At 39.8% G+C, this 112,772-nt stretch overlaps 3 protein-coding genes across 3 annotated transcripts; 2 read left to right on the top strand and 1 right to left on the bottom strand.

Annotated features, from left to right (window-relative positions):
• The first annotated feature begins 23,292 nt into the window (after positions 1-23,292).
• SLC39A6 (solute carrier family 39 member 6) lies at positions 23,293-43,449 on the top strand. The gene is made up of 10 exons (XM_058030521.1): positions 23,293-23,359; positions 24,689-25,518; positions 26,736-26,916; positions 27,200-27,369; positions 28,613-28,822; positions 30,445-30,514; positions 31,754-32,131; positions 37,403-37,483; positions 39,843-40,033; positions 40,138-43,449. Exons 2-10 carry the CDS (start codon positions 24,715-24,717, stop codon positions 40,288-40,290), a joined length of 2,238 nt encoding a protein of 745 aa, XP_057886504.1. The 5' UTR covers positions 23,293-23,359; positions 24,689-24,714; the 3' UTR covers positions 40,291-43,449.
• A 288-nt stretch (positions 43,450-43,737) lies between these two features.
• ABITRAM (actin binding transcription modulator) lies at positions 43,738-47,518 on the top strand. Its single transcript, XM_058036749.1, has 6 exons — positions 43,738-43,816; positions 43,890-43,941; positions 46,122-46,251; positions 46,928-47,004; positions 47,077-47,146; positions 47,215-47,518. Exons 1-6 carry the CDS (start codon positions 43,753-43,755, stop codon positions 47,341-47,343), a joined length of 522 nt encoding a protein of 173 aa, XP_057892732.1. The 5' UTR covers positions 43,738-43,752; the 3' UTR covers positions 47,344-47,518.
• Positions 47,519-47,611: 93 nt separating this feature from the next.
• On the bottom strand, positions 47,612-104,739 carry CTNNAL1 (catenin alpha like 1). The gene is made up of 19 exons (XM_058036612.1): positions 104,560-104,739; positions 83,648-83,837; positions 77,361-77,548; positions 72,408-72,527; positions 70,148-70,237; positions 69,676-69,846; positions 68,440-68,640; positions 66,503-66,589; positions 63,374-63,532; positions 61,850-61,942; positions 61,386-61,536; positions 55,488-55,525; positions 52,252-52,302; positions 51,999-52,153; positions 51,170-51,218; positions 50,323-50,379; positions 50,089-50,208; positions 48,852-48,935; positions 47,612-48,752 (listed from the first exon to the last, which is right to left on the bottom strand). Exons 1-19 carry the CDS (start codon positions 104,683-104,685, stop codon positions 48,591-48,593), a joined length of 2,292 nt encoding a protein of 763 aa, XP_057892595.1. The 5' UTR covers positions 104,686-104,739; the 3' UTR covers positions 47,612-48,590.
• Between the last annotated feature and the right edge of the window lie 8,033 nt (positions 104,740-112,772).

The following is a 112,772-nucleotide window of genomic DNA, read 5'->3' as shown; positions in this document are numbered from 1 at the left end:
GACATTCAAGCTCCTCTGTCATGAACAGTCTTCCCTAGGGCAACTTTTCATTCGTGCAGCTTCAATGATGACTGTTTTCAACATCCTGTTTTCTGGTTTGTGATACACCATCCTCATCCACAGGTTTCCTCTCTTGGCCCACATTTCAATCACTTTCTCAAAATTTTTCTTCTCTAGCAATAGTTTTGTCTTTTCCCACGTCCCACATCTTTATCCAACAAACCCTTAAATTCAACAAAAAAAAAAACCCAAAACAAAACAAAAAACAAACAAAAGCTGAACTCAGCACTCCATTCCTCACTTCCTGTTCTCCGTATCTAATGACAGGGTCACATTTTTGCTTTAGAAATAATATGGGTGAAACTCAGTTGGAGTCAAAACAAAAAAAAATAGAGATGTTATTGAGTTGCATAGGAATGATCAGCTCCAAAAAAGACACACTACCAAAGACACATATTATGAAAACACAGTGGGGATGGGTTGAGGGCAAAGAGTTGGGAGTTAAACTTTTCTGCCCATTTCACAGAGCCCAGGGGGAGCTGAGAAGGGAGAGCTGGGAAGCTGGCCCACAGCTACAGCTCTCCTGGGCTGCCTCCAAGACACAGGGAATATGGCCAGTCCTGGTTTACCAACTCCTGGCCTCTAAAAGGTGAAAGGTGACCTCATGCTGCCTGCCAGCCTATGCCTGGTCATTTAATCAAACCTCCTGAGCTGAGTCAACTATGAAATATGCCTGGTGGAGATGCACTTTGTACCCCTCCCCTTTGCCCATCTGCAATGACACTCTGGTCGTTTTTCCAGGCCTCAGAAACTCCCCCTGCACCACCAATTGTGGTATTTGCTGGGTCCCCAGGACAAAGGAGGAATTGAGAATCTGACTCCATGTTCTTAGAAGGCTAATTTATTATTTTATGATATTATATTAAAGAATGCTATACTAAACTATACTAAAGAATAGAGAAAGGATACATCAGAAGGCTTAACAAGATACTAATACTAATTAAAAACTCATGACTGACTCCTCAGAGTCCTGACACACTGGATGGTGATTGGTCATTAAGTAAAAACAATTCACATGAAACCAATCAAACTAACACCTGTTGGGTAAACAATCTTCAGCCACATTCCAAAGCAGCAAAACACAGGAGAGAAAATTGAGATAATATTGTTTTTCCTTTTTCTCTGAGGCTTCTCAGCTTCCCAAAAGAAGAAATCCTGGGCAAAGAGATTTTTCCAGAAAATATAACAGTGACAACCATTCTAACCACTTTTACCCATCAGGTCAGAAAATTCCATGTAAGACCTATATAATCTGCCTCACTGAAATGTCTCCTCTTGCCACACAATCTTGAGTGTGTTCCTGCAGTGTTGGGGACCAGCCCCATGAGCAGTCTTGGAGGCATCCCTGCTCTGGCCAAATTCCTAAAGGGAATCTGAACACCAGCTTCCAGTACCCCCTTTTGGTGTCACCAGCAAATTAGAGGATCAAGAACCCCATTGCCTCCTCCAGATGTTCGATGGCACAGTCCCCAAGACCAACCCCTGAGGTACTGCCTTTCCAAGGGCACCAAAACCCCTTCTCCACTCTTAGGAGACCCATCAGCTGGCCCCATCAGTGTCTTGTGGCAGGGAACACAAGGGTAGAGCCCTTTGTGGTGTCACAAATGGCTGGGGAGAGGGAAGAAGCAATTTTCCCTGCCCTGCTGGCTCCCACCTTGTTCACTGCTGGCACCTGGATCTGCTGGCTGAGCCTAGGGGAGTTCAGGTGTACGGCTGGTCCTGCACTGTGGGCACCAAGCTCCCCTTCTGTGTGACACATCTTGTGTTGACAGCTAGATGGAAGTGCTGAAGTCTCTCAAAATGGAAATAATGCTGGTAAATATAAGTAATGTAAAATGTAGGGTGAAACCCACATAAGATAAATAAGACAGACCTCAATTATTTTAGCTATGAGGCTTTAGGAGAGCACACATCCCACACTCTTAGCCTGAGGGTGCACCTATGCCCTGCTAGCCTGAGTGAGAAATCCATCACAGCAGAGTGCATCTACAGAGGTGCTAATTCATGTCTGGTTGCCTGGGAAATTTCACTCTTTCTTTCCATGGAAGCACATTAGTCCTAGCTGTTGCTTCCTCTGCCTCCCTAGTGCTGGTGGAATTTACCAGTTCAGGGTCTGAACTCAAATATGGGTAAAAAATTGAAGAAACAAAAACAATCAGGCTGACTCAGAAAAGAGGAGAACCTGAACTTTTACCCATCAGGTCAGAAAATTCCATGTAAGACCTATATAATCTGCCTCACTGAAATGTCTCCAAATCTTATATATTTACATGAAAAATTTTGCTTTGATAAACAGAAATTTTTAACTAAAATAGCTTATGATTGTAAATACAACCCAACCTTTCTTCACTGATTCCTGATGAGATTCTGTGGCTTGCAATGTTTTCATCTTAATGTTCCATTAAATTAATGGGTTAGTCCTCACCCCAGCTACATTACAGAGTGAAGTGCAGTCAGCAAATAGCTACACTCCTATGGCACTAAGCAGATCACAAAGCCAAAAACAAGTTGTATGAGACCCAGAAACGAGGCAATAGCTGTCCCATAAATCCACTAAAGGCATAATACTACTTACCATGAAGATGGTTCCCAAAGTCAGGGGCAGTACAGAGCTCTAAGTGACCAAACCAGCCCCACCTCTGGCTTGTGTCCTTGTACATGTTGCTGCACATCTTGACCCTGAGTTGATCCCTGTGTGTACAGAACAAAGGAGCTTTTCCAGGGTGTCCTGTAGGAGATGATGTGCCTCTCTCAAACTGAACCTACTTGTCTGGGGCAAGTTTCAAGAGCTATTTGTATTCTCCCTGAATTCATAGTACAGTACTTGTGGTGTAAACAGTGAGCAGCATGTAAATAGGTCACACTCTAGTCTTCAAAAATTTAAATAGCCCCCCAAAATGAAAGAATTTTTGAGTAAGTTAGGCTGCTTTAAAAAAAATGTAGGACATCACTCCTTTTCCATGACAGAGACCCAAACATATCCCATACTTGCCCTTAAAGTGGTTTCCATGATTTGGCTCAATGGTTCTTACCCTGATCACAGCAGAAGTGGATCATGCCTACAGGCCTCCTCTGTGTCCTGAAAGAATCATGTTTGAAATGCTTAGTGTAAGGAAATTGAAGTGCAAGTATTTTCTTCATATTATTATTATTTAAAAGAGAAATTGGGAATGTTAGTGATGGTTTTCCCCTTTAATTAGCAATGTATAATGCAACTTTAACTAAAATTTAATTACATTATGAAAGCAGAAGGTATTTTCTGAAAGCTCTTGAATTTTTTTCCCTTGCTCCTAGGGAATTAATCCCATTAGTATTAATAGTTTATCTGCTTAAAATCCTCATATATTATGAGGAGTGAGCGAAAAGTTTAACTATTCTTAAAAATTGTAATGCTTGTAAATTAGATATGTTCTACTAAATCTTAGAGACATAAAAATGGAAAAAAAGATGTATGGAATTTCAATATGGTTTTGGCTCTGTGAGAAAAACTGGACTTTTATTTATCTTAAGAAATATTGCAGTAATGTAGATGATCAATTTTATCAAACTGCAAATAGCTAGTATACCACTCTCAGGGAAGATTTTGACATTGACAGAGAACACCTCTTTCCTCCTCAGAAAAGAAGCATTCTTATTTAGACTTCTCAAGAAAATGAGCTGTTTCTTCTCCTCTTGCCTGCAACAGGAAAGTTTCTTCATCTTAGCTCCTTGGCATTCAGATTTAGATTGCCACATGTCACATTCTCTAGTAGGGAGGTGTCAAAGAAGTTGCTTTTGATCCTTGTCATGAACGATGCAGTTCACCTGTCAAAGCAGCTGTTTCAGGCTATCTGACATCTTAGGCAGATACATTTATTTGGTTATACAAAGGTCATGGTTCCAACTAATCTGAAGGCTAGAGATCCATATGTACAGAAAAAAAATAATGGAAGTCCAACAAAAAATCATGATTTTCTGATACAAATATCTCACTTTCAAAAACAGCACAAAAAGTAAGAAACAAGATCCTAAAATTCATTCTAATCTAACCTGCAGTGGAAACTCAGATAGCCACAGTAGGCTATAACCAGGTCACTAACAAGCCCATTACATCCCCTCAGAGGAAAAATCCTTGAATAAACACCAGAGGCAAAAGACCAGCAACTTGTTATGCAAAGTGGGAAATCAAACTCTAGTGAAAATTTCAGTTCCCTTTAAATGTACAATATGCAAATGGATGTTTTGAGAACGAATATATTTGCATTCTGAGTCCAAAGTTTGGGCACAAACATTGAGTTGTAGAAGCAGAGGAGTGAAGAAACAAATACTACAACTTTCTCAGACAAAAACTGTGGAGTTAGCCCACCTTGGATTCCCTAGCTGAGATCAGCTAATGTTAAAAGGAAACAGGATAACTGGTGGAAGACACTCTGGGTTTAAATGAGAATGATACATATATTTTTCGAGGAGATTGATTCAAATGAGTGGTTTCCTACCAGAAACCTTTTTCCCTTCTCAAAAACAAGTTCTATGAAAAAAGCTGAAAGAGCTCCATTCTTTGTGCAAGCAAAGGGCAAAGTACTACTAGAGAGACATTTATCCAAAACAAACTTTCCCTCAATTCCTCTAGATACACTTGAACAACTGCAACAAATACAAATTTGTATTTAGTAGAATTGTAGACTTTGACAGAAGTTCAAAAAAGGAGAGATCTGTGATTTCATGCAGGCAGGATTCCCTTCAAATTTCTGATCCCTCTTCAGAGGATTTTCTGTCATAAGCAATGTTGGAAGCTGCAGCAAGAAATCTGAGTAAACTCTGGTGACACCTTTCCTGCTGAACACCCCAGTAAAAGTGACTATGAATTAGGTGGGAAATGGTCTCCACAGAAGAGAGGAGAGGTCTCCAAAATAAGCATGCAGTGAGCTGTGACTTTCCATGTCCCGGTGGAGCCTCAGTCAGCTTGTGTGGCAGGAAGTTCTTACAAACCTTACCTAAAATAGTGGCATCCACTTTTCCCACATTTCTGGGTGCAGAAATCATCTTAGTTATTTTTAAGCAGAATACTTTAACTTACTGACCCTGGTGAATGTGTAACTGGGACACTCAGGCAGAGTGGGGAAACAGGGAGATTTAAAGCACTGTTGGCCAAGCAGCTCTTGTGGAGTAATCAGTTTGGTACCTGCTTTTTGTGAGTACTTCTGAATAATGCCAGTTTACGGATGCCTAGTAGAGGCCCTCAGAAGAACTGACCTTTCTCCCTATAATTTCTGTGAGACCTCAGGAGAGAACCCTGAAGGTAATTTGCAATTTTCCTGCTGCCAAGAATGTCTTTAGAAATGCTGCAGTACACATCCAGGGAGCCTCAAGGCTATAATGATTTAGAATAACTCAAGGTTTGTGACGCATTTTTGTTTAAAAATTTCTTAAGCCAAGTCTTTGTCAGCTTTGAATGTTTCTAATTTACAACCTCCATCACTATCCAACGAGTAAAAAGATGAAAAATGAAATGTACATGGGATTTATGAAGTCTCAGGTAGTACAATAGTTTTCATCAATAAAAAGTAGAAAACCTTTCACTGGATGCATTCAAAACTATACTGAAGGAAAAAATCTAGGGATTAAATTTCATGACACACAGAGTTGATATTTTCAATTTTCAATTTTTCTGTGATTTGATTAACACACATTCCCTGCTATTACCTTATATATTCTACATTAATTTTCTGTGCTTATCATTCAGCCTGTGTCTATATTAATTAAGTACGTAACTATCCAGAAGAGTCTCTAAATAATTTGGGTGGATGGTTAAAGCTTCAGTGAATCCAATGCAACTGAAACCTAGAGCAACTGATCTGCAATTTAATTGCAGCAAAAACTATACAAAATGTATACAAAAGAGGTACTTTAAGAGATTACCTTCTTATAAGTCATGGGAGCACTGAAATGAAACTTGACTGTAAACCTAACACTGCTGATTTTACAAACAGATGTGATGATAAGACAAAATAAGCCAACTAAAGTATCAGCTGAGTATATTTAATACTTACAGATGACATTGCAATTTTTTTTTTGTGGTGGCAAAGAATAAAAAACATTCTAGGATAATAAATGCAATAGAAGACTATTTTCCTTGTTTTAAGTATCAGATATATATTACCTGAGAATCAAAGCATAAGGCATATAAACCTCTATGACATAAAAACAAAAGCAGATACAGCACTGAAAACAATCAAGAGGATTTTATTTTTAACACCAACAGAAAAATTAATCAAGTTTCTATTCATTTGTGAACAGCTCATACTCTCAGGCCAAACTCAGGCAATCTTCTGGCTTCTATGAACAACATTGCTGAACGAAATTCAGCCAAAAAAGGTGCCTGGACAAACCATCAGTTGAAATGCTTAATTCAAGCTAAAAATATAAAGAATGGTTCATATGCCCTCCTGAGCTGCAAGAAAGAATTACGAAATTAATAGCAGTTCTTATTTCATTTTTGTGAATACAAGGTCTTGGGTTTTTTTTATTGTAATGGACACCATTTACCACTTGCTTTCCCCACACTATTTAAAAACTTTTACTTCTAATTTGCAAGTAAGGTTTCTTGAAGATACCCCTTCTTGTCTTTAATCTTTGCAAAATCTCTTAAACAAATTGTCACCCTTCCAGAACAGGGACTCCGAATCATTGTATCTTATTGAAATGAGATAAAACCAAGGCAGAAAATACTGATTTCAGAGATATTTGAATAGAGAGGGAAGAACAGAATCAGATTCACAAGAGTATGCTTTGTATTTGTATTTAGAAGCCTTATTTTCTGTGAAAGCAGGAAGTGGCTGGCGTTAAGCTGGAGTCAGATATATAAACATATTCATAGGCATTGAGAACTATAAAGAATGTGGGTTGTAAGATCTGAGTCACCTCCTCAGACTTTATCCCCCTCGTACAGATTTTGACCATGTAATACTGGAATTAATCATTCTAATTTTTTTAATTGCTCATGTGCAATTACTGTATGATTCTGTCCTCTCTCCACTGTCACTTTACAAACACCTAATAATTACTTAACATTTCCTCCTTCACAATCCAGATTTAGTCAAAGCAACATTTTTCTGAATACTTACTGTTTTCTTGCCAAAAGCACTATGAAACTTAAAGCTTGTATTGACTAAAGCACCATTCCTACTTCAGCCAGTGTCACCCCTCACCATTTACCAGAATGTCAGGCAGAGGCACAGTTTCCTCTCCAATTTAACCTTTTGAGAATGTCAGAGAATAACTTATACTTCTCCATGAGTTACATTTCAGAAATTAGCTTTTGAAAACAGTTCACTGGAGCAACTAATCCTTGGAAGTTCAAACATCAATGTTCTAAGGCTCCCTTGGTCTCCTGCTTTTTTCTTACTCTCGGTCAAAGCTAAACAGAGATGGTCAATCAAATGCCTGGTTAACTTTTGCATTAAAGATAAAAATAAAAGATGAAGGATCTTTGAATGAAGTACTGCAAGCTCTTGAAACTGAACCAATAAAAAACCGAGGAAAAAGACAACTGGGTTTTTAATTTAGTGAATGATGAAGTTAGTCAAATTGTGATAAATGCTGAATTTCAGGAGACATTTTCAAATAATAAGATCTATTAAAATGTGCAGTGTCTTATGTGTAGGAAGAAAAATCTTCACCACTGTAATTAAACCTTGACTAATGTAGAGAAAATTATGTCTGTAGATGTAGAAGGATTATATCACTTCCTCATATCCCTATGCAAATCAATTTATGTATTTCAAGAATGTTTAAAAATCCAAATACATACAACCTGCAAAACCCATAAATCAAACCACAAATGACATGTGGTTTATGAACTCTCACAAATGACATGAATTCAATTAAAAGTTTATATTAATCTGACTGAAGTTTATATTTGTCTTAGTTATCAAAACTGCTACAAAATCTGTTCTGATGCACTACTGGTACAGAGAAACTGATGGTTATTTAAATTAAATTTCTGGAAAATAAACTTAATTATTGTAATATATTTCTTGAGTCTTTGAGAAGATGTAGTGGGTGAAAAACAAGTCTCTAAAAATGTTCAATGAAATCATGATTAATTTATATATAGTTGTAACCAGCATCTGTTAAGTACAGGAACGATCATAGAAATTAAGACTGGACAAGAATACAAGTAGATCTTCTATGAGAAATAGCACTGAATTTCTGGAGAAGCATGAACCTGTCACAAGCTGTCTGGAGACCAATACTCTCTCCAGTAAAGTTATGGCCACATATGCATATTTCACTTCAGCACATCAATGTTTTTGAAACTCTCAGCCCAAAGAAGTAGAGAAGGGAATGCCTGGACTTTCAAATGGACCTCACTGTGTTATCTGTGTCATTCCCATTGAAATCTATCAATTAAGTGTCCAAGCTGCTTGGGCCTTTCAAAAAATAACTCACTGCACCTCTTTCAATCTCTCTGTGTCCAAAAGTAATTGGCAATTTATCCATAATCAACTCTGTAGGCAAGAGCATATGCTTCCAAATGAGAATTACAAACTTTAATTAAATAAAACAGAAAATTATTTGGTGACCTCAAATGCAACATTTCAGAGAAGAAAAATAGGTTAAACATATCAGACAACAAAGCACCAGTGCAGAAGACATATTTTTGGAATTGTCTTTATAAATAATAAACTGAATTGGTAGGAGCAAGAAAGGATTTCTCAAATGGTGAGGTTTTGGCCAAGAGTTAAGAATTTTTATAACAGGAAACTGGGTTTAGCTCATCCATTAACTTCTAAAAAATTGTGCAGCTTTTGTAACATATTGAATTTCCTTAGGTAAGGGTTTAGACCAGTTTCAAATTGCTTTGATTTGAAAATTGTTAATTTAGATATGAAAAATGTTCAAACATTTGATACATATCACTACCAATACAATCTGTGACAAAGGGGTTTTTTTGTCCGTTCACATTTCACATAAATTTTTTGTGATCTTTTGCTGTCTTGTAATGTACTTGCTGCTTCTTGCTGCTTCTGGGATCCAAAATGCTTCACAAATTCATCCTATATTTTAAATTACATCAGTCATCATTTTAGCAGTCCTGTCTCCCAGAACTATGCTTACTACATTCCTGGTGTTTATTTCCATATTATGTTACTTCACAGCTCCTGGGTTGGTGTGTGATTCACTGGTGAGTGATTCCAGCCCTGGTTTCAAGCCTGGCTGCTGCACTCCCAGGAGTGACTCTGCAGAGCTCCCCTGCCAGCCAGCCTCAGCTACTCCACAGTTATCCTGCGTGTTAAATACACTCGGCACAAGAAATGAGCCCCTACTGCTACAACAGCTCCATGGTTTTCTGACATCTTCACAATGATTATGAAGCATCAAATCCTATAATTCAGGAAATCCACTCCATATTCAAATTACTGGAAGTTTGTTGATCAAAACTGTGTAATGCTATCAGATAGAAACTTTTGGCGGTGGTGCACGCACTGACTGGTGTAACTCAGATTTCCCTATATGTCAGATTGACTATTAATAGTCTGCTATCTCCCTCAATCTTTTTTTCTGTTTTTCTTTCATCAGCTGACTTAGCTTCTTGGTGTTGTAGGAATAAATATTAGTGGAATATAAACTTGGAGATCTGCAGAGTTCTATGACGCCATTAGTTTAAGATGGGAAATTAAATCACTAGTGTTCTGGAGTCCTACAATGACTAGTTATTACATCCACAAAAAGGTTTCCAAGCCATGCCACACTGACTGTGGGTTTTTTCCTTTTTAAAAGGTTATTTATATCTGACCAGTCTTGTTTTAGTGGGCTAAACAACCAAGGACCTCTAAGTAATGCTTTCTTTGTGTAACTTCATAGGTAGCTTGTGTATCTGTCTTAGATGTCTTCTTGCTCAAGCTCATGCATATTCTTTGTGAACCAAGAGATATTTTTGTTAATAGGCAGAGTCAAAGGTACAGAACATAGAGAAGCCAAACGTCAAGGTACAGAATTAATTATTATTTGATCAGTTGCTATCTCCTACAGGCTTTCTAAACAGGAAAAGACTCCTGTGGTTCATGATCCATTCAGACTTTGAATTCTGCACAGAGTGATGATTTAGGATGGCTTCCTGATATGCACGCAGCGCTCTCAGATGTCAAGGGTTTTGGCAGGAAGCACAAAACTCTAATCTGTACAACATACAGTACATGGGAAAAATTATGACTCCTGACAATTTGAAATTCTGCCAATGCTATAGAAATTTTCATAATGGCACTAAAAGACACCTTTCTGACTCAAAGACTCTTTCCTGACAAGCTCCCAAAATATGCTGCTAATCATGATGGAAGTGGAGCTGTTAAAAGTTATAACCATTTTACTTTATTACAGAAAGCACTAGACAAACTGTGTTAGAGGCTGCTACTTCTTCTATCATAATACTTTAATGGTAATGAAATAATTATGTCAAGCAATTACTTTAAAAAATATTCTTGCAAATTTTGACTATATGCTTCTAAAAAGCTATCTATATTGAAGACTGAAAATGCAGTGCTTATATTTAGTTTGATAAGTTACCAAAGACTTAGAAGCTTCTGACAGGCTGGAATTTTTATTTTTCCTAGGGAAAAAAAAGGGCATCCTCTTTGTAGCCACCATTTAAGTACTGGAATGCTGCAATGAGATCCCTCCAAGCCCTCTTGTCTCCAGGGAGTGACTAACTCCAGTGTTTCCTGAGAGGTCAGGTTCTCCAATCCTAATTCATCTTCTTGGCCCTCCTCCAGACCCTCTCCTCACAGTATTCCAGGCTTAGCCTGATATGTGCTGCATAATAGATTGCATGAATTTTACAGGTTGGAATAACCCTTATTAATGAAAATCTTTATTGTTGTGACTTCAAACCCCATTTTTAATTACATAAAATTACGGAAAATGCTAACAGTTGCTCATTTAAATCAGTGGATTTTAGGCTCAAGTAAAGAGCCTGTGGGAAGACAGGCTATGCTTCAAAGGAAACAGTAAACCACGCCATTTGTAGAACAAAAATCCTACAGTTTATATAAAAATTTACGGAGAGAAAGTTTCCACTGAATTGCAAGTTAAAGATTTGGATCAATGCACACCATAATCAAAACTACCTTGGGAGCAGAAAAGATAGAAAGGAAGAGAATGCTGCTTTGTCCCTTTTGGAGTGTGAAGTGTTAAAACCATCAGACTTTCTACACAGAGATGTCATAAATTATACAGTTGTAACAGTAGCAAAGGGACTGATGTTTTTAGGAGAAAGAGTTATTAGCCATGTTTTTCCTTTAATTGTAGAGCAGAAGCTTTCAGTCAAAGTAAGTATTGCAAATGTGGTTAAAGACATCACAGATAAACTGCTTTTAGAAGACTTACTTGCAAGAAAAAGAAATGGAGTTTTAGATATTAACAGTGGAGACCTGTTAAAGCTTCCACAAGATTACAGTATCCAAAATATTAAAGACTGGCAGTTGCTTTTTTTTTCTTTTCTTTGATGTACAATATGTATCTTTTTCCCCCACTGTTCAGAAATAAACCTTCTGGTCTAAAGAATTCATTAGTCTTACCATTCTTAAAGCTTTCAAACCTATCAACTTTTAAAGCTTTCTGGTTTTGCTTGCTACTTATCTATTTTCAAGGAAGACGGTAGAGTTGTTTAAACTGTCTGCTTGTCAGTTCCTAATTACAAGCTTTTGCCTTGTTAAAATGTTTGCATACGTCTCCTTCAAAAATTATTATTTTTCCACAAAAAGGACCCTAAATATAAAAATATTGTGTCCAGAGGCTGTAAAATTTAGTTTTTGAAAATGACGTTCAAAACATCTGCGGAGAGATACAAGGAAGAGAGAGAGAGCCTAAAATACTGTATTCTAAAAATTAAAAGACCTTGCCAGTAATGGAAACTGACAGTTAACTGAATGATATGATGATTTTGCAGCTGCATTCTCAGCTGTCCATAATTAGAGTGAATACTACACATATATAGAACAATAATTATTGAGAAGCTGTCCCAACATTGTGTCTCAGCTTCAAACGAACAATATCTATCCTACATGGACTTTTAGGATATGCATTCAGGCACAAAATTATCACCATAGAAAAGTGAAAATTAACATCTTAAATTGTGAGTAGCTTCATGATTAACAGTGTTATTTACAGTAGGATTTGGAAAGCTAGGGTATTCCCTAAATAATATGCTATTAAAAAATGCCATTCAGTTGCCATTATTCTACTAGCAACAGGGTTTTCTTCCTCTTCCACTTGGTAACAATGTTGTGTATTACTTTATTTTAGCAAATTTGAGAAAAACTAATGTCCAGGACCTGCTGTCATGTGAGTTAGACAACCAAACACATCAGATAACTGAGTGGTCACATGGAGCAAAAGTTAAGGACACATATGCCTGCTTACAAAAGACTTGTTCAAAAGACTGTGGAACAAATTGTGTAGGGCTTGTAGGGCCCAGGAAGACTTCAGAAGGCACCAGACTTCTGAAGTTAGGGTAATTTCAGATTCTCCACTTATTTATTTTATGTTAAGTAAATGCTCTGATCCATCTCTTTGACTACTCAGCAAGCTACAAGTTTTTGACAAGTTCTGGGACTACTACCATCATCTTTCCCTACCCTCACTTTGATCCCTGACTAAGGCACAAGATAAATTTCTGCCACCAGAAGGCACAAAGTCAAACACTAGGGCTTTCATTATTTTGGTACTTGAACAAATTTCCAGTAATAATTTCCAGTGTTTTAACCCCTTGCAGCTCACATAGGTGACAGGAAGATCTTACCTAGAGTCAAGAGGATATTGGCAAGTTAATTCACAGCTTTATGTCTTCAATCAAATCATCCCAAGCAACATTTGTATGTATGCACATATGTATGTATGACTGCTTACTTACATATTTGACTGTTCAAATTGCTTCAGCTCCCAAACCTACTGAGCATAGTGTGCAGTGCCTGAAAAGGGCTGCCTACAAAGAAGAGTTTAGTTCTAACCTTTGTGTGACCTTGTGGGCAGATGCAAGCTTGTTTTAAAGACATAGATGTGACTGCATTACTATCTGGCACCTGATCTAATAAGCTCTTCAAGAAGTTTGGAAAGACAAATTCCAACTTAGTGGACTGCTAATGCAGTCCCTGGCTTTTTGACTAGAGTGGCCTTGTGTGCTCTTTACTCAGAAAGCAGAGAGCTTGTTCCTACCTGCCATCCATGCATCAGAACAACTCAGATAAAGAAACACAGAATCACAGAATACCCTGAGCTGAAAGGGACCAACAAGGATCACCAAAGTCTGACCCCTGACAAAGGACAACCCCACAATTCACACCATCTTTGTATAAGGAGCATAAAGCAGGTATAATAGAGGACTGGAACATGCAGGTCACAAGACAAAGTGATGAAGGAAATATCTGCAGAAAATAATACAGCTAACTTTACTCTAAATGCAGTATTAGATCTTTCTGCATTTTCCATCTTTCTATCTTTCTACAGGAGCCTTCTCTGGCTTCTGACTGCAGAGCTAGAGAGTGTGGGGATTTAATGATGAGTCCAGAAATACATGATAAAGTGTGAAATATGGTCCAGAAATACGCAGTCTTCAACTTTGAGTTATTTGAAAAAGACTATTTTGAGTTTCCAGGCTCATAATTCCAAAAAAACTGAAGGCAGAGATTGCTGAATCATCTGATATCAGAAGCCAGATTTTATTATTATTTTAATCTTAAAAGAGTGGAGACTTTTAGTCACTCAGGCCTGTTTTCAGTATTAGGCTCACTGTTTTTTAACAATTATGATTAGTCATATTTGTCCTTCTCTTTTCCATGCTCATTTCTAAATTACTAAAGTGCATGTAAATCAAGTTTTCTTTTTTTCCCCTGGAACTGCAAGCATTAGAAATGTATTTTAAAGACACAGTGATATTCATTTCTAAAGACATTAAATTAGCAGTACCTTAGGGCTTTAAAATAAACACCAGAAAACAAAGTTCCATATGGAGTAATGAATTCACAACAGGTAGGTATTAGGGTTTTTATACCAAACACACACATTAAATGTAAACTCTTACATGTCTTCATTCCTCTCTATGACTTAAGCTGTAACTGCTTAGGAGACAGAGCACACAGAATACCTGAAGGCTTTTCTGATCCACCAATTTAAGTTGGCAGTGCGAGAAATGAGATAATGAAAAAACACCTTTCTCCTTTTCTCACAAATTACACTGTTAGTTAAAACGTTCTCCCTGGAGGACGGGACTTCTTCCACTTCAGGTCTCACTTTTGCTCCATCCTTTCAGCAACTTGTAAAAGTTAGTACAAGTTAATTCTTGGGCATTGAGTCAATGGCTTCAGGTAAGCATCTAAAACACCCTTCGGTCAAAAATCAGACTTAACAGTGCTGCACTAAATTAGTTCCCATTCCATCAGGGACACCCACACACATAGGACTGGCTTCAGCAGGTGGGATAGGGGATGTTTGTCATGTACTGTGGTGTCCAGCCCAAACATCTGATCTCTGCATTTGATGAATGAAGCAGACTGAATCCACCATCATTTCTTGGGACACCACTTAGGAGGGAATTATTTCCAGGAGGCTCAGAGACTACAATTGGATTGTGTAACAGCTACACCCTTTTTTTTCTTCCCTGGTAAAAACATTCCAGTGAAATGTAGAAAATAAACCTTTATCAGCTATGGAGGAGGGTGAAGAGATGTGGTCATTGGGTCAATGATTATACAATAGTCATTTTCTGGATGCTCACTTGCTACCTGATTTACAGGGCAAAAACCTCACACAGGATCATTTACCATCAGGGCAATTATTTCATTTTAAGAAGTCAGTCAGAAAAGGACTACAAACTTGGTGCCTAGACTATTTTGCAGCAAGGGTAAAAATACTTTTTTTTCTGATTGTTACCAGAGCAGCAGCTCTGCAGGAGTTCTCGGTGTTGATGATATTGTTGAGCAAAATCAGTGGAAAAACTCAGCACAGAAAAAATTGCAAAGACTTGACTGAAATTCTTACATACAGGGGAGGATTTCTTTTGGCTGTCAGTCATGCTCTATTCTCATTTTTGTTTCTCTGTTTAACTTTTGCACAGACATCTTAAAAGCATATATGGTAGGAGAATTAGTATCTATTATCAGTACATAGTGTCATGTTACCTTTTGAATGTAAAAACATTAATACATTTTAGTAGCTTTGTGTGATTGACACAGATCTGTGAATAGCAACATCCAGTTATACAGTTATAAATGTATTACTATGGAATTTTGTGAAGAAGATTGCTCTTAAACTGGAGGAAGAAAAACAGGCAACTGCCTTACAAGAGGAATGTTCAAGAGTAGGATGAGAAACATGAGAAAGCTAAAACCTGGGAATTCTCTTGTTGCCCAAACAGAAGAGAGAACTGAACTGCCCACACCTCACAGCAGAATATGAAGTGTAACACCTCAGAGAATCCGGATGACTGAACCCAGACAAACTGTTAACATCTTAAGTAATGCACCAGCACTCACTATGCAGGGCTGAAGAAAAACCTTTCAGGGCATTAAAGGACAGGGTGCTGTTTTTCCTGGAAAAGATTGTTAAGAACTTAACCAGCAAGCACAGCTGAAAGCAAAGGAAAAGGTACAGAATTTGACGGCTATGACATCAAAAGTACTGATCTACTTGAACATTTCAGGCAAAGAGCATTGTATCTGAAAAGCTGAAGTTAGGAGCCAGAGTTTTAGCAACAGCTCTCAGGCCATCGGGTCACCTGAAACAAGGCAGAATGAAAAAGTGAGTACAGCACAGCAGTTAGTGTGCTGTCAGTGCCCAATAACAGATACACTACTTACTGAGCTGTGGTTGTGTTGTCATTGTCTGGCAGCAAGATGATTTGTTTTAATGACCTTCTGCCATCATGTGAAAGCAATAGCTCTTTTGATTGGACGTGTGGTAAAATTAAAGGCTAATTGGTATTCCACTGACAATATACAGTAGGTGCCTCATTGTGCTGCTGACAAGATCTGATGGATGCTGCTTCAGGTTGAAAGGAAATTAGTTTGATAGGAAAAAAACCTGGCCATGCCAGGTTTTCAAGTTATCTACTAGTATTCTATTTCACAAGAGATATTATACCGTCCAAATTTAATACATACCAGCCAGAAGAAAACATAATGACAATAATGCTAAATATTATTGTGGCATCTGTCTGCTGTATGAGGTTACTTTAGTATCATAGATTTGAAACAAGCATTACAACTTAAGAATTTAAGAGAGTTGAGGACATCAGTGTAACAGTTTACCAAACCATCAAGTCTTGAGACCAACAACAGGTCTCCTACTACTGGAAATGTTATGGGAAGTCCTGAAGAGTAGAGCAGGGCTGCTGGATATTTAGAGGCCCTACACATGCCAAGTAGTTGCAAAGGAGCAGCTTATCTAAAGTGTTATAAGTGCTACATGCAGTTTTAGAGTTTATCTGCTTAGGTGCAATTAGTACAACACACTTTGGACACTCCCTGTTCTGCAGAATGTAAACAAGCAGCTGTGGCAGGACCCAAGAGCTACCCAACACAAACGTTGCTACTTCTTTCCACAAAGTGACAGAGAGAAATACAGCAATACTTCTAATGTATAATTATGCAGTAAACAACTCTATCTGTGATTCAGCCTTTGTGTCAGAACAGCTTTACTGCTTACTTTACCTTAATGGCACTCATCAAAGCTTTACTGGTCAGAACTCAAGCTTACATTAAAGACAGGCTTTTAAAATGGCTTGGGAACACTGTATCTGGACTGAAGAATATAAAGAAGCAGGCTTAGATTCTGAGATGCTGAGTACTCATTAGCTTCAGTGATTTCAAAGACATCTGGGCTTGAAAACTTTGATTTTAAATTTGGGATTAGGAAGACAACTTCCCAAATGTGTGCCTTCCAATTATCTTCTGTGCTCAGCAGAGACCATAAAATACAGCAAAAATTGCAGCGCTCATACATGCTTTTTGAATCCAGCTTTTAACTGCCCTAGCTCTGCAAAGTAACATGAACTCCAAAAATTTATTCCAAAATACCTTCAGCAGCTATGGCTTCCATTATTACAATCCATTTTCAAAATACACGAAGTAAAGAGGCATCATTTGTTAGGACAAAGCAAAGCAGGGTACAAAAAAAGAAGCAGGCTATGTAAAAGGGAAAGGTGGCCAGCCACAAATCCAGTCCTGTGTTCAGCCCAAATAAAAGAGCCACAACAGAGGTCATCCTAGTGCAACATCCCTTTTACAGGACACTGCACCCAAAACTGGGGAGAATATGCTGCTACCACATTCTTCACCACAAATTTTCTCATTGCAAGTGAGTGTTGCAACATTAGCTCAGGTAAAAAAGTGAAGGCAATGAGTATTGAAAGCCCAGTGCTAACTCAGTGAAGCTGGCAGCCCACCTTTGCTGACTGAGCCAGGGCATTTGAGATTCAGGCTTCTATTTACACAATCAAATGTGTGAAAAAGGAACAAAAAATGAGGAAGCTATTGCTTCTGTGTTGTTTAAATATAACTTTTTCTAACTAAGCTGAAAGTTGCTGATTAAATAAGTGCTACCCCTGTACTTTAGATACACACGAAACGTGCACATTCTATGATGCAGAATCTTTTTGGCAACTTCTAGAAGTAAATAAAAGCTCTGAGCACCAGATGATAAACTGTACTGAGACACTTTAACTATTATATTTCTATGGCACGAAGGAACAGAATCTCTATCCTGGGATACCTTTTAATTATGCAGTAAAGTCTCCTGTGAAGATACATAATAACATAAGCTATTGAAAAGCAAGCCATGCATGAATAAATGCTGTTACACTCTTCCTTCAGCATCTTTCAGTCAACAGCATCTAGAAGAATGTATAAAATTATTGCATATTAATGTACTGTGTATATATAACAAAGTACATTTTTCTGCAATTCTGAATAGGTTTCTCTGAAGTATTTATGTTTTTTTTTTTTCTATTAATTTTCTCCATATTCTTTTCTGGTATACTTTGCTGCTGCTTACACTCTTTTCCTGAAAACTCAGACTCTCTGCATCTTAGATTTAATGCCACCACAACACCCAAACAACAACAATTACCCAGTAGTGACCAGGCTGTTGCCACTGATTCCCACAGCAGTGAGGCCGAGCATGTTTTCTCAAAGAAGGGTGGAGGTGCACTGTACCCACACAAGGCCAGCCACACAGACACACAGACCAAAACACAGCCCTCGTGCAATCACCAACAGCACTGGCACCCACATCCTGTTTCCCCATCTGGCTGATTAGGATGAAAGCCTCTGAGCAAGGAATGCACACATGGATACAGCACAGCTCCCTCCAGCAGCTGCTCTTAGACTCTCCATCTGTCTAGTTACTGGCTGCCTGATCTTCTGGTGTCTCCAGTTGCTGGCACCTGGACACAAAAGCCCCTGAGGCCTGTAGCCACACAGGCTGCTGGCTCCCAGACCCACTGGAGCATGTGCACACTTGCACACACTGACACACACACCCTGTGGTTCTCCCTGGACTTAGCAAATCTGTAACCAGCTTCCCAATCCCCTGGCCTGACACTTGCCTCAAAAAGGCAAGGTACAAACAGGCTCTCTCACAGCCTCATCCCTAATTCCATGGGTCCCTCCAACAGCTAGCTCAGACCTCCATCTGTTCATTAGTAATTAATTACACACACTGATGTTCACACCCACCCAATATGCATACACTCCAGTCTTTCCAGTTGCTGTCCCTTCAGCACACAGACAGCTATGCCACACTTATGGCCACCTGTCCAGCTGCTGGCACTCAGACCTCCACACATTTGTCCTTCCAGCTGCTGGTATAACAAACAAGGGCCCCTGAAACTCCTGGTGTCCTCTCCAGCCACTGGAACTTGCTCATCCATCCACATAGAACAGACAGACCCTCATCCACAAAGTTACCAATGGAGTTCAGTAACAAGGCTGGGAAAGCAGCAGAACATGTTGAACTACTTACCACCACCCTTGCAACTGGCCCTTATTGTCACATCTTCCCTATCTTGTCTTTGTCCTTTTTCAAATCACCTGGGTCCTTCTCCTTAACATTTTATATTAAGCCTTGCATAATCCCAAGAATGTGTCCCTGCATCCCATAATGGCTTCAATGTCCCTCTCAGGGTGATGGGATGTCTGTAATGATCCAGCCAGCTTCTTCCATAACTTGTCTGGTGAATTTCACACTTGGTCCCAAGGCTGATCCCTCTCCTCTGACAGTCCTGTATGAAATCAGGGCATTTCCCTCACGCTTGCCCAGTGAATTGGTAACTGGAGTTTCCCCTCAAGTCACTGCTCCTCTGTGCTCATGGCAATGAGCCTCTGATAACCCCTCATACAGCTTATGCAAAGACACTTTGCTGTGTTATATCATTACATTATCAAGCACAGCTCAACAGTTTACAAATTATTTTCAATACTGATATTCTACATGCATCATAAGCATTGAAGAACACAAAATATAATCAAAATTACTGAGAACAAAAATTGCAGCAGACCCAAACTGCAAGGTTTTTGGTTTGTAAGTGTCTGTGATCATATGTTCAAATCCCTAGGGAGTTTTTCCACAGACTTCAATAACTGACAGATCAGGCTAAAGGCAAAAGACCCTCTGCAGGGGCAAATAGCCTAACTTTAATATTATATTTCTATTCTTTACTATTTCCATCATTTCAGGGCTTATACTTCAGAAATTATTTGCAAGCAGGTCATGTCTATAGCCATGCTTTGTAAGAAAATGTATGACACAAGTCAGAGCCCCACCCTGGCAGTCAGTGCCTCCCCAGACATCTGTGCAGCTGAGCACAGCACAAAAGGATCCAATGCTCTTGCTGTGAAGCTTCCAGATAATTATTTCTTCAGCTAAAACCTCTCTGTTTCAGAGAGGTCTTCAGAAAAGAATTTGTTGACATGAGAATGAGCCACTAAAGAAAGGCAAGAGCAGAGAGGAAGGTCATGGAGATTCTTACATAAAGAATTCTGTACTGCCATATATTCATATATGTTTTTTTTACTTAAGAAATTACAGTTATGTATTTATGCCAATTAAAAAAACCAAAACAAAACCAAAAGAAAACAAAACTCCCCTCCAAAGCTCAGCTTATAGGTTGCAGAAAATCTGTAGCCATTTGGGAGACATGACCAGCAACACCAATTTTGTTTTTTCCAAACAGAATTCTAAGAACTTTGAAAACCACCACAGAACACACATACAAACAAACAAAGGACATTGTTACATTAAAATGTACTTTTAGGGCTTAGAATACAATAGCAGCAAATATGTAATTGCCAACTTGTTGTTCAGCACAGTACTGAAAAGAGGAACCTATTAGAACACTAACAAGGAATTCCTGATTCAGGGATTTCTTTACAATTGTGAAGTGTTGTTAATAGAACAGAAGGATTACTGGAGATTTTAAAGAAAGAGATGGGAGTTTTGTGTGAGGTTTCAGCTGTCCAGAAATGTTATGCTAAAAACTCTGCAGTTTAAACTACAACCGAATTTTTTAACTTTCAGAGCTCTCATTTATTTTATAAAACATTTCATATCTCTAATCACATAGCTGTTCTCCATAAAAACTTAAAAGGCAAGGAAATAAAAAACTTTCCAAATCTCAATAAAACCTTTAGGGGTAGAAGCTTAGAAGGGCCACTTAAGGGTGGTTCCCAGCATCATGCTCAGGCCCACTTCCCCATCATCACCTCCATTAAGTGCATAATGTTGAGCTCACACAAGACAGCTGTGATAGAGCCTTGCTAAGAGACTGGAACTGCACCAGCTCCTTAATGGTTCCTAACTGGTAAGTCTTGAGGCATTTGCACTGGCACACACTCAGCACAGCAATCAAGGCATTTTTGGGCACCACCAATCACATCAGTTAAACATTTGGTATTATTTCACAAGCTTTTCCACTTCCATCCTCGTCTTCCTCATCCATTTTCCCTCCTGAAAACAAACAAACAACCCCCCAAAAATCCCAGTGAAGATGATAATTTCAATTCCAAACATACCCTTATTGTAACAGGGGCCTGGAGCTACATGCTATATTAAGATGCAGTTCTATGATGGACTAAGACAGCAATCAAGCTCCTGCCTGGTTTGCTCTCCACCAACTCTCTAATTAATGCTTCCCATTTGTCCACAGGGCTGAGAGATTTTTTTTACATGCATTAAACCATCCACAAGGGTCACCAAGACCTTTGTTTTATGTAATCACTGTAACTACTCCAGAGCCAATGGCTGGATATGTATTCAGACTAAAACACTAAATAATAGAATAGGAAAAAAATATTAAAGTACTTTAATTTTACCATAAGATATACTGGGATCAGTTCAGGTAAAATAGGCCTGACCTCAAGTTTTATTGCAAATAAGTGTTTTAGGTGAATTGTTATTACTGTAATGGATTCTGTTTTTTTTTGTTTTTTTTTTTTTTCTTTGCCTAGTTGATGGATGTTAACTACTCAAATTAAATAAAAAGGTAAAGAGCACTGAAGATCTGTTCTGTGCGAACTAGGCTCCAACACTTAGGTTTGCAAATGACCTTGACAAGATGTGAGGGGACACTCCAGATTTGACACAATGAAACAGAGGCAGTCGATGCATTCAAGAGGCTAGAAAATGAGGCTGCATCATGTAGCAGCTGTAATTTCAAAAGATTAAAAAAAGAAAACAATCCACAACAAAATGCCTAACATTAGCATCTTAGGCATAAATGTTGTCTAACTGAAATAATAGAAAGGCATCTGGTAAATAGTATTCATGCAAAATGAATTAGCATTAAACAAAAAAAAAAACCTAAACACACAAACCCTATTCACTCCTGCATTTATAGCCTCCCTCTCTTCCTTCGGGAGAAAAAAAAAAAGAGTAGGGTTGAATGACATGGAATTTTTTTTCAATACTTCAAAAGTGAGTGCATGGAACAAATCCATAACCTTCTGACGTGCTGCTCTCTATTTGTGAAGTTGTTCACAACGCATACTTCCCTTCTGTCCTTCAGTCAGCTGAAGTCATGAACAAAGAGGTTTAATTCAGTCAGCGAGTGGGAGGTATTAGACATAAAGAAGAGACATCTGTCGCCTCCTGACTGGTGAGCAAGGTGGCATTGTCAGGAGTGCAGGCAGCAGGAGAAAAATGGCTGCGAATGGTTTGGATGGTAAGTTTAAATCACTGTCATAATATTCCGAAGTCATCAGTAAAGCCAGATACCAGGGCAGGATTCAGTGCTGCCTTCACACTCTAGCAAGATGAAAAACCTTGGCAACCGATCACACAAGAGAGGGCAAATTCAGAGGCAGTGGCATGGGTAAGCAGAACTGCACCCACTTCACCAGCAATATTAATCGTGTGGTGATAGAGAGAAAAACCCTGGAAATGTTGGAGAAAGATTCGGGAAGTGTAAGACAGCCTGTGCCTGGGACTCAAAGCGGTGAAGGGCTCATGACCAGTGACGCGGTACAGCAAAGGAACATTTGAAAAATACAGTATGTTTTTTTCAGAAGAGAACATCATGTTTTTAGTAAGTTTCAAGCCTTTCTCCATGGTGATCTCAGTCCTTTCTTACTGTCTTGGTCCACTGGTGCACAGAGTGATCCTTCTGCCAGATCATTAACTATAATGGCAGGTTTGAGCAAACAGCGCTCACCGCAGAGGCCCTGTGGATGCTGTGGAAAGCCGACATCCCTCGCCATTCACCGCACCCTTGGCTCACAGCCGGCCAGCCCGATCCCGGCCCTGGCCTGCCCACACACGCACTCTCTGTAACACCGGGAATCCTTGCACGAAACCCTTTCCAAGCCCCCAGGGAACGCTACCACACCCAGCGCCATCACCCAAACCAACGCTGCCAGCCCTAAATGACTCGCGTTTTCTGGGAGGAAAAGACTTCTCTGACTTCATCCTTTCAACTCTTTGGGGATTATTCACACCTCTCGCGAAACCCTAAATCCAGACGTCAGTGACTTCTCAAACAGGGAACCTCCCGGGATCTAGCCTTCCTCCCGGGCCACCTCCTCCTTGCTGCGGGCTCTGTCCCGGGCCCTGGCGGCGGACAGGAGCTGTGGGACGCCCCTGGCAGGCTCCGGGGACGGCTCCGGGGGCGGCTCCGTCGAGGCCGCGGCCGCTCGGGCCCCACGTGAGGCGGCCCCGCCCCGCCGGAGCCGCCGTACCCGGAAAAGGAAGGGAAGCGAAGGGAAGGGGCGCGGCGCGGCCGGCGCGGGCGGGCAGCGGCGGTGGTGCGGCTGAGCCCGGCCCGGCGGCGGCAGAGGTAACCTCGGGCTGCTTTTCCTCCCTCTCCTGCTGCGGCGGCCTCTCGTGGGGCGGTGTGTGCCGGGCCCGGGCCCCGCGGCAGCCGCCGCGCTCAGGGCAGCGCGGGCGGCCGGGACCGGCTCCGCCGGTGCGGGGTGGCCGCGGGGCCCGCGGGCGCTGAGCGGCTGCTGCGGGTCGCAGACCGCGGGGTGGGACAGGTTGGGAGGGACCAGGGTGGAACGTCTGGTCCAGCCGCGCTGCTCCGAGAGGGCCATTCCCGAGCACGTGGTACAGGATTGCGCCCAGACGGTTCTTGAACTCGTGTGTTCCATTTCTCCCGTGAGGGAGACTCCTCACCCTCTCTGGACAGTCTGTTCCAGTGCTCGGTCACCCGCACAGTACAGTTCTTCCACATATTCCGAGGCCGCTCCCTGTGCATTAGTTTCTGCGCGTTGCCTCTTGTCCCATTGCTGGGCACCGCCGGGAAGAGCCGGGATCCATCCTTGTGGCACTCCTCTTTCAGTCATTTATGGGCAATGACGAGATCCCCTCGTCTGTTTCTGGCGGCGGCGGCAATGGGGTTTTCCAGGCTGACTAATACTGTTGAAAACGGAGGTTCTCCTCATTGCCCTGAAAAGGGCTGAGGCAGCACTGCCCTGCTCGCAGTCTCCATAGCAGTTAATTCGCAGCCCTGCTGGAGTATTTGTGGAATGAAACACACAAACGCTCACACTTGTGAGCATCTGGTCCACAGCAATGGAACAAGTGAAAGCCTGCCTAGTGAAAGGAGCCGTGCCACACTAATGTTAAAACAAAGGCAGAACGTGACAGCCTAAAAAGCCAAATTTTTGTGGAGTGCTGGAAACACTTGCCCAGCTGGTTTGCCAAAACCTCTGGGAAATCCAGTGATGAAGGGTTGGGAATTTCGATTCTTAAGCAGGAATGTATAATTTATATGACTTATTCATTGCTCAGTCAGAAACTGCAGGGCTTTTTTTAAGCACGGGAAAACCCTAACTTCGAACTTAGTTGGTGCACCCTTGAGGGTTTTGATGTCAGCAGTGACTCAGGCAGACCTGAACAAAGGTAAGCTGGCACCTGGGGAAGTGTTCCTGGCCAGTGACCTCACTGTGTATTCAGCTTCTTCTGTGCCCGAGGCAGCACATCTGGGAGAAGCGCTGAATGTGTAAGAAATTTAAATGTCTCTTGCTGCATTGGTACTTTGAGCAGGGTTTGGTTTTGTCTGTTGTGGTGTTTTTTTTTTTGTTTAAGCAAATTGTGATTGTTTGTTACAGAGGATAATGTGATTGGTTTTGTGCAAGCTATTTAAATTTTCCTCTTTTTACAGATTTTCAGTGCTGAAAAGGAACTGCAATGGAGAGTACGGTATCAGTTATTTTCCTTGTATCGTTTTCCATACTGCTGTGTGAAAGTTATCACCATGGAGTGGAGATGGCTACTGTTGTGCACACATCAGAGAGAGCTTTTCCAGAAAAGACAGTGGGTGTTAATACTGACTTGGCAGGACTGATACAGAAATTACACCTTCAAGAACTTTTTAATCGTTACGGAGAAAACAACTCTCTGTCAATTGATGGGTTTAGAAAACTGCTACAGAACATAGGTATAGATAAAATGAAAAGGATTAAAATAAGCCATGATCACGATCATGACCACAGTCACGATCATGACCACAGTCACGATCATGACCACAGTCACGATCATGACCACAATCATGATCATGACCATCACGACCACGACCATCACTCTCATCATAATCACGTTTCATTGAGTAAAGGCTCTGAGAAGACTGCCTGTCCAAGCCACGAGTCTGATGCTGGCAAAGACCACAGGAGCAGCCACGGGAAGGAGCCGCACAAGGCCGAGGGCGTGGAGCGGCAGCAGAACTTTGTGCGCAGCAAGAACGCGCTCCATGAGATCCCGGTGTCCGTCATCGCTGCCGCGGGCGGCCACGCTGAGCTCCAGGACGTGCAGCCTGGGGAAGCCAAGCCTGTTGTTCGTGTGGGTGCGGCTGGCCCTGGTGCCCTGAATGTCACAGGGGGCCGCAATGGCACCTGGCCGGGTGCCACAAAGGCAAACGAGTCTCGTGCTTCTCCCAAGGAGCTGGAGAGAGGGAGCTACCTCTATTCCAAGCTGAAAAAACAGAACACACAAGAGGTGAGGCTGGTCCTATTGTATTCTCAGGAATCCAGATCCACCAGGAATGTTGTCATGGTTTATTTTTCAGGGGCTTATTTTTTACCTGGGTGCAGATTTTGTGGTGTAACAATACCCATAGCCAAACACATGCAAGCAGCTTTTCTTGGAACTGAACATTTTGAGGGAATATGGTGTTATGTTCACAAGCTCAGAGGAAAATTAAGCATAAACATACACTTGGTTTAATGCATTTATTATTTATATATTTAACTGTTACTAAATATTAAATAAATTGATACTAAACCTGAAAAATATCTACAGTTTTAAACTTGCAGTTCTGCCTTAGATCAGGAATCTGTCTTGTTTTCGTATTAATGGAGTGAAAGTAAAAAAATCAAGTTAAGGTACTGTGATTCTTATCAAAGCTGTCTCACATTGTGATAGTGTAGAACCATCCTCCTCTAACACCTTCCCTCTCCATCTAAGAACTGTATGTAAACATCTCTGAAAAAGATTGTGGCAAAGTGTCACATGTTACTTTAAAATAGTATAAAATTAGCACTGATAAAGAGTATAGTTGTGTTGTAGACTGATAAAGAATATAGTTTTTCTTAAACAGTCAGATCCTTTTCCATTAAAGGCTTTAAAAAGCAAGTAGGATCTTAATGTTTGCAGCCATGCCAGGTAACTGAGTGGGTGTTGTGTGGCATGTGGTGGTGGGTGCTGAATTCACAAGTTGTTGCTGTGTTCTGCACTGTGAAAGCAGAAGTTCTGCTGTTCTTTAAACCCACTGAGGCTGTGTGTGGGTTGTACAGTGGGGAGCTATTTACTCGAGGGAGTTTATGTACAACATGCTCTGCACAAGCCCTTCCACAGCAGTCACTGCCACAAAAGGGTATTTGACCTTGGTAACGCTTCGTTATGTGGCCTTTAAAACTGACTGAAAAGTGTTAGGCTTTTTCTGTTTGTACATCAAAGCATCTGACCCATTTGTGCTGAGAATGAGTAATAATTACATGTCATCTACCCAGACTCCCAAACCAGCTTTCTGGGGCAGGGTTGGCGTGGAAGTACATTTTTTACTAAATGGGTTTGTTACCAGTTTTTGAGTTGTGTTGATAGAGCTGCTTTCATGTGGTGCCACTAAATTTCAATTAATGTGGGATGTGCAGTCCTTTTAAGATATATTGTGGTATTTTGCTTCTAGTTAATCTTTAACTTGTCTGTTTCCACAGTGCTCCAATGCATCCAAACTGATGCAGTCTCATGGAATAGGCACTCAAGTATTGTTGACTGCTACAGAATTTAGTTATCTCTGCCCAGCTCTTATTAACCAGATTGATGGCAAGTACTGCATAGTCCATGCTACTAGTGAAAAAGCTGAAACTCCTCCAAAAAGTTTTTCTCTGCAAATAGGTAGGCTGGGTTGTTTTTTTGTAACATCAAAGCTTAATGGATAAATGTTTATGTTGGTTATAAAATCCAAGAAACCTATTTCATAGTTGTAAGAAGTGTTGTTTTCTTCTGGTACTTCACTAAGATTAGAGAGAAATCTTTGTGGCATACCTTTTGTTAACATCTGATTAATGGAATGATCAGGTGTGTTCAATAACAGAAACATTAAGCAAACAAAGTCATGTAATCAGCTGTTACTTACTGTTGTTGCCTTTTTTTGTTTATTTTTTTTTTTTTTTGCCAGCTTGGATTGGTGGCTTTATATCCATCTCTGTCATCAGCTTTCTTTCCTTGCTGGGTGTTATATTGGTACCACTGATGAATCGAGTGTTTTTCAAATTTCTTCTGAGTTTTCTTGTGGCGCTGGCTGTGGGGACCTTGAGTGGAGATGCCTTCTTACACCTCCTTCCACATGTAAGTATTAATTACTGTTTCATTCATTATCTCCCAGCAGAGAACTTGACAGCTCTATTTATTAGTGCCCTATTAGTTTGTACCCATTTGATGAGTCATTTCTCAACCTTGTTATGCAGGTTTGATAGAAAGGTTTTCCATTTGGAACATCTGTATTGTTCATTTCACAGTCTTTAAAAATTCAAGAGCTTCATGGCATTATCCCACTCTCTATTTCCTGTTCTTACTCATATGTACTGCCACGTCCCTGTATTGTTCCTTGAATGCAAGAATTTTGCATAAATTTTCCTAGTGGTTTATTGCAATGCTGCTCCTTTTTTTCCTCCCAGTTTAACAGACTTCAGAGGTAGTGAAAATGGCTCACTGAATGCTTTAAATGTGAAATGAATAATCAACTATTTTTTGTTACAACCCACTTATGTTGATGGCTTACCCATTGTGATTTTTCTTTTTTTTTACCAGAATCCATCATTTCTGAAGTCCTGGGGAAAATACTACTTGATGGATTTTGGAATCGCTGTTTTGTAATAGGGACAATGAAATGGGAATATGATTGCTAAATTTCTGCCTTTCTTGAGGTTCTTAAACAGACGTTCTCCCCCTGCAAAAGTAGCTTGTGTCAGCTTTCAAATAAAATGGATAAAAGTGCAGATTCTGTGGTTTCTCAGTCCTGCCTGTAATCTACCAGGTGTTTTTTTTCCTTTCTTTTAATTTTGCACTTGCTGTGTAAGGTTATGTAAGTCAAATCACGTGTTAATGAGATGTGCAAAAAGGTTTTTTATTTTTGATCATACCTGTATCCAGTAAGGACAGGGAAAGTGTCAGACTTTCTTTAAAGAAAGAAATTACAGCCAACTTCCTTGCAGAAAAAATTGTTTTACATCTATGAGATTTCTTAGATGGGAGGCTAACTGGTGTGCTGGCTATGACCACTGCTTAAAATGTGGATTCCTTGATGGTGTCAGGAGTTTGTGTGGGAGCAGCTGTACACCTTGGATTAAGCAGTGTCCATGCAGCTTCAGTGTGTAGGCCTGTGCTTGGTCCTTGCAATGCTTCTTCCTATCAACAAATTTCCAATCAACAGATTCCTTTGTAATTGAGTCTGTAAGCAGAGCATTTGCCCTGTGAAAATTGTCAAGTCTGGACTCCAGACATGAGGAAAATTATGTGAAGAATACCCTTTGTTTCTTACATTACATTTCTTTTGAATATAATGACTTTCCCCTTTTTGTTCTCCCCTTAGTCTCATGGAAACCATCACCATCACCATGAAAAGCCTCTGCTTGACCAAAAAGGCTCTATGTACAAACATCTTGTTTTTCAAAGTACAGAGGAGAATGCTTACCTGGATTCTACATGGAAAGGACTTACAGCACTTGGAGGCTTGTACTTCATGTTTCTAGTGGAGCATTTGATCACGTTAATAAAACAATTTAAAGACAAGAAGAAAAAGGTAAGGAGACTACTACTCTGAAACTCTATTGTATCACATGCTCATTTCTGAAAACACTTATTAAAAAACCTCCCATGAATATCATATATCTTTTGATTTAATAGCAATGGCTGACTGGGTTAGTATTAGAATGTCATTTTTATTAGGGACACATACACTTCTAAACCTTTTATTAAGGGCTCTTTGCTATCTCCATAACCAGACAATATAGTACAGGGTTTGACATTGCAGTGAATTGTTTAATAAGAAAATGTCCAGTTGCATCTTCAATTTTAACAGAGTGATTTAAGAACTCACCTCATTACTGACTTCTTTCTGACACCTTGAGACATTTATAACTATCTGAACGGTTTTATTATTATTTTAATTCTTATCCTGGATTCAATGAGTTTGTACAGTTACTGTACTGCTGTTGAGGAGGGTACTTGCAGAGACAGGTAAGGGTTGGCAGTAAGTTCTTAGATAAATAAGAGTCCAAGTATACTCTAGAAAGTGACTTTATGGAATAGCATTCCATGAGGAAACAGTCTGTCAAGCCCCTTGGTGCTTTCCCTTCTCTCCCCCAAAAATGCAGCTCTCAGATTGTTATGCTGGTTTTTATGTGTAAGGTATATAACTGAATTTTGGCAGGTCATTAGTGTTGGTAACTTGCCAATTACTCATAACAGTTCTTTAAAGACCTGTGTAGCCAGGAATAAAGAATTATATCAAAATTGACTCAATATGAAAAATTAAGCAGAAGTTAGTGACAGATTAGAATCATGGAGTGGTTTGACTTGGAAGGTATCTTAAAGGTCATCTGGTTCCAACCAATCCTAAGCCTTGCTTGAGGAAAGTTAGGAAATACTAATTACTTAGTTTAAAAATAGCTAATTGCTAGGCTACCTCAAAGACTGATAATCTCAGTTTAGTTTTCTCATTAAATTGGTCATTAAGGCAGTAGTTGCAGGGAAGATGCCATGTAAGCTCTTTGATCATGGGAGCTTGTGTTGGTGTGGTTTATACTGAAGCTAAACTAACTGTGAGGTTTCCCTATCTCTAGTTAAATTTGTTTGACAGGAAAGAACATGAAGAGTTTTAAGCAGAGCAAGAATTTTGTCTCCTCCCTGCCAGAAGGAATGGAATGGATATCCTGTTACACTAATTATGCCTTCCAAGATATTGAGTCACTGATCACAAATTGTGATACAGACTTTAGTTGGCAAGGAGGAGAGATTTTACTTGGTTTTCCTTCTGTATATTATAAAAAAAACATTATATTGACATTATCATAGAAAAGAATGAGCAGAATAAATTAGTCACCATTGAATGCATGTCACTTCTCAGATGAGATGAAAACCTTCTGCTTATTTCTTGTGAGAAATGTAGGGCATTTTTGTGTGTGGGCTGGTTTGTTTGTTTACGATCTTTGTTTTGTTTTGTCCCCTCCTATGGAGCCTGAAGAACCTTTGTCATCCTTCTTTAATAGGTTTCTAATATTCCTCTTCTACACTCTTTATATGGCGTCCATGTTGTCCTCTTTCTGTGCAGGCTGCATAAATGTTGTGAATATAATGTTGCTCATGTATATCCTGAAAAATAAGTAAAATATTTGTAACTGCAGTATTTTCTTTTGGAATAAGAAAAAAAATGAAGATGATGGAGAAAGTAAGAAGTTTTCAGCAAATGAAGAAAAGTTGGATACGGATGATCGTAAGTCTCATTAATAGCACACAGTTGTTGCTTTGTGGCAGCACTGTTTAAAAAACACCTGATTGATGGCAGCTCGTAGATCTGCTTCTTACTGTAGGTTGGAACACTGCCTATTTGAATTATTTTCAAAGCAAAACCTGTCTGTCTGCTGATATGTGGAGCACTAGGTCTATTTGCTGCTTTCCTTTGAAAAGGATCAGTGGGTTACAAGTAGTGAATTTGCAGTTTGGGAACTTAACGCCTTTTCATTTTAGCAGCAGAAGCTGAAGTCATTCTGTGAAAGCTGCAATACAGCTACACTTTCTACACTTCTGTTTAGACTGCTAGATGTTATATGCATCACTCATTATTTAGATTTCTGGGTTTTGTTAGTTTGATTATTTATAAATGTAATATTACAAAATTGGAGACAATACTTGAAGCTCAACATTCAGAGTGCAAATGACCATGTTATCCCCAAGATCATGCTTTAAACCAAAACACACCAGACTAGTTACTTGTTAGCTGTTGTTGATAAAAGAGATGTTCTGTTTTTCAGAGTAATTTTATAAGTAATAAAATACTTGTCTGTGATGTAGAAAAAAAATATTTATTCATTTAATTGCTGAGGAAAAATTTATCAAGTTTCAGCAGTTAGTTAAAAGAACCAACTGTGGTGTGTCAGCAATGTTTATATGAGGGTATTTCATGGTCTATATTGATAACTTTGTTTTTTAGTGTTTATTTTCTAGGTGTTAAACTCAAATGCCTGTATATGTTTTGAAACACAGGAGTTTCCAAAATTATCTATAACAATCTTCTTCTGCATCCTTCAGCCCTGAGATTACTAAATGGCACATGCTTCTTGGATACTTGGTTTTTCTGAAGTAATTGAACTAACAGTCTTCATGCTGTGAGACTGGGACTTGGAGCCTTTTGCTGTTGTTTAAATTGCAGTGAGTCTTAGAGGAAAAGATCTTTTGCCTTTTAGGAAGCATTTGTGTCTATAATGTAAGAGCTGCTTCAGTAGTAGGGGACAGAAACTAAAAGTTTTCCTTATTTCACCTATTGGGAATTATCTCTAAAATCTGAAGAAGTTGTAGAAACGTTTCCAAAAAATCTTGTGGTTCAGGAAATTGGATTATCAGTCTCAATTTCTAAACTTCTTTGCTGCTTCACATAGCCAAACTGTTTATTGTATCTTTGCTTCTTAGGTGATTTTAAAAATGTGTAACAATGTACTCTGGATTTTTGTAACAGGGCCTGAGGGCTATCTAGGGACAGACTCTCAAGATCCATCAAACTTCATTTCTCAGCAGCCAACGGTACAAGAGGAGGAAGAAGTGATGATAGCTCATTCTCATCAAGAGGAGGTTGACAACGAATACGTGTCCAGGGGCTGCAGAAACAAATGCCATTCTCACTTGCACGATACTCTGGGACAGACAGATCACCTAAGCCACCACCACCATGACTACCATCACATTCTGCACCACCACCACCACCAGAACCACCATCCCCACAGCCACAGCCAGCGCTACTCGCGCGAGGAGCTGAAGGACGCGGGGATCGCAACGCTGGCCTGGATGGTGATCATGGGAGATGGGCTGCACAATTTTAGTGATGGACTGGCAATTGGTAAGTGCTAATGCGCATGCTGTGAAGGCAGTGAAGTCTTCTAGCTGTCTCTTACCTCTGTTAGGGATGTAGCTAATTAGCAGAGGATCTTTAAAGTCTAAGCTTTTTTCTCAGAGCATCATCTTAATAAGTAAGAAAAATCTCTAGCTTAACAAAATGGAGGTAAGTGATATGTGAAACAGAAATTATGTGTTTGCAGCTCTGTTTCTTTTGAAAATCTATAAACTGGACTTCATTTCCTGCTTTTGGAGAGTTAAAGCTAACATGTTTCAAAACTAAAGCTAGGCTTACAAAACATATTTAAGATTGGGTTTGTGCCTGCAAGTGCTCAGCAATTTTTTAAAATTTTAGTTGTTTTTAGGATAAGCTTGTATCTTTCAACATAGTAATACTATGTTTTTTTCACTTCTGTCAGGCCACTGGTACCATTGCCTGATTTATTTATTTTTCTCTTCGATCTGCTCTTGTGTTGCAGCAGGGTCAGGTTCTATACTTGGCATATCTGCCTGCCTGCCTGTACTGGGCCATGGTTACACATCAGGATTCCTCCAGAGCACGGATAGATAGGGAGATGAGGCCCTGGTTTCAATCTGTTTTAGCCTGAAAAATTTATTTTCTGAAACGGTGATCATACTATACTCAAAACCTTGTTCCTAAAGTTGAGTGTAATAGTCCATTTTTTAAAAAATGGAACAGGTATAAACAGTTATTTTACTTGTAAAAAAACATTTTGTTTCTGCTGAGTTCATGCCCCTATTTTCCCCTTAATGCGTGTGGTTGCTCAGTCTTTTTTGATAATGCTTCAGTGAAAATACTTCTTTATCACAAAAATAGTAGATGGAGTATTTTGTTTTGGACTTCTGTCTGGGAGGTCAGGTTTGGGAACTCTGTCATGTTTTTCTTAGAAGGAGAACTAGATTACAGGTATATTGAATTTAAAAGGTTAAAGTAAGTCACAGAAAGTGAAGTCAAATCAATAATCTTCAGTACTTATGCTAATCTTTCCTGATCTTGACTATTGTATTTAGGACTAATCTTTACAGGTATTGGATTCATTTCCAGGCTGTTTAGCATACTGGACGCAGTTCAGCAGCATCAGTCTTTCTGTACATTTTATTGTAGGAAAAAATTCATTTTTGTTTGAAGAGGAAACCCAATAATAACTATTTTCTCACAGCAATATTTGCAGTTGTTCAGATTCAGTCAATTCAAAGTGTAATGTGAAAAGAGACTTTCTGATTTAATCTCATTTTTGATGAAAGTTGAAGCATGAAATGTAAATTTTTGAGCGGATCAGTAGTGAAAAATGTGGTAGAAGGGAGATTTGCATACAAATGACACAGAATCAATTACCTCTTGGCATTAGGGAGATTTGGGAAGGAGCTATGACTTTATAGTTATGAAGGGAAAAGTATGAGAAAGGTTAATAAAGGCTTATTGAACAAGTGAGAGCAATAGCTTTCAGAAGTCCTGCTGTGTAGCTTGTTCAGGCTAATGGAAATTTGGGTTTCTTTCAGTTCTGTATGTGCTTAAAAGTATTATGGGAAACCATCAATTTGATGGTGTTGTGAAAATGCCAATGCTACTGGTGTAGTAGTTAATCTGTGTTTTAAAGAAGACGTGAACACTTCTGTAAAGATAACTTTAGCCAGCATAACCCTTCATTTAAGTTCATTCACTTCATGTGATTTGTTATTCATAAGTTCCATTCGTTACTTTTTGCCTCAAATCTGTTGTGCTAATTATGTAGGAACAAGATTTAAAAGTGCTTATTTTTTATTAAGGCGTGGAACTGTTGCATCTGACTCATTTGTGCAAAAGGATCATCTGTGATTTGAACTTTTAGGTGTAATTACAACTAAATAAGTAAAATGCAGAACACTATTTTTATACTAGTCTTGCATAGATATTTTTTTCCTTCAGCTTTTGAGAGAAGTCATGTCTTAAAAGTATATTTTAAGATAAATCAGCATCTTGAGAGGGGATAATGCCAGATGTATTAATTTCATCTTCAATTTGTTAACATTTCAGGACTTCTTTTTAGCAGTGAATAAATAAAAAGAGATATTCTGGTTATTTAAGCTTGTACTTTAACTACTTAGTTTTTCTCTTTGAACTTCATAAGAATTAAGTCTGCTATGGTCTTGTCTAAAGCTCTAGTGCTTGGTATGTCACCTCAGCCCTTACTTTCTCCCTGCTTTCCCTTAAATTTTCTGTTGGTGCCATCTGTTTTATCCAGATCATTAGTGAAGATACTGAAGAAAATGGTTGCAGTTTTTGTCCTGGTGAGCTCTATTTCTTACCAGCCTTCAGGCCCTGTTGGCCCAGCAGTCCAGTCATTGTGCAAGCCCATATTTCCTCTTTGCCCAGAAAAGACTGCTGTAGGAGATAGTGTCAGAAATCCTGCTGAAGTTCTGTTGTATTCACCATCTGTATGATCAATTATTTCCTCAAGCTGGATGCAGCTTTTGGAGAGGGATTTAAAGAGCATATTCCACATGATCTTTTCAGGAACTGAGATGACACTGACCACTCCTGAGTCCTTTCTTAAAGATGGGAATAATGTTATCCTTTTCCCAGAGCTCCAGTGGGGCCTTCTATAGCCATGGTTTTCCACACATGATCAACAGCAGCTTTTTAGTCACACTAGTAACTCTGTCAGTACCCTCAGGTGAGTCCCATCCTGGGATGCACCTGAGCATTTCCTGGTTTTTCTGCATTTCTCTGAACTGTTGCTTCTGTGGTTTGCTGTCTCTTTCTTTCTGGAATGGGCTGGGATCTGGCTTTGTTGACAAAGACTGAGGTGAAGGCTGTTCTGGTGCTTTGCCTCTTGTTATGTCTACTGTTTATTCCCTTCCTCATCTATCAACAGATGCGAATTTTTCATGAACTCTGTTTCTCAGCTAACATTCTTGTAGAACTGTTTCTTGTTATCTTTGGAGTCTTGTTAGTTTTAGTTCAAGCTGGGCTTTGGTCTTCTTCCCTTTTGTTCCACTGCTTTTGGCTTCTTTGCTAAGTTCCCAGTCTTTGTTCCTATTTCTTGGGTGCTTCCTTTTTGAATCTTAATTACTTACTGTTATTAAGATTCAAACTGTAATTTAAATCTTAATAACACACTGCTTAGCTGGGCACATCTTTTGCAAGTGTTCCTGCACAAACAGGCTTGTTTGTTTGTGTATTTCTGTGCTCTGCAAACTGGCCACCCCTTCTGGCCACATTATCTCTTTTGACTCATTCCCTACACTGCAATTCCTTAAATAAGTCAGAATCTGCTTCACTAAAGCCTAGAGTCTTAATTTTGCTTCTTCTTCTTCCAGCCTCCTCCTGTGTCCTGAACTCAGTTACCTCATGCTCACAAGATGTCATTTTTTGCTGTATTTGTCATCAGTTTTTCCTTGTTTTTGAGCAACAGGTCAATTGACAATGCTAATCCTGGCTGGTTTTTGTGTCCTCTATAGTAGGAAACCATGACCAATACACTTAAGGAACATCCTGGTTTGTGTGTCCAGTACTGTGACCTCCACAGCTGAAGACTCTGTGTGAATGGTGATATTCTGTGTTCATAGGTAGACTTATCCACCACCTTTCCTTGGTTAGATGATTTGTAACCTTATTCCTAGTGTTACTCTGGTTGACCAAGAAACTGAATAGACACATGGAACCACAATTTACTCATACTTTTTATACTGGAGCTCCCTGTGGTCAAGGAACCCCTTCATGGAGGTAGCCAAAAAAAACCCCAAAGTGAATTGTATTCTGTCTCTCTAGAAAGCTGGTATGTCTAGCCATGGCAGGCTTGACAAGCTTTGTTGTCTCCACAGCATCCTTCAGGCAGGCTCTGGACAACCCATGGACTTCCCTTGGCAACAGGTCAGCAGGTCTGTCTTTGTCCTGCACGGCAGGGAATCTCCTATCACTAAAAAAAAAATCTTTCATTTTGTGCTTCTAATCTGATGTACTGAACTGCTGGGCAAGGCAGGACTCACTCACCCTCTCACTGCTGCCAGGGTCATGACCATGTTCTTCAGACCAGTAAGCTGCAGTGGGGACAGAAGAGTCTTCCTGTTGCCAGACTTCACTGTTTTCAAATGTTACTCATCTCAGAGTTCATGGTTCCCGTTCCAGTGCTACTTTGGTCTTGCTTCCCTCTGTAGTCTGATGGGCTTGGCCTTTTGCCTCTGTAGAACCTCTTCTGAAGACTCTCTCCATCCCGTTTGTCACCGCAAAGGTGCCTCCTCACCACATCCTGCATCCTCTTGCCTGGATGCCACAGCACACATCCCAGACAAATGGTGCTGCTGTCATCATCACTTCAGGGAGGAGCATCGGTCATTTCTTGCACTTGAAGTCCTGGATAGCTGTGTGTCCCTCAAGAGTTAGGTCAGCATGTAAGTGAAAAAAAGGATTGTCTCCAGTGGAATCATTGCCACTGTAGTGCTTCCTCTGGGAGCAGTTCTCCTGGGTCCCTTGTGTGCCAGCCGCTGTGACATGGCTTTGTGCCTCTTTGACTGCTTGTTGGCAGCATCTTGTGTGCTGGCAGGCTCCTGGTAGCAGCTGAAGAGGAAGCTGGATGTGGCTCTGCACCCTTGGAGAGGCTCTCCATGCAGCTGGGGACCTGACATGCCGTGTGTGAGCTGTGCTGCAGCTCTGCAGTGTGCTGCGTCCTCCTGAGCTGCTGCCAAATGAGAAAAATGGCAAGCAACAGGAGGAGCAGAGAAGACAAGAAAGATGAGGACTGTTGGACTAGTTTAAGGGGTTTTTGTGGTTCTTGGGCTTTTTTTCTCCACTTAAAAGCAACCTGCTGTGGTATTTACCTTAAAGCAAGCTGCTTAGAAGTTGATCCATCACTGTGATTTTGTAGCCTCTCTTGTCTTGTAGCCTTTTTGTAGCCTTGTTGTCTTGACTTTCCTAAGGTGTCTGACTCTTGAGCTGCTTTGTTCCCTTTGCATCTTAAATAAAAAAGAATTTTTGGACAGTATTTCCATTGATTGCATTTTTGGGGAAGGATTATGGTGAAAGGTACATTTGGCTTAGTTCAGAAATAAGGTAGTGAAATGTGGTTTACTTTAACAGTAAGATTCTGAAGAAGAATTTTGTGACTTAAGGATCATAAACAACTGTTCAGTTAAAGTTTAAATGCTTCCACAAGTTAAAATTTGAGTAAAATATATGTTCTAATATGACACAAGCATGTGCAACAGTGCTTCTGCATTTGATGTCTGAATATGTAGTAATGTTTTGTTTGCTTTTTTTTTTCCTGTCTCTTCATAGGAGCAGCCTTTACTGAAGGGTTATCTAGTGGTTTAAGCACTTCTGTGGCTGTATTTTGCCATGAATTACCTCATGAACTAGGTAAGACCCCAGCATTTCCATATGCTGTGTGTGTATGTCCTTACAGGTGCATGTGGGAGAACAGAAATTTGACCAGACAACTTACCTGTATCAGGTTCTCTATTCAAGGATACTCTGATTTACTTAAAGACTGTTTAATAATTTCTAAATTGAATTAGTAGTTTAAAAATCGAAATATTTCAGCTACTCTGGTTAAAACTGTCTCTTGCAATTACAGCATTTTCTGTCTACTTTAGTTGTAGTTTTTATTCTCCTTGTATATAACATAAGCTGTGAATTGCAGGAGAATGCATGACAGAATTTTCTCACATCTCTCCCTAATTTTATTCTCCTGCTTGTGCTGCTAAAAAGAAGGTCACGATTAGTCAAAGTACTTTCTGCATAACATTTGCTGCTTTTTCATTAAGTCTTGCAAAGAACTGCTGTAGCTCTAAATTAAACTTGAAACTACTTGGAAATCTTTCTGGAAACAGTTTGTCTTTCAAGCTCAGTGACTTAAATTCGTGTGCAGTCCCATGAGAGATTATTGTTGTGTCTTACAATATGAGTTGAGTATTTGGCCCTTTTGAAGGGCAGCTGGTGAGGACAGGATGGATGTGCTTAGTTGAACTTCAGACAAAGCTGATCTTTCCAGTTGTCAAATCATTTTGGGTGTGCAACTGGTGTTTATTTCTCAGCTGTCATGGTCACAGTCACACTTGGTGTATAGAATGAAGAAAGAAGAGTTTGCTTTCACTTTTTTGAAGGTTTTATTCCCCAGAGGGTAAAATGTTCAGTTTCGTTTAATGGAGCTTGTAAACCAGTATGTGTAAACTTTAAACTCTCTCTATATAAACAGTTTGATATATTTATACAATAATGTTATACAGAAATATGTTATTATGGAGAAAATATACCTAACTTTATGGGTTGGAAGGAATTGAGTCTCGTTCATACTAATCATGGAACTTGTATTAATTACACATACTAAAGGCTGTTAGTTCAGATATAGGAAGTAAATTCATCTTGTGAACCTTATAATTTTAGATTCAACTGTTCTGTTGGTTTTAGAACTTACAAAAATCTTTTAAAATTTAAATCATACTTCTTTAATCAGAACAGACAACTTGATAGGAAATGCCTTCTTTACCAGAGGACATGAAGTGGCACAGGAAAATTGAAACAAATGGGAGTAGTTCAGGTTATCTGGGAATAAAATTGTATCGTTGTTAATGCTAAGCAATGTTTTTTAATATACTGGTTCATTTTAATTGCAATAGCTTGTAGGAAAGCTGTTGTAACAAATTACTCAAATCAGCTTTGAAAATCGCTTTTATTTACTTTAACTGGAGATAACTTATAAAGAATCCATTTTATTTTCAAATAATAAGCTTATATTACTCTGGTTTAGAAAAAATATTTTCTGAATTACAGAAAATCTGTTTCTGGATAGTGGCTTATCATTCTATCAAGTAAAAATAAGATGTTAAGGATCATGTACAGAAATCAATAAAGAAATGTTAAATTTATAAAACAGATTAAAAGTGGAAAGAGCAGTTACAGGAGGATAAATTGAATATGCAATTGAGTGGGAATATTCTACTGTAGGAACACTCAGGCATATCAGGTACTACAGCATTTTACAGTGGTGGTTTAAATTCAAACTGCTTGAGGATGTGAAGCTATTCAAGACCATCCAAAGGAGGGGTACAAAGATGGGGAAGGGCCTTGAGGAGCAGCTGAGGTCGCTTGGTCTGTTCAGCCTGGAGGAGACTGAGGACAGACCTCATTGCACTCTACAGCTTTCTCATGAGGGGAAGACAAGGGGCAGGCACTGATCTCTTCTGTCCCGTGACAGGATCCAAGGGAATGGCCTGAAGTTGTGTCAGGAAAAGTATAGGTTGGATATTGGGACAATGTTTTTCACCCAGAGGGTGAAAACCCTCTCCCCAGAGGGTGTTTGGGCATTGGAACAGGCTCCCCAGGGAAGTGGTCACAGCACCAAGGCTGAGTGTTCAAGGAGTGTTTGGACAGTGCTCTCTGGCACATGGTGTGATCTTGGGGCTGTCCTGTGCAGGGCCAGGAGTTGGACTTGATGATCCTTCTGGGTCCTTTCTAAGTCAGGATGTTCTGTGATTCAGCAAGAAGCTGCTTCTTTCCCAAATGCAGAGACTTTAAAATTATAAACTTACAGTATTTGCTGCTGTGTTGTTGTTCATGTGCACCCTTTAAATTTCTGTCTGTCAGTGATTTCTGACTTTATGAAGGAAAAAAAATAAGGCAAACAACAGCATAAATGTAGCTTAGTAAATATGACAACACTGCAGTACCTGCCCAAGAATGAAAACTTTGTCTTGGCTTTTTTTTCCCCCTGTTATAGGAGATTTTGCTGTCCTCCTAAAAGCTGGTATGACTGTCAAGCAAGCTGTGCTTTACAACGCTCTGTCAGCTATGCTGGCCTACCTTGGGATGGCCACTGGGATCCTCATTGGTCATTATGCAGACAACGTTTCAATGTGGATATTTGCACTTACTGCTGGCTTGTTCATGTATGTGGCTCTTGTGGATATGGTAAGTGCTTAGAGCTGTTTGAATTTGTGTAACACAGCTTAATAATTAATGATTTGAAGCAACTGTTTCTTTTGAAGGTATTTAACACCTCCTTGTTTGTTTAGGTACCTGAAATGCTCCACAACGATGCCAGTGACCATGGATGTAGCCGGTGGGGATACTTCCTGTTACAGAATGCTGGCATTCTCCTGGGATTTGGGATAATGCTGCTTATCTCAGTATTTGAACATAAGATTGTATTCAGCATAAACTTGTAATCCTGGTTGCCAGGAAGACACCTTGGTGTTAAATTATAAGTGGTAGAGGTTTTTTCTACGAATTTCCTTATTGGAAAGGTACATTTGATATAGACTAGATATTTTTGTTGGTGTGCTTTGTTGTTGTGTACTTCCCTCCCTTCTTGCCTGATAGAAAGGAACACTGTAAAGTTTGGGATTTGTTTGAGTTTTGTTTGTTTGTTTTTAATTGTATTTTTTTACTTGGGATTTAGCATTGCTTATGGTACTTGGAAAGTGGTACTTAGTAAAACATGGCCAAATCTATATTATTTGTATTGTTTGGGGGGGGGGGTAGGTTGTTTTTTTACTGAATTTATTTACTGTGTGTAATTATATGTGATGTTTTTTACTTCATTGGTTTTGCTGGTTTACAGAAGTAAAACAACAGTGGTTTTTATTTTAGCACAGTTAAAATCAGTGGATACAAAGCACAGTGAGCAAAGTGAAACAAGGACAAGACATGTAATGGTTAGCATGTATTTATTGGTAAAAATTCATCTCTTCTGCATCCACCTGGTTTATACAGAAAGGCAGATAAGTCCATTCCATCCTTTGTGGTGGTGCTGGTTCTCTCAGTAGCTTGTGGATTCCTATGTCATATTCCAGTTGGTTTCTACTGCAAACAAATTGATGTAAAACCATATCCTAAGTGTTTACATCAAATGTTTGACTTGTTTCATCCATTCTGATATGAGTTGCTCTTCACTGGTTTCTCAAATCAGCAACAGAAGTCCAGCTCTTAAATTGCCAAAGCTTTAAGGTATGTGAATCCCATCAAAAAGACTTTAAAAGCAGTGCTGTATCCCACTTAAGCTGCCTGAAGTGACAAAGGTGTATTAAAGCCTGTTTGACTTCAGGGGGGAGGAGTGCTACAGGCTGAGATAAACAGTCATTTCCTACAAAAGCTTCCCGAAGTAAAGTGTTGATTTACTTTGGGAAAATGAGCTGAGTGGGAGAGCTGCCTACCTCTAGTTCAGTGTGATTGCACACAAACCTGTGCTATGTTTTTTTGCAAGAACTAAAGCTGAGAAACCCAAAATAAGAAAATTTCTTTGGTAGCATATCTAGAGAGGCAAGGTGTTAAAGATAATAAGTGTATGTAGTTTAAGCCTACAGTCTTAATATGTTTAACCACCCTGAATGTCACTGAAGGAAGAAGGTTGAAAAAACCAATAGTAAAATAAATCTGCATTTGCAGGGAAGGTGAACACGTCAAAGTTCTTTAATGATGAATAAATAACAGAATTATGCTATCTTACTAGCTAGCTTTAAAAACCCCAGAAATAAAACAGTTAGCACCTATTTCTGATCCACTCCCTCAAATCATCAGCTGAATAAAAAGCTTGAACAACAAGATAAATGTTTGATGATACCATGTGTGACATATTAAACAGTTTGTTGGTCTGTCATACAGTGGAAGCCAGGAACCAATCTATCACCTCAGAAATAGATGTTTTCAATTAATTGAGAGATTTGAGAGGTTTTTAAGAGTTGGGAAATGGGTACCACATGAGTTTTTGCACCCAGTGGACTTAGCTTCTCTTCCTTCAGCCTTTCCTCAGGTTAGCAAGATTGATGTTTACTTTTCTGCTCACAGTGATGAAACCCTGTTCTGTGCCTCCTTTGAAGCCAGGGTTGAGAAAGGTGTCCTTCCTTCAGCTCTCCTAATGCACCTCTGTGTTCTAGCAGGCTTTTTAGGGCTTGGACATGGTGTTCACCTGTGGTGTGGGAAAACTCCATAAATACAGTGCACTTCAGCCTGTGGGGCTTCCACCTTCTGCACTGCAATCCTGGCTGCTACAGAAATCTGGCATCTCTGTAGTCCTGGGGGATTTCAGACATGGATGAGTGCAGTTTGCTTTGAATTTTTCACTGCTGGTTTCTGTTAGCCTACAGCCATAATAGCTGCCAGTTCAGCTGGATTTCTCTGTGCTGGATATGACAAAGGAAGTGGGCAGGTAACCTGCTGTTGTTCAGGAGATTTTAAGATTAATGACTAAATAATGGAAATAAATCTACAAATTTCAGTTTTCCAGTGGGTCTTGGCTGGCTTTTGATTATTAAAATATCCACATATCAAAACCCATTGCTAATTTAGGAATTAAAAAAAAGAATTGCCTTTAGTGCAGAAATGTCTCTATCCTGTACACAAACATTCCATCCATTCAGTGCTCTTTGATCATTGATGGAGAAATGTCCATGACAGGGAGCTGTCCGAACTGATAACTGAGAATGCTACAGACTAAAACTTGCTGTAGTTATTTATCAGCAGGATGACAAAATGCTTGTTGTTCTGTTGGTTTTGAGCTGGTTTGTTTGTTTTGTTGTTTATCTTTGTCAGCCTTACAAGGTAGAATCTGCATCTGTTGCAATGTACTCGTGTTGGAAATACTCAATGCTTGCCAAACTGGTGGGGCAGTGCCTCTAAGCAGCCCTTTATTTTTATGTGCATATTTTTCTGCAGCGGTTTTTAATGTGCCTGGCTACTGTGAATAATAAATGTGTCTGCTTTGTGCATCCATCTGTAGCTTAGTAATGGTACAGACTGTCATTTTTATGCTGTTACAGCTGCCTTTAATGCCTGTGCTAGGTGCAGGTAAACAGAATAGGCAAAAATGCTGGAATCAGTTTTTGTTTGGTTTATTTCTGTAACATATTCTAATGGTTTTGGCCTGTGTTTGTACAGAAGTGGTTTCAATTTTGGGCAGCAAGAGTTCAGAGCAGAGGTGTGGAAGTTCTCAAGTTCTCCCCTGCCTGGCCTGTGGGGATCAGGTGCTGGTACAGTTTCTCTCATCCTTTGTCCCTAAATGTGATGCCATGTGTGCTGTGGGAATGCAACTCCTTTATGTTTATATAAAACACAGCCCAGGCTGTGAATTCAAAGGCTGAAATAGAATCACAGAAGCTCTCCTGCTGCCTGAACTGAGACACATGTGCAGTTAAAAATCTCTATGGAAAAACTGGGTCGTTCTATTTTCCACAAGCAGAAAACAGTTGTTTTAATAGAATGTGGGTTGTTTTTCTTTGTTTGGTTGTTTTTTTAAATTTAAAGTACGTTTTTGGTGTGTGTGTATATATGGTCACTGTAGCTGTTACTGTATTGCTGTGTGCTAGAGAAAATAAACCACTGAACCAAAACGCAGGCGTCTGAGCGTTTTTCTCAGTGATGGCGAAAGATGTTTAGAGCCTCGAGGAAAAAAAAAAAAAGGTAGCAAAACTGAGGGTTTGGCAAACTGGTGGGGCAGTGCCTCTAAGCAGCCCTTTGTTTTTATGTGTATATATTTCGGCAGCAATTTTTAACGTGCCTGGCTACTCTGGATAATAGATGCAAGGGTTTCCTCAGACTTTCCCGTGCCGGGGCGGGGAGAGGGCCGGGCCGGGGCTGCCGGGGCCGCCTCCCGCCGTCATCGCGCTGCGCCGCCGGGCCGGGCCGGGCCGGGCATGGCTGAGGGGGCGGCGGGGCCGGGCGGCGCCGAGCGCTACTTCACCCGCTGGTACAAGCCAGGTACCGCCGGGGCCGGGCCGGGCAGTGCCGGGGGGCGGCGGGGCCCTGACTCCTCTTTGTGCCCTTCTTGCAGACGTGAAGGGGCGGCCGTGCGAGGACTTCTGCGTGCTGCAGCACTCCAACAGGCGAGTGGCCGGCGGGGCTCCGGTGCCTGGGGGGCCTCGGCCTGCGCCCGGAGGGAGCGGCGGTGGCTGCGGCAGCCGGGACGGGCAGGGTCGGCCTGGGACACAGCACCGGGCGAGCCTGCGCTGTCCGGGAAGGTGGGAGGAGGGCAGAGTGACAAATCGGCCTCCCCATCCTTTAATTGCTCCAGTGAGAAACAGAGGCTTGGCCTCTTCCCCCCTGACGGCCCCCCACAGCCCCTCGTGCTGCCCAGCAGTGCCCGTGGTGCTGCCCTCGCTCCCTCTCCTGCTGAAAGGGCCCATACACCGTCCCTAGGGATGTTCATGGAAAGACTGGACGTGGCACTCAGTGCCGTGCTCTAGTTGACACGGTGGCGTTCGGTCATAGGCTGGAGTCGATCTCAGAGGTCTTTTCTAACCTAATTGATTCTGTGATCATCAGTATCAGAAGATAAACATTCCAAAAGGCCTCTGTGAAATGATATTTTAAAGGTCTTGAACTCGATTTAGAAATCCTTCCATTTGAACAAACATTTAGCTTTTTCTAGATAAAACCTAATTACTTTTCCATGCACATGTACTAATGGATGGTGAAGGCAAGATATGAAAGTGTCTTGTTTCTGCTTGGATGTAGTTGGATATCCAGTTATATGGAGTAAAACAACCTGTACCTGATGTGGAGTCTCCTTCCATACCTTACCTCCCCCTGCTGCAGCCTCTTAGGGCGTCAGGAGCATTTCTGGGGTGCTCAGTCCCAGAGGGAAGAACATAATCTGCTATCCACACAAAAACTGCCAGGGCCAGTGGCTCATGGGTTGAGGGAAGGTGAGGCAGCATTTGCATTCCTGGTGAGTTGCCTGCTCTAGAAATTCAGAATAAAAGGAAGAGTATGCTTGGCACAGGCCGGAACCATCACCTTGCTGCAGCCTTTGGAGTTGGAGCTTCTCTGTGGCTGTTTCCTTCCTCCATTCTTTCAAAAGGGAAACCAGAGTACCTTCAAATAACAGGTGACAGTAACAGCAAGGAAGGACACCCTTCCATTTGTACTGAATACTGAATATAAGGTTACTAATCTCAGGTGTCTGATATAAACACGTTTAAATGCCACTGATCTGTTCAATTGTCCATGAAGACTGTTCTCCTGCTTTGAATTCTGAAATATCAGGACCCTTGGATTCCACAGCAGCTTAGCCAAATATTCTGTAAAGTAATTGACCATTATTATGTATGGAGCTGTGGCTCAGCTTGCTGTTTCTATGCAGTGTGAAGTTGTCTCTTGCTTTTTTGTTTTGCGAGGTCTCAGCTCCATCAGGTGACAGCTCAAAGATAATTTGTCATCTTCCCCTTAGAAGGCGGCTGGGGTGAAGGGAGGTAGCTTTGCTGCTAGAACATGCTGGATGCATTTACCAGGATCCAGCTCCCTCTTGTGGGAGCTGTGCAGCCAGAACTCCACAGGAGTGTGGGGAGATGGATGCAGCATCCACAGGGAGAGATCTGGTTCTGTGCCCTGGTTTTCTCTGCAGTCACTCTTGTGTTGATTCTGGTGCTTGCTGTAGGTTTTATACTCTCAAACAGAATAGCTTCCCCTCCCTTCAGTTACTGGCAAGTCATGCTTGTGCATTAAGCACGGTTCTAGGCCAGGCAGGCAGGCTTGGTCTCTTGAGCTGGGCTCATCTCAAACTGTGCAGTGTCATGGTAAGAAATAACCCTCTGTTAGAAAAAAATGAAATGCAAGCAGCAAGTTAACTAATGCCCAGGTCACCAAAGGATTCCTCAGCTGTTCACTGCACAGGGCCTTTAGCTGTTGAGAAACACTCCTTTGTGTGACATTTTGTGACAAAAGTACACCGTGCTTTACTTATCTTAACCTCAGTGTCTACTTCAACTATTGGCTGAAATGAACCAGCCGTGCTCTCATGGGGTGCAACAGATAGAACAGCACTGGCTTATTTATAAGCAGTGGTTTTCTTTCAGTAAGAAGTGTAGGGATTTTGACAGTCCAGTATGGTATCTCAAAATGAAGCATTTTCCATGGGAATGGCTTAAGGTCAGAATGCCATTTTCAGTTTGGTACAGCAGGTGTCAAATAAGATAGGCAGAGGAGGTTGTGGGATTTGCTTAGAGCATGAAGGAGTGGCTTCTTAAAACTACAGTGGACTAATTATAATTTATTTTTTTTTCAGAATCTGTGTCATCACCTTGGCAGAAGCCCACCCTCTTCTTCAAAGTGGAAAAACAATTAAAAACATTAATTACCAAATCAGTGCAAACTGTAGCAGACTTCAGAATAAGGTCTCTGGGAAGTCAAAAAGGGTATGGCTTTTTGATTTCCTTAGTTTTCATTTTAATCTCTCACACTGCCTGAGATTTTTCTGTCCTTTCTTGGAGAGAAACCCAGCAGGTTACTTCTGTATTTCACTTAAAACCAGCCCCTCTGCACTTGAAGAATTTAGATTTCCTCAAGATGTGCTTGTCTGCTTGTCCCAGCCAGGGTCTTGCAGTGCTCCTACAGCACTGGTGGTTTCCAGTGTTGCTCAAGCACACTCGCTTCTAGCAGGTTTTTTTGGTAGTGTACAGAGGGACATAAACATCCCTGAAATAATGAAAGTTTATTTCCAAGAAGATGTGAAGGATTTGGAAACTAGAGAGTAGATGGGGCAGTTCAGTGTAGTGGGTTTTTGAAGGTGCATTTGAACTTGCTTTTACTGAAAGCCATGGTGCTGTTCCTCTCCTCTCTCCCCTGACTCATCAAAATACAAGATTGCTAGTCTGCAAGAAACTCAAATCTGTAGGCTTGTAACAAGCTTCTGTTTTATTTGTGCACATAACTAAGTTGGCTTCTTCCCTTCTGTAGGGAAGCACAGCTCTGGAACTTGGAATGACCTGTAACTATCACACATCCTTCCTTTTAGACATTGCTGATGGTAATACTTTTACAAGTCCCGTGTAATTAAAACCACAGACATGTTTGTTTGTTTTCCAAATGCAGGGAGCTCAGTTTCTAACAGAACTTGCCCCTCTGTGCAGGATATCTTCATCAGATGGAGAGGAATACACCATTTACAGGTAAGATTTTTCCCATTTTTTCCCTACCTTGCCATACCCCCACATCTACAGAATCTGAAAACACTTTTGCAGTTGCATACGAGGGCGGCTGATTGAGGTGAATGAGAACATCCTTAGCAATCCCGCTCTTCTGCAAGAAAAGGTAGGACACTTTCTTGTTCTTTATTTTTCAGCTTTTATTTCACTGCTAACTTCAGTCTCACTTTTTAGCCATCAACTGAGGGGTACATTGCAGTGGTTCTACCCAAATTTGAAGAAAGCAAGAGTATAACTCAGGGACTTCTGACGCAGAAGGAGTACGAGGAAGTTTTGATGAAACGCCGCAGTTCTGCTTCATGAAATCAACTCTACACTTCCCATCTGTGTTTGATACTGAATAAGTGATTTTTATTGTACACTGTTTTATAGTATGGAAAAGGCCCAGTGCCAGTTTTTAAAAGGAACTAAACTCCTTGATTTGTAAAAGAATAAACCAGTTAAAATAGTTTGTATATTAAAATTTCTGTAAAAACTTGACGTAAAGTTTATTTTTTCTCTGAATTCTAACACTACAGGTTTTTAAATAAGCTCAGAATGACATGTTGGAGATTATTTGTGTTCCACAATCAGCTTTGTGTCTGCTTAATGCAAGCATAGGACATACAGAAAAATCATAGTATTTAGCTATCATGTAATTTAGCTAAACTAATACAATATGGAGTTTGACACAGGTGAATGGAAAACAAAAATGCAACAAAAGCCTGTGTACAAAGAGCAGATAAATTTGAAAATACATATTTCATACCAAGTTGTATTTTCATGGTATCCTGAAGTCAAATAATGCCCTTTGTACAGAATTTTGTAATAATCACTATCTATTTTCTTCAATTTTACATGGCATAATGTCAAGTCTGCATAATACTTTAGTGGTTCTACAGGCAACTCAAATTCTGCTCAGAAAGTTTTAATAAAAAAGCAACAACTGCCATCTACAAATAGGGTAAAAGAAAAAGGGCTTAAGTCGAAACTATTAATCACTTAGAATTACGTTTTTTGTGGAGACAAATCTTGTCAAGATTAAAATTCAGAGGTGAATTGATTGAAAGAGATTTTTTTTTTCCCTAAGACTACTTCATTGCAGGTATAACTTGTAACTAAGGTAACATTTCAGTGCTTCAGGCCACAGCCTTTCAGACTATATTCCTGATTCTGCTTTATCAAATACACAGACTGAAATAGGCCAGAGATGAGTTTACAGACTTCAACAGTAGTGTTACATGTAGCATGTGCAGCACAGGGGTCTTTATGTAAAATGTCTATTTAGCAGCATCTTTGGGTTGACACATCCATTAAGACATTCAGAAGCATTAATTACAAAATCGGTATCAACAGCGAGCATAGGAAAGGCATTCACATTATAAAAATACAGAATATTTAGACTAGCTTGTGTTTTAATGGCTAAGTAATGGGACATCTATTAGATGTGACAAAGGTCAACAGTTTTATATCAAATTAACCTGGCTTGACTTTCCACAAATGAAAGCAGTATTGAAACTTCAGCAAGTGTTATTGTCAAATGGGAATTCCTGCATTTCTCAGTGCTATCATTACTTGCTCTCTAAAAATGTCATGTTTGTTACATGATTTTCTAAAGACTTGATGCCAAATGTCTCCACTCTTCTTTCTGGAGTACGTGCATTTGTACCAGTTCGTATTCTGTCTTCTTTCCATGGTGGAGCAGGCTTAAGACAACCATTTCCCGCTTTATTCTGTGTATGTATATAAGAAAGATTTCTTAAAAACAACCAACCAACCCAAGCAAGCAAACCTCAAAAGTTTTAAGTAGTGCAGATTAAGCTAGTACTCACCTTTCTCAGTAATTTGCAGCAAAGTGGAAGAAGTTGACATAACAGAGTCATCACATTCCTTGTTTTCAGAATGCATGCATCAACCTAAACAAGACAGTAAGTAGAGTAATACCTATTACTCAATACTTGTGTTAGGCAGTTGTTTTTGGCATGAGATGATCTGTTTTGAACTGGGTAAAGTAATACTTATCCTGTTAAAATATCTCCTAATCAAATGGGTTTGCCTACTTTTTTTTAAACTTCTCTGTATAGTACATGTAAAACAAGAGCAACCCTTCTGTTAAGCACAACTTGAGCAGACATATCCCAAGAGGATGAACTACTAAGAATATTATATTAAACAGTAACAGAAGTCTCTTGGAAAGGAGCTCTTAAGATCTAAGTATGAATCATCACAATTCTTCATGGTTTTCCTTTTGTCAGCATGATTTAGAGAGCCAAGCATCATTTAAGCCTTAGTTTGATGTTACACTAAAAGTTATCTTAAATCTTAACACTCAGCACAGGCCACAAGTCTGAGCCCTCAGACATTAATTTGAGAACCTGTTACTGCTATGTACTGGTACATCACTGTAGAAACAGACTGGAGTTCCCATTTAATTCAGAGGGTGTAAAACAAACCATGCAGTAGCCCCAGGGTGCTCAGTTTGGTTCTGAGTGGCTTGTATGCTTCAGCCAGTTTCACAGCTGCTGTAAAACTGAAACACCTTTTCCACAGCCAATTGCAAACAAACATCCAGCTGCATGGAAATGGTCTTGCTCAAATTGATTGCTGCTGGCTCAGGGATACTGATCCCCACTGATCTTTGCAGATCTCCTCCTTGTGTTAACAGTGATGAAACTTTCACTGTCTATGTAGTTATTTATAGCAAATATGAGTATCAGAAAAAAACCTGAGCAGTCCAGGGTAGATGCTGCCTACTGAGAATCAAATGTGTTTCAGTAGTGGAGTTGGGGTTTGGAATTTGTTACATTTATGTTAAGCATCAGTAACAGTAATAACAGTAATTATTACAGTGGCAGAAATACATATTACCTTCATTAAAATTTTGATCCCTGAAGTCCATGCTGAGGTACACCTAATTACAGTTCCTGTTTATCTGAATGGCATTCTAGTGGATTACAGTACTACTGCAACCTAATTCCATATTTTAACTGGAGCATAAATTAGTAAATTACTTTATTTCAAAACAAGTTAAGTGTTACTTTGAGAAATATATATAGTTTTTTACTGTACCTTTGTAAATGTAGCACTTTTACCCTGAGCAGAAGCTTTAGCTGTTGCCTGGAGCTGCTTGCACATAGTGATGAGTTTTTCAGCCTCCAACAGAAGCAAAGGCTTGTCATCATCACGTACCTGGTATGTTGTCCAGGAAGACAAAATAACTCTGTGTTAAAGACTCCAGCATCAAGGGAGAAGGGAGCACAAGCAACTTCTAAGCAGTATCACTGATGTCATAAGATACATCACCTGATCAGAAAGAGCATGAAGAGCTGAAGCAAGCTTTGTGCCCTCTGTGGCGAAAATCTGAAAGAAGGAGAAAGCATGTAACAAAATGAATCACAACAGAAGGTAAGGCTTTTCCCCTCCTGGTTTAATAGTGTGCTTTTAAGTAAAAAGGTAGCAGGAAATACTTGTAATAATTGTATACATCTACAATTCACAAGTTAGCAGTTTGCAGTGACTTCTGAAGTAACAACTACACAGTTAACTGCCATCCTCACAGATAAGCAGAGTTTAAAGGCTGTCCCTTTACATATAACAAAACCCCCAATTTCCAATTATTTTTTGCACGTGGAGCTCACGAAAGTTTTGTGATGACACCTGGCCTTTTTGTTTATTGTCCTTTCAAAGGTAACAAGTCTCCTGTTACACACAGGTATGCATTCTGGAAAGAGCATTCCACATCCCTTCATTTGGGCCCTTCTGTTTACACTGTGCAAGTTTTTACATCTTTCTTTCCCATGAAAATCCTGCTGCTCAGACTAGGATTTAGTATCTGTTAACACTACCAGGGACTGAGCTGCGTGACACAACAAATATTACAGATGTGCTGAAGTGCACTCTATTTGCCATAATGCCAGTTTGCTATCCCTCCTCCTAGCTGGAATCTATCAGTGTAATGATCCTGTCTGAAGCTATTACTGGAACACTGGAAGCTCACTTTCAGAATATGTATCAGAGTTAGGCTGCTCAAAGTCTACAACTGCCCGTCAATTCATGGTACATTGTACTTATGTGTAAGGAATCAGATACTGAAGTTCCTGTTTGGCTTCACTCAGAGTGTCTATGTCCTATTTTGTTAAAAATACATTACCTCTGCCTGATGAAATAAATCTTGAGTAGTTTTCAGAAGTCCTTCTCCTCTGTGAGAAATAACAAAAGCAGAAGACATGCCATTTACAGAGTGCAGATTATATTGCCTACTACTTACAAAAAATAGTCTCACCACTGAACATCTTACAGTTCACACCAGTGAACTGTAAATATCAGTCTTTTAGAAGATACTAGACACAACTACCTACAAGAACTGACTTAAATATATTATACAAACACCTCAGTAGCTACAGCACTGTTGGGGAATTAACAATGGCTCAGTTGTCATAAGCTGAACAAGACTAGAAATCCACATTTCTGGCATAATGAGTATTACTGGACTAGCAGGTAACAAAAAAGAAATCTCAGCTCTGGTAAAAAAACCGCAAGCAAACCTAAATTCTTCAAGTAAGAAAGCTGACATTGCACAAGCAAGTTTCAGATAAACACTTTTCAGTACAAGGATCAGTAATTCTCATCTACAGTTCTATCTCATCTACAGGTATATACTTGTGCTTTAATTCCCTTAATTTTCAAAGTATTTATGACCATGATTCTTAAAATGATTTTTCCGTACCCAAGAGACATTTAAATAGATGCCCTCCAACAAAACAGATGTTAAGCCCTTTAAAAATAAAGTGGTGTTTAAAATTAGGGGTTTTTTAAACAGTTCAGAAATTTACAAAAGTTTATAAAGTCTACAGACAAAATCAAGTTCCTTTCTAAAACAGTCCGAATTATTATGCTCTGAAAATGAAAATTTGTTCTTTCTTATAAACACTGTTAATGCTCTTTTTCCCACCAAAATTTGCCATGTGTACTCAAATTACCTGGTAAATAAATACATGGAGTAGGCCATACTTGACATGCCTTGTCCATGCTGCACAATCTCATTCTCCTGGTCCTCCCATTTCTCTGCCTCAGAATCCACATCAGATGTGAGCAGATGCAATTCTAATCCAAGCTTTGCAATTTTTGCCTGTTCCTGTAAATGGCAAGCATATTTATGGCACTTAAAAACACATTGTTCAGACAAGATAAAAAGATGAAAGGAGTTTTTTTACTAAAATGATGCCATCTTACCTCAGAATCTAGTTTGACTGGCTTTAATGCTTTCAGATTTGCATTATGCTTCTGTTTCAAACAAAAAATAATGTTTTTAAATAAAAGGAATTTGTAATAATTTTACTTGCAAATCTTAAAGAGGTAGCTCTATATTCAGAGAAAGACTTTGCAGGAGAGTGCCAGAGGTTCAAACAAACTTCTCAGCAGAAACTGAGAACCTGTACTGATCTGTCTGTCCTGAAATGGCAGGTGCAGATGCCCTGAAATTGCAAGGAAAAGATCTCTTCCAGTCTCCACTTCCTGATGCAGTACAGTCTCTTCCCTTTACCCTGTAAATCCTCAATAATACTCAGAACTAAACAGTCTTAAGCAAGTACTCCTGCACTGATTTTTCTGTCACTGATGGTACTGATATAACAGGGATGCTGATTTGGCTAATAGCAAGCTGACATAGGCTACAACCCATATGAATGCTGCTGTGAGGAGGTAGCCCATTATTCTGTGTCACTCTGGAGAAGCAGCTGTAAGCAAATACTGACACTGATCTTTTCATGGGTTTCCTTCTTTTTTTTTAAGTCATGAACTATTCAAAATATAAGTCTGGCTGCAAGCCAAATATTAGCTCATAATTAGTGGTACTGATGTGAGCGGACTACCTGGTAAGGCAGGGCTTGCCAACTGCATGACACACTTAGGCAGTAATTCATAATTTATTTTGTAATTATTTGCTGGTTTTGGCTTTAATTTCATGTGCTGGTGCTGTCACTGTGCAAAGACAGCAAAATCATCAGACGTGGGAGGCACAGTCCACATTCAGAAACCACTGGACTGCAGAGGAGTAGCACAAAATTGGTGTCATAACTTGGAGAGGTGTGAGGCACAGGAGGAAGCTGGATAATCTCAGTGCCCAACTGAGAGCCTTGTCTGAGATTCTGAAAAACTCTGATGAAAACCTGCTGCTATTCATTCGTGGGAGTACTTGGGCAAATTAGGTTCAGTAATGTGTGCAGGAAAAAAAAAAACAACAAACCAAGAAACAACACTGTTCATTGTGAACAGCATCAGAAATGAGATTCTAGTCCCATTTCCATTTCTCACTTCAAGAATCTGAGCAAAAGTACTTATACTGAAGTTCCTAGTGCAATTTAGTGCACAGTTTAACTTTCTGCCATTTCTCTTTTCCATCCAAAAATGTTTAAATATTCTGAATCTTACAAATGACTACCCAGATTAGACACTGCAATTCTGCCTATGTATTAGAAATGCTGATCTCATATCAAAACATTTAGCACAAAGGACTGTACTCCTAATTGTGATTTGACTATACTGCATGTTAGAAATGCAATTTCAGAAATACTGTTTTCAAGGCAGTGTCTTAAAAGAAGAAAGGAAGACAAAACCAAACTAGATTTGTTTGTAAACACGAATTTTGGTCTAGAAGGTATGGCAAATATTTAAGCTGCAGAGTCATGGAAGGATATTCAAGAAAACCAGCACTGGTTACAGCAAATAAGATTTTCAATTCACAAATAACTAAAGGAAGGTCAGAATGTTTTTGCAGTTTTCTCCACTCTAGTGTTTCCTTGCATTATTTTAATAATACTATTATTAAAAGTCAGATCAGTAGATACGTTATTCTGCTTTTAAAACACGATTCAACACTTTAAACTATAGAGAAAAAATATGCATTAAGTACACACATGAATCATCACTGCTGCTCTGGTCCTCATCTACAGCATGGTCTAGGGTGCCACTCATTACCAGCAAACAGCAGAGTGGCAATGAAACAGATGTAACAAATATGTGATCTAATTAGATTGGCAGGAACAGCGTGGCCTCTGTGCAGGGACAGCGTGGGCGTCAGCCAGGCACAGCAGATCTGTGGTGGCAGTGGGGGGAGGAGAGGCTCTTCTGAGAGGAACAACACCGGGAACAGAGGCAATTCCAAAGCTCAGAGCACCAGCTAGGCAAAGAAATCACTCTGAAGAAACTCTGGTGTCCTGTGGATGCCATCTGTATTTCCTGTCTACTTTCAAACTGTGCATTTGGAACTCCTCACAATATTAAGTATCTTGCGAAACCCAAAAAGGAGGCAGAAACCTTTCAAACAATGCAAGCAGAACTGTTTAAATGCTGATCACAAAATTTTATTTAATATTTTTAAAAATATTTTAATCAATGGGACTCTGACTTCAAACATTTAATCTCTAAATTATGACATCCAAAAGCTATGTGTCTTAGTCAAATTGGTCAGGGAGAGAAACCCTATCCAGAGTTTCAGTATTTAGTTCCATAACTGTGAAATTCACCCATGCTCATGCAGCCTAACAATTTAAATCCACAGATTGGCTTTATTAAACTTTTAAAATAAATATTGGATTTATAAAGGTTTTATCTTTTCATTAAGAGTCAGAAGTTGCGTTGTGTCTGAACCTCTAAAATTGCACAACAGAAGACATGGAGACAGAGGACCATTTCAAACCCAAATTTCTCTACAGGTTAAGGAAAAAAAGCAAGGAGAGAAAGAAACAAGCTAGAGCTTACTGTACCTTTTTAGACCATTCTTTCCCTTTTTCCTACTCATGGAAAGATTCAATTTACAGCAGGTGAATCAAGTGACTGATTGCATGACACTATCGAGATTTAGGAGGCTTCCTAATACACAGATGCTCTCAGAAATAGCGTAATATCAATTACAATCAGCTGAAGATATTAAATTACCTCATACCTAAAAACTGGGTATTTGGTGTACCTTTTTTCTCTACATGAAACACTTAAGATCAAGGAAGGAAAGAAGAACTCATTATTTAAAAAGGCTACAACAGGCTCGAACATGAACCCTTGTTACAAATAGGTTAACTCAGGCTACAATGTTAAGTCTTGGTAGTATGATTTATTTTTGTTTTAATTTTCAGTAAATTGCAGCATATTCCTACTGTTTTAATAACAACAATGTACTTTTTAATTATACAACATGAAAGTAGATTATGTGGTAAAAAAATTATTGAACAGGAATTAAAGTTTATGTATAATCAAAGTGATTAAAGCACGTAACATCACTAGTTACATTTGTCTTCAGCCTGTTTATTATTCACTTAATAAATTGCCAAACTTTGATATTTTTCTGTCAGCCATCCAGTCAGGATGCATGTTACCAAGATATTTTTAGGTCCCCATTTGGTTGTGACAAGGAAAGAAATTAAACAGAGAACAGCAGATACAAAGTAACTACAACAAACCAAAAAGCAACTTACCCCCGGTCTGGGCAGTGATAGGTAGACACGCTTCTCTCCTATGAAGAACACACAGGTTTATACCAAAATTTATCTACAGATTTTAATCAGTGGGATCAAATGCCTTACTTCATCCTTCCTAAAATTGCAGTACTATAAAAGCAAATTACTTACCTGCAATTCCTCCTCTCTGAATACTGCAGAAGGTCCTCTGTCTCATGCTATCGAGACAGGCCAAGAGCTCTGTACTGCTCAGATTTTAGCAACTGGCAATTAAGAAAGCTTCTCTGAACATTTTCCTCAGTAAGATTTCTAGTCTCCTGCATGTATTTCACAAGGAAAGTAAAGCAACTCTCTCCATGACTCACTAGCTACATACACTCATTTTGTTGCAAAATACAGAACATAAATTTGCAGCTCCATGTATGGCTTTTCTTGGCATGGGATGAATGGTCTGAAATTTGGAGTAGACAGTGCCACTAGTGAGAAATACATAGGCAGGTTTTCCTAAGTAATGCAAATAAAACTCTCATGTTGTACTATACGTATCCCATGTGTGCTGTATTTTATGAAGAAGGAAGTTCTACAGCATTTTACACACTTATTGAATTGTTTCTTGTATTGCCAGGAGCCTACAATATTCCAAGTCTGACCAAAACAAATTAAGAGAGAAAAAAAAAAATCCTTTTTGGATGTTACCTAAAAGTTGATAAGACTTTATTTTCAAGAAGAAACACTGCCTGGGCTAACAGTCTAAGATTAGAGTTTCAATTACCAGAAGATATAATAGTCTACAAAGACTAGCATTCATTACAATAGATTCAGTTGCTGCAATTGCTAATTCCTCCTCTTGCATCAGCTCCTAGAGAAGTTCCATTCTGAGTCCTCAGAAGACAGTTCTTTTGTGCATTCAGGATTTTTTGAAAGCATGCCCTTTATCTCCTGACACAACAGGAAGATCAAAATCTCTGTTTCTAGGCAACTGACTCCTACAATTTTAGGACGCCAACAAGTGTCCTTCAACCCTCTTGAAAAATAGGAAAAATGGAACCTTCCTTCCTAAGATCACTTTTTCCTTCCCCTGTGCAGTTTTGCAAAAGATGAACGAGCTAACAGGGCACAAGATGCATAACCATTTTTTTTTTCAGAATGCAGTGTTATTCAGATATTAATTGCCCTAACATGTATCCAAGCAAGACTTCTCCTCTAAAGACCAATACAAATTATGAGAAGTCATTTACAACATCCTATACATCAAAACATCAGCTAAAGGGCATGTAAGACATACCAAGAACAAAAGTGAACTTGCAATTTTAAATGCTACAGCATTAAAGATCTCCTTGGAGCTATGTAAAAACATGTTGTGTCTTGTTAAAAAGTTCAAACACAGAAAGCTTTGACATAACAAATGGAATAAAAATGCTCACTGCAATGACACAGTACTTGCACACACAAGGCAGGCATTCAGAATTAATGGAAACCAAATGGAAAGTGGTGGCAAACAGAAGAAAATAAAAATTGCCTTTGCTCTTCTACTAATTCTCATTATTTACCTGAGCAGGGTTTCATTGCTCACCCTATTCAAAAAGAAGAAAGATCTAACTACTTATTTCTTGAACATTGTCAAAACCTCTAAGGATCACAAAATACACACACAAAAAACACACTTCACTGGACCCACAGAAACCAAGACCTTTCAAAGGAGCAGATCAACTCAGGTCAGAGAAAATCCTACCTAATCAGAAAATACTTAATTCCATCAGTGTAATCAGAGAACTTTTATTTGATTCCATTAACAGAATATACATACGTAATTTTTTAGGTATTTAATTTCCTTAGTTTGTGTGTCAGATCTTTGCTATTATTTCAAGAGGCCTTTTTCACCACATGATGGTCTTCTTTTTATTTTACTCTGCCTGTGTTTTTCCCAATGTGTTTTCTTAAACATGTTTTTCCTTTTTAATTTTTTTTCACTTAAAATTCATTTTCATTATTTCATTCTCTGTCTTCCAATTTTCTGCTTTCTACTAGTTCCAGTCCTGGTTTTCCCTCCATAATACTCCTATTTCAACTTTGAATTCCCACTTTTGACGTCACTTCTTCTCTGAGAGTATGGCAGCATGCCTGCTTCACTCTTCTTCCTGGAATCTGAGCCTCCTAATTCTGATCTGTATCACCTATTCATCACCTACAGTCCTTCAGAAATCTCATGGACATTCAACTCCTCTCAAATCAAGTGGGCAAAACAAAAGAGGAAAGCAGAGAAGTATGTTATCTTCAGAAACCATTCTCTCACTTCTTTGCTGCCTTGTAAGCCCAGTTACAAGGAAGCAAACCAGAAGATCATTTATTTACATTCTTCTCCACCATGTTCAAACCAAAACATTAGAAAAAAGAGCTTGGCTGACATCCAGCAGCTTGGATTGATGAAAGGTACTTTTGTCAGGTGGTTCATCTCAAAGTGCAAGAGCCTCAGAGTTAAGCACCAAATGGAAATGAACCAAACAATCCCTCTGTGGGCAGAATCAAACTTCCCATGCCTGGCAGGGGAGAAAGGTTACCCTCCTGAGGAGCCTGTCACCCTCCTCATCCCAGCCTAGACACACCAACACTGTGGAGAACAGGCCTCCTCACCACTGGATTAAAAAGTGGTTTAGGATTCAGCAAAGAAGGACAACTCTACCTAGCTGTACAGTTTTGCACGGCACAGGAATATTTCCCAAATTCAAATGAAGGTTACTGGGCTATGCTGCGCTCACCAACCTCCCCCGCCCCGTCATGCCTGTGAATCCTGCTACCCTGGAGAAGCCCTCTTCAATTTGGGCATGTTCTGGTATAATTTCATTAAAATTGAGTACAATATTGCTTCACTTTCAAGTTAAATCCAGTTCCTCCCATGTGCATTTGGGATCTCAGCATGAGAAATACCTCATTTTATGTTATGAAAAAAAACCCCACTGGATAAAGGAGCTATGCAATTGCTCGTGAAAATAAAGAAATGAGTATAAACAATGTGAATCTAGTGTAATCCGAAAAATGCTTCTTTTATTTGATGTGTCCAGCACATTTATTCACCATTCAATTTTTGCATCTTAAGCTGTATTCTGAACTCTCTAACAAAGCCAAACATTTAAATTGGTAGTACAAAAATACAAGATTTTAAACTGAGGAGAAAAAAAAATATACTGTAATTCTATCTCTTCTTACATACAGTCACAATTTTACTATGAATAAAGCACTTGATACATTTTAGTCTGTAAAATAAAGACACTTTTACCAACCTCAACATTAAGACAAGTATAATGAATTACAAGAAGAATAAAGCCTTATCAGATATTGTGACAACTCCATTGTGTTTGGAGGCAAAAGTTTTGTGAATGCCACTCCTATAACCTCTTAGCAAGTAAAAATGTTAGTTTCATTTATTTACTGGATCACCAGGTGTGTTTTCTTGGAGAAGAAAAATGTTGGAAGTGGCAAAGTAATTTCAGAGTATTTTCTGGTAGAAAAATGGTGGGGGTGCTCAGGTGAGATTTTTTCCCCTCCCTTTTTTTTTAATGACAAGAGTGACTCTGAAGTCCAACAAAAGAAAACAAACAAACAAAACCAGATTAGCCCACAAAACAGAGGAAAACTTTGTGGAAGACAGGTGGATATAAGAGATCAAATTACTTCTAAGGACATAATTGGTGGCACCTATGAAACAATCCAGATTCAGAGGAAAGTCTGGGCCATATGACAAGGGAAATAGAGATTTCTTAACAGTGTTTTGACAATACAAGATCTAACACACCCAAGGCCACAGAGAGAACACAGGCAATGCTCAGTATCTTACCAGTGGTGGGATCAGAACACTTTATGCTGAAAGAAAGACTGAGGAAATGAGAGCCACTAACAAGAACACCCTTGGGTGGTTATGCCAAATGAGAAGAATTCACTGCATCACTCACGATGGCCTCCAACCTGCTCAGCAACACTTACCCATTCTCCTTTCCCTCCTTTAAGCAAGGACACTGGGCTGCCCTTGTGAAATGATGCTTTAAATAAAGTGGAAAATACCACTTATGGAAAATGTGTTACCTGCCATCAGCAGCCCCAAGAGAAAGTTATTAACTACAGAGGAGGCTGGCCATCTGACATCAAGAACAATTTGTTTGGAGAGCCAAGGATATGCTTTGCTGTGGCTGCATGATTCTCATCCTATCATTTTTAAATACAGTAATATCTATATATATATGTGTATGCACACACACAGATAGATATAAATATATAAAAAGGTTATCATTCAACCTTGCTAGACCATTGTATGAATATGAAAATAATCAGATACCGCATGATCAGTAGATTCCAAATTCCTAAAGATTCCAAATTTATTCTAACAAATTTACAATAGCATAATTTGAGTTTCATGTTATTCTAACAAATTTACAATAACATAATTTGAGCTTCATGTTATAAAATATTCTCTTTAAGGAAAGCGAATTTGACCCTGGCTCCCAAAACAAACAAATAATCTGCTGAAAGTTAAAAGGCTCATAAACAGGCTCTCTGCACATTTTTATGTGGTATTTCAGAATAAGGTGGAAGAACAGCTGGAATAACAATCATGTTTTTATCAGAAGTCCCAAACTGCCAATAACCTGAAGTACACACAATTATTGTAAACCCACTCAGAATTTCAACATATGTTTTCTTTTTACAAGTCTTGAGGCTCAGGCACACACTCATTCACCAACCAGCAACAACAATTTAAGATGTTACACCCCGTGATTGGTTGCTACTGTGCTCAAAATGCTGGCAGTAAAGAACTGCTTACACAAATAATCAAGAACAGAAATTCAAACTACAAAATCAAATCTGAAAATGAAAAGAGGTCTCAACAGCAAGATGAAGTATTGTATCATTGATAAAGTGTCATCTAACCTGAATAAGGATTTACATTTTCTGTATCTTAGATACAAAAAATTAAGTGCCCATATTTAGCTAAATCTAAGCTTTTGAACCTGAGCAATTTTCTTAAAAATACAAGACATTCAGTATTATTATATATTACATTCTATCTGTATGCAATTATACCCTAAAGACTGAAACAAAGACATAGCTATAAGAAGTGTTACAGGCTACACTAAAGAAATAATCTGAAAGAAAATTATGTGGTATAAAAATAAAAACCAAAATGTCTTCCATTTTAAAGGAAAATTACCCTATGCTAAAAGTAGACACAGAATTTTTTTTCCTTAAGATTCCAAGCTTTTCTTCTACATGTTGTACAAATACCAATAAACTTACCAACCAGAGAAAATATCCCAAGATTGTGCAGAGTCGTCAGAAATTCCATCCAGGAGAAAGGACAGCAGTTTAAAAATCAAATAACTACATTCACTACATTATGAAGTGAATACACGGCAAGCTGACAATATAGAACATATCTGTATATATGTATTTTCTACAAATACAGGACATTAATTAAACATGTCACAATTCAAGTTGTATCTTGACTGTCATGAATTGATGATATGTCCAAGACAAACAAGGGGTGGGTGAAAGCCCTACCACTCCTTGTATTTGGACACTGCTGGTAAAGAGCTGTGTCAAACACTTTTGTGTCCTTTGAACAGCTCCATTTGATTTACTAGAACTAATCCCAGTGCAGAAAATTAAACATAGCTAATCTTACTAGCTTAAGCTTATAGTAAATCAGGCCTTTAAATATTTGGTTGCTTTATTTTGAAAAAATCCAATAAGCAGCTTGATTTGACATCTATACAAACCCAACATATTTGTGTATTACTACCTAGATCCCACAGGATGTGGAACTGTTTACTGCACTCCACTCTTAAGAAAATAGAATTTGCTAAATCACACTTAAAATTCTTAGATTTGAAGTTACATTTTTCTATTTCTACACAGCCTTCTTACCTCTTCTTCCTTCAAACACATCGTTGATTTCTCTTAGCAACAGAGACATGTCACTCAGTTGAGACTCCCAGGCCTCGCAGAACACCTCAAGATTTTCTTTTGCAATCTTGCTAGATGGATGTAATGCCAGAGTTTCTGCAGCAGAAATTATCTGGACGAAGAACAAAGCATTTGCTCCTGTAAATCCTAGTACATAGTGTTCCACATGAATTCACAAATGCCTCCCCAGGCAAAACACAGAATTAAACTGCTACTATTACTTCTTCATAGCGTATTCATCTGACAATTGCAGGCTTGATGACCTTCCTTGTGCATTCTTTTAGCTCCCACCCAGCACTAGAACAAAATTCCTTCTTAGAAATCAATGTTTTGAACAGGTAAACATTAGGTCTCCTAAAAATTCACACAAATAATTTTTATTGATTTATGTGTAGCAGAAGAGGCCAGTTAAAAGCTGAACATACCTGTGGGCCAGTGACCTGAAAGGTATCCTCTGCATGTATGCAAGTTATCTCGAGGGGCTCAGTTCCAGAAACATGCCTCAGTAAGCGACACATCTGAATTATTTTTAAAAAATTAAAAGAATTGTAAAAAATGTGCATCTATTAGTAGTGAGAAAAGGTGTACATACAAAAATAAGGTGTACAAACACAAAGTTATTGATTGCCCGTTCAAATATTTACTGGGGACTGCACAGCTGGGTGCTACTCAGGGAGAATTAATAATAAAAATGGGGCTAAATCCTGACTTGAAAGGTGTGGAAAACCATTAACAGAAAGGAAAGTCTTAATAACTAAAGTAAAACAAAAACAATTTCACATATTTGTGTCTGAATAAAACTGAAGGTGAACACACATACAGAACTTGGAAAAACTGTAGAATAAATAAGAACAGGCTTATTCAGCAATAAGCAACCATGTGGAAAATTTAGGTTTTCATCATCATCCAATGGACTAAATTATCTTTGAGCAAATCAGTGCCAAATTAGTTTAGGGAAGTAATACTTTATCCTTCAGCTTTTTTTAAAGAAGATTAAGAGTGAACTTTGGGTTGAAAGGAACATGGAAGTTTTCAGATCAAAAGGAATTTGTAAGACAGAGACAGCACATATGAAACTTATTTCACATCACCAGATATGCTGCAAGGTCTCACACACAACACTATTTAACCTTCTGGTTATGCCTGAAAAAAAAAATTTGATGTCTCACTAGAACACTAAATAGCCACAGATCAAGGAGACATTAAAGTTGAAATTAAAAATTCAAAGCATTGTTCTGCCAGTCCTGGAAGTTCAAGGGTGTTGCTTCTGCATATTCATATTTCTGGGAGGAATCCTCAAGCCCTGTATAGCATAATTTTTTAGAAATGAGTATTGGATACGAAGCAAGTACAGCTGCTGGCATCACCATATTTCCGATCAAAGTGATCTATATTTGTATGTCTCCTGCTGGCACAGGTGCCTCTGCTCATCTGTGAGAGACAGCAACAATGTACACGTGGCTGATATCACCTCCACACACTGCTTGTCACAAAGGAGGAAGATTTTCAGTGGCCCTCTTAACTAATCTTCAAAAAAATCAAACTCACTGCACTAAGAAATTTAACTGTGTATCTCCAGCATTCTTGTATACCAGGATTCAGCTATTGCTGGATGCCTAGTGCTTGAAAGAAAGGGGTGATAATTTCCTCTTGGACCTAGGAACTTACTTTTTTCCTTAATATTTTAGGCGCAATGTCTACATACAGATTGAGTCTAGATCCATGAGGAGAACTGGGCACAAGTGTAAATCCCTTCTACAACACTTGCATGCCACAGTGATGTATCTGGCTCAGACCCTGACAAGAACAATCCAAAATTCAACAGCATACTAGGAAAATAAAATAAACTGAAAAAACACAGACCAAAGCCCACCTAAAGAACAGATTGATGCAAATCCAGCCACTCATTTTCTAGGTTTTCTATACAATGAAAGCAGGTGTGAACTCACCTCAACAAGCTGTTCTTTCTGCTCTGATAGCTTGCAAGTATATTCTGCTACAGCTTCAAGATTTCCTTCTATTCCTGTGATTTTTAATGCTTTGAGAACCATATGATCTGTATGGTATTTCAGAAGATCTGCTGCCAGAGATGTGGCTGCACTGTGGACCTTGAATAGCATTACAAGAAGAAGAGATAAACAATGAAACAGAAAAAAGAATCTATCCATCCAATACCAAGTCAAACAAGCTTAAGAGACAGATTAATTTTTCAAGAAGGAAAAACTTCACTGGCATGAAAGCTCCTATAACGCTTGCTTATCACCTGGAGTTTTAGTTCTACAATTACTATTCAAAGATAAAATCCACTGCAATAAAAAAAAATAAAAAGCCAAAAAACTCTCCCCACAAACAAGAAAAAACAACTACACAACCAAATATGGAGAGAAACTAAAGAGCAGCTGGGTTATCACACCACTGCTTTCTGATTATGTTACACCTGAGGAAAAACCAGTTGCATGAATCTGTGGGTCACCAAGTCCAAGAGAAGGAAAGCACAATGGCCATCCCACTTCTCCTAAAGAACACACATTGAACTGTGTAAATCAGACTGAAGCCACACAAAACTGAATTCATAATATATTAGAAATTAGAATTATCAGTGATGCAAAGAAAAGCTTAAACATAATCAGCTTGTGACAGAGACTTAGGGAAGTATAAAGCACCTTTTCTACAAGGAGACGGGTCTTGAAGGAGTCTCAATCTCCCTACACTCCCAACAAGCAAGGAGAAGCTTCTCATTTAAACACATCTCTAAATCCAGACACACACAGACACTGTCCTGTGAAGGACCATGGTTGAAAACAGAATCAGTGACAGCTGCTGCTAGTTCTAGCAACTAGTCACTAGGTTACCTTAAGGATATTGCTAAAACCAAAATAGCAACCTCTTTAGAAACAGGAGAATATGCTCATAGGACTACTGTGAGTCTTGTAATACTGTACTCACTTTGCTAGACTAGACTGAGTACAGAACAAACTTGGTGTTCAAGAGGAAGTATTTTTCCAGCTCTTATGAATGTGATGAGCTTGGAACTCACTCCATACAGAAGAGTTTTTACTGGAATGGTTTGTTGGGGATTTTAATTCACTGGATTCATTTTTACCCCCTTCCTCTGGCAGTACTTCCTGTGCATCTAGAATTAGGTTCTTCTGGATTTGTTTTTTAATTTCACAAAGGACAAGACAACTGAATTGTTGCCTCAAAACCTGCTGCAATTGTTTTTCAGAGGGGGAAAAACGAGCTATGACAACCTGTTATAAACTATTTATATAACATTGCTCACATGGCATTAAAAATTAGCACAAATCACTAATCCCAGAAATGAAGTCAACTCTGAAGAAAGGATATCTGAAAGGCTTGTAATGCTGGAGTAGGAACTGGCAATTCTCATTTATATGTAGACTACATTGAGATCACCTTTTCATTAGAGATTCTTTTCATCCTGATCCAAAATAGAAATATACTTCTACTTAATGCTGTCTCTGATCATTAGCAGTAAAATCATCTCAAGAAAGAAACACAACTTCTGTTTCTTCCATAAAAAGACAGAGTTAACTACTTTAACAAGGCTGTCTTTTGTTCTCAGCCACTCAGGCTCTCAAAAACATTTTAATTATAGTCACAGTATTTGAATTTAACCAGTAGAAATCCTGACTGATACACTGTGGCACCCCAAGTCAGACCGACAGGAGAGCCTTCAGGCACGTACAGAAGCACGGCCACGCTGGGATCAATTCAATCACTACACAGAGAACAACAAAAACAACAAAATTCTCTGAACTTACTTCTAAGAGCATGAATCCTTTCTTTCACACAACATATTCCAGCCACCTGTGGCTTTATGATCTATGCAATTAAATAGTCACATCCTAATTTGACTGGGAACTCTTCCACCTCATGCAGCACCTGGGAACAATGTTATTCAAAAAGGATAATCTCATAGCACTGTGAAGTGCTCCCATTCCAAAGTGAAGGCCACTTTGGAAAAGCTCTGCTGCCTATTTCCTCCATAATGGTGACCAAATTACAAACCAGCACATAATCAAAGTGCAAAAATTATCTATCCTTCACTTTCTGGAGCCAAACACTGCCTGACAGCAGAAGTGCAACTGAAGTGAAACAGATTGAAAGCACTGTTCAAATCTTCAGAACAGCTGCAGGAACTACAGTCCAGAAGACAAAATTTCTTTTTCTGCCTATGGTAAAAAGGGGAGCATGATTTTTTCAGCAGTCGAGATTTTCCAGTTACAGCAGCTGACAGCTCAGCCTAAGCAAGTTCACCACACTTCTCCAACATCTTTGCACTGCTCTGTGTTGAAACTCACTGTTCTTAATCTTCATTTCTCCCTCCGCTTAAAAGAACAGCAATTTGAAGCAGTTGAAAAGATAGCTGAATCATGTGCAAATATTTAGGAAGCTGCCAGAAATCAGATTCTGTATTTGCTTCAATTCTGTGGAACAGACAAGGCAGCAATGCTATCCTCACTAGGAAGGGTGAAGACCCTGAGCAGCAAGTGCAGTCCATCCCATGGACCAAATGAGGCAGCTATTCCATGTGTGTATGCAAGCTGACCTCAGCATACTTGCACTTAGGAAAAGAACAATGATTTACTACAGACACACACACAGCTGACAACTGCTGAAAAAAAACCCCTGAGTATAAGGCACTGTCATAACATATTTCTGCTAAGGAAATGAATAAGAAAAGTTAAATAAAAATAAACTGCAAATGTAATTTATTAATTTAGGCACACACTAGAAGAAAATGTTTTAACAAACAGTGATGCATGCATCCCCAAGAGAAGTTTGCCTTTACATTTAAAATAATGATTACATACACAGTACTTGCTTCCAAAAACACTTTTTTGGGTTAGCAGTGAACCTATGCAGCCAACAGATTTCTAATCAGTAAGGACAAAGATGATGCAGCTAGATCCATGACCTAATTCTGATTTGGTTACTCTTGTCTATTAGCAGGCAACAGTCTTCTTGGGTACAGGATCCTATTTTACAACCTCATTATGAAAAGTATGAAATTCAAACTTTTATTCACCTTATCTTGCTTAAGCTGCACTTACCTCTCTTTTAAGTTCATTCATGCACTGGCATGTTTTTAAAATGGCTACTTCCAAGTCTTCCATGAGATCCTTTGTCTTTTGGTTTTGCTACAAAGCAAAGGAAGAAACCAACAAGACATTACACAAAAAAACCCAGCAAACTCCACCTTGACATCATATGTCATTAGTTCAAGAAGCTTTAGAAGACAGCCTTTTCTTTCTAGGTGAAATGCTCTGACTTATACAGCCTGTGTATATTCTACTAGGAAAATTCTTTTATACAAAACATTTATAACCAAATTAAATCTAAAACCAATTGTGAGGCAATTTAATTGACTGCTTGTGTTCAACAGGAATTTATTTCTAAACCTCACTGAGCTTTTTTCAGGAAAAGGGTTCCCTTGACATCTGCCAGAAATCATCTACCTGACCATCCTAAAGTAAAACAAGCATTTAAGGCTTTTTTTTTTTTTTAATATAAACATATTTTTTAAAATAAAGTGGTACCTAAAAATGTTATACCAAATGTTTTATATTTGAGTTATAAGATTGGTTCTTCAGAACATTCACCTTGTAATGAAACTGTTGAGCTGAAACAAAATATCCACCTCAGTGAGCAGTTATTATTTTACCTGCTGCTGTGTCTTTAGTCACAACTAGGTTGGGTTATTTATTAATGAAAATTCTTAATGCATTAGCACACGTGCACGTCCAACTATTTTCACAGATCATATATATGCATAATCTTGAACTAGGCTCTCATATCTATCTCGTGAAATGTAGCCTGTAAATTATTTAGAGGCGATTATTTTCCTCAGTAATAGAACCAAGAAATAACCACGTATCCTGGTTTTGGCTGGGATAGAATTAACTCTCTTTACAAATCTGGCATGCTGCTGCTTCAGATTTGTGATAAAGGCAGTGCTGACAACACAGTGTTAGTTATTGCTGAGCAGTGTTTGCACAGCTGCCTACCAGGGCTAACCAACAACATCAAGCTAAACACAAGTTTAGCTCCTATAGTTAAAGGGAGTCTATAAAATTGATATTCTGTATGTGTCTTGTTTGTCATAACAATATTCTGTATTATCAGTAAGATTTATATGCCCTTCAAACTACACTACTGCATTAAAAACACCTGACAGCAGTACCTGATTCAAAGAGGAAAAAAGGAACAAAAAGGCTTTCTCATAAGACACACTCAGTTAAGTAAATATCCTATACCAGGACACATCTGCCTTATTTCAGAGTGTTGATAAGACTTTGTGCTACACATATCCTCAGGAGCAAGACTGAAAGCAAAGTAGCATCAAAACCAGAAGCTGCATTTTCCATCCTTGCTTTGCTTCCCCTTTTGCATGTATCTTCTATAATTTTCAAGGAACAAATAAGACAAATAATAGAGGCAGGCTTAACATGATTCTTTTCTAAAAGCTACCATCATTTAAATAACGTAAAAAAGGACAAACAAAAATAGCCTTATTGTTTCTCTTCTCTTTCCATAATATTAAAAACCCAGGCAATTTTTTACAATGTTTCTCTTTCCAATAGTTTAACTGTTTCAGTTGAAAACAAGAAAGAAAACTGTGGTCACAGCTATGGTATCAAGACAATTGAAATCTCTGAGCTACTCCACCAAAAGACTTCACTATTTAAGACTGTGCAATGATACTTCTGTTCACTGCCTTGTTTAGACTCTCATCTTCATTAAAATTAGTCTACTGCCATCAGTAGCCTAATTTAGCCATCAAAGAATGAATGAAGCAGTATCACTGGGGTAGGGGGAGGACAGAACATATGGAAGCTGCAAAAGCACAGAACAAACTGTGGCTTCCTCGATCAGCTCCCACTGTGAAGAATACACCCAATTCTCTCTTCCTAGACCAGAAGAAAGACTGCATTCAAAATTTCTTTTCAAAGTAGAGATGAAAAGATTTACTTTGCTAAAAAGCTCTTACAGCTTGCATCCACACTGAAACCAGCTGCTCTAGTTCCATTTTAGCTTGTTTAGACAGCTCCAAAATGTGCTCTCTGTGCTCATGACTGGTATAGGCAGAGTCTGTGAAGTCTTCTGTGTGTTCCAGGATAACTTCCAGCATTGTTGAAAGGTTCTCTTTTGAGAGAAAATAAAGATTCTCACGGAGACCTTCCACCTTATTCTGAAAAAGAAGCACATAATTTCCTTGAGAATTTACGTGATTTAGTTGTGACGCAAATGCGGAAAGCAGATCTATCATTTTACATTTTATTTTTTTCCCTAATGCTTTTTAAAATTACTCCCTTATGTTCAAAGTAATCCAACAATTTCCTTGTGTCCATACCTGCAGTTTGGGGTTTGGGATGTTTCTTAAAAGTGATAATACAACCAGCAGTTTAGTAGCCTCTTATCAGGAATAGCAGCAAATATATTATTGTATTCCTTATCAGGAATAACAGCAAATACATCATTGTTCTACTGCTGTCAATAAAAAGTTTCTAAGTTCAAGAAGTTTCAGAAATTAAATATATGCTCCAATTTTGTTTGATCCTTCCACATCCATGTAATCTATTTTGAGTAGTTTTCTAAAAATGTTTATGTAGCAAATTTAATACTTTGGGGCACTCTCAAAAAACTTCAGTGGAAATTCAAAGAGGGGAAATGGATAAACAAATAAATTGAATCAAAGTGACACACTCAAAAGCAGTAAGCCATGGCTGCTCATTAACTGTTCTTAATGGAGTATGAAATTTAGAAAAGCCTTTATGAGGAAAAAAGTCCATTGAGCTACAATTTCAATTCAGAACATTTCTTTTAAATGACAGCTTGCTCATTTAAATGTTTGTAAGAATATTTTTGTGTGCAGTTTTAAAAACATTAACACTTATAAAGCAAGAATTCTCAAACAACAATTTTAATGAAGGTCTGAGCCGATCCTGATACTTCAGTTTATTCAATGTCAATGCATCACCTCAACAACATATTAGAGTTCTGAATGCATACTGATTCAGAAGGAGAGGCATGTTTTGGCAATGACAATTACATTATAGTCACCTCTTGACAGATTCTTTAGCATTTTGAGACAGTTATTTAAGTCAACACCTCTGAAGGGATGCAGCTCCATGATTTCAAATCTAAAATCAATTTTTTTCCCCACAAAATCCTAGTTAAGAGGTACTTTACTAGTTGTAGAAAACAACATTATTTCTACTCTTACCTTGAATTCTTTGATGCCAGAATATATACTGATGGGGGCCATTTCACTTTCTCCATTTGGTCTAGAGTCAGTTACAATTTCTATCACCTGTTCCAAAGCTAGTCTCATCCGATGAAAAACTCCATCTTTGTTAATACGAGCAGACTCACAGTCTGGATGCCTCAGACAAGTCTTTTTAAAGAAAGCAGAGTAACTATTATGAAAGAGTACATATGCAGTATATTGAAATGAATGTTTCCTGCTAAGGCAAGTCTAGAAAATTATTTTAAAATACGGAATTATTTGTTAAACTGCTGTTGAATTCATACTGTTATTCAGAATACAGAGATTTTCTTTCTTCATTCTTTACACTTCTACCCTCCTTTAGCATGAAATCTGAAGTGAGAGAGTGAGAGAGGAGAGTCAGCTCTCCTGGCAGATGCCATGCTTTGTGATTTAGCCAAGTTGTGTAAGGGTGCACAAACTCACTCACCTTTGAAGCAGTCAGGAGCATCATAGTGCACTTCTCAAGAACAGCCCTAGATGCTGCCATTCTAGCTTTTTTCTTCTCATCCTTCAAATCCTAAACACCAAAAGAAAAAAAAGACCCAAATATTACACAGTATCTAAAATATTAACTTGTGAGACTGGAAAAAGAACTCTTACAGGTGAATGGTTGTGAAAAAGCTTTCTAATTTGTGATAACTGCTATTTTCAGCCTAAGTCATGATCTAGAACTTACTTTTCAGACAGACTTCAATTTAGGCATTTATTCTTGGCTCTATTCAACTCAGATTTCAAAGAAGGAAGATCTCCAAGATATAGAGCATGTTATGTAAACTGTTGCTAATTTTGATACCTTTATCATACGGCATTATTCATAAAACAGAAAAATGAGGTGAAAAGAATAGCTGACAAGAAATATTTTCTGAAATGGAGGGGAGGGTAAGGCAGAAACAGAGAACACCTGATTTTCATTATACTGCAGCGGAAGAAATGTAAACTAAATCTTTTCTCTACTTCAGTGTTATATTTGCTACATACCAGTAATAAAAAAAGTCTTAACAGGCTGAAAAAGCAATTCCTTGGTATTTCTCTGCTCTGAGTACAGAAACTTATTGAGAACTTTCCAGGGAAAGATGGATGCATTTGCAAAACTGAACTATACCCCCAGGAAAGTTCATCAAAACAGAAGAATTTAGACTCCAAACCAGGATGTGGGGGAAGAGGGCAAGACATGAATCCCTCAATATGCAAGAGGGTCTAACAAGGGAAAGAACTTAGAAAGCTACAGCTACCCTCTTCACACTGGTCACAAATACTGCTGAGTGCTGGGTGTCAAACGGGCAACTGAATGGGATGAGCTGAAGCTTTACAAGATGTAATTAATCCTAATATACCCTAGATTAACAAAAACACCCAGATAAATCACAGCAGCAGCCTGTTTTGACATTTTTATAATGTCTGTATTTAGCAACCACAGAAAATCTTTAAGATCAAAACCACATGAAAAACCAAATCAATAAAACAATGAAACAAGAAAACAGTTGATTTCTGAAATTCTGACATGACACTCTGATAAATCTGATGGCACTCAAGAATTTATGGCACACTTAAAAATACTGTGAGGGAATGCCTCCTCCCCATAAAACCAGTAGTGCCACATAGCAGCCTACACACTGTAAACTGAACACATCAAGAAAATCCTGACACAACTGAAAAAGTGGTAATGTAGCACTCTTGCCAAAAGAGTCAAGTAGGCAAGGAGGGGAGGGCAGAAGACCACTTAACACTGAAAATCCAGTTGAAAAGTGAATGCAGTTGAAAAGTGACTATGACTTCCTAATTAATGCATGTTTCCCTTTCAAAGGACCAACTGCTTCAGGGAAAAAATACTTCAGAGAAAAAAAGAGTTCCCTTCTAAGCAGGTATTTCCTTTAATTTTAAGTAGGTTTCCCAGTTCTTTGACACCAAGCATGCACGCATCAACAGTAAAAGGAAACACATGATGCTGGCCAATTTGTTTATACAAGCAGATTTCTGAATTTTGATGGATATTAGGGACTCTGTATATTAACACCAAACTCTGGTTTAGCTTTGAACAGAGGATTGGATTATCAAGGGAAAGCAACCAGAGCCCACAGGAGAAGTCTTTAGCCTCAGCAAACCCTTAAATTTACATGGAAGTAGTGGGGAAAAAAGCTTCCAGTATGAATGAAAGGCTTTGAAAGAGTAGCTACCTATGAGAACTAAAATTCATCGCCCTAACATAAGGTCTCAACCTAAACCTAGAAAAGTATTTAATAATAATCATCATCATCATCATCAAACTCTAACAAGCCACCAAGCAGATGCTTTATTAGAATCCCTTTGGAGTTTAAGATAATGAAGTCCTTTCACTACGTGCAAACTTCAAATATTCTGTCCAATAACAACAGACAAACTCTACCAGAGTAATGAGCCAGAAAGGTTAGAGCCAAAAGAAAGTGACTGAAGCCAAAAGACAATGAATATAACACACACCCAGGCTTCTGGATTACATGCAGGGCAAACAATGCAGCCATATTTCTCAGGCTGAGCTTTAAAATGAAAAGATATGTTTTGGGAGGAGCAAGGAGAGGGCAGGTTCCACAGAGAGGACACCAGCAATTGTTTTGTTTTCTTTTATCATCCCAGAAGAACCCACACCTTCCTGATAACAAGATGAAGATGATACTGTGCAACATCTCTTACAACTCCTTACTAATACTTACATTTTGCCGATCTCCAGTTAAATGGGCAAACTCCACCATTTCATTCCCAAACTGGCTGAATATCTGTACAAACTCCTGGAAACTACTGACTTTTTCTAGTTGTTCCATTGTTGCAAGAACCTGCAAGATAAAGGATAATACTGTAGATTAACAAAACCCATTATCATTGAACTAGGAGTGCTATTATTTACAGACATTCCTAAGGTGTGTAGTTTAAAATGTATATATTTGTCACAATTTAGGCATTAATAACTCAGCCAGAAATCCAATGTGAGTTAATTATCATGCTGCTTTCAAAGTGAGTCATTTGTTGTCAGCCCTCAAAACACATTTTCCCTGCTCCTCACAATATGAAGAGTAAGAGTATTGATGGATTCAGCTTCCAGATTCACGAAAAAATGTGGTTTTAAACTTAATATGACAGTAACAAGTGCAGATGATACCCCTGTGTTGTAACTCTCTATTTCAGATGCCTTACTTTTAAAGTCTAAAATCACAGTTACACAGATGTGTTTCGGTGACTCTGCATATTAAAAAAAAAAAAAAAAAAAAGCAACATAATTCAACAAAACTGAAAAAAAAGTTAAAAATAAGTGAATTCATAGTTTTGTACTTTCCATAACAACCTACTCTAACTCTGGAAATTTCTATTAGGTGCATATAAAACAAAGAACTAAATAAACCCAAGTTGTACCAAGTTCTTACTCAAGACACATAAAAGCATGTAAAATCAGCATTTTTTTAAATGTTTAGAAAGACTATCATAGAGCTTATAAATTACTGATTACTGAAGGTATCCTGTGAAGTCGCTACATTATTTATAATATAGTATATATTACATACTATAATATATATTATATATAGTATATATATTATAGTATATATACTATATATATTATAGTATATATAATATAGATAATATAATGATAATTTATAATCTTAAATGGATTATAACGGAAATTAACATCTGCATTTTTCAGGTTAGACATATACTTGCTAATCTCAAAGTGATCTTTGAAATCCTCTAAATGTCTTCAGAAGGGAAAACACTCAAAGCAGTTCTGTATTGTCTTTCCGACTGGAGATAAAACACCACATGAAAATTTAACAGACTGTACTTGAAAGGGAGAAGCTTCAACTGATTTTTCCTTTTCTATGCCAAAAGTATCTCCCCACAACTACAAAAACAGTGTACACACCTGATTATGACAAACTCCCCCTTCCCTGCAACCCTGGCAAACTCTGCTAGAAGCGCCCATTTGTTTGTGGCAGAGCAGCCACTCAATCTCAGCTGTAACCTCAGTAAAGCAAATGTCCCACCGCGACTGCTGTGGAATTCACAGCTTTATCAAGCAATATTAGACTGCAGCAATCTGTCTGAGTATATTACGTTGGGCAAGCAGTTCCACAAAGGCTGCAGAAAGGAGAAGTTTTCCTGATTGGGCTGTTGATACATAGGAAAGGCTGGAGTGCGAAGGACTTGGAAGGAAGATGCAAAAAGATGTGAAAATAGCATCATGGGAGTGGAAGGAGGAGAGAACCACAGACTGAGAAAGTGAGAAAGTAGAACAGTAAATGCGGATAAAAGAGGAAAACATACAAGCTGATGTCCAACTTTCTCTTCTAAGAATAGATAAAAAGAAATATTAATGATGCCCAACCATTCTAGGTTTAATCAAATGTAGTACTTTATGAGTCTGACCTTGGTTGCAAACAACTGTTACAGTTTTCTGTGGATCTATCATGACAAATTCTTGTCAAATAAAAATTACAGTGAAAGCACATGCATTTCCATTACATTAAATAATTCTAGACATCCCAGGCAGAGCTGACATTCCAAAAACCTGTATAGACAGCTCTAAATTTGTCTAAAGCTTATTCAAGATGCTGATACAATGTACAATATCTGTGATGTCTTCATAATTTTTCGTTTTAAAGCTTTTTCAACAAGAAACATGCAGATAGTAATGAAGACATACATCTATTAATTAAAAGGTTAAAAAATGTAAAAAACCCTCAAGGCTTTAAGCTCTTATTAACGTCTAAATTAGCACTAGGTATTGCACAGCTACTGCTGCAGGATGAATGTTGCCTTGCAAACAGCAGTGGCAGGCTGTCATCACCTCAGGGCACATCCATATTTTGATCCAAAATGAACAATGCAGCAACTCCCACACTATCTGTCACTTCCCTGCTTATTGTTCTGGCTCTCCTGACCTGACTGGTGACAGTGACTGGAACGAAACCTTAAGCTCACCAATGCAGTGACTAAGCCTGTTGGACAATGGAACTGATTTTGTAAGGTAGGAAAGATGTGGGCAGGTATGGAAGAAAATGAATGCAATCCAAGAACACAAGGACAGCATATATGGTGCAGAGAATGTGGAAGCAGGAACAGGATCACTGGGGATCACCAGCCAGAGGCTGGATTCTGGAACAGATCACCATTCTGGAAGATCTCAATCACTTCATTTGTCTGAGAGATTGGACGCCCAACCACTCATCTGTTCTTCTATCCTGATAAGCCCTTGACTGACTCTTTATTCACATGAGGAAGACTATGACAATGGGGGGAAAAAAAAGGTGTCCAGAAATAGGCAGTAAAATAAAAGAAATAAAAGGCAATAGAAGTTTAACATTGGGCATTCAGTCTCTAAGATAAAAATGGAGCTGAGATCTTCTGGAACAGTGATGCACTTCAAGAAGCCAGAATCTTCTCCAGCTGGCAGTGCTGATGATCCTCAGTACTTTTCCATCCTCTTTGCCATATTATACTACACTGTCTCAGGGTATTTGTGTGCACTTCTTCAATCCCTGCCCATATTATCCCTCTACCACCATGTCTCCTACAGGAAGAACCTCTTTGCTATCCATCATAGTGGTGTCTGACACACTTTTTGGGAATGTATTCTAAAAAATTAGGGCATATATAAATATTAGGCCTGTATAAAACACTATTTATTTAATCTGGTTCTGTAGATGTGAATTGCTCTACTGGTACCACAGACAAAAGCAGACTTTCCCAGATGTGCACTGTGCACAGAAAGGAGAATGCAGTAAAACCCAGGAGATCCCAAAGATCAGCTGTGTCCTGGGGGGCACCAGGCACAGCACTCACAGCTGGGCAAGGGAGGGGATTGTCCCACTCTGCTCTGCACTGGGGCAGCCTCACCGCCAGTGCTGGGGGCAGGTCTGGGTGCCACCATATAAGAGGGATATTGAACCATTAGAGAGTGTCCAGAGGAGGGCTATGAAGATGGTGAAGGGCCTTGAGGGGAAGCTGTATGAGGAACAGCTGAGATCACTTGGTCTGTTAGGAGGAGACTGAGGGGAGACCTGATTGCAGTTACAACTTTCTTGTGAGGGGACAAGGAGCAGCAGGCACTGATCTCTTCTGTGACAGGACCTGAGGGAATGGCCTGAAGTTTTATCTGGGGAGTTTTAGATCGGCTATCTTCACCCAGAGGGTGGTTGGGCACTGGAACAGGATTGCCAGGAAGTGCCACAGCACCAAGCCTGACAAGAAGCATTTGGACAGTGCTCTTGGACACATGGTGTTACTCTTGGGGTGTCCTGTGCAGGGCCAGGAGTTGGACTTGGGCCCCTTCAACTCAGGATATTTTATGATTCTGTGCCTACGGCAGTCAGAATCAGATACACTTTGGACTATGAGATTGCTTGAAATGCTTTCAAAATTAAATGCTGCATCTGTGCTTACTATATTCACACTGGTGTGTATATGACAATGTTTTCATATATACTTAAAATTACTAGAAACCTAGCCTGGTCATGAAAGGGTATAGCCTTCCTTACCCTTTTCAGGATATGTGCATTTGCACAGTTGCTCCATAGCCTAAACCTGCCACTTTTGGAAAGGTAAATTAATTACGATTACTGCATGGCTGCAGATGACAGCAGAAAAGCAGCAAAAGGTATTAAATGCACCATTCTGGTCTCCAGTGCAAAAAAAGACCAATGTTGCAAGGAACATCAGAAAACTGATATTGATAACACTGCTGCAAACTGAATCAACTGCTGGGAGAAGAAATGAGCACAAAGACGGCAGATCAGTGCTGACAAGTCTAAAGCCAGAGGGAAGCAGGTAATTTCACTGGTTTTGAATCCTGGACTGAGCTAAGTGCCTTGGATCTACGTGCTGCAAAACAGAGTCCAGTGGGTCTGGAAAGTAAACTGGGACAAAGGAAGCGGAAAGAGGGGCAGTGCTCTGGATTACAAGCTCAGAATTAATGGAAACCCCCAGGCCTTATCAGGTTCTCATTTTTCAAATAGAGGATTTTTCTATTTTTGTTTTAGCACATTATGAAGAAAAAAATGGAAGAATATCCTACAGGCAGGACAGTGAAGTCTGCACTGAATGAAACAGATTATATTTGAGGTTAAATGGGCCTTCATAGAATTATTTAAACCAACCAAGTAGTTTCATCCTAAGTTTCAAGACCTAAGTTAAACTGCACAAAAACCTTTTCATCTGTAAATCTCACTTCACTGGCACAGACATTTATGTGCATTCCTCACAGTTTTTTGCCTAGATCCCATAAAGCTCTCCTTGTCTTGATCCTGACAGAACAAACATCCTGTCATTAGCAAGCAGATGATTTATTGACCATTTTATCAACAGACACACTTTTCACCTCACAGCAAATTTAAAGTTAAATAAGCAGTAACACAGCATCTTCTCCAACACAGTAAGTGAATAAAGCAATGTGGCTGACATAAAATGCAGAATCAATGAAAATTGTTATTTTAATACTACTGACTGAGAGCCATCCCTTTTCAGATACCTGCTAAGTAAACAAGTACGTGCAAGACACTCATTTTATCACTTTATTTTATAATTACTCTAGAGAGACAATGACAATATCACATTTACCACCAGTCTTTTGCACTGAATACAGGTGTTAGTTAAATAGAACAGAAAAGAAGCTACAATACCTTGTTCCTGGAAGTTATAATTTGCTTAATAACAATTCTGTCTGCTAACACCAACACCTTTGTGACAGAAGAAAGCAACAACCTTGCAGCTTTCACCACACCCGTTTTGTCCGTAAAGATTGTTATGTGGCTGTCAGATTCTGGATGATCCAAGCTTGCCACATCTGTAAGCTGTGCAATTGTTTCACCTAGAAGGAAAAAAAAATAAAGTGACTTTCCATACTTAGAAGAAAGATACTGCGCTATTAAGCATTCTTAACTTTTACTTTTGAGGAATAAGACAATTTCAGAGCTATCTACAACTCTTTTTATTTCACTTTACTTCCTTCTACTGACTGCTGGTGGCACCCTCTCCATATTTAAATGTGGATTACCATTCACTACTACCTTATTCTTCCATCTGTAACATACACTAATTGCCTTACAGTCATCTACAGCTTTTTGAGGGGGGAGTGATGGGAAGAATTAGGGAGTGTGGAGGGAGAAAACATTAATGGGAGCTATTTTTCTGATTTTGATAGCCAAAGTCACACCAGTACCCATACTTGCAGCATCAATCCACTGGAAGAGTGGGATGCAGCAAGGCAGAAAGAACTATGAACTCCCCTGCACTTTGCCAAGTTCAATTAGCATTCCCATAATTTATAGGTTTCCTACTCCTGTAGAAGTCTCCAGGCATGAATAATAAAGAGATTTCAAACATAACTTTACAATTTGGATGACTGAAGCATTATAGTGAGACTACTGCACTTTACATTCAAAGGAGGACCCCTAAACAGGGCACTGTCAGAGACAGGAAAGGGAAAAGAGGCAAGGAAGTGCTGATTTTTGGTTCAGCACCATCTTTCTATTCAACTTTGATTTAGTTAGATAGACAGTTAAAAAGGCTTAATTGACCACTTTTATTTTTTATGCAGGTAAAAACTCTACATCCACTGCAGCTAATGGATTTCCTTATCTGAGAAAGAAACACAGACCATATCCAATTGAATCTTCTGGAGTACCTTAGATAGTAGTGCAATAGAGGAGAGACACAGCAATTTGTTAGTCTGTAACCAGAGAAGGGCTGCTGGGAGACTGAGCTCAGGCAAGCTCTGAGACATGAGTTTTGTTAGCATGCAAGAAAAGATGACCAACTTACAGCTGACTTATAGATCATCCTTAAAGATAAAATCTAGGAAATTTGATCAAATTCCCTATGACTCATCTTCAAAACCTCAACAAAGGTAATTCACCTAAGCAGGCAAAATAACTCCAAAAGCCTGATAAAGCCAGTGCTCCCATTTGAAGAACCTGAATTATTCTGGTACTCCAGAAATACCACACACTCTAGAACAAGGAAGGCCTGACAGTCCTTCAAACCACAGTGCTCCACATTTCATATCTCCTCTGATAATTGTAATCCCTTGGGTTCTTAAGCTGCCCAAATAGTATTGCTTTATGGAAAGGAACTTCCAGTACATTTGCTGGGACCAGGCCAGGTCACAAAAGGCATGCTCCAAATCATCAGTGACCCCAATACACTGTACTATGGTACAGTCTGAGACAGTGAGCTCCACAGCTGAAGGCCCTGGAAATGGATAGAAGCAAGAGGACTTAAAAAAGTAGAGCTGCAGCTCAAAGAGTGAGGGGCAGCCAGAGGCACTCCCAGTGAAGCTGCAGGACAAGTCTCCAGCCAGGTAAGGAGATCATTTGACAGTAAAAGACATTGGCCATTGCCTTCTCCATGGTCCAATTCATTTCACTTCACACCAGTCTCTACTTTTTCACCTTTGTCAGCAGATTAACCTATTTCTGGGACCTCACAGTATCTGTGATAACATAAAATGCTGTATAATCCCACAGGGAACAATTACAACAAATGCAAAGTTCTTTTGGCAGCCAAGAAAGGATGCACATCATTATCCCATTTTTTATGCTATGGGATTCACCCTCTTGAGGATGAATCAAGTCATAGGTGAAGCAGCTAGTCATACAAAGAGTTATCAGAGAACACTGAAACACCTGCAACATCTGCCTGCTAAAAGCTCCAGACAGCCACAGAAACTCAAGACTTCTGGTAACAGAACAAAGGCTTCCTTCCCTACCTAGAGATCTGCAACTGCAGGGACAGGAAATATGCCCTGGGAGTAAGCTAAGAGGAACAAGACCTGTTAGGGTAAAGAGATGGAGCTAGGGAAGCTATACCCAGCTGGGCATACACCAGTCCCTAAAACACATCTGAGCATGTCAAAGAAACAGTTTACTGTCACTGCAATTCTTCTATCATGACTGAGAGATTATGACAATTGGATGATATTTCTAATGATAGAAACACAATTGTCACATCCATGTCAAAGAACGTTAACAAGAAAAAAATCAGGTTACTGTGGGCTAGTCAGCCTCACATCAGCCTCCAGGATTACCACTAAAATAATCTTGGAAGACATTACCACATTAAGCTGAACAAAACAATCAGGAAGAGCCATCACAGACCTGCCAAGGTGAATAGTCCCTTATTGATCTGAGTGCCTTTTACCATAAGATGACACTGTTTATAAAAAAAGAAGTAATGAATGTTGTGCATCTCAGCTTCAGCATAGCCCCTGCCATGATCTCCCAGAGTTTCCTTACAGCTTCATCTAGGGATATGGACTAAGTGAACAAAAAGGTGGGTAGAAAATGAACCTGACTGTTGGGCTTGGGGATGCTGATAACAGGTACAAAGTTCACTGGACAGAATATTTCCAGTGGTGTACCTCTGGGACTGACAGGAGTCATCCAAACTATTCCCTGGATGATTACTCAGCATGCTCAGCAAGTGTGTGAACAATACCAAAGTGGGGGAGTGTCTGATACTGAGGAGGGAACGGCTGCTAGATAGAGGAGCAGACTGAAAAAAAAAAGATCTGATAGAAAATCTCTGAAGTCTAACAAGGGCAGTAAATACCACATCTGGGCCAGGGTAACACCACTCAGCCGTGCATGCTGAGATCAGATGTCAACAGGGAAAAACATGGGGGGCAACAAAGAGTTGAACAGGAGTCAGCCATAAGGAATGGCCAGCTGCATGTGGAAGGCTGCAGAAATGATTCTTCCCTTCCTTTTGGCACTTGTGAGGCAGCATCTGGAGCACCATGTCCACTTCTGGGCTCCTCAACATCTCAGCTGACACACTGGAGTGAGTGATATAAGGGGAGAGCTTGAAGGGGGGAAGTTTATTCTGCCCAAGAAGAGAAGGTCAGTGGCAGAGCTTTCTGTGCTCTACATCTATCCCCCTAGGGGGCAGGTATGGAGACACAGACAGACTGATCCCTGGTGATGGAACAAGATGTAAGAAAATACTTTCGCCACACCAAAGGTAGTCTAACACTCTTATGTAAGGGCAGAAGAAAGAGGTAAGAAATGAGCAGTGTACAAGAAATTGCACGATATCCATTCTTGGGAGTTAAAATGATCCTTACAACTTCAGTTATTCTGTGATTCCATTTATCCATTTAAATTTCCATTTTTCAGCCTTCTTAATTTAGCTCTCTCTGTACTAAAACCAAAGCAAAAATAGCAGAGAGCTATTTATTACTTTTATTTTACTCCACGTCTTCCTTTAGGGCTATGTAGTCAACTGGCAGAGAATACTGGAAAAGCTAGGACACTTATTCCTGACATGTGCTTTCTCTTTTAAATTAGCCAGTCTTTCCTAGTTTTTAGACAGAAAAGGAAGACAAAAAAAAAAAAAAGAAAATCACAGATGGGCATCTAAAATGTGCTTCTGTAAGTTAAATTCCACTACTATACTGTCACTGTAAACATTGACACAGTGCAAGAATAATGTTACCCAAAATCTGCTACATGACCCTCTGCAGTGTTTTAGGATTCTATTTTGAGTCAATCAAATTACAAGGTTTATTACAAGGAAATAGTCATAACAAGTCTGAAACATTTCAAATCACTGATTATACCCTTCTCAAGAAACAGATACAACATCTGTCATCCTTCAAAGTCTCTGCAGAATATGCAATTGATTTAAAGACTCCCTACTCTTCTCAGAAATTGAGATGCTTAATGTTCTAAATCCTTTTGTGTTGAAATCTTTTATGCCTTGTAAAATCTCCATTCCTAAGACACAATCTAATTTATTGGCTAAAAAGAAGTATGAACAGCTCTACCAGATTCCCTGCCCTAAAGAGAAAAGGCTTTCTGCTGCCTATGCCCTCAGAACATAGGGTTCATTAATACAGAACATATTCTTGGCTATAATTGTCCAGGAAATTTTTTTACATGCTTGGGAACACCAAAGTTATTAAAACTGGCACTTGAGTAATCATGATCAGAAATGGAGTTCAGAGGACGTTTATCCACTCAAAGGACTTTGTTACTGTGTCCAACACTGAACAGTCCACAGAGACACTACTGGCACAAAAAACCCTCCATCAAACAAATAACCAGGAGCAAACATGTTTGCTATACTGAATTTTCCATGTAAGCTGTAAGTTAGATCTCAAACGCAGGGAACAAGTGAGCCATGCCAAAGTAAACGTGAGGCTGACAGAAATGTAAACAGGCCATATCTTCACTCCTCTAGACTGAGGCTATTACTGCATAACAGGAAATAAAACTTTCAATACAAAAGAATTATAGTCTTTTGCTGGAATAAAGTATTGCAGACTATTTTTAGGTTCTGAGCTCCTCCTGCATACAGTGATAGGGAGAAAAAAGTACTTAACCACAGCATAACTGGCAAGTCAAAAAATAGAGATTCAGACTGCACTGCTCTCCCAGCAGCTGAGATTATCGATGTGAACTTTGGCAATTTTGTCTTGTCAGCATTTTACTCGGATCTCTGAAGAGAAAACACATGCTTCACAAAACGAATGGAATGTTTTAAAATTAGGACACTGCTGCTTGCAGCCAAGTTTACTGGAGCAACTAGAATTTACAGTCTAAAGTTTATCCAGAATAGTCCTTCAAATCACAAGAACAATCATTCATCAGCAGTGTGTTTCTAAACATGGCAACTCATTGTTGAGAGATTTTCAGAAGATTTCTTACAGCACCATGCCAAATTTCTAAGCTTCTTTTTTCATTTAATCACAAATAATAGTATGAACTGCATCCCCAAAGTTTGAGGTCAGAACAGTGATCCAACAAGACGTACACCAGTTAGGTCAGCAAAGACAAGTTCTTCAGAACTCTGAGGTAATTTCAAAGATAAAAACCAAACAGCCACCCAAGCCTCCTTTTTAACTTAACAGATCAGTTTCAAGTACAGTAACCCACATCTTGGAGCAGAATATTGCTCCATAATGCAGTAATCAAGACATGATAAAGGGTTGTTGAAGAGTCATTTATTTGTCCCCACAACAGAAAGTCAAGATTGTCTCCCTGAAGCCACAGCAAGCAGAATGTGTATCACACCTGCAGGTTCATCCACCTGCTCAAACTGGGAAAGCTTCAAGTAGAATTTCCCATAATCCAAAAGTATTTGAAAGCAAAAACAAAACCTTACCCCACTAACAACAAAAGGAACACACTGCTAGATGTCATATTGAAGCCTTCACTGCAGATCTAAGAATATGCATTCACTGATGGCCACTGAAATATTAGGCAAGGAATAGTATTTAGTATCTAGGAAAGCATTTTTTAGCATGACACTGGCATTGTCCTCCAGCATCAGAGAATGCAATTCCCTATCAGCCTAAACAGAGTCTTCTGGGGGAAGGAGAGTGAAAGCAGGCAACTCAATTATCCACACTTCACATTCAATTCATACACACAGCAAGTTTGCAACAAAACTTGAATCCAGCAAAAAGGCAAGCACAATATGATTTTCAGTCTAGTGAGGGGAGTCATCAGATGACTGATGTGAGTCATCTTACTGAGTCCTGATGAAATATGGGTTGACACTGACCTTCATTCAGACACTGAGATTTGGAATGCAGTGACCTCAATAGCATAACACTCAAATAACTTAAAATACCCCACTGTTTTAACTTGGCAGCAATAAACTCTAAAGTTGTACTCCCAACACTCTGCTCTTTGTCTGTCGTAACATCATTAAAAAAAGAGCAGTCAGGTAATTCCTTGAGGCAAATGATCCCATAAAAATCAAAGCCAACACACAATTCCATTCCCTATTTGTAAGATGACAGCAATTTAAGTAAGTGACAAAATCAGGGAACAGATCAGGCCTTGAATGAACCAGCAGAGGAAGGTTAAGCAATTAAATAATGAAGTTCTTACATTATGCCTGACACTAAAAATAGCGTGCCAAAAATGGCACCAGTACAATTTCATGAGTAACTCCATACCTGCTCTCCTTGCCTCGATGCAAGCAACACTCATTTCCTCCTTCAGCTCATGGTTTTCGTTGGCGATGGCCTCACCCACAGTGACGAATCTCCCGACTGCCAGGTTAACGGCCTGGCCCACTCGCTGGATTGCCTGCAGAGTCTTGTCGGAGCGCTTTGGCTTATCCTTATGATTAATAAGAGTGGTTATCTGCAAGCAAGAATAGTTATTTATTAGAACATTTTAACTTTAGTACTGAAGGCAAGTTTTGAATTGTTGAATTGAACTCAATAATAGACTTCTACAGTACTTCACTAATAAAATTCAGTTTTGTATTGTGTCATGAAGCATCATTTAACTTCTCAGAGAATGAAAAAAACATTGAAGTGCAATTAAGGTTGCTCATCTGCTCAGTTTCTCTCACATGAAAAGAAGGATTTTTTTTTATTCCACTCCCCATTTGCAGTATTAAAATAAACTGTCCTGGGTCTCAACAGCCTTTCAAACTACACACATAGCCCTCCCCTCATTAAAATATCCACCATACTCACAACTTAAACATCCTCAATTACACATGTTTCCTAGAATTTAGAAAAAGGTTGCTACTTTGATACAAGTTATCAGTGAAACAATTTGAGGACATTCCTATTTTACACTCCTGACTTGGCTCTTCTGCCCAGTGCAAAGTGCTATACATTCCCTCCTGGATCACACAGACTAGAGATCAGCTGCATGCTGGCTGTAGTAGACTGAAGATTTGTCCAAAACAACAAACATGAGGAAACAAAGACATCCTATCCCCTCACAGAGAAGAAAGGCAGGATTGCAGAAGCACCTTCTGAACCAAGGCATCAGAGAACAGTAAGCAATCCTGCAACTCACAATTAAGTGACTATAAACTGCATTACAAACATGAGCTTTACATTTTTTCTATAATTATTTTCCAGTGAGAAGCGGGAGAGAAATTAAACTCTATAGTTTCTAACATCCTAAACTAGCATAAAAACCCAACAAAAATAGTCCTGCCTGTCCTTGGCTCCCACTCTCATGTTTGCAACGCATTTATCTGATATGGGTTAAACCTCAGCTGTGGAGATGGTGCTTGTTGTTTTAGTTTTTCCCATTATCAGGTCCCCAGTCTGGCTCACCGCACAGCTTCATGAATATTCTTGGTGACAAAAGGGAAATAATCCAGCCTGAGGGAAGATGGGCAGGAGCACTCCTTTCAGAGGGAATATAGTTTAAAATGGCCACAGAACTCCACTGTAAGCCACATCTCCAGGAGCTCAAAGATGTCTCTTTAAAGAATCCCAAAATTACCTGACTTACCTAAATGTCTGAACATCTCAGCTCTATCAGCTTGATCACAGATGTCTTTGCTGCTCCTCAAGAAGACATAAATCATCATTCACTCATTCTCCCACCAGGCAAGCCTGTGGTGGGACAGGAGCATACAAGCTGTACCTGTAATGCTCACTACATATTCAAGGGCATAGCAGAAACTGTTCTGCTTCATGATTTGATCAGTGATTTGGAAAAAAAAGAGCGGTGGTGTTTAACACCTTGCTGAGGCTGGTTTGGAATGCCAAGAGCTGGTTTAGCCAAGTTTCCAGTAATAAACTCTTTGCAATAGGAAATATCAACATACATAGAGCGCTTTGCACACACAAGAAAAATAAAAAACCCAAAAAACCTGAGAACAGTGCTTCCCTATGGAAGAACTGCTATGAGATGTAAGAATATTTTATTCTGGTACAAAACATCAGTACAGAAATGCATTGTCTGCCCACTGCCTTCTTATATATGCCCTACTTAAGCCACAAGGTCTAAAGGAAGGCCATACAGTTCATACAACAGATCTGTCCCTGTAAGAGACCCCTGGATGACCAAACTTCAACTCCGAAGCCTATGAACCTTGGATACCTTTCCAGTGAAAAGATCTTCCTACAATGAAAACAATCTTAATAGAGAGTAAACTGAGGAAACCTCTGAACATCTTCAAATTCATTTTAAATGAGGAATGACATTCCTCAAAGCAAACAATTACCACCACTTCAGTGGAAATTCAGACCTACGTGAAATTCATGGTATAAACAACTGCACTACACAGCTCTCCTGAATTCCTGCGTTGTAGGTACTTCAGGCATACAGAATTTTAAAAATACCTGTCAGCAGCTAATCTAACAGTGCCAGCTGGTGAATTCTTGAATAGGCACTGCTAGCAAGCCAACTGAGAGGATTAGTCCAAACACTGAAGAAAACCAAACTGAACAGAGGGTCACAACTTTGTTTCTTCAACTTGTTTATAAGTAAACAGCAACCCATAGTGGATTAGTATTACATTCATACAGTTACTGACTTCTCAGAAGTACATGTAAAATAACGCTGGCCTAAAACAAACTGCAAGTTTACATGCTGGCTGCAAGTTTACCTCCCACAACATTTTACACCAGTAGAAGTTTAAACATGTTCTGCATAACCCTGAAAAAAATGCATATGCAAATAACACTGCAGAGTGAAAGGAATCCCACTGTCTCTTACAAATCATCAAGGGCATTTATTTTAATTCCCATGTTACTGCAGAGGTATGCAAATAATAAAAACCATAAAGATATCACAGCTTAAATTCCTTTATTAAAGTCTTACAAAACACTCTCAGGAACATGAGTGCCTTTTACAATTCTATCATTGCTTTTGCACTCTTTTCAGAGGGCATCATAGTTTTTGCAGCAAAAAAACACAACCCCTCTAGTCCCCCTGCCAAGGTTAAACAAGAATAAGCAGCTGTTTTGACAGGTCTTATCACCAGTGTCATCTTAACCTCATGAAGTTCAACAAGGCTAAACACAAGGTCTTGCACTGGGGCTGGGACAATGCACAGTACCAATGCAGGCTGGGGGATGAATGGATTGGGAACAGCCCAGCAGAAAATGACTTGGGGGGTATTGGTGCAAGAAAAACTGGATGGGAGTAAACAATGTGCTTTTATCCTGAGCTGCCTCAAAAGCAGCGTGGCCAGCGGGCTGAAGGAGGGGATTCTGCCCCTCTGCTCTGCTCTGGTGAGACCCACCTGGAGAGGGGTGTACAGCTCTGGGATCCCCAACAGAAGGAGGACATGGACCTATTGAAGACAGCTCAGAGGAGGGCCATGAAGATGGCCAGAGGGATGGAGCACCCTCTCACCATGACAGGCAGAGAGAGCTGGGGTGGTTCAGCCTGCAGAAGGCTCCAGGAAGACCTCACAGCAGCCTGTTAACATTTAAAGGTGGCTTAGAAGACGATTAGGAAAGACTTTTTACCAAGGCCTGTAGTGAAGTAGAGAGGTTGACATTTTAAACTAAAAGAGGGTAGATTCTGACTGGACTTAAGGAGGGATTTTTTTTACCGTGAAGCTGATGAGGCGTTGGAACAATTTCCCTGAGCCGTGGAAGCCCCATCATTTTAAGAGTTCAAGGCCAGGCAGTCTGAACAACCCGGGGCTTTGAGCAACCTGGTCTAGTGGAAAGTATCCCTACCCACAGCAGGAGGGTGGAACTAAATGGTCTTGAAAGGTCCCTTTTAACCCAAACCATTCTCTGATTCTATGGCCTACTCCAGACACCCACTTGAGTAGCTTGTATATGAAGATTAAACTCAACCTACGGTTATACACAGCAACAGAGGCTTTGAAAATACCTCCTGGAATAATGAATTTTTAGCTGGGCAATATAATTTCTTCTCAGACTGGCTAACTTAGGGCCAGTATAGTAACTATAACATTGGAATGGAGGAAAGTGGTTGAGCTCCAAACTTTTTTCAGGTAAGTCCAAAAACTGTATGGATTGACAGCTAAAAACCACCATTGTGAGCTAAAACAACCAAAACAGAAGTTGGTCAAGAAGTTAAAAACATCACAGCAAACAGCTTCGTGTAACACCTCTTTCCAGCAGGATCAAATTATGTAGCAAATGTAGCCTATACTGATATAGATTTGCATAAGATGTTTCCAATAAAAAACTAAATAGCAAACAGCCCTGAAATAGAAGTAGGTAGGCCATGATAAAAGAAAGGGAAAGATATGAAATATTGATCAGTTAAAGAAAAAAGGGCTGGGTTTGGTTCTAGAAACTTGAGTTACACATAAACCAAATGTAATAATGTCAAAGGCATGAGGAAAGCTGTTCAGATACAAGATGGGCTCCTCATAGCCTGCCACCTGCAGAAAACACTACTCTACAAACAATGAAAAAGATTTTTCAGAATTATGCATTCTCATTCCCTCACAGAGTGCTAAGAGTGACAGGTACATCCTCCATGTCAAGTGAAGTTTTGAAAAAGCAAAGGTAATGGCAACTGCAGTTTAGGATTCTTTTTCAAGACTTAATTGAGCTTGTAATTAACAGTCAGGGTTAAAAAAAGAACAAGATCTTAACTTAGCAAGGAGAGGAATTTTACTAGTACATTAGGTGACAAACTGAACGAAACTGTGATGGTAATAAGCAGGGCAAAGATTATTTAACCATTCCAGCACTCAATAATAATTGCCTCAGAACACAAATACAACAGGGAGCATTAATGGGCCAATAAGAAAGACTTCTAAAATAAAGAATAAGCAAAGGCTTTGCTCCTTAATTTTAAGCAATGCTTAAAACAAAGATAAAAAAATAGTCAAGTTAAAGGGAGAAAAGGAAAGACCAGAAGAAACTTAACAAGGAATTTTCTCTGCAACAACCAACCAAAGAAAACCCTAAGAGCCTATAAAAACTGAACTAGTAAAACTTGCAACATTTCAGATGTTTCAGATTACAAGAAATTGCTTTTCCCCCTGCAGTCCATCCAGCTGGAACCAGACTAGAACTATTACCGTGTTTTAGGTTTTTTTTTTTAATGAAGGAAACACATGCCAAGTCCAAGAACATCATCTAAGGCCTCCCTCAAGCTTAACACCTCCCAAATATTTAATCTGTTATATTCTGATCATGTATTTCCCAGTCACCAACATCTGTGATGTTTGGACAGGAGGTAGCAGCTGAAAAGATTACCTGCAAGTCTCTTTGAACAAGAGCAATACGTTACATGCTGTTTACTTAAGGATTTACTGATCAGGTCCTAGAAAGGAAACAGTCCTTTTGATGGTACTCGCCTTCTGTTTAATGAGAGCTCTCACAATATTTCCATAGAATGTTTATCTGAGATTTGAGACAATCAGTTTAAGGAGTGCCTCAAGAATCTGTCAGCTACATTCTTTTTTCACTTGTTATGAGAAGCCACAGAAAAATAATGGCCTTTTCTCAAAAACTTTACCAAAACTAACAGATATAGCCATAATGTATCAAGATGTACTTTGTATTTAAGGAAACAAGCTCAGTTGTGGCAATTTTTGAGCAGCTGTTTTCAGATCTTTTTGAGGGCCTTCAGATACTGACATTTAAGTCATTATATGCTTCATGCTCAGGAAGCATCATGACAGCATGCTTAGCTAAAAATATTCTAATGTCTATTTATTGTCAGTGTAATTAAGTCTTGCATGACAGAATTAAGTGATACTTAAAGAGACTGGGTTTCAGGAAGTATTTATAGACATCTATAAATAAAACCAGAGGAAACATAGCTATTTCACAGTCCCTGCTACAAACCCAAGAGTTAAACTGGCAAATCATGTTTGGAAGACATCCTGCCTACCTCTCTCCCTAGGAAAGTACCCACATTGTATGCAGGATGATTTAGAATCTCAAGAGTAATATTTGTTACTGCCTCTTGTGTGGTGGGTTGACCCTGTCTGGATGCCAGGTGCTCACCAAAGCCATTCCATCATTCCCCTCCTGTGGGAAAAGGGAGGAAAATATAATAAAAGGCTTGTGGGCTGAGATAAGGAAGGGAGAGCTCACTCACCAGTTACCATCACAGCATAAATAGCCTCTGCCTGGGGAAATGAAATGAATTTATGACCAATCAAATCAGAGTAGGATTGAGAGAACTAAAACATATCTTAAAAATACCTTCCCTTTACCCCTCCCTCCTGGCCTTTATTCCTGATTCTCTACCTCCTTTCCCCCAGCAGCACAAGGAGACAGGGAATGGGGGCTGTGATCAGTTCCTCACATGCTGTTTCTTCTGCTGCTTCCTCTTCAGCAAGAGGTTTCCTTCCCCTGCTCCAGCATTCTGTCCCAGGGAAGACAGTCCTCTGTGAACTTCTCACACACATTCCTTCCCATGGGCTGCAGTTCTTCACTAACTGCTCCAGCATGGGTCCCTCCCACAGGCTGCTCCAGCAAAGGTGCTCCTTGGGATCACAAGTCCTGTCAGGAAACCTGCTCCAACATCAGCTCATTTCCACAAGGCCACAGCCTGCAAGGGAATCTCTAGTCCTGCAACTGGAGCACTACAGCACTTTGGTGTCTGTAGAATTGTCTCATTATCACTCCTCTCTTCTCTGGCTGCAATTACTTCTGCACAATACCTTTTCCCTACCCTTAAACACATTATCCCAGAGATGTTACCACCATCCCTGACTCCAAGATGGACCCACCATTGGCCTTGGCCAGTGGGTCCATTTTGGAGACATCTAACATTGGTCCTGTCAGACATGGGGGAAGTTTCTGGCAGCTTCTCACAAAAGCCACCCCTGTAGTCTCCCCAGTACTAAAACCTTGCCACACAAACCCAACACGCTCCTACTCACCCTGGAAAAGTGAAGGCTTTGAGTGACTGCACTCACAGTGAGTGACAAGAGCCTATAGGAAAAATGGAGAGGGGCTATCACAAGGGCATGTAGTGACAGCACAAGGGGGAATGGCTTCAAACTGAAAAGGAATATGTTTTGATTAGGTATTAGGAAAAAAAAATCTTTACTCTCAGCATGGTGAGGCACTGGAACACATTGCCCAGAGAAGTGGATGCCCTATCCCTAGAAGTGTTCAAGGCCAGGCCGGATGGGGCCCTGAGCAACCTGATCTACTAGAAGATGTACAGGGAGATTGGAACTAGATGACATTTAAGGTCTCTTCTAACCCAGGCCATCGATTCTTTAATTCTATATTGATCAGCATTCCTGCTAGAAAAAATTCAAGACCTTATCTCTATACAATGAGGATTAGCTGCCTTACAGTAAAAGCTCCTCTTCATTTTGTGTATTTTCTGCTTCCTGCTTTCCATTAACTTTATAATGGTAGAAAATTTGGTTCTTAAAAAAAAAAAAAAAGTAATTCCAGGAATGAACAGTCTTTGCTAAGAAAATGTAATAGCACTACATACTAGAAAAGAAGCTACAAACCCCTACAAGAAGAGTGCTGTAAGGTAAATTTAGTTGCATTTAATACAACACATAGAAATCTTGGTCAGAAAGGCCTTTCCCACACTGCTTGTACTTTCATTTTGTACTTTCATTAGCTCATCTTGAGTTTGGGGGCAGAGAGGATCTTCTAATATTACATTTTAGGTACTGTCTCTCATTAGGTCTTGCACAGTGCTTGAGGAGGATCAAGTCTTCAGAGTCATTCAGCCAGAGAGCAGCACACGTTGTTCCAACACCCACAGCTGCTATGGAACACAACCATGCGTCAGACAGAGCGGAGAAGCAGCAGCTGCCATCTGACATCCTGTCCATAAGGGCTACAAGCAGAACTGCCACACAGATGCCTCATCGCAACATGAGCCTCAGGGATCTTAGGAAGTGAACAAGGACTACCTGCTTACCTGCCCTAGAAGACAAAAGTCTGTTAAGATAAGGGGCCTGTCCAGGCACTAACAGAAATCTTAAACAGTTTGTACAATTTCAAGCACTAACTTTTTTTTTTTTAGTTCACCTAGTGTGTGGATTTTTGGAATCAGAAAATTCATATCCTTCTATTCATATTTAATTTTGTAGAAAAATTCAGCAAATAAACTTTGCAGAAACTCAATTTCAAAAGTTTTCAAAGGTTGCTAATTACTAATGCACTAGTTAACTGTAAGAACCCATATTTTTTTTTATGATGAAAACATTATTTCTGACATTTGTCCCTGCTTTATGGACTATCAAACCAGAACAGTTTCTTCTACGTGTTATTTTGCAAACGGACAATCAACTCTTTTGTAGAAGTCACACAGACATTCAGGATGCTGAGTCAACACTTTGGAGACAGCTATCATGAAGTGATGAAATCCAGTTACCCCCATTTATGAATTTTCCTCATAGTCCCTCTGGACTGATATCCAGAATAGCAGCACAAATGCACTGCATATCCAAGACTGCTGAGTACTTAGACTTGTGGCATTGAGACTTGTGGCATTGTAACTTAACCTGGAGACTTTTTGAAAGTATCTTCTCATTGGTTTTACACACATCATTTATAAAAACCTTCAGGGAAGCAAATTAAATAAACAACTTTAACAACCTGTAGGCTGGTTCACTTATCTGTGGGCAAATGCTAACATGCTTAGCAGAGCCTCAGGCAATCTTCCACATGCAGTGTCTAAGAAGCTGGTAAGCCACCTTTGAAAAGGAAGGAGGAACAATCCATGACCTGCAGCGACAAGTAGGAGCTGCCAAGCACAACAGGAACAGCCCTACCAGCTCAGATCACTGGGGTACCTCATCTAATATCTTATATCCCAGTCCTCCACATGCTTGCCTAGAAAAGATCATGAGAGTTAAACAAGGAAATGCAACACGAGCTATAATGCACTTGTAGCCAGATTTCCTGCTAGCAAACTGCAAACTGTACATTAAATTTCAAAACACCACAATACCTAATTGTATGCTTCTCACAAGCACAATACCTTCACCAGATAGAAATATTCTCAGGATATTCTCTGGAAGAGGTGAAAACAGTCCTCTTCACCTGCTTCACATCCACACTTACAATCTACTCTTTGTAAAGTTCACCAGGAAAGAGTACAACTTCAAATTCAAATAGGCACCTCAGATTATTAGTATCATTGCTATGTACTTGTTAGACATTCTTGGAATTCTTAAGAGATCAAAAGAAAGGATTCAACTCAGAACAAGAGTGTACTATAGCAGTGAACAACCTTTGTGCTGAATGAATTCCTAGAAAATCGAGGAACTTTTAAACTTCAAGTTCCAAACCAAACAGCATTGAGAAAATTATTAGCTAGAATGAGATATAGATGAACTTGTTCAAATGCAGTGCAGCAATTTTATGACACCAATTTATTTCCTGTAGTGTGGGTTATTTTGGGTTTGGGGATTGTGTAGTAGGCTTTCTTTGTTTGGTTTTTTTTGTGGATTTTTTTTTCCCCAAAGCAACAAGAACTCTGAAAATTTCAGGACTTTTTCCCCCATGGGATTAAATTATTTCCAATTTTTATTTTGTAATTGTGAAAAGGAGGACCAGAGGGGGAAAAAACAAATGAACACAGCTCACTATTTTTGTAGCCTGTGGATTCTTGATATAGAGGATTAAATTAATGATGTTATTAAAGTACCCTACTTTTAGAGGAGAAATTTGCTTTCTTTTTAATACTCTCTTTTCACAGACTTCTTAAAACCAGGGATCCCCACTGATCTGCAGAGGTGAAGCAGAAAAGTACACAACAACCAACCTGCATTGCTGCTATCCTCTTTTTTCCACACATGGAAGAGGAGACCAATCACTGGAAAATCCTTAGTGAGGCTTAACCAGTGATCAAAGGTACCTTGTTTACTCTTATTCCCACATGGTACACAAGTCAGAGGACTGCCCCACCATTCACCTAAAAAAGGAGTCTTCAAAATTTCTGTAGCAATGAGTGACCATGAAAAAGATCATAATTTTCAGACAATTCAAATTCAATCTTTCTTCCCTTTTTTAAGAGATGCATGCATGTTCACAGACTGAACTGGCACCAAAATTTGTACCTTTGAGCAACCTGACATGAGTTGGCAAAGATAGTTTTTCAAACAAGATCTAACTTAACTTCTTCTGATAACAGATTATGTGCATCAAAAAGCACACTGGACATTATGAAATATGCATTCACCATTACAAAATGTGATCAGAAGTAAAACTGGCTTTCTAACTCAACTGCTGTTTTGAAGTTTGAAATGCACAACTAGTAGACCAAATAATTGGGTTTCAGGGCATACCAGGCAGTACATTTTCCTCCCCTCCTGTTGCCCTTCAGTATCTTCTTACCCAAACAGCTAGATTTTATAAACAAAGCAATTCCTGCTCCTCATTCCACACCTAGAAAGCCTGGGCAAGGTTAAGCCTAAGAAAATCCAACTCAGAGGGAAGTTCATTGTTTAAAGTGTACTTTCAGATGTGGTCAAAACAGATGCAGACATGTTTTCAGCACCAGAGAGATGCAAGTCTCAGAAATAACTCTATTTACTAACATAATCAGATAACCTCAAAACCAGAGACCGGCAAACAGTAATTCTGGCTTTTCCCCCTGACCTGTTATTGTTAATGTACCTAACCTTGTACCGCTTGTGCAAACAATGCCTGAGCCAGCTCTGAGCTGCTTATTCAAAAAATCACCACTGTTGTGGAACTGAAAACTCAGACATTGTAATAAAGGATGTAGCAGGGACAACACATTTATTTCACCTGCAACTGAGAATTCTTTTTATTTAAACTGGATTGGCTCCTGAAGATGTAGAAAATGTTCCTTGTTAGTTCATAAGCAGGTGGCTTCCCTGCCAGGAATACCAGCTATTCAATCCTCCTCACACTGCATCTTCCCAACAGAAGAGTTCCTGCAGCCTCTTTCACAGAAGGCTTCCTGAGCAGCATTTTGACATCCCACTTAGTTCAGAGCAACACCTGGTATTCCATTTTCAAAAGCACAGACTTGCTCTAGGGATTAAATGAGAAGTACAGTATGCTGTGGAAAAGGCTATGTAAATCCAACTACTATCCACCTACAGGAGTGCAAAACAAAAACTTAATATAATCCAGGAACTATTATCTTATTTATGCTAAAGTGCCTGTATGTTCTTTTGATTGCTTCATTGAAGAGCTTCAGGGCAATAAAAACCCATTCAGTTGGAAAATTTAAGAATATTTAAATGAAGCAGAGATACAATACAGAATCTTTGGTAATTAAAAGGGAATGCTCCATGCACTGGTCTAACTCCTACATGTTAAGTGCTTGCAACATTGTATTACCCTTCTGCTTGCAAACATTCTTCATGCCCATGAATAAACAAACTAACAAAAATACTATCATAACCCCCATGCTGAAAAGATTATGCTACTACAGAACAACTTTGCTTTTTTTATTTGAATAATAGGATTTGTGTGGTTCTAAATGGTTATATGAATTCTGTTTAATAAAAACTTATTTCTGTAAGACAAAACAAACATTTTTTAATTTTTCTATGCACATCAGAAAGGACTTTGGGATTTGCTCATAAAATACTTTTCTGATTTATGCTTAGGAGTTATCTTACTATTTTAGGCATATAACTAAGAAATAATCCAATTCAATATCTAAAGTAGACTAACAGTTATAAGTTGGCTCTAGAGTGCATATCACTTCTCATTTACCCCATTAGCTTTAAACAAGGCTGTTAATGAAATGCAGTATAGCTCAATAAGTGAAAAATAGACTTTAAGGTTCTATCTAGCAAGGGTTATACTCTTCTAATGAATAAAGAAACATAAAATAAATCCATGCAGAAAGCCACAGCTCATAGTACCACACAACAGTTTTACTAAACTATAATCAGAGTTGTTTGCAATCATTAATTCATAAATCATCCTTTGGGGATTTCCCCACCTAATCTGTCTAAAACCATCTGGTAACAATGCCGAATAGCAAGAAAGCTGCTCTAATTCTTCTTGTGCAGGATCATAGAGAGATAGTTTTGATTTAATGCTCATTCTACTGGAGAACTACAAAAATTTGTTTAATCTGCAGAAAAGTCATTATTCAGATCACAAAAATATGAAGGATACGATACCATTGAAAAAGAGCAATTGATTTCAGCTACATCAGTAAAAAGCATCTTCCTTCAGCCACTTGAAATGTTAGTCTGACTCATTTATCACATCAAGGACTAAGGTATTGAACATTATAAAGCAGTAGCCAAGCTTAACTCAAAGCCAGTTTTACTCTCCAAGGGTTCACAGAAAAAAAAGCCTGAAACCACAGCTGTTTCATCATAGTGTTGTTGCTCATGTGATAAAATGCTCAAGTGTAATTTTCCTTGTAAAGCAGAATATAATTAGTGATAGTAACATCATTATTTATTAATGCAACAAAATAATTTAATTTACCTCTAAGTTATTCTGAGGTATTCCTGGGCTCCCCAGCATACCTTATAAACCACAACTGTAAATGATTATCTATTTCTCTTTCAATGTTTCACAATGACCTAGCCTCAATGACTAAAAGATGTCAATCAAAAACTAGTCTCATTAAAAGGAAACCTGCAACCACATCAGCCAAGAAATACAATTGGTACCTTGAAATAATCTCCTTTCCTACATCCAGATGACAATCTCCTAAGATTAACTCTTCTGCATAAATCAAAGTGAAACAATCAGGCTCCTTTAGGGGCACGGAGCACCAAGTGTAGGCTGAGTAACAGCTGAGCTTCAGGCAGAAAAAGAATTTGCATGGAGCACAAGATGCTTAACAGAAACTAGAAGCCCACAACTTAAATCAGAACACCTTTGGAACCGCAGGGAATAGAGTCTAAGAGTCAGTGACTGACTGGAACCACGGAGGTGCAGCTCTGCACCCAGGCAGCCCCGTGTGCTTCTGGGCCCACAGCAGTCACAGCATGAGATCCAGGGCAGAGTTTCTCTGCTGCACAGCGTGTAAGCTCTTCTGACTTCAGCAGGAGGTTTGCCTCCCTCCGCACAGGTTACAGCACAAGCTTTTACACCACAATTCGTAGTTTCATTACATAACAGTAGTGCCAAGTTTCAAGCCTAAAGTGAGCACCAAATTAATTCAAAAGACAGAAGATTCTGGAAAAGAGGCAAAACAGCTTCTTAAAGCTTTCAAGTTACCAAGATTTTTAATGTATGGAAAAACAAAGGCATGGTCCCAAGAAGCAGTTTAAAAGGAGAGTATGCAGATCTTTTTTATCCCTCAAATGCAATGAGCTAAAGACAAATATGGATCATCCTACTTTTTCCAAAAAAGAATTTTCTCATCCTCCAGAAAGAGCCATAAGGGGCAATGCACAAGCTCTGGCACCAGCCAACAATGTAAGAACCCTTCAGCACCTTAGACATACGAAAGAGAAAGACCTAGAGGTACCAAAAAAATGCCCAGTGAAACAAGGCAGCCAAGGGATTCGCTGGAACAAATCTGTCAGTGCATCTGCTGCATGGGAAATGCAAATGAGTCAAAGTGAATCTGAGTTTGGACTGAGGGCTGAAGTTCAGGAAGCAAATGAGACTACACATATTCCTTAAGATTATGAATTTTGTCCAGAGAGTATATGAGACACTTCTACCTAGACTCTAATTGAGAAAGAGAATGCATTTGATTAACAAGTTCAAAAGCAGATATGTAATGAGTCTGTACTGCAATACAATACTATGGCTACAGACATTCAAACATTACCTTATATACAATACTGATGCATGATGCAGAGGAAAAAAAAACAGGGACAATATGATAGGGGTTTTCCCCCCCATTTTTGTAGAATTCCAAGAATAAAGAGCTAGGGATAAATAAATTAGAAGCCTAACAGTGCTTTTAATATAGGACTGTCTGCTTTGAAGCTGTTAGAAAAAAAATCTGAATTTCAAAAGATTGCTCTCTTCCAATCTCTCCAACCTGTCAAGGTCCCTGTGAAGGGCTGCACAGCCCTCTGGCACATCAGCCACTCCTCCCAGCTTGTCTCATCAGTGAACTTGCTGAGGAGACACCTGTCCCTTCAGCCAAGTCACTGATGAACTATTTAAACAATACTGGGCTCAGTATTGAACCTGGGGGACACTACTTGTGACAAGCCTCCCACTAGACCCTGTGCCACTGATTACAGTCCCTCTGGGATCTGCCATTCTGTCAGTTCTCAAACCACCTCACTGTCCACAATTCCTGAGTTGGCCTATGAGTATGTTGCAAGAAACAGTGTCCAAAGTCTTGCTGAAGCAGAGGTAGAAAAGATCTGCTGCTCTCCCCTCATCCATTCAGGAGGTTGTTCCATCATAGAAGTCAATAAGGTTGGTCAAGCATGATTTACTTTTAGTGAATCCATGCTGACTACCCCTGAATCCCTTTTTGTCATCCATGTGGATGGAGACTGCTTCCAGAATGAGGTGCTCCACCACCTTTTCAAGGACTAAGGTGAGGATGACTGGCCAGCTGTCCCCTGGCTCCCCTTTCTTACCTTTTTGTAGGCTGGGGTGACACTTGATTTCTTCAGTCCTCAGGCGCCTCTCCTGACCACCCAGACCTTTCAAGGACACCTGTGAGCATCCTTGCTGTGGTTTCTGCCAGCTCTCTCAGCACTCATGGATACATCCCCTCACAGCCCATTGACTTGTGGATGTCAAGCTTGCCTGTATGTTCTCTAACCCAATCTTCCCTGATGAGGCAGAAGTCTTAGATTCCTTTACTCTGGTCTCCTGAGTTAGAGATTCCTGAGGGCTGGTGTTGCCAGAGAAGACTGATGCAAAGAAGGCATTCAGTAACTCCACCTTCCCTGCATCCTCCCTTACTAGGGTGCTGCCTCCATTTAACAATGGGTTCACATTCCCCTTAGTTTTTATTTTGTTATTGATGTATTTAAAGCTGCCATTGGAGGACTTCCAAGCCAGCAAATCCACAAAACAGCTTCCCCAAAACCACTGCTAGCCTACAGACAAATTCCAAAGGCAGTGTCAGTAGCACTGACTGTAGCACACTGAATCCCATGTCTGCAGTTTTACACTTCTCTTAAATCTCCCTCTTGGACAGTGGATGCTTTTTCAGTTCCATGGAGAATAACATCAGTTCCACTAAAGATACAGCAATGTACCTGCTATTTTAGTCCATTCCTTCAGGAGTTATAACCTCTGTTACTTCCTTACCACAGTTTTGCTGTATTCTTTTGACAGAAAATAAGAAGAGAGCAGCACAGCTACTCATAGTTGTGCTCAACTGCAAAAGAAAGTGAAGCAATCCCTATTCCAGAATGTACCTCTGTGAGGCACCCAGAGAATCTGTGTGGAATAAAAGTGATATGCAGAATATGATATGAAAATGTTAGATAAAATGAACTGGAACAACTTGCCAACATTAGATGTAATTCACTAAGATTTCAAGGGGCTCAAAGATACAATGGATTGCATCAACTTACTCATGCAATCTCCTGCTTAAATCCAGGTCAACAGTTGAAGTATGAATGTTGCCCTGACACTCGTACATGTCAAATCGATACAAAAAGTTAAAAAGAAGTAGTGGACACCTAAATAAATATGACATACTGGCAAAGATTTAACAAAGCTGTTTTTAAAGAAATTATTGCCTCACAAAACAACTAGATTTCTCTGTAGACATCACCAATTACATGGATAAGAAGGCACTCCACTGAAAAAAAGCTAGGAAACAAAATTGACACCACAGTTTTCAAAAGATATCAGACAATCTCTGAGAGAAACAGAAGCAGATCTTTTGTATGAATATTGAACTCATCAGGAGAGAACGATGAGAAGGAAGATGAAGGATATCAGAAAGTGAATGATTACTTACTTTAATAGATTTACTCAGAAACCTTTACTGCAACATGGATTATTATATATAATCATAAAGAGAGAGGTGAGATAAGCAAGTAACAAAATGATTAAGATTTGTTGGTGATCCCAGTTTATCTGGGACAGTAAAGATAAGATCTCACTACAGAATTGCAGAAACATCTGGCAACACTGACCAGGGAACAAAATGTCAGAACAAAAAAATCACTGCAGATCAAAATGATACAGGAAAGTACATTCCTAGCTTTCCTTATGAAAGCTAGGTCTGAGCTGACCATTACTCCGCAGAAGCATGATCTTTTGATTATGAAACAGACATCCATGAAGAATATCTGACTTGCTTATGATGAAAGCAGTTTCCAGGATCATCTACTCTAGTTCCTTGCTCAAACCATGTCCAGTTGGAGTGTGCTGTTTATAGCATTATAAACAGCACACTCCATTCTGAACACATCCAAAATTGCAGACTCTGTAGGAGCTCTGCACACCCCATCCAGTGTTTGGCCTCCCTTACACTGATAAAAGCCTTCTCTTTTATCTCATTAGTTTCCAATGTTCCAATTTCTGTCACCACACGTCTGGGATCTGTCCGTCTCTGTCTTCTCCATACCTGCCATTAGGTGGATAGCTGTAGACTGCAGTAAACTCTGCCCTTGTCAAGACACAAAAAATTCCAAAAAAACCCACTGCAGATTCAAGTGATACAGAGAGGAAAGTACCATCTTAGCTTTCTATAAGAAATCTAACAGATCACTACACCTCTCTTCTTGAGGTGGAACAAGTCCACTTCCTTCAAGCACCCCGTCTATGTCACATACTTCACTATGTCAGTGTTTTCCCTGGAGCACAGAACTCAGCATGGTACTGTACCCCATGCTGCCTCACAAGTGCCAAACAAAAAAGAATCACTTCTGCAGTCTGCTTGTTATGTTCATGCCACCAAACCCAGGTGCAGCTGGCCATCACTGCTGACCCCCATTCAACTTGTCCTCCAGGATTCCCAAGCAAAGTTTTCCTGAGGACAGTGGATCCCAGCCTGTACTGCTGCATGGTGTTACTCTGACTCAGCTGTGTGACTTGGACTTCACAAACTTCCCGTCATATCATTTTTCCAGCCTGTCCCTCTGTCAAGCAGCCCTGTCATCCACAGTGTCAGACACTCCCCAACTTGCTGTAGGGAAGGTGACATGCCTGTTGAACATGCTGGTCTATGCTCACCCCAACATTCAGCATCCAGGTCATAATTAACAAAAAAAAAAAAAAAAAAAAGCCAGAGAGAAGTTTACAGATTGTATACAGACCTCTAGCTTGATGCAAAATGACTATTCTAAAGTCATACCTTCAGTCTGAAAACTGCATCAGTGAGCTTCTCGGATTATTAGGAAAACTTCAGCTGTGGGTTCTTTGGGGTTTAATATACAACTCCAGAAACTTCTGGAAAAACAGAACACTGGCAGAAAATTACATAACATTATATAACATTTACTGAAAAGAGAATTATTTTAGCTAGTTTCAGAGAAAGCAAGGAAACAACAGGACAGTAAAGAACAGGTTTGTTTCATTCACCTCAAGGCACTGTTAACTCACGTAGAATCCAAGACTGACAACAACAGCATGCAGAAGCATTGGTATCATAGGCTTTTTGTAGCTAAAATAAAGAAAAACTTAAAAGCTTATATTTTTTACTATATAGGTCAAGTCAATTCCAAAACCTCTGGCAGGATCTCCTATACCAAGAAAATTGAAAAAGCATTGGAACCATGTTACATGTTCAGTAAAACATATGTTACTGAACATGTAGCCATTGTTACATGTTCAGTAACACATGGGCACACAGTCACTCGCCAAAGTGCCCATGACAAAATGGGCTTTCTGGAAGTTGAGCAGCTGTAGTCACATTGGTCTGTGCTCCAGATGCTGGAGGATAGGTCACCTTCCACCGTGAAAAGTGACTTTGTTCTTTTGGAAATACAGAAGTACAGGATGAGTTGGGATGCAGGGGAAAGGTCATCTAGTCCCACTCCTGCTCTGCCAAGGGCTGGGACATCTTCCACTAGATCAGGTTGCCCAGAGGCCCATTCAATCTGGTCTTGAACACTTCCACGGATGAGGCACCCACAGCATCTCTGGACAACGCACTGCAGTGCCTCACCACCCTCACAGAGAAGAATTTCTTCCTAACATCTAATCCAAACATATTTACTTTCAGCTTAAAGCCCTTGCTCTATCACTACACGCCTTGGTAAGAAAGTCCCTCTCCAGCTGTCTTGCAGAGATCCTCTTTAGGTACTAGAAGGCTGTAATAAGTCTCTCCTGAGCCTTCTCTTCTCCAGGCAGATTGATCTCAGTTTCCCTGTCTTTCCCAAGTACCTGACTGTGAAATTTAACAAATACCTATTCTGCTGTTTCTCAGAGTGTTTCCCTAGAACAGATCTAGACAGACAAACTCCTACAGCTGTGAAGGTACCTGACTGCTCCTACACCAGCAAACAGGTACAGAACGGCAGCTGCGGAAGCAACTGGTGGAGCCACATCCTGAAAAGTGCTTTTTCCCTGTCACTGCTTTTCCTCAACTGCTTAAACCACTTCTTAGTAAATGAGTCAGCACTGACCACTTCAAACACCCTTCCTGACGTGTGTTGCCAAAAACTTCCCATTAAAAGAATGAACCCCAAAATAATTAGACTGGAAATGGGTAGCAGCAGTGAAGGAGGATGTCTAGACTTTTAAAGGATGCCATAGTATTTATGCATGGAAAACTGAACTAAAGACACCTACCCCAGTGAAGAAAATATTGCTTATTTTAAAGAAAATTGTGGTGCTTCACCCCAGAAGCCATGTCTTCTGAACTGCATGCCACATGCTTTGCAAAATAACGTACAATGATTCTTTTCACTGTTCAGCTATGTAGACAGTGAAAAAGAAGCGTTAGCAAAAACTCTTAATACTGTGGCTTAAATTTGTCATCTTTGTCATCTGTGGCACTCTTAAAAATGGGCCACATCAAGGTCTGAACAGATCTAGTTTAATTCTGTAAATACTTTAAGTTTTAAAAGCATTTTTAATTGGTTTAATAAGTACATGCAGTAATAACTCTAAGGGTAACTTATAGGAATTTTATACCACTGCAGATAGCAAATGTACTCCGTTATAACATAGTCTATAAGGAAAAATCCCAAGTTGCAAAATGCAATTAAAAAAAAAATCAAACCCAACAATCACAATTGCTGAGGAAAAACAAGCAGGCAAACACATGTTTACAATATTACAACGATGTACAATACAGTACATGAATTTAAATAAGAATCAATGCAGCTTTTTTTTTTTGCTTAAAGAAAAGATTTAGCCCTTCATGAGAGATTGAAAGTGAGTTTGTCAGACAAGGCACCTTTTGTTTCCTCTTTGCTTAAAATAAGTAGTGAAAAGCAGCAGGAACATTCTGACTATTTTTTCAGTAGTATACAAGTATCACATAGCGCTTCTCAGATTTTCACAAAAGGGTAAACTGTGAAGTTAACTTCACAGTAGGAACAAAGCCCTCTCCAAGTGCATTCTGTACAAGCAGAAAAACAAAGTCCTGGGGGTTACTGCATGCACAGCTTACGCAGAAACTACAAGCAAATTCTGAGACTAAGAAGTACTCTATAAACACCATTTGCATAAATTTCCGAACAAAGCCAACCAGTGAGATCTCCGCTGAGCAATCCAGATGGAAAGGCACAGGCAGAACTGATAAAGCACTACAGTAAGTGGTGCTGGTACACCAGGCAGGTGTAGGGAGCTACTGCTGACACCATCAGCAACTTCAGCCTGAATCTGAGCAGAGCTCCGCGCCCGTGCTTCAAGGAACACACTCGTCTGAGTCCGGAGCGCCTCGGCAGGAAAACAGCGAGCTCTGAGTGCTCCCAAACGCTCAGACACACACAGGGAAGTGAAAACCGCTTAGCCCTCCTGGAATATGTTGTCACAGGCTTTGGGGACAATGAAAAATCATACATGACACACTTCTCTTTCGTTGCAAAGGCAATAAGATCACTGTTGTTAAACAGTACTCCGGAGAAATAAGAACATCTTCGCATAAGTCTGTTAAAAGTACAAATTTAACATATGCAACTAAATTCAGCTTTTGCAACTGGATGTGTTTCTGACTGTTCTTAAGCTTCCTAAAAGAGGTCTCCCTATTTTATCTCGGTTCTTTCAGGACTAGAAAATCAATTTAACTTTACTTTGCCTTGGAAAAAGTGGTTCAATCCCTTTGAAAGGCTTTGCTGTACTGACTGTGACGTCTCCAAACAGAAAAACCCCCACACATTACCATGATGGGTGCAGAAACACAATTACCCATCAGAAACCCTCCCTGCAGCCCAGACACAGAAATGCAAAACAAGGCTTACCACAGCTTGTTTCCAGATAGATTATGAGGATATAAACACAATTTGACCTCACCAGGACTAGTTATTTTTGTATAGCTGTTACATCTTGTTTAAGGATTTTGTACACGTAGGTTTTGACTTGCTAACTTTATTGATCAGTGCTCAAAGCACGAAAATCCTACACAGCAAACACTGTGATGTTTTCAGACATTATTTTTCAAGAAAAAAAATTCTAATGAGTCTGCCAAGTGCCAATTTTGTAACTAGATGTCTGAAAAAAAACCCCAACAGCAACAATAACAAAAAACACACACACCAAAGTGACTGCCATGTAATTACTTAGCAGAGCAATACAAAGCCTGATTTGGGTGGGTTTTAAGGTCATTTAGCACAGTGCGGGACGTGCTAAAAGGTCACCAAGACAGTTTGCCTATTATTGAGCCTCTTAGAAACCGGGCACTACCCCGGGGTGCAGCAGGAGCTCCAATCAATGCACCGCTCGGGCCAGACCGCGAAAACACAAAGCTCCGCCAAAGCCCCGGGAAGAGGAGCGCTCTCCGGCGCCGAGCCGGGAGGGAAGGAGCGCGCTCCCACGCGGGCGGCCGGGAGGCTCGGGCGGCGGGGCAGTGCCTCCGTCCGGGGCTCGGACCGCCGGCGGCACCGCAGCGCCCGGCGTTACGCAACGCTCCCCCGCGACCTTGCGGGGAACTTCGGAGTCTTCCTCGGGGACGGACGCGCGAGCAGCATCACCCACACTGCTCCGGCAGCCGCCGGCGGGACCGCGGCACGGGCGGGAGGGGGCGCGGCTCGGAGCACCGGCGCGGCCGGACAGAGGGGGCTACGGAGCGCCGCGACCCGGGCGCGCAAACTTCGGCGGCGGCCGAGCAGAGCCTGCCGGAGCTTGCGGGGGGAAGCGGGTGGGAAATCGTTCTCCCGCGGCGGTTTTCCTACCTGCGACACCAGCGGCACCAGCGTCTGCTCCACGGAGCGCGTGCGGATCTCCAGCCCCGCGTCCGCGCCCAGCCCGGACGAGGACGACGAAGAGACGCCGCTGCTGCTGCACGGGGACGTGGCCATAGCGGGGGAGCCGGGCCGGGACCCCCTCCAGCCGCGCCGCCGCCGCCGCCGCCGCTGCGCTCCCGCACGGGCAGCCCGCGCCCGCCGCTCCCCTCACGCCGCCCCGCCCCCGGGCCGCCGCCCCCGCCCCGCGCCCGCCGGGGATCCGCTGCCGCGCCGGGCGATGCCGCGCGCGCGCGCCGAGTCCCCCCCTCCCTCTCCCTCAGCGGCCCCTTCCCCGCCCCTCGGGACGGGACGGATTTAAAGCGGCAGCTCCCGCCCGCTCGCCTCCCGCCCCGCCGCGCTGCCGGCGCCGGGGATTGCCGCCTACCCTTCCCCGCCACTCCTTTCCCGCCGCCCCCCGCCCCACTTCGCAGCCGGCGGGGGAAGGGAACTGGGAATGGTCCCGCCACTACCGCTCCCACCCGGAGTTTCCCCTCCGGTCTCACTTGGGGCGGGGGAAGGCGGAGGGTCCCTGCCCAAAGGGGGGAGCTGGAGCGGGCGGTGGCTGAGGGGCTCGGGTGGCCCCCGGGAGCGGCAGTCCGGGCCGTGGCCGGCGTTGGGCTGCAGCGGCACCGGCCGGCCCGGGGAGCCTGAGGGGCTCGGTCGGGAGGTGCGAGGCGCCGGTGTGGGGGCCAGGGAGCCGCTCTCTTCTGGGGAAGGGCTGCAGTCACGATTCGCCTACTTTTAGCATCCAGGGGGCCGATGAGGTGTCTCAAACTAAACGCCATCAGCTTCTCTCTTAGAAGCCTCTCAGCGAAGGGGGGAAAAGGCTTTTTTTCTGGCTTTGGGTGATTCGTATTCCATACCTGGCCGCTCTTAGAGAACAGCTATCGTGCTTATCCGGGTTTGCCCAGCCCTGGTGCTAAAGCAAGAACATCTGTGATTGATCTAGCAAAAAGAAGGCAAAAGTAATTCAAAGAAATAAAAGTGGTTTGGTTTGTGCTGTGGGGTTTGTTACGGGCTAAATTCACTTCTCCACTTTATTTAGTAACCTGTATTGAAAAGTATCTGTACATGGATGCTTACAGGTCCCATTTGACTTGTGTTTGGTACGGCTGATTCTTCTACAGGTTTGTCTGGCCAAGACTGTGGGCAGGGAGCGGAGCTCTTGTGGCTGCGATCCAAACCACCGAGGTGCGAAGCAGCTCCAGCCCTGGCTCAGCGCGGTGCTGTGCGGGAGCCAGCGAGCCCTGTGGAGGGTCCGACAGTAAATCACTTCCACGCAACTACTTCGTTTCCTAGTCAGAACTGGTGATTTGTGTTTGACTGCTCAGCTCTCGCACAACACAACTCTGTGATCGTGTCTTTGGCTCTTTTTATGTTTTAGATCAGGGACTTGGTATCATTTTATGTCTTCGAAAAGATTTCTGACCCTTTTTGTATATAGCATCTTTTCCACAATTTTGAAATACAGACACAAGATAAAGGACAATATTTGTTGTCCTTTAGAGTCCTACGGACTTATCCATATTTATTAAAAAAGAAAATTGCCAGAGCTGCAAGCATAACACTAGATAACGATATGACCCTGTTCCTAGCTCTTCAGGAAATTGGTTTCCAACACCGTCTCATATTTTCTAAAATGACATCTTATATAACATCAAGTGTTTCAGGAGAGAACTGAAGGCTTAAACCTGCCATGGTACAAAAACATCTGAATGATGGTGTGGACTTGAAATAAATGCTAGTCATGCTTGATCAAAGTAGTGTAGAGCACACTTGAGATTTCTTGTTTTGTTTTTCTCCCAAACTTTTCATTTTCTTACAACACCTTTTGTTCTTTTTCAGATAATATGTTTTTATTTTTACTTCTCAATAGCCATATTCTAAGCTCTGGCAACAACTGCTTTCTTTTACATTTTGATAGATACATTTGGCAGATATGGTTGCAGCCTCCCCAAGATTCTACACTGCTACAGGAGAGTTCTGGATCATGAGCAGAAACATCCACCAAAGTTCAGTAATAACTAGATAGGAGTGCATTCCTTTTCCCTCTTCCCCCTGTTATACCCACTTATTGACTATTTTATGAATATTGCTGTAATGCAAATTAACTGTGATCAGCATATACAGATACAAATCTATGATTCACGTCAGAAATGCACAGGAAGGACATGAACACTTGGATGCACACGCAGTTTATAATCTGACAATTTGTGTCCCTTAATTTCAAAGACAGCTGCCTGTTGTCTTCAACACAATAACAGATCAGACATTCCAGGAATGACATTTTCTCATTCGAAGCAGTGTTAGTAACAGAGGTTAACAATTAACTTTGAAGATTGTAGCCTATTTTTTTTTTAAAAAAGAAACATTGAGTTTAAAAGTGGCAAAAATAGTTTAAAGATAATTTCTTACACTTACTGGACAATTTGTGTGAACTTTGCAATGCCTTTCTGCAGACAGAAGTCCTGTTCCCAATCTACCACTTTGTTTTACTGCTTGCATTTTTTTTTTCACTTGAGAAGCAGCGTTAGTGGGTGGTGCTAGTGACAACACTGTCTAGCTCTCCCAATTATCCTCCTCAGGTGCTTCCAGTTTTAGGCATGGAAACTACTGCTCTGCTTCTGGAATCCTGTGCTAGGCAAACAGACAGCATGTTGTAATGTTTTTAATATAACACCACACTAGCATGCTGCAGACTAATATCTTTAAAGACACCTTGAGGAGTTCGTCAAACATCATAGCCTGGAGCTTAATTGTGCTTTTTAATTATGTTAAGACAATTTGAATGAGCCAGTATGATAGATTGCAACCACACCTTTGGCATGCCAACACATACCTCTGAGGGAGAACACTGTGCAATGCTCAGCAGTAGAACATTTAGCACACGATCTTTGTCAGCCCACAAAAGCAGAAGCCCATCACCCCACAAAGAACATCCCTGGTGTTCTGCAGGCTGTGAGGACCACCCACTGGCCATGGCAGTCTCGCGTTTCCCCTTGAGTTACAACTCGAGTTACCACTGTTCAACTCTGCCTTTGAACCTGCAAAGCATTTGAAGTATGGAGGACAGGAGTAATGCCTAATGGACTATATTTCTAACTTCATAACTTAGTCAGTAGTCAAGGGGAAGGAAATGATTCATATCCTCACAGCATTATGAACATTTCAATTTGGTCCTTGTGTTGTTTCCAGACTTCACTCAAGGACATGACACTTGCTTCTTTGTCCATGATCTCCCATGAGCTTAGGTCCTATGCTGGCGACAGGTTCCTACACAGAATGTAAGCCAGCTTTCCTTCATCCAGCTATTCACTGTAATTGCTCCTATCTGAAGTAGCTTTTGTGGGAGACAGCATTACCACCTAGCACAGTGCTGTGCCAAAGTTCTCAGACAAATGTGCTGCTCCCCACACTCTGACATCCTGTCAAGGATGGCTGTTTTGAGCCTTTATGTGTACTTAAGCCTCTCACCGTGGATGCTGACCTCTTAGCTTTGATGAGAATTATATGAAACGTACTAATGAGCGTACTAAGCATATCTTATGCTGCCTGTGCCATGGCTTGTTTGCAGAAGCTGTCAGTCAGCCTCAGTTTGATGGAGCAGCTGGCACCTTAGCTAAGATGTGTGTGTTCCCTCGCCTGTATAAAGCAAAACGAGATTGGTAACTCTTAAACGGTTTAAATTATGCTTTTGCTAATCTGGCCATTTTGACCAGCATAAGGTTCAGCAGTGAACACAGAAGCCTTTTCCACATGGAGAAACCTTCCTTAGGAAGCAGGTTATAGTTGTTCCATATGTGCTGTTGAGGCACATGCAGCAAAGCAGATGCCATTTAACCAGTGAAAACGGGTTTGGACTTGTGAGCTGTGAAGAGGAGCTTAGCAGTTTCTGTCCACAAGGAGCAGTTGGTCTAGGAAGCACAAACTGCAGGGAGAACAGGGAAATACTAGCAAAGGCCAGCTGACGAGATCAGAGGGATTTTTAGTCAATTTTGATAATGAGTGCTTTTCAACGCATACTTATAATGAATAAGATATAGGAATTAGCTAAATTATTAACACTTGGAGGATGAACTCCAAAGGGTAATTGGTCTCTATCCTCCCACAGAGAGCATCCCAAATATCCAGGGGTGAGAGGAAGCAGTGCCTCCATTGCTTCCTTATCTCCCAGCTGCAGTCTGGAAAGCAGAGCTGAGTGGGCTAAGTGTCAGATTGCTCCCTTTCTCTTTCCTCTAGGTGAGATTAAAGCTATAGCAGTGTGGGAGGGGAAAGCACATCAATCATCCTTCCAGATGAAATTTAGAAATCCACTTTAAGATTAAGCTTTTCCCTCGATTGCCTCTAGTTTCCTCTAAAATTTGACAAAGTCATATTTCTTTTTTTTTTCAGTGGGGATGTTTTGCAGGCAGCTTGTGAAATCAGTAATTTTAAAGACTGCTAAAAAATTTAGGCTTTTGAGAGATGTCAAAAGATGGGAGACAAGCATTGCATGAAATGTCTAATCCTGATTATTAGTGGTTATTAACTCCAAAGTGCATTACTTCTTTATAAAAACAATCAATCTTTTATGTTTGCTTCATGCCCCATAGTAAAAAGACTACTTTTTTCTTTTTTTTTTTTTACATAGACAACATTTTATGTGACTCTACAGTGACTATATTTGTCATTTTGTGAATTTACTAGTTTCACAGTGGGATTGCAATAGTTATTACAAAAACTATGAAGAAGAGGGGATATAAAAATAATGGATAGAGGTATCCAAAGGACTACAAGCTTGTGTCTATTTTTATCTGAAGGTTTCCCAGAGTAATGATATAATAATAATAATATATATATTCAATATATATATAATATCTGTGCCCATACAGCCAGAGGGTGATTTCAAGCTCTCTTTCCCTTTGCATTTACAAGGTGGTAGTTGTCAAAATCTTCAGCAAGTAACAGCTATTTGGCCATGCTACTAAATGTGGTACAACTCCAAAAAGCTTCTGTCCCCTTTGTCTGAGGAAAATGAGGGACCTTCTTTGGATGGTCAGAGGCTGAGAGCCCACCATGGCTTCACTGCCTCTTTTACAGAGCTCAAAAGAAAACAATTACCTGTGCTAGTTCTCCAGGAAGCCTAAGGACACAGGGTTTTATCCCAGCACCATCAAGAGACTTCTGTAATAAGTAGCAGTTTTGAAAACACATCTAGGCAGAAAACATATGTTTTCTGTATCATGCTGAACATGAAGAGCACAGAAGCTTTAATCAACCAATCAAAATTAAAGAAAGAACATTAAAGTCAGGATCTGAAGGTAATATCCCACTTTTTCACTGATGTTTCCTACCAAAGCCACCTGCAGTTGTAAAAGATGTGTCTCTGAGGTAGGGAAGAGCAAGGGAAAAATTTTCAATCCTGTAAAAATTTGCTTTTTAATGATAATATGAGACTATATTGGCAAGAAAAGATGTAATGGATAATATATAATGGATACTGCTAGAGTTACCCAAGATTTCCATTGTAAGACCCATGCTTTTGGTTGAATATAAATATGCTGAATGCTGAATATGTTGAATATGAATATCCTGTATTTCGAGCTTCCTTGTGTTGTCCTTTAATATGTATTACTGATATATAGACTTGAGTCTAACATGGACATTGGTGTGACAGCTTTTGGACGTGGAAAGTCTCATCAGTTTAGCTTCAGCTGTGAATTTGGCCTTATTTCAAAAGGACATCTCAAAATACTGATTCAGCTTGACCTGTAAGTAGGAATGAATGTGCAGTTTTGTAAAATCATACCCTAGGAACAGTAGAATGAAGAATTCTTTTCAGACAAGCACTATATAGATTTATCAATGCATTGCTATACTCTTTGAAACCCAGTGATGCTCTAACATCTCAGGCAAAATCCCCCAGGTGATCAGTTCCCAGATGTTAAGCAAAAGTTCTGCCTTCTTTCCTTGCACTCTCTGAAGTTCTTCTTTTGCATATACATATTTTTTCAAAGGACTGTGACTGAGGCTTATCCATTAGATCAAGGACCTTGCTCTAAACAGGAGCTAACACCAGTTTCAGAAGAAGGCATGAGCAGCCTTGCAATATGCAGATACAGGATAATCAACCCTCATTAAAGTCTTAAACTGACCTCTAGCTAGGATTGGGAATAAGCTTTTGATGCCAAATCTCTTATTGCTTTCAAATGCTAGCACTCAGTGGCATTTTGTTGTTTTTTTAACAGTTCCTATGGGTTATAAAATAAATATGGAGGATTAAAGGTTTGAAGAAATCTCTAGCCTGCAAAATCTTTAAGAGCATTTGCCACCTAGCAACAGCCAGGAATGTGCGTTTCCTTCAAACAATCTGCAATTGTGTGATTCAGAAAAAACCTCCACAGTGTTTATAACTGCAATTGTAACTTATGTAGGAAGGAAAAATGCAGCAAAAGGCTCTGGTTACATCACTGACAAAAGATTTCATTACCATAAGTGAAGTCCCTAACAGGGTGACAAATAATCAAGATTAAAAAGAATGTGTGAGACCAGCAGAAAGGGAAACAATGACGTTCCCATTATAGCTGTGGCCTTTGCAATAAATGATATGTCAGCTTTTCCATTTTGAATTGTGCTGAATAACTTGGTGATTTTAATTCATCAGCAAATGAATACTTAGATTAGAAGCTATTTTCTTTTCAAATGTGCGTTTGCTAACTTAGTCGTGCAATAAATACCTCACTCCTTGAAAAGTGTGATAATATAGATACTGCTTATAGATGTTAATGATTTAAACCACAGATACTGTGTTAGTTTGCTCAGCTATGTGAGGAAAGTATGGGAATTATATGAGAGGAAGCATAATTGCCACATGCATGAGCTGGCTGGCTATCAAAATCCTGTTGGTCTGCATTTTGTGATGTTAATGAGATAGTAGGGGAAAATAACACAGATGCTAATGCACATGGGTTCTATTTAGACGATTATCATGCATAAGTCTTTGCAACATCTAAGAATATACTTTATTGACTATCAGTTATCCCAGTTGCTCAGTTTTCCTCCTTTTTTTTTTTTTAATCTCCTTGAAGGAAAGAACCTGGGGATATCTAAGGACACTGCATCTTTCAGACCTCCCTGACCTCCAAACCATTGCATTTGTTAAGGAATTGTTAAATTAACCTGGATCTGTTCTAAAAATATCAGCAGCTTCTAGATTTGTGTTCATAGCATGAAAATTCCTTATTAACAGGGTATTAAACCCCACTTTGTTTCAGTGTATGTTCTTTTTAAAACATGGGTTGTAGTTTCACAGTTAACAAACCAACTTAAACCCAACAAAGACATTACTAATAGACTTTACTAACAAAATACTTCCAATGCTAAAAGATATTGTTGCTAACCCCTTACAGGCAGCTGGTAGGATTCAATTCTGTTTCTGGCAGCAGGAGAGTGCATGCTGAAGTATCAGAATTGGAGCAGAAAATTGTAAGTGCAGCTGAAATGGAAGGGGAGGCGGCAAGCTATTGCCAAGGGAGCAAAAGGATTTTTGAAATAAGTACATTCAGTGAGTTTATACTAAATACTAAAAGTTCCAGAAAGCATAATGTAAATAACTGAAAATTTAGAAGCCTCTCTTTTTCAGTGGTGTTCAAAGTACTAAAAGCATTTCTTAGAACCTGACATTTGTACTGAATTGTCAGTGCAATATCAGCCATTTTTGGAAAACATTGTAATGTAGGCAGGCCCTAATAGGCAAAAGTTTTGAAAGCAAAATGAGGTGTTGCAGTGCAAGGAGAACATTGACAGAATGGATTTTTGCTGTACTTACTAACAGTAGTCCTGACCTGGCAACTCTTCCATTGATGTACTTTGGAGTGGTGCCACGTGAGGACTGCACATTCAGGTGTACTCGGGACACTGTTCATGTTCCTCAGCAGGAGCAAGTTTGCAGATCACAGGTGGAAAGCACTTAAAAGTCCAAACTTTCTTCTTTCACAGCTGCTCTATTATAGCAATCAGAATGTGAAATCTAATTGAGAGCTTTGGATAAGGAGAAAATGGTTTCCTAATCAATTTTTCTTTGGTCCTGCCATAAAGGACGGAAAAACCCCTGCTTCTCTGAAAAGAGGAGAAACCAATCTATGGCAGACAGTTTGTGTTTTCAGTTCCAGGATTCATGCCAG

Source organism: Melospiza georgiana, chromosome 1 (genome assembly GCF_028018845.1).
Source record: "Melospiza georgiana isolate bMelGeo1 chromosome 1, bMelGeo1.pri, whole genome shotgun sequence".
Taxonomy (NCBI): domain Eukaryota; kingdom Metazoa; phylum Chordata; class Aves; order Passeriformes; family Passerellidae; genus Melospiza; species Melospiza georgiana.
The sequence above is the reverse complement of the archived record's forward strand: the minus strand, read 5'-3'. Positions and strand labels throughout refer to the sequence as shown.

What these genes read in the sequence shown, in the direction of transcription:
- SLC39A6 (XM_058030521.1), top strand. Translation starts at nt 24,715, where the DNA reads ATGGAGAGTACGGTATCAGTTATTTTCCTTGTATCGTTTTCCATACTG. An exon ending in AAGTTTTTCTCTGCAAATAG is followed by an intron (nt 26,917 to 27,199) that starts GTAGGCTGGGTT and finishes TTTTTTTGCCAG; the next exon opens with CTTGGATTGGTGGCTTTATA. An exon ending in TTAAAGACAAGAAGAAAAAG is followed by an intron (nt 28,823 to 30,444) that starts GTAAGGAGACTA and finishes TTTTGGAATAAG; the next exon opens with AAAAAAAATGAAGATGATGG.
- ABITRAM (XM_058036749.1), top strand. Translation starts at nt 43,753, where the DNA reads ATGGCTGAGGGGGCGGCGGGGCCGGGCGGCGCCGAGCGCTACTTCACC. An exon ending in GTGCTGCAGCACTCCAACAG is followed by an intron (nt 43,942 to 46,121) that starts GCGAGTGGCCGG and finishes TTTTTTTTTCAG; the next exon opens with AATCTGTGTCATCACCTTGG. An exon ending in CCGCTCTTCTGCAAGAAAAG is followed by an intron (nt 47,147 to 47,214) that starts GTAGGACACTTT and finishes CTCACTTTTTAG; the next exon opens with CCATCAACTGAGGGGTACAT.
- CTNNAL1 (XM_058036612.1), bottom strand. Translation starts at nt 104,685, where the DNA reads ATGGCCACGTCCCCGTGCAGCAGCAGCGGCGTCTCTTCGTCGTCCTCG. An exon ending in TGTGTTTGAAGGAAGAAGAG is followed by an intron (nt 55,526 to 61,385) that starts GTAAGAAGGCTG and finishes TGTTCTTCATAG; the next exon opens with GAGAGAAGCGTGTCTACCTA. An exon ending in GCTGCAAATTACTGAGAAAG is followed by an intron (nt 48,753 to 48,851) that starts GTGAGTACTAGC and finishes ATACATACACAG; the next exon opens with AATAAAGCGGGAAATGGTTG.